At 47.2% G+C, this 140,161-nt stretch overlaps 1 protein-coding gene across 6 annotated transcripts; it reads right to left on the minus strand.

Annotated features, from left to right (window-relative positions):
- Window positions 1-22,826: 22,826 nt before the first annotated feature.
- On the minus strand, window positions 22,827-105,522 carry ARHGEF2 (Rho/Rac guanine nucleotide exchange factor 2). 6 transcript variants are annotated; one of them, XM_060201577.1, is made up of 26 exons: window positions 105,369-105,522; window positions 102,355-102,472; window positions 74,470-74,587; window positions 73,912-73,951; window positions 72,718-72,811; window positions 50,896-51,040; window positions 48,833-48,900; window positions 48,515-48,578; window positions 46,907-47,036; window positions 46,713-46,822; window positions 46,473-46,619; window positions 43,276-43,526; window positions 42,865-42,990; window positions 40,668-40,785; window positions 40,324-40,572; window positions 36,666-36,742; window positions 34,855-35,024; window positions 32,171-32,238; window positions 27,882-28,082; window positions 27,586-27,705; window positions 27,412-27,479; window positions 27,266-27,301; window positions 26,965-27,015; window positions 26,422-26,850; window positions 25,613-25,790; window positions 22,827-23,996 (listed from the first exon to the last, which is right to left on the minus strand). In XM_060201577.1, exons 3-26 carry the CDS (start codon window positions 74,510-74,512, stop codon window positions 23,923-23,925), a joined length of 3,057 nt encoding a protein of 1,018 aa, XP_060057560.1. In that variant the 5' UTR covers window positions 74,513-74,587; window positions 102,355-102,472; window positions 105,369-105,522; the 3' UTR covers window positions 22,827-23,922. The 6 variants fall into 6 exon arrangements, with proteins under 6 accessions (XP_060057560.1, XP_060057562.1, XP_060057561.1 ...); XM_060201579.1 differs by lacking the exons at window positions 72,718-72,811; window positions 73,912-73,951; window positions 74,470-74,587; window positions 102,355-102,472; window positions 105,369-105,522 and adding an exon at window positions 62,109-62,377; XM_060201578.1 differs by lacking the exons at window positions 72,718-72,811; window positions 73,912-73,951; window positions 74,470-74,587; window positions 102,355-102,472; window positions 105,369-105,522 and adding an exon at window positions 61,527-61,603.
- Between the last annotated feature and the right edge of the window lie 34,639 nt (window positions 105,523-140,161).

A 140,161-nucleotide genomic window follows, 5' to 3' on the forward strand; every position in this document is an offset into this window, starting at 1 on the left:
AAATCTAAAAAAAATTTAAAAGAAGAAAAGAAAACCATATATATGTTTGATGTTAGTTTTTTTTTAACTTTTTTTTAATTATCTTTATTTATTGGATAGAGACAGTCAGAAATCGAGAGGGTAGGGCAGATAGAGAGGGAGAGAGACAGAGAGACACCTGCAGCCCTGCTTCACCACTTGCGAAGCTTTCCATCTGCTGGTGGGGACCGGGGGCTTGAACCCGGGTCCTTGTGTACTGCAACATGTGCTCTCAACGAGGTGCGCCACCACCCGGCCCCGTTTGATGTTAGTTTTATGTGGCAGAGGAGTTGGATGGAAAAGGGCAGTGGTTTAGACTAGCAGACAGGAGACCTTCAGGCCTGCTTTCTTCAGACTCTCCCACTGACTCTCTTTGAGAAATCAGGACATGTCTGTCTTCCTGGCTGGGGCTGGGCAGCTCTGACTTGGAAGTCTGGGGACCTGCTGTAGGGGAAGGTTGAAAAATTTGCTGCACGCCTGGGTTCATCTCTTCTTTCAGATCCAAATGTTCATCCTGGTACAGTGTCATCCGGCATGTCCCAAATCCGACCTTTGATATTTTATTAGTGGGTTTTTACATCTGGGGAAAGAGGTGGTGGGTACTATCTGAAAAAAAAAAATCAGATTATAGCAGTTGGAACCAAGCAGAGGTGCACGTGGTTAAGCGTACACATTACAGTGTACAGGGACCTGGGTTCAAGCCCCTGGTCCCCACCAGCAGGGGAAGAGTGTCATGAGTGGTGAAGCAGGGCTACAGGTGTCTCTCTGTCTCTTTTCCTCTCTATCTCCCCCCTTCAATTTCACGCTGTCTCTATCCAATAATAAATAAATAAAACGTTTTATTATTGTTGTAGTTGTTGTTGTTAGTGATGTCATCATTGTTAGGACAGAGAGAAATGGAGAAAGGAGGGGAAGACAGAGGGGGGAGAGAAAGAGAGAGACCTGCAGACTTGCTTCACCGCTTGTGAAGTGACTCCCCTGCAGGTGGGGAGCTGGGGCTCGAACCCAGATCCTTATGATGATCCTTGCTCTTCGCGCCACGTGCACTTAACCTGCTGCATTACCGCCCGACTCCCATAGAATGTTTTTTAAAAATATTTATTTATTCATTCCCTTTTGTTGTTCTTGTTGTTTTATTGTAATTATTGCTGATGTCGTTATTGTTGGATAGAACAGGGAGAAAAGGAGAGGGGGGGAAGACAGAGAAGGGGAGAGAAAAATAGACACCTGAAGACCTGCTTCACCGCTTGTGAACAACTCCCCTGCAGTTGGGGAGCCTGGGGCCCCACCAGGATTCTTATGGTCCTTGTGCTTTGCGCCACGTGCGTTTAACCTGCTGCTCTACTGCCCAACTTCCATAAAATGTGTTTTTTTTTTTTTTTTTTTACCAGAGCACTGCTCAGCTCTGGCTTATGGTGGTGCAGGGAATTGAACCTGGGACTTTGGAGTCTCAGGCATGAGAGTCTCTTCGCATAACCGCTATGCTATCTACCCCTGCCCTAAAATGTGTTTTTTAAAAAACAAATTTAGTGTGGTCCGGAGGTGGCACAGTGGATAAAGCATTGGATTCTCAACCATGAGGTCCCAAGTTCAACCCCAGGAAGCACATGTACCAGAGTGATCTCTGGTTCTTTCTTTCTCTCCTCCTATCATTCTCATGAGTAAATAAATAAAGTGTAACTAAGTGGTTATATATTTAAAAAAAAATTAAAGCAGTCGAAGAGGTGACACAATATAGTGTTCGACTCTTAAGCAAGAGGTATCGAGTTTGACCCCAAACGTTGTATATGCTGGAGTGATGCTCTGGTTGTCCCTCTTGTAAACAAATTAATCTAAAAAAAAATCAAATTGTAAGATTGGTGTCAATTTAGAAAAACTGGTAGTTTTTCTCTTGTGCTGGGGAATACTATGAATAAATAACTTGGTAGTTAAATTTCCTTGAAGCTTGGACTGAGGTTGTTGATAAAATCAGCTGACCCTAGAAGTTTTTCTTTCTTTGTTTTTTAACCAGAGCACTGCTCAGCTCTGGCTTATGGTGGTGCGGGGGATTGAATCCGGGACTTGATGGAGCCTCAGGCATGAAAGTCTGTTTTCATAGCCACTATGCTATCTACCCCCACCCAAAGTTTTTCTTTTTTTAAAGATTTTATTTATTAATGAGAAAGATAGGAGGAGAGAGAGAACCAGACATCACTTTTGTACATGCGTTGCCAGGGATCGAACTTGGGACTTCTTGCTTACAAATGCACTTCTTGCTTACTTTACCCACTGTGCCATCTCCCAGAACACTTTTTTTTTTTCACCTGAGCATTGCTTAGCTCTGGCTTATAGTGGTGCAGTGAATCAAAACTAGAACTTTAGAGCCTCAAGCATGAGAGTCTCTTTGCACAACCACTATGCTATCTACCCTCATGCTCTAGAAAGTTTTGTGTTTTTTTTGCCTCCAGGGTTATCGCTGGGGCTCAGTGCCTGTACTACGAATCCACTGCTCCTGGAGGCTACCTCTTACCTTCTGTTGCCCTTGTTGTTTATTGTTGCTGCTGTTATCATTATTTTTGTTAGTATTATTGTTGTTGTATAGGACAGAGAGAAATCGAGAGAGGAGGACAAGACAGAGAGGGGGAGAGAAAGACAGACACCTGCAGACCTGCTTCACCACCCGTGAACTCTCTGCAGGTGGAGAGCCAGAGGCTCCAACCAGGATCCTTATGCAGGTCCTTTTTTTTTTTCTTTGCCATGTGCACTTAACCCACTGTGCCTGGTGCCCTCTAGAAAGTTTTTAAGTTTTTAGTGACAGCAAGGCAGATTTGTGAGTCAGGAATGAACTAAGTAGGAGCTGTTGTCTGTAATAGCTACAGTCAGAGTCCCACCTACACCACCTACCCCCTCTATTTTCTTGCTGTTGTTGAGCTAAATTATTATTATTATTTTGTTGTTTTTGTTTTGTTTAAGCAAAGCATTCACTGCTCAGCTCTGGTTTATGGTGTGGGGAGTTGAACCTGAACCTGACACCTCGAAGCCTCAGGAATTAGAAAGTCTGTCTGCAAAACTATATGCTATCTCTCTGACCCATTAAATTATCTCTTTAAAAGGAAAACACCAACACCTAAGAAACAGGTGTAATGTCATTGCTAGTGGAGGAGGTAGTTCCTCACAACTCAGATTTATTTATTTATTTTTTAGAGAGATGCAGAGAGAGAGAGACAGAAACACCAGAGCGCTGCTCAGCTCTGGCTTATGGTGGTGCGGGGGATCGCACCTGGGACTTAGGAGCCTCAGGCATGAGAGTCTGTTTGCATAACCATTATGCTGTCTCCCCCTCAGATTTTTTTAATTTTTAAAATTTACTTTCCCTTTTGTTGCCCTTGTTTTTTTTATCGTTGTTGTTGTTGTTATTGTTGTTGCTATTGTCTTTGCTAGATAGGACAGAGAGAAATGAAGAGAGGAGGGGAAAACAGAGAGGGGGAGAGAAAGATACACCGGCAGACCTGCTTCACCGCTTGTGAAGCGACCCTCTCCCCCCCCCTCCACCTGCAGATAGGGAGCTGGGAGCTCGAACTAAGATCCTTACGCTGGTCCTTGCGCGTCGTGCCACGTGCGCTTAACCCGCTGAGCTACCGCCCGACTCCCACAACTCAAGAGTTTTTGAAGAATTGCATAAATATTCTCTCTCTCTTGTCACTGGGGCTCAGTGTGTGCATTTAAATCCACCACTCCTGGCTGCCATTTCCCCCTTTTTTCTCTGATATATTATGAGACAGAGAGAGCCGTGTTGGCGGTATATATATTTCTGCACCTGAAGCTGGTGCAGTAAAGTGTTGGATGCTCAAATAGAGGTCTGACTTCAGTCGCTGGCAAATGCTATACCAAAGTGGGCTGGGCGGTGGCGCAGCAGGTAAAGCGCAGATGGCGCGAAGCTCAAGTACCGGTGTAAGGATCTCTGTTGGAGCCCCAGCTCCCCACCTGCAGGGGGGTCGCTTCACAGGTGGCGAAGCTGGTCTGCAGGTGTCTTTCTCTCTCTCCTCTGTTTTCCCCTCCTCTCTCGACTTCTCTCTGTCCTATCCAACAACAATAACAACAATAATAACAACGATAAACAGTAAGGGCAAAGAAAGGGAAAGATGTCCTCCAGGAGCAGTAGCGCAGGCACCTAGTCCCAGCGATAATTCTGGAAAAAAAAAAATTCTACACACACACACAAAACTATACCATAGTGATGCTCTGGTTCTCCCTCTGTCTCCAATAAACAAACACAATTTATAAAGTGCATAGGCAAGCAAACTGCACTGTACATTTATGACCCATTTAAATTGTTTACACATACCACAGTCTGTAAAAAGAAAAAAGAAAAAAAGAAAAACCCTGAAATTTCCAGATGAAAAGGGCCCTATTAGGGCTTTAAGGGCTTCTCTTGGTTACCAGTGTTACAAAAAGACGAAAATCTTCTCTGTGGTCCAGGAGGTGGTGCAGTGGAGAAAGCATTGGACTCTCAAGCATGAGTTCTTCACTCCCATCCCCAGCAGCACATGCACCAGAGTCATGTCTCATTTTCTCTCTCTCCTCCTATCTTCCTTATTAATAAGTAAATAAAATATTTTTTAAAAAGACAAAAATCTTCTCATTTGAACAGGTGGTAAAACCAGGCACAATCAAATCATTACCATATTAGACGCACCCAGAGAAATATATTAGCCACCCACATATTTTCCATTAAAAGTTTTATTTGTTTTAATATTAAGGACAGTTGTGAAAAAATGTATACACAAATATTTGTCACATTGTGATCAAATGAGTCTCAGAGAATTTCCAATGGCAGGGACTGGCATAGCTGGCCCTTAGGGAGGGAGAAGAGACTGGAGTTAGAAAGAGATCCCTAGGTAGCGCAGCGGGTTAAGCGCGCGTGATGCGAAGCGCAAGGACCGGCATAAGGATCCCGGTTCCAGCCCCATCTCCCCACCTGCAGCGGAGTCTCTTCACAGGCGGTGAAGCAGGTTTCCAGGGGTCTATCTTTCTCTCCCCCTCTCTGTCTTCCCCTCCTCTCTCCATTTCTCTCTGTCCTATCTAACAACAACGACATCAATAAAACAAAGGCAACAAAAGGTAATAAATAAATATTATAAAAAGAAAGAAAGAGATCCCTTGGGGGGCTGGGTTGAGCGCACATGTTACGGTGCGCAAGGACCTGGGTTCAAGCTCCCGGTCCCCACCTGCAGGGTGACTGCTTTGCAAACGGTGAAGCAGGGCTGCAGGTGTCTATCACTCTCCCTCTCTATCACCCTCTTCTCTCTCGATTTCTGGCAATCTCTATAAAATAATAAAGATAATAAATTTTTTTTTTTAAAAAAGAAAGATCTCTTAGAGAGTTTTTGTGATGGGGAGGAAAGAACCAAAATCTAGAAGTCACATACATATATATATATATTAGCTCAAATCCTGCCCTTGGACGTCTTTTTGATTCCCCATAAAGTATTAAACTAGATAATCTTTTTTAAAAAGATACATTTTATATTTATTTTCCCTTTTGTTGCCCTTGTTTTCACTGTTGTAGTTATTGTTGTTGTTATTGATGTTGTCGTTGTTAGATAGGACAGAAAGAAATAGAGAGAGGAGGGGGAAACAGAGAGGGGGAGAGAAAGACACTTGCAGACCTGCTTCACCGCCTGTGAAGCAACTCCCCTACAGGTGGGGAGCCGGGGCTCGAACTGGGATCCTTATACTGCTCAGTGGCTTTGTGCCATTTGCACTTAACATGGTGCACTACCGCCCCCTTATCCTATAGTTCTGTCAGCGATTCTTCTTCTTCTTCTTCTTCTTCTTCTTCTTCTTCTTCTTCTTCTTCTTCTTCTTCTTCTTCTTCTTCTTCTTCTTCTTCTTTTTGCCTCCAGGGTTATCACTGGGGCTTAGTGCCAGCACTACGAATCCACAGCTCTTGGAGGCTATTTTTCCTATTTTTGTTGCCATTGTTGTGGTTGTTATTCTTGTTATAGCTGTTGTTGTTGTTGGATAGGACAGAGAGAAATGGAGAGAGGAGGAGAAGACAGAGGGGGGAGAGAAAGATAGACACCTGCAGACCTGCTTCACCGCTTGCAGAGCGACCACCCCCCCCCCGGCCTGAAGGTGGGGAGCTGGGGGCTCGAACCAGGATCCTTAAGCCAGTCCTTGCCCTTTGCGCCATGTGCACTTAACCCACCGTGCTACCGCCCAGCCCCCTAGTGCTTCCTTTTTATAAATAAAAACAGTGCTGCAGATGTCTCTCTGTCTCTATCCCTCTCCATATCCCCTTTTCCTCTTGATTTCTGGCTGCCTCTATCAAATAAATAATGAAATTTTTAAGAAAAGTTATATATTCCTATTTAGTACAGGAGCCTGTGTAACCTCTGAGTCCCTGTCAGTCTGAGCTTGCAGTCCATGGTCACAACTGTGAACATTCTAGGCTACACTCCAGCAGACTTTTTTTCCCTTACAATCTCAGCTATGAAGAGAAAGGGTAGATACCACAGCACTTTTGGGGGAAGACAGATCTACTGTTTCATTATAATTAAGGACTCCATTCTGAGTGGCCAGGTGGTGGCACATCTGGTTGAACGCACATGTTACAATGAGCAAGGACCCAGGTTTGAGCCCTCGGTCCCCACCGGCAAAGGGAAAGCTTCACAAGTGGTGAAGCAGTGATGCAGGTGTCTCTCTGTCTCTTTCCCTCTCTATCTCCCCTTCCCTCTCAGTTTCTGGCTGTCTCTATCCAATAAACAAATAAAGATAATAAAAACTTTAAAAAATATTTATTTATTCCCTTTTGTTGCCCTTGTTGTATTGTAGTTATTATTGTTGTTGTTATTGATGTCATTGTTATTGGATAGGACAGAGAGAAATGGAGAGAGGAGGGGAAGACAGAGAAGGGGAGAGAAAGATAGACACCTGCAGACCTACTTCACTGCTTGTGAAGCGACTCCCTTGCAGGTGGGGAGCTGGGGACTCGAACCAGGATCTTTATGCCGGTCCTTGTGCTTTGCGCCACTTGCACTTAACCCACTGCACTACTGCCTCCCAGTAAAGACTATTTAAAGTTTTTTTTTTATCAAATGTTTTATTTATTTATTTACTTTTTGTTTCCAGGGTTGTTGCTGGGGCTCAACGAATCCACTGCTCCTGGAGGCTATTTTTTTAAAAAAAAATTTTTTAATTTATTTATTTTATTTATTTATTCCCTTTTGTTGCCCTTGTTTTATTGTTGTAGTTATTATTGTTGACGTCGTCGTTGTTGGATAGGACAGAGAGAAATGGAGAGAGGAGGGGAAGACGGAGAGGAGGAGAGAAAGACACCTGCAGACCTGCTTCACCGCCTCGGGTTCGAACCGGGATCCTTATGCTGGTCCTTGTGCTTTGCGCCACCTGCGCTTAACCCGCTGCGCTACAGCCCGACTCCCCCTGGAGGCTATTTTTAAAAATATTTTATTTGGGAGTCGGGCTGTAGCGCAGCGGGCTAAGCGCAGGTGGCGCAAAGCACAAGGACCGGCATAAGGATCCCGGTTCGAACCCCGGCTCCCCACCTGCAGGGGAGTCGCTTCACAGGTGGTGAAGCAGGTCTGCAGGTGTCTATCTTTCCTCCTCTCTGTCTCCCCTCCCTCTCTCCATTTCTCTCTGTCCTATCCAACAACGACAACAACAATAATAACTACAACAATAAAACAACAAGGGCAACAAAAGGGAATAAATAAATTAAATAAATAAATAAAAATTTTATTTATTCCCTTTTGTTGCCCTTGTTGTTTTATTGTTGTAGTTATTATTGTTGTTGTTATTGATGTCGTCATTGTTGGAGAGGACAGAGAGAAATGGAGAGAGGAGGGGAAGACAGAGAGGGGGAGAGAAAGGTAGACACCTGCAGACCTGCTTTGCCGCTTGTGAAGTGACTCCCCTGCAGGTGGGGAGCCAGGGGCTCCAACCGGGATCCTTAGACCAGTCCTTGAGCTTTGTGCCACGTGCGCTTAACCTGCTGCGCTACCAGCCGACTCCCCCCCAAATTTTTTAAAAGGACCTTATTCTGTCTTTCACTCTTCAGTATATTATATTGTACAATGCCTGAGACTTATCAAGGTCTTGGGAAAGGCTGTAGATGGAGAATGAGTGGATATAGACAACTTAATTTTTATTCATTAATTAAAATTTTTATTATCTTTATTTATTTATTTAAGTTTTTATTTATTAATGAAGAAGATAGGAGGAGAGAGAAAGAACCAGACATCACCCTGGCACATGTGCTACCAGGATCGAACTCAGGACCTCATGCTTGAGAGTCCAAAGCCTTATCACTGCACCACCTCCCGGGCCACTATTTATTTATTGGATAGAGATAGCAGAAAATGAGAGGGAAATCCCCCCCATAGAGAGGGAGAGAGACAGAGAGACAGAGAGAAACCTGCAGCACTGCTTCACCACTCGTGAAGCTTTCCCTCTGCAGGTGGGGACTGGGACTTGAACCTGGGTCCTTGTGCATTGAAACATGTGTGCCACCTTCCGGCCCCCCCTTTTTTTTAACCAGAGTACTTCTCAGCTCTGGATTATGGTGGTGCAGGGGATTGAACCTGAGACTTTGGAGCCTCAGGCAGGAGAGTCTCTTTGCATAACCATTATGTTATCTACTCCCACTCATATTTATTTATATTTATTATTATTTATTTTGGATAGAGAGAGAAATGTAGAGGGAAGGGGGAGGTATAAAGGGAGAGAAATGGAGACACCTGCAGCACTGCTTCATCATTTATGAAGCTTCCCCCCCTACAGGGGGGCATTGGAGGCTTGAACCCAGGTCCTTGGCACACTGTAATGTGTGCACTCAACCAGGTGTGCCACCACCCAGCCCCTTTTTTTAAACCAGTGCACTTTTCAGTTCTGGTTTATGGTGGTATGGGGTGTTGAACCTGGGACCTGGGGAGCCTCAGGCATGAGAGTCTGTCTGCATAATCATTATGCTATCTAGAGAATGAATGATTGAACCAAAGAACAAGATACTAGAAAAAAATTAAAGGGTTCAAAGTGAAGTTCTCAAAGACTGCCAATAGATGGCATCACTGTTGTGTGTAACTTCAAGGAGGTTTTATGTTACTCAGCTCAGATCAAGAGAAAGGCTTTCAATTTGAAATTAATTAAGATGAAAAAAGGAAAGGTCAGAGAGCCAGATATTTCAGATGGGTAAAAGAACCCTGGGATTTTCATTTTTGTTTGTTTTTACTTTGTTAGATAGAGACCACAATACCAAAGGTTCCTTCAATGCAGTGGAAGCCAAATTTGAACCTGGGTTACGTGCATGGCAAAGCAGTGCACTATCCACTTGAACTATTTTGCTGGCCCAATTAATTAACTTTTATTTATTACATAAGAGAGAAAGCGAACTTCACATGAGACAGAGAGAAAGAGAAACCAGAATACTACTTTGAGACTTGTGGTGCTAGGGATCTAACCTCTGGCATGCTAGTCCAGTACTCTTAACAGTTGAGCTCCCTTCTCCAGTCTCAATATCATCAGATCTTTTATTTTCCTGGAAGGGAGGTGCTGCATATTCAGGAATCCTGGGGAAAAGAATGCTTTCTTAACACACACACACACACACACACACACACACACACACACACACACACAGCAGAAGGGTGGGGTGTAGGCTCAGCAAGGAGGGTGCAATGAACCATTTTTCCCAGGGAGCCCTGAGACAGGATAAGGTGTGGTAAGGGAATGTTAAGCATCCTAGATCCCAGATAAGGGTTTAGGAGAGAGCTAGGTCTGTTGCTCTCTGCCTCCAAAGAGAAGAGTGGGAAGGGGGCACAGGCAGGGGAGGTCTGGGGGTGGCAGGATCCTTCATAGGAGGTGAGGTGAGGACCAGAATCCGGGTTAGCCTGGGTCACTGAGAGCCTGCAGGAGGGTGCCCAGTGGGCAGGGGACAGGAAGCTTCAATTTCCTCTTCCCTCTCCCTCCTTACCCTCAGTCTCAAGGTCCTTCACTGTGTTTTAGTTGGCACTGTTCACCTAGCACCCTGTTCCTTTTGCACAAATACCCTCAGTGTGTATGTATGTGTGTGTGTGTGTGTGTGTTGTGTGTGTGTCTAGCCAGAGCACTATGATGATGCTCAGAAATGAACCTAGCTAGGGCAGGGGTAGATAGCATAATGGCTAAGCAAAATGGCTATGCCTGAGGCTCCAAAGTCCCAGGTTCAATATCCCTTGCACCACCATAAGCCAGAGCTGAGCAGTGCTCTGGTTAAAAAAAAAAAATCAGAATTGAACCTAGGACTTTGGAGCCCCAGGCCTGAAAGTCGTTTTGCAGAACGATTATTCTTTAGCCCTCATTTTTTGTTTGTTTTTCTTTCTTTATTATTATTATTTATTCATTCCCTTTTGTTGCCCTTGTTGCTTTATTGTTGTAATTATTATTGTTGTCTGTCTTCGTTGTTGGATAGGACAGAAAGAAATGGAGAGAGAAGGGAAAGACAGAGAGAAGCAGAGAAAGATAGAGACCTGCAGACCTGCATCACCACTTGTGAAGCGACTCCCCTGCAGGTGGGGAGCCAGGGGCTTGAACCAGGATCCTTATGCTGGTCCTTGCGCTTTGTGCCACCTGTGCTTAAGCCACTGCACTACCACCCATCTCCCTTTTTCTTTCTTTCTTCCTTTCTTTCTTTTTCTTCCTTTCTTTTATATTTATTTATTCCTTTTTGTTTCCCTTATTGTTTTATTGTTGTAGTTATTGTTATTGATGTTGTTGAGTAGGACAGACAGAAATGGAGAGAGGAGGGGAAGACAGGGAGAGAAAGATAGACACCTGCAGACCTGTTTCACCACTTGTGAAGCGACTCCCCTGTAGGTGGGGAGCCAGGGGCTTGAACCGGGATCCTTATGCCGGTCCTTGCACTTTGTTCCACCAGAGCTTAACCCACTGTGCTACCGCTGGACTCCCTCTTTCTTTCTTCCTTTCTCTTTCTCTCTCTCTTTCTTTCTTACCAGAGTACTGCTCAGCTCTGGCCAATGGTGGTGCAGGAGACTGAACCTGGGATTTTGGAGCCTCAGGTATGAGCCTTTCTTTGCATAACCATTATGCTATCTACTCCCCACCCCCACCAGCATTATGTTATCTCTCCAGCCCCAAATCCTTCTTTGTGGAAGAAACAACATGCAAAGTGCCTGTTTATCAGGTTCTATTGTGTTCCATCCACCAGGGATTGGAACTGAACATGCCAAGTCAGGAGGGGCCAGTCAGTGAGCACACACATTACCGTGTGCAAAAGCCCAACTTCCAGTCCTTAGTCCCCACCTACGGGGGGATGGGGAGAGCTTCACAGTGAAGGAGGGCTGCAGGTGTCTCTGGTGTCTCTCCTTTATCTCTCTCTCTCTCTTTCAGAAAAGAAAGAGGATGGGAAAAAAATTGCTAACAGGGACCTCTCAAAGGAACACTCAGCGAAAGTGACCCAGCAGCTTAGTTAGGAATTGGAGGCCATCAGCCCAAGACAGCCAAGTGACTAAAGTGCTTGAGGTCCTAAGTGTGATTCCTGGCATCTCATGTACCAGTGAAGCAGTGGTTCTCTCTCTCCTCTCTCTCTCTATATATACATATATACATATACATATATATATGTGTATATGTGTATATATATATATATATATATATATATATATATATATATATATATTATTGGTACAAGAAGTGGTGCAGTGGATTTTCAAACACGAGGCCTTAAGTTTGACCTCTTCCTCTGTTCTGGTTGAACCCTGCCCCCCAAACACACACACACACACACACACACACACACACACACACACACAGACACACACACACACACAGAAATAAAGTTTTTTAAAGATTTTTTTTATTAATGAGAAAGATAGGAGGAGAGAGAAAGAACCAGACATCACTCTGGCACATGTGCTGCTGGGGATTGAACTCAAGACCTCATGATTGAGAGTCCAAAGCTTTACCACTGCGCCACTTCCCGGACCACTTTGTTTTGTTTTTTAAAGGAGAGTCTATTGTGTAAGCCACTGTGCTGTCTTTCTGACCCAGATGAGCTGGCTTCTTCTTTTTTTAAATTTTATTTATTTATTGAGAAAGATAGGAGAAGAGAGAGAAAGAACCAGACATCACTCTGGTACATGTGCTGCCGTGGATTGAACTCAGGACCTCATGCTTGAGAACCCAGTGCTTTATCCATTGTGCCACCTCCCAGACCACAGCTGGCTTCTTTAAAGCTAATGGGAGTAGACGCAAAATGAGTCCTGAGTTTGATGCCCAGCATTGCATGTGCCACACTGATGTTCTGCTGCTCTTTTTCTCTCTCCGCCATAAACAAACAAACAAAAAACAGCTGGGGAAATGGTTCAACTGGTAGATCATCGGAAATTCATATCTGAGGTTCCGGGTTTGATCTCTGGTATCACATCTATGAGTGCTCTCTCTCTCTCTCTCTCTCTCTAGCATCTCTCATCTCTTCATCATGTGAACCTTGTCTCCTATATATAATAAAAATAAAAATAAATCTTTGTAAAAAGGTGGTGCCTGGTTCCCTCTGTAACCTAAGCCCTTGGATCAGAGCAGCAACTGGGGTTCACAGCCTGGCTCTGAGGCCAGCCATCTGTAGGTACATTGCCTGATTTCTCACCCTCTCTTTAAAAAGAGATTTACTTAACGTATTAACATGAGAGGGAGAGAGCAAAGCATCAATCAGTCTGGCACATGAGATGCTAAGGATGGAAGTCAGGACCTGATGCAAGTAAGCCTAATGCTCTACCCATTGCCCAGCCTCCTGGACCACCATGCCTCTGTACCTGGTTTCTCATCTGTAAATCAGGTTGCTAGGAGATAGAGCACCTGGTTGAGCACACATATTACGATGGGCAAGAAGCCAGGTTCAAGCCCCTGGGTTCCCCCTGCAGGGAGAAAGCTTTTCAGGTAGTGAAGCAGTGCTACAGGTCTCTCTCTTTCTCTTTCCTCCCCTTCCCTCCCAATTTCTCTATCAGATAAATAAGTAAGATGCATTGCTGGGGATTCAGCAGGGCCTCAACACACGTCAGCTGTTTTTGCAGCTCATGTGAATAGTAACAGAGAGAAGGGAGAAGAGGAAGTGAGAGGCAGTTGGGTGACGGGGTTGGATAGCCAGAAACTTGCCACCCAGAATAAAAATGAAAAGTGTTTTATTTAGTACATATTTATTTATTTTAAAGGAATTAGCATTTTTTAAAATTTATTTTTAAACTTTACTTTATTTGATAGGACAGACAGAAATTTAGAAGCAAGAGGGAGATAGAGGGCAGAGGGTAGACAGCATAATGGTTATGCAAAGATACTCTCATGCCTGAGACTCCAAAGTCTCAGGTTCAATTCCCCGCACCACCATAAGCCAGAGCTGAACAGAGCTCTAGTAAAGAAAAAGAAAAAAAAAAATACAGGTCCATGAAAGATGATGAATGACATAGTGGGGGTTGTATTGTTAAATGGGAATCTGGGGAATGTTATGCATGTACAAACTATTGTATTTACTGTTGAATGTAAAGCATTAATTCCCCAATAAAGAAATAAATTATTAAAAAAAAAAAAGTGGTCCAGGTCCAGGAGGTGGCACAGTAGATAAAGCCTTGGACTCTCAAGTATCAGAACTGATGTCTGGTTCTTTCTTTCTCTTCTCCTATATTTCTCATTAATTAATAAATAAAAATCTAAAAAAAAAAGGGGGGCCGTGCAGTGGCACAGCGGGTTAAGCACACATGGCAGAAAGTGCACGGACCGGCATCAGGATCCCTATTCGAGACCCTGGCTCTTCACCTGCAGGGGAGTCGCTTCACAGGTGGTGAAGCAGGTCTGCAGGTGTCTATCTTTCTCTTCCCCCTCTGTCTTCCCCTCCTCTCTCGATTTCTCTCTGTCCTATCCAACAACAATGACAGCAATAACAATAACAATAGCAACGATGGCGATAAACAAAAGGGAAAAATATTAACAAAAAAAAAAAAAAGAAGAGAGGGGCAGAGGGCAGACAGCATAATGGTTATGCAAACAGACTCTCATGCCTGAGGCTCCAGAGTCCTAGGTTCAATCCCCTGTACCACCATAAGCCAGAGCTGAACAGTGCCCTGGTTAAAAAAAAAAAGAGAGAGAAAGAGAGAGACACCTACAGCACTGCTTCACCACTCATGAAGCTTTTCCCCTGCAGGTGGGGACAAGGGGCATGAACCCAGGTCCTTTTGCACTGTGGCCACTATGTATTTATTTATTTATTTATTTTCATTTAAAAAATATTTATTCCTTTTGTTGTCCTTTTTGTTTATTGTTGTTATTGATGTCATCATTGCTGGATAGGACAGAGAGAAATGGAGAGAGGAGGGGAAGACAGAGAGGGGGAGAGAAAGACAGACACCTGTAGACTCGCTTTACCGCTTGTGAAGCCACTCCCCTGCAGGTGGGGAGTCCGGGGTTCGCACCGGGATTCTTACACTGGTCCTTGTGCTTTACGACAGGTGTGCTTAACCTGCTGAGCTACCGCCCAACTCCCTTTTTTTTTAAATTTATTTATTCCCTTTTGTTGCCCTTGCTGTTTTATTGTTGTAGTCACCATTGATGTCATTGTTGTTGGATAGGACAGAGAGAAATGGAGAGAGGAGGGGAAGACAGAGAGGGGGAGAGAAAGATAGACACCTGCAGACCTGCTTCACCGCTTGTGAAGCAACTCCCCTGCAGGTGGGGAGCTGGGGGCTTGAACCGGGATCCTTACACCGGTCCTTGTGCTTTGCGCCACCTGCGCTTAACCTGCTGCGCTACAGCCCGACTCCCCCAACTCCCATTTTTTTAAGATTTTAAAAAAAGTATTTATGGGCAGGGGTAGATAGCATAATGGTTATGCAAACAGACTCTCATGCCTGAGGCTCCAAAGTCCCAGGTTCAATCCCCTGCACCACCATAAGCCAGAGCTGAGCAGTGCTCTGGTAAAGAAAAAAAAAATTTAGGGAGTCGGTGGTAGCACAAACAACAATAATAACTACAACAATAAAACAAGGGCAACAAAAGGGAATATTTTAAAAATATATTTATTCCTTTTTGTTGCTTTTTTTTTTTTTGCCCTTGTAGTTACTGATGTCATCGTTGTTGGATAGGACAGAAAGAAATGGAGAGGGGAGGTGAAGACAGAGAGGGAGAAAGAAAGACACCTGCAGACCTGCTTCACTGCCTGTAAAGCGACTCCCCTGCAGGTGGGGAGCTTGGGGCTCAAACCGGGATCCTTACGCTGGTCCTTGCACTTTGCACCATGTGCACTTAACCCGCTGCGCTACCACCCGACTCTCCAGTACAGTAAATCTTAATCATGGAATTTTCAAAGTAAATCAAGTTCCCAAATAAGTAGGTTATAATAATAATTATCTATTGGCTTCTTAGACCTACGACAGCAAGGAGCCTTCCTCATCCTCTGTAAACCTATATTTCTCCCAGTCCTGGAACCTCTGGGCTTTGCTCGTTTTCCTTCATGCTTCTCTTGATCCATACCATTTGATGCTGCATCTGCTGATCTCAACCTAATCAATGCAACCAGTGCCACCTCAACATGCTCCACTTTGGACAGAGACACCAGGTGTAGGACGTCAACTCTCCAGCTCCTGTACTCGGGTGAGACCTTTCCTAGCTCATAGGACTCCTTAGTTCCTTTTTTGGTGGTGCACTTCCTCACGAAGTTACAAACCCAGATATAGATAGGGCCCATGTGGACATGTATCCATAAAGTTGGGGGGAAATATACCTTAAAGTGCACAACAGTCTACAGTGACTCAATAATGCAGCAAGTAGAAAGACCTAAAAAAGGACACTGTAACGTACTTAATCAAGTATTTTCTACTTAGACCTAGACACCCTCCTCACCGATTCCCTATTTCACTTCCCTCAGTCACGCTAAGTCCAACCCTGTCATTTAAAGTAAGGACTACAAAAGCTAGATAAGGGCAAGAGACCGGCACACTCTGATGATGGCTCTTTTGGTCACTACCAGACCACCCTGGGACCCTAGTCAGGGAATCCTGGGATTCCCACATAGACATGGTGGGCCTAGACCTTCAACAGATCTCTCTCCACTGTCACTGGTCATCTCCATCAGGAACAACATCATTAACCCTCTTGTAGACCTCTACAGGACCTTTCCCTCAATGTAGAACAACGGTGGTAGAAAGTGCCCCACTAGGGGGTTGTATTGTCATATGGGAAACTGGGGAATGTTATGCATGTACAAACTATTGTACTTACTGTTGAATGTAAAACATTAATTCCCCAATTAAAAAAATGAGGAAAAAAAAAAGTGCCCCACTCTCCGAAGGGAGGCTGGGTCAACATACTCTGCCACTTGAGGAAGTCTGGTCCTGAAATGAGTGCAGCCTAGAATGTTCCTAACTATGACCATGGTTAAGTTCAGACTGACAGGGATGCAGAGGTTGCACAGGCTCCTGTGCTAAATATGAACAGACATGGGCCCTAGGTCAGATCCATGGAGTTTACAGTTAATGGTGTTCATACACTTTCCCCATATTTGGGAGCTAATCTCTGCCCTTATCCAGCTTTCTAGTCTCTCTTTTTATTGTTGTAGTTGTAGTTATTATTGTTGTAATTGTTGATGTCATTGTTAGGACAGAGAGAAATGGAGAGAGGAGGGGGAGAGAAAGACAGACACCTGCAGACCTGCGTCACAACCTGTGAAGCAACTCCCCTGCAGGGGAGCCGGGGCTCGAACCGGAATCCTTGAGCCAGTCCTTGAGCTTTGCGCCACATGCGCTTAACCCGCTGCGCTACCGCCTGACTCCCAGCTTTCTAGTCTTATCCTCAACTCTGATACCATCTTCCCAGACAACACTGCTAGCCCACCTGAATATTAGCTGTTGGGCTCAGTCAAAAGTTAGAAAAGTCATGGGCCCCTTAAAATATACCTAAAATAGATACCCTAGGTCCTTCCAACATGAAGACCCCGAATTTTCATCCTCTGTACTTTTGCTTTTAGGTTCCTGATTACTAAACAATTTGTTCTGCTTTATATCTTAATGCTTTGCAGCTACCAAGTTGCAAATGCTACGAAGACGCCAACCTGACTTCCCTGGGCAGACGACCTCATCAGTGTGGCCTAGAACAGGCTGGGGGTATGGACTGGCCTGTCAACCCCCATGTCCAGCAGAGAAGCAATTACAGAAATCAGATCTTCCAACTTCTTCACACCATAAAGATCTTTGGTCCATACTCTCAGAGGGATAAAGAATAGGGAAGCTTCCAATGGAGGGAACTCTGGTGGTAGGAATTGTATGGAATTGTACCCCTCTTATTCCACAATCTTGTCAATAATTATTAAATCACTAGTAAAAAATATTAAGAAAGATGGAAGGAGAGAGAAAATGTACTCGGGGCATCAGGCAGTGGTGCACCTGGTTAAGCACACATATTACAGTACACAAGGATCCAGGTTCAAGCCCCTGGACCCCACCTGCAGGGGGAAGGCTTCACTTGTGGTGAAGCAGGGTTGCAGGTATCTCCCTGTCTCTCTCCCTATTTCTCTAATAGTAAATAAATAAAAATATTTTTTTAAAAAGCCATGAAGGGGGAGTCGGGCAGTAGCGCAGAGGGTTAAGCACACGTGGCGCAAAGCACAAGGACCAGTGTAAGGATCCTGGTTCGAGCCCCGGCTTCCCACCTGCAGGGGAGTCGCTTCACAGGCGGTGAAGGAGGTCTGCAGGTGTTTATCTTTCTCTCCCCCTCTCTGTCTTCCCCTCCTCTCTCCATTTCTCTGTCCTAACGACGACATCAATAACAATAACTACAACAACAATGAAAAACAAGGGCAACAAAAGGGAAAATAACAAAAAAATACATCATGAAGGGATGGGCAGGGGTAGATAGCATAATGTCTATGCAAAGAAACTCTCATGCCTGAGGCTCCACAGTCCTAGGTTCAATCTCTTGCACCACCATAAGCCAGAGCTGAGTAGTGTTCTGGTATAAAATAAATAAACATTTTTATTTTTTTTTTAAAATTCTTTTTTTTTTTTTTTTTTTTTTTTTTACCGGAGCACTGCTCAGCTCTGGCTTATGGTGGTCCTGGGACTCTGGAGCCTTAAGCACGAAAATCTCTTTGCTTAACTATTATGCTATCTACCATCTGCCCTTAATTAAACATATATTTTTAAAAAGTCATGAAGCAGGTTTTTTTTTTTTTTGCCTCCAGGGTTATTGCTGGGGCTCAGTGCCTGCATCATGAATCCACTGTTCCTGGAAGCCATTTTTTTTCTCCCTTTTGTTGCCTTTGTTATTGTTATGTTGTTCATTGTTGGATAGGACAGAGAGAAACCAAGAGAGGAAGGGAAGACAGAGAGGGGGAGAGAAAGACCGACACCTGCAGACCTGCTTCACCACCTGTGAAGCGACCCCCCTGCAGGTGGGGAGCCGGGGGCTCGAACCGGGATCCTTATGCCGGTCCTTGTGCTTTGTGCCATGTGTGCTTAACCCACTGTGCCACCGCCCGACTTTCCCTGAAGCAGTTCTTAAGGTATCCCTCTTTATTTTCCCCTTCCACATTAATGTCTGTCTCTATCCAATAAGTAAGTAATAAGTTTTTCAAAACAAAAAAAGAGTGAGAGGGAGATGAAGAGGGGACGGGCAGCGCGACACTGGAGCTTCCTCCAATGCGGCGGGGGCCAGGCTGGAACCTGGGTCTTGTTCATGGTAACGTAGTGCACTAGCCAAGAACTTTCATTTAAAAAAAAATTTTTTTTTTTTGCTTCCAGGGTTATTTCTGGGGCTTGGTGCCTGCAACTCAAGTCCACTGCTCCTGGAGGCCATTTTTCCCTTTTGTTGCCTTTGCTGTTTATCATTATTATTGTTGTCACTGCTGTTGTTGTTGGATAGGACAGAGAGCAATGGAGACGAGGGGAAGACAGAGGGGGAGAGAAAGATAAAACACCTGCAGCTACCACCAGAACCCCCCACCCCCAAGAACTTTTCTAATTGTGGGCAAGGATAGCCTTTAAGATTGAGCTTCCAGGTATGAGAGATAGCAGTGATTTACACATTAGACTCTCGTGCCTGAGGCTTTGAGGCCCCAAATTCAATCCCCAGCTGTGTTCTGGTAAAAAACAAAACTGAGTTTCCAAAACTGGTACTAAGGATGGGGTTATGGTGGTCGGTCAGTGTGGAGTGCCTGCCTGCCCTGGACATTCTGACTCCACTTAACAGCAACAGGTATCTCTGTGGGTGGTGGAGCAGTGCTTTACACATTCATGAAAAAATAACAGAACACAAAAAATGCTTTATCATGTGTGTTACCCAGATTCATTGCCAGCCCCTGCAGCATTGGTAGGAAGCGTCAGCGTTGTGGTGTCTCTCCATCTCTCTCTACCTGAAAGTCAGCCTGGAGAAGTGATGCCCCAGTGACAAGGAAACCCATGTGCCTATAGAGAGGGAAGTAACAGACATAGGTGAGAAGCTCAGAAGCAACCGCATGAGGAATGGCTGGCAGTCTCAGGAGGGGTGTAGTGTGTGCTGGGGGAGGTGGTATCCCTGGAGTCAGCGCCATGAGCTGTGGGTTAACCCTTAGCACAAGTCCTCAGGTCTCTCACCCTATGAACCTGTGGCCTCCTGTAGGTCCCAGTAGAATTTTGGCACAGCCCACAAGCACCTTTCTTTCTGGCTTTCAGGTGTTTTTTGTGCCACAATATATCCCCCACTGGGGCTTCATGCCTGCATGGCTCCTCCACTCCTGGAGGGCAAGAGACACCACTGCACTGATCCACCTCTTTATTAAGCATCCCGCTTATATGGTGCTCTCACGTAGTAGCTGAATTCAACCTGGATCCGAGAACTTGGAAAAGCCCCACCTGCAAGGACGTGGGTTCAAAGCCTCGGTCCCCATCTGCATGGAGGGGGAAGCTTTTACAAGTAATCAAAGGCTGCAAGTGTCCTTCTCCACATCCCCTTTCAATTCCTCGTCTCTATCAAATAATTAAGATTAAATAGAACTTGGTATACTGTATTCTATTGGGTGAACCATCTCCCAGCCCCAGATGCAGTTTTTTTTTCAAATATATTTATTTATTGCCTTTTGTTGCCCTTGTTTATTTATTTATTTTTTGGTTTTTTTTTTTTTTGCCTCCAGGGTTATTGCTAGAGCTTGGTGCCTGTACCACAAATCTAACTATTCCTGTAGGCTATTTTTCCCTTTTGCTGTCCTTGTTGTGGTTATTATTACTGATGCCATTGTTGTTGGATAGGACAGAGAGAAATCAAGAGAGGATGGGAAGACATGTGAAGCGGACCCCCCCCCCCCCCCGCAGGTGGAGAGCCAGGGCCTCTAACTGGGATCCTTGCACCAGTACTTTCGCTTTGCACCATGTGCGCTTATCCCGCTGCGCTACGCCTGGGGCCCCCAGATGCGTTTTTTCCCAATTTTTTTTGGTGATTAATAGTGGGTTACAAGATTGTAAGATGATACCACACCCACCACCAAAATTGTCCCCCCACTCTCCCACCTCCGAAAGATAACCAGCATAGTTCTTGTTGGCTTTGTTTTTTGCAAGTTCCTGTGCATCATTTCTCTAGATTCCATGAGTGAAACCATCCAATAGTTCTTATCTCACTAAGCATAATCCCCTCTAGCTTTACTCATCTGTCCCAAAGGACACACACATATATGTAGTGTGTGTATGTATATATATATATATATATATATATATATATAACATGTATGATTTTTTTTGCAGAGTAGTAATCTATGGAGTAAATATCCCATAACTTCTTTAAATGTTAAGTGGGCATTTAAGTTGGTTTCACTCTTTGGCTAACCTAGATGCATTTTATTGTAACACACTCACACTCTTCCACACCTACTTTTCCTTTCTCTACCCCAGCTTAGGGCTTAGGTCTCAATTGCTTCTAGCTTGCTTTCCAGCTGCACAGATTCAGCAACACAGCAGTGAGTTTGGAGCCTGGAGCACTGCAGCTGAGGGTTGGACCATCTGGGCATACCAGCCCTTTCCGTGTCCTGGTTTTTTTTTTAATATTTATTTTCCTTTTTTTTGCCCTTGTTTTTTAGTTGTTGTAGTTATTATTGCTGTTGTTATTGATGATGTGGTTGTTAGATAGGACAGAAAAAATGGAGAGGAGGGGAAGATGGGGGAGAGAAAGATAGACACCTGCAGACCTGCTTCACCGCTTGTGAAGCGACTCCCCTGCAAGTAGAGAGCCAGGGGCTCGAACCGGGATCCTTACGCCGGTCCTTGCGCTTTGCGCCACGTGTGCTTAACCCGCTGCACTACCGCCCGACTGCCAGTTCTGTTCTTTTTTTTTTTTAATATTTATTTATTCCCTTTTGTTGCCCTTGTTGTTTTATTGTTGTAGTTATTCTTGTCATCGTTGTTGGATAGGACAGAGAGAAATGGAGAGGAGGGGAAGACAGAGGGGGAGAGAAAGGTAGACACCTGCAGACCTGCTTCACTGCTTGTGAAGGGACTCCCCTGCAGGTGGGGAACCAGGGGCTTGAACTGGGATCCTTAAACCGGTCCGTGTGCTTCGCACAACGTGTGCTTAACCTGCTGCACTACCGCCCGACTCCGTTTTTTTTTTTTAACTAACTTTTAAAAATTTTATTTATTAATGAGAAAGGAGAGAAAGAACCAGACATCACTCTGGTACATATGCTGCCAGGGAGTGAATTTGGGACCTCATGCTTGAGAGTGCTTTATTCACTGTGCCACTTCCTGGACCACACTTTTTTTTCCATTATATTTTTTAATTAAAAAAATTATTTTAATTTATGAGAAAGGTAGGAGACAGACCCAGACATCACTCTGGTATATGTGCTGCTGGGTATTGAACTCAGGACCTTATGCTCCAGCGTCCAATGCCTTTTCCACTGCGCCGCCTCCTGAGTCACTTGGTTCCCTGTTAAATGAACAACTGAACTTTTTTTTTTTTAAACTGAGGGAGAAATAAGACACTTGCAGACCTGTTTCACTGCTTGTGAAGTGTCCCCTCTGCAGGTGGTGGAATGGGGGGCTTGAACCCAGGTTCTTGCACTTGGTAATATGTACAGTTAACTAGATGCGCCAGTGCCCAGGCCTGTCTTTTTTTTTTTTTTTTTTCATTCAGAGAAACAGACAGAAGGAGCATCCTCTGATGCCATAGGACTTCACATGTGATGCTAGGGCTTGAACATGGGCCATGAACTTGACCATGCTGACACCCTACCTGGTGAGCCATCTCTCTGGCCCCTCAGAACTCGTCTTCTCACCATGGTGACATAACTGCATACGCCAGCAATGACACAGCTCCAGACCCCGCCCTGCTCCCCAACCCGAGCTCAGCCCCCAGTGAACCTCAGGCAGAGCACAGTGAGGTAGCACATCTGAGGGGAGCTGTATGAGCAAGGTCTCCCCAGGGGCTGATATCAATAATAGGATGGGAGCTTTGGCCCAAGATGAGTGACACTGGGGATAGGTAACAGAAGGGCTTAAGAGTGGGAAGGGGGAGTAGGTCAATGCAACTTCTTTTTTTGTTCCCATCAGTTATCCCTGATTGGGTAAGACAGAGAGAGGAGAGACGCCATAGCACTGCTCTGTCACTCACAAAGCTTCCCAATGTGCATGGTATTCCATGTGATGGCTCCCAACTCTGGAGTCAGTGGAGAGACAAAAAGGCCCTCGCCCAAGCTACCAGGTCTCCCCCACCCCACCAGTACCCGCAGAATCTAGACCCCTGAACAGACTGCAACACAGGTGTGAGGTTCAGATTCGTTTTTAAATTTTCCCTGCGTTCTCCTTCCCCCCCCCCCTTTCCTTTACAATTGGCAACAACGACAACAAAAAATCTGGGGCGGTGGTCTCTGGGAGGAGGGGTCTCTTGAAGAACTTCCCTAGTTCCCACTGTGGTATCAGGCACCGTTGCCAAGGTGTGGGGGTGAGGTTGGAGTTCTCAGATGGCCAGAGCTCATCCGGGAACTCCATTTCCACATAACTGGGGCAGAGGTCTGGAGAGGCACACACTTGGGGTGGGGGGTAAGGTGAGCAATCATGGTCCCAACACCTTCAAGATGCTCAGAGAGGTCGAAATCTAAGTGCCACAATCTCCTTAATGATGTGAAACATGAGCAGCTGGCTTTGGTACAAAAAAAGAAAAAAAAAAAAAAAAAGAAAGAAAAAAAGACACCCCCAGAATGTTATGGTTGCTATGGTATTGCTTCCCACCCCCCCACAAGCCACCCTCCCCCATTCTAGCCTGGCGTGCAGGCCAACTTCCTGGGGTCCAGGGCAACTTCCTGGGGTCCACCAGAGGATGGAAAGGGGGGGAGCAGCAACAGGAAGCCATGGGGGTATGGGAGAGAGAGACACAGTCCTGCCCACAGTCCTTCTGGAAGGCAGTGTAGGGTCCTGTGGTGGTGGCTCCCCTCCCATACCTCAAAAGATGGATGTGGGTGGGTGGACAGGGATGTGAGGCTAGAACTCTAGTAGCTGCATGGTGAAGCCTGAAATGAACCCCAGTAGTGTTGAAGGACTAGGCCCTGACCCCCTATGGCTTGGTTCCCATGTCCCTGGTCCTCTAAGTCTCTCCTCTCACTCCTTAACTAATCAACAATAAATAAATAAGTTTCCCTACAGTAGAGGGAAGAGGCATGAAAAAAATTGGCATTGGTGGTGATGTTCCTGGGTGCCACTAGGGGGCGCTGTGGACTCAAACCCCCACCCCCCACCCCCAGTTACCTATGTGGCCCCAAGCATCCAGGATCCCAAGAGCTGGCAAGGACAGTCAGCAGTTCTTTCAAATGTCCCCTTGTTGTCCTTGGCAGATGGACATCCCCAAGGTCTGCCCCCCGTTGGCAATGTTCTGGGAATGGGGGGTATCCCGGGCTGGGGTTGTGGGGTTCCCTTAGCTCTCTGGAGCTACTGGCTCTCCATCCCGACTCTCAGTCTCTTCTGGGATGTCCTGCATTCGGCTGAAATCTGAAGGAAGACAGGGAGAAGTGAGTGGGCAACCAGAGGCTCCCCGCCTTCCCCCTTCCTCCCCCAGGGATTGTACCCCTGCACTGAGTATCAGAGCCAGGGCTCCACTACCAGGTGCTCTATAAGCTTTGTGAGGCCACTAAAGTACAAAACAGTTTAAGATGCTCATGTGAGGCTACAGTAGTTTTTAGAGTGTTTTGTTTTAGGAGAGACAAAAGCTCTGCTCATTCCTGTGCTCTAACATCCTGATCTGTCTCCTGTATTTTTTAGACCAATGACAAAAACTTGGGGGTCCCCTGAGGGAATTTTTTATCAGAGCACTGCCCAGCTCTGGCTTATGGTGGTGTGGGGGATTGAAGCCGAGCCTTTGGAGCCTCAGGCATGAGAGTCTCTTTTCATAACCATTGTGCTATCTACTTCGGTGCTAAGTTTATTTATTTGAATCTTATTGCCTTCCAGGGTTATCATGAATGAATGCGCAATGAATCACAACTGTGCAGGCACAATTGTTACCCGGGACAATTTTTTTTTTTTTTTTATAATTTTTTTTCTTTTTTTTTTTAAATCTTTTTTTTTTTTTTTAATATTTATTTTATTTATTTATTCCCTTTTGTTGCCCTTGTTGTTTTATTGTTGTAGTTATTATTGTTGTTGTCATTGTTGGATAGGACAGAGAGAAATGGAGAGAGGAGGGGAAGACAGAGAGGAGGAGAGAAAGATAGACACCTGCAGACCTGCTTCACCGCCTGTGAAGCGACTCCCCTGCAGGTGGGGAGCCGGGGTTCGAACCAGGATCCTTATGCCGGTCCTTGTGCTTTGCGCCACCTGCGCTTAACCCGCTGCGCTACAGCCCGACTCCCCCGGGACAATTTTTGCTCCCTCTTTTTTTTTTTTTAATTGATACAGAGAAATTGAGAGGGAAGGGAAAGACAGAAAAATAACTACAGGACTGCTTCCCCTAGCAGATGAGAACTGGGGGCTTGAACCTACAGCGTTGCATCTGGTAATGTGTGTGTTATCCTAGTTGTGCCACCCTCCCCCTAGTACCCTTCTTAACTTTTTTTTTTTAAACTTCAGGTGATTTCTAGCAGCCTGGGAGGTAGCACAGTGGAGCCTATATATGAGGTCTGAGTTTAAAAAAAAAAAAAAAGGAATAAATAAGATTTGGGGTTGGGTGGTGGTACATCCAGTAAAATGCACGTCACAGTGCACAAGGACAAAGGTTTAAGCACCTGGTCCCCACCTGCAGGAGTGGGTGGAAGCTTCATGAGTGAAGAAGCAGGGCTGCAGGTATCTTTTTCCCTCTCCATCTTCCTCTCTTCACTCTCATGTTGTCTTTATCAAAGATAAATCTAATGATCTATTGGGTTGGACAGCTAGCACATGGCTGAGGTTTGAGACCCTAGCAACTGGGGGAAGCTCTTAGTGCTATGTTCTCTCTACCTGAATGAAAAAGTGGCAAAATTGCATAAGCATAAGGTCCTACTCCTTCCCCCTTCTCAAAAAAAAAAAATTTTTTTTAAGAGGCTTCTATTCTCTGCTCCCACAGCCTGTCCACCCTCAGAGTGTCCCCCCCAGGCTGCACCCACTCACACCTGGTTTACCCTGGCTCTCACCTCGGGGGCTGTGTGGTGGGGACAGTCGGCTGCTCCCTTCCTCCTCACTGCCAGTGTCAGGGTCACTGCTGTCCTGTAGACGCTCCTCAGGGCTACCCAGTTCCAGACGCTCCTCAAAGGGCCGGTGGACCGAGCGCACAGTAACCGGCAGATCCAGGCGCTCGTGGCCGCGGCTAGGCTGCAGGTAGTGTGCAGGGAGTGAGCTGCATGCAGCCTCAGGGCCCAGTGACCAATGGAATAGGCACTGTGAGCCCCCCCACCCCCCACTTTTCCCTGCCTGTGGTTCACACATGTGGTTCCTAATGTCCTGTCCACTCCCACCAGATTCCTTCAGGTTAGGTTCTCTTCCAAGAGACATAATAACCCAAACAGGCCAGGGACCCTGCTAGCAAACAGACCCCGTGTGGAATCCATAGCATGAGGCCCTGAGGTCAACCCCCAGTACTGCACTGGCCAAGTCATGCTTCTTCCCCCACCCACTTTTTCATTGAAAAAAAAAAAAAGTGGGCAGCGGAGCACATAGTTGAGCACACACGTTACCGTGCACAAGGATATGGCCTTCAAGCCCCCAGTCCCCAACTGCAAGGGTGAAGCTTCATAAACCACGCAGTATGTCTCTCTTCCCAATCCCTTTTAATTTCTCTCTGCCTCTATCCAAAATAAACAAAAATAAGCAAGAAAAAAAAAGAGAGAAAGAAATACAGTTTGCAAAAAAAATGGATTTCTGGAGCCAGAGGGATAGCACAGGCCTAGGTTCTAATCCCAACACTGGGGGAAGCTCAGGTGTGCACTGGGTCACGCCTCCTTACCTGCGGGGGATTGAAGCTCAGGTACAGGGCATCACCAGCTGGGAGACTGCGGCGCCGCGGGTCCAGGGCCCTGCGAGCCCAGGGTGCCTCGGCCGTGGGGAGCGGTGCCTCAGCGTGGCCCAGGGCGGCCAGCTGCCTGCGTGCCTCCTCGGCCTCTCGCTCCAGCAGTGCCCGGGCCTGCTCACTCTCACGCAGCCGGGCCTCCAGGCTGCCGGCCTCTGTGGCGCGCTCCTCCCCGAGCCTCCGGCAGCGCCGCAGCTCCTCCTGTAGCAGAGCGTGCTGTCTCTGCAGCAGCGCCAGCTCTGTGGCCTGCTTCTCGGGGGCTGTGGGGGGCCCCTCCCTAGAGTTGGTGCGGGTCAGCTTGTCCCGCCGCTCAGGACCCTCAGGGAAGCGGGCTTCCATCAGGGTGTCCTGCTGGGCCACTGCCGCCTGGGGGGGAAGGGGTGGACAGACAGAGGGACAGGCAGGTTCAGTACCCCTCTCTCCTGCCCCTGGACCCAGGGCGGATAGTGTGTCCTTCCCCCACAAGGCCTGGCCCACTACCTGCAGTCCGTGCAGAAGTCCATAGAGATTGACTAGCCGCTGCAGCGCTTCCTGTAGACAGAGGAGCAGTTGGGGTTGCGGGTGGGGACAGGACTGCAGAGCCTGGTAACAGCTGGGTTAGGAGAGCACCAGCCTGCACACCTTAGGCCCCAGGTTTAAGTCCTGGGCCTATGTCGGAGCTGAGCACTACGTGGGCCTCTGCTCCGACTCTCCCCACCCCAAGGTTAGGTCTCCCCTACTCCACCTCTAGGACACACGCCTCTACCCCCACCCTGGCGCTGCTCCTAGCTTTCTGTCTTACCTCCTGGGGAGACCGCAGTTGGTTTCCGTTCCGATCCTACAGAAAGAAGGCAGAGTGGGGAAATCAGCTGGGTCTGTCTCTGTACATGGGTCCAGGGGCCCTTCTCCCACGTAGGCGGGGTGTCCCACCCCCACTTCAGAGCCCACCTTCTGGCTGGAGTCAGAGTCAGCCCTGCAGAGTTCAATGGTGCCATTGAAGGTCCTGGTCTCACCATCTGTTGTAGAAGGGGCAGGCGGGATTGACCTCTCGGGGTGTCTCCCCACTCCCATGGGACCCCTCCATTGCCCACCTGCCACCCAGGCTTCCTGCCCGACACTCACTGGCAGTGACCCCTGGACTTGTGTTCCCACCGTTATCAGGCTCCCCGGGCAGGGCTGAGTCCCGGGGCGTCAGGAGCAGCTCTACGCCAGGCCCCACCAGCAGGTCTTTCAGACCCTCCACTGCAAGGGGACAAGAGTCAGGGTGAGAGCAGGGCAGGTGGAATCTTGGCCACCCAAATGAAAGGAGTCAGGCAGGATGCCACCCTGGCACCACATTTGAGGTGCTATGGCACCAGGGGAAGCTCTACTGTGGTAACACCTGACAGTGGATGGGCGAGCCAGGGCTCAACCTTTACCTTCACGGATGGCATCCTGTAACAGCCGTTCGCCCCGAGGGGACTCCAGGGACTCAGAGCGAAAGAGGCCCCTGGGCAGCGTGGGCAAGGGCACCCCACCGCCACCATCCTCTTCCACCTGGAAGTGAGTGATCTCGGCAAACAGCCCGACCTTCTCCTGAAGCAGCTCCACCAGGGCACGGTCTTTCTGCTGCAGCTCCACTGTGAACAGGGAACAGGTGAGCGGGGTATACAGTTCAGGGTTCAGGGTGGGGCTGGCAGAGTGGAAGCATTGGGAGGCTGGGACAGAGACAGCCTACCTGGAAAGGCAGAACACCCCTCCACACACAAGACTCTGTTTAAGCCCTGATACCACATGGGAGCACCACAAACAGCACTGGCGAGCTCCACGCAGGGTGGACGTGCTATGGACTCTGCGCTTACGCTCGTGCTCTCCCTGGTGTTCTCCCTTTCTCTCTTGGGGCCGAGCAGCTGCTCTAGTGTCGTACATGTGAGAGGCCCAGAATTCACTCCCTGGCACTGCATTTAAAACAGAAAACCTAGGGACCGGGTGGTAGCGCAGTGGGTTAAGTACAGGTGGTACAAAGAGCAAGGACGGGCATAAGGATCCCAGTTTGAGCCCCCGGCTCCCCACCTGCAGGGGAGTCGCTTCACAGGCGGTGAAGCAGGTCTGCAGGTGTCTGTCTTTCTCTCCCCCTCTCTGTCTTTCCCATCTTTCTCCATTTCTAAAAAAAGAATTAAAAAATAAAACCTGAAGTCAAAACACAAAACAAAACAAACAAACAAAAGAAATCCCAGAAAATCTGCAGCCTGGGAGATGAATAAACCATTGGATTCTCAAGCATAAGGTCCTTGAGTTTTAGCCCTAGTATCACATGTACCAGTGATTCTTTGGTTTTCTTTCTCTCACTAATAAATAAATCTAAAGAGGGGGCCAGGAGGTGGAGCAACTGGTTAAGCACACACATTATAGTGCTCAAGGACCCAGGTTCAAACCTTTGGTCCCCACCTGCTGGGGGAAAGCTTCACTAGTGGTAAAGCAGGGCTGTAGATGTCTCTGTCTGTCTCTTTTTGTCTCTATCTCCTCCTCCCTTCTAAATTTTTCTTGGATTCTATAATAAATAAATAAATTAAATAAATCTAAAGAAAAAAAAAAAGGAAAGCAGTTTACAGTAGGCACTGCTTACTGTCCATCATCCCACAATCTCCCCATTTTCACTGAGAAGACACACAAGTCTCAGGGCTGGCCAATTAGCTGGCATTCCCCAGCCTGACTTGCAGACATGCTTCTATATTCTGGCCAGTGGGTGTGAGCATCTTCCAGATGTGCCCATGAAAGGAGCAGATCCTTGTTCATTCATTTGACCCTGCTAGCTGGAATACAGATGCAACAGCAAGGGCAGCAACAGCCATTTTGGATGCACAGATGAGACATCATCACATTCCAGATGGCAGAGCTGAGGCTAGGAGGTGGTTCACCTGTGGCTTGCTGGGTGCTGGGCTCTGTGCTCAAGTTCTAGCACCACATGGGAACACCAAGGCACCCCAGGAAACTCCACAGATGGTGGAGCAATCCCTGATGCTGCTGGTACGATTAAGAAAAGAAGAAAAAAAAGGGGGGGGGGGAGTCGGGCTGTAGTGCAGCAGGCTAAGCGCAGGTGGCGCAAAGCACAAGGACCTGGCGTAAGGATCCTGGTTCGAGCCCCTGGCTCCCCACCTGCAGGGGAGTCGCTTCACAGGTGGTGAAGCAGATCTGCAGGTGTCTCTCTCTCTCTCCCTCTCTGTTTTTCCTCTCCTTTCTCCATTTCTCTCTGTCCTATCCAACAACAACGACAACAATAAAAACTATAATAATAAAACAACAAGGGCAACAAAAGAGAATAAAATAAATATTAAAAAAAAAAAGAAAAAAAGGGTGTTAGGGAAATAGCATAATAATGATACAAGAAGTGTTTTTTTCCCCTAGTATTTTTTTTTCTAGTATAGAAGTGTTCTTTTTAATATATTTTCTTTCTTTCTTTTTTTTTGTCTCCAGGGTTATTGCTGGGGCTTGGTGCCTGCACTATGAATCCACTGCTCCTGGGGACACCTTTCCTATTCTGTTGCCCTTGTTATTGTTGTTATAGCTGTTGTTGGATAGGAAAGAGAGAAATCAAGAGAGGAGGGGAAGACAGAGAGGAAGAGAGAAAGACACCTGCTTTACCACTTGCAAAGTGATCCCCCAGCAGGTAGGGAGCTGGGGGCTCGAACTGAGATCCTTACACCAGTGTTTGGGCTTTGTACCACGTGTGCTTAACCCACTGCGCTACCGCCCAACACCCCCTCCACTAATCTTAACAAGATTTATTTATTCATTTATTAATAAGAGAGACCCTGAGCATTACTCTGGCACACGTGATGTTGAGGGTTGAACTCAGGACCTCTTGCCTGAGAGCACAACATATTATCTATTGTATTTCTGGGCTGTTGGGTATTTTTTCTTTTTTTATTTTAGAAAATTTTTAAAAAATTTAGTATTTATTTTATTATTGGACAGAGACAGAGAGAAACTGAAATGGAAGGAGGGAAATAGAGAGAAAGAGAGAGAGAAAGAGACACCTACAGTCCTACTTCACCACTTGGGAAGCAAGGACTTGAACCTACGTCCTTGCGCACTGAAATGTGTGTGCTTAACCCATTGCACCACCACCTGGCCCCTGGCTGTTGATTTTCTTACATTACAATTAGATCACATCCGAACTAGTGCGACCTCTCATAGTGAAAAGTCAAGTTACTATCTCAGTCCTGATGTTCCTAGCTCTTCTTTTCAGAAAAAGCCAAAGTATTACTACTCTTTTTTTTTTAAAGATTTTTTTAAAAATATTTTATTTTATTTATTTATTCCCTTTTGTTGCCCTTGTTGGTTTATTGTTGTAGTTATTATTGATGTCGTCATTGTTGGATAGGACAGAGAGAAATGGAGAGAGGAGGGGAAGACAGAGAGGAGGAGAGAAAGATAGACACCTGCAGACCTGCTTCACCGCCTGTGAAGCGACTCCCCTGCAGGTGGGGAGCCGGGGTTCGAACCGGGATCCTTATGCCGGTCCTTGTGCTTTGCGCCACCTGTGCTTAACCCGCTGCGCTACAGCCCGACTCCCCTATTTATTCCTTTTTGTTGCCCTTGTTGTTTTATTGTTGTAGTTATTATTGTTGTCATCGTTGTTGGATAGGACAGAGAGAAATGGAGAGGAGGGGGGAAGACAGACAGGGGGAGACAAAGATAGACACCTGCAGACCTGCTTCACCGCCTGTGAAGCGACTCCCCTGCAGGTGGGGAGCCGGGGTTCGAACCGGGATCCTTACGCGGGTCCTTGTGCTTTGCGCCACCTGTGCTTAACCCGCTGCGCTACAGCCCGACTCCCAGTATTACTACTCTTAGCTTTCTTTCTTTCTTCCTTCCTTTCTTCCTTCCTTTCTTTCTTTCTTTCTTTCTTTCTTTCTTTCTTCCTTTCTCTCTCTCTCTCTCTCTTTTTCCTTTTCTTTTTCGCTCAGCTGGGACTTCGGAGCCTCAGGCATGATAGTCTCTTTGCATAACCATTATGCTATCTAACCCCCCCCCCTTGCACCTGGTTGAGCACACATATAACAAACAGTATGCAAGGATCTGGGTTCAAGCCCAGAGTCCTACTTAAAGAAGAAAAGCTTCACAACAGGTAGAGCAGTGTTGCAGGTCTCTCTCTCCCTTCTCAATCTCTATGAACAAATAATAATCAAAGTATGGCAGAAGATAATAAACACAGTTATCACCAAACATGAGGTCAGATCTATCTCCACTATTTTTACCCCAAACACATTACAGTGCTTGAAACTCGGCTGCTTTTTTTTTTTTTTTTTTTTTTTTTTACCTCCAGGGTTATCGCTGGGCTAAGCTACCTATACCACAAATCCACTGCTCTGGTGGCCATCTTTTCCATTTGTTGTTGTTGGACAGGACAAAGACAAATTGAGAGAGGAGGGGAAGACAGAGAGGGAGAGAGAAAGATAGACACCTGCAGATCTGCTTCACCCCTTATGAAGCAACACCCCTGCAGGTGGGGAGCCAGGGGCTCGAACCAGGATCCTTCTGCAGGTCCTTGAGCTTTGTACTATGTGCACTTAACCCAGTGTGCTACCACCCGGCCCCCTGAAACTCTGCCCTTTTTGATATATTTTGGCTATGCTGTAGGGAAGCTCCTATTACATAGAATACTTGGTAGTACTCTGCAGTGTGGGAGCATAAATGGAGTTAAGAGCTCTGCGCCTGGACTTACTCTTTATTCGTCGCAAGTAAGCCTCATCTTCCGTCTCAATGAGAGGAAAGTCCTCCCTGGATGGGCACCTACAGGAAGAACAGGGGAGGTGATTTTATTATAAAAGAGTAAAAATCTTTATACAATGAAAGGCTTCAGAACTGCAGTGCAATGGGCAGCTTCACATGATGCCATCAAAAACAGTGACTCTGGTCTTCCTATGTCCCCAAGAACATCACCCTCTCAAAGAAACAGCCTTTGTCATCTAGAGTCAGGCACTTGTGATCCCAGGGCCACAATTTTTCATTTTTATTTGAGAGAGAGGGGTGTATGTGAGGGGAAACACAGAGACACCTTAGTATTCACCCTACATGAAGTTCCCTCTGGTGCTTTCATGTGGTGAAGTAGAATTACAGGTATGTGTCTCTCTCTCTCCTCCACCCCCTCAATTTCTGTCTCTACCAATAATAAATACATAAAATTACACACACACACACACACACACACACACACACACACACACACACACGAAGAAAGAAAAAGGAAAGGGGGCCAGGTGGTGGCACACCTGGTTGAGCGCACATGTCACAGTGCACAAGGACCCAGGTTCAAGCCCCTGGTCTCCACCTGCAGGAGGAAAGCTTCATGAGCGGTGAAGCAGGTCTGTAGGTTTTGCTCTCTCCCTATCTCCCACTTCCCTCTCAGTTTCTGGCTATCTTTATCCAATAAATAAATAAATAAATAAAGATAATATAAAAAAGAAAGAAAGGAAAACAAAATGGTTATCAGGCACAGTGGAGCAGTGTAGACATCAAGTCCCAGCAATAACCCTGGTAGCAGAAATAAAATAAAATAAAATAAAATAAAATAAAATAAAAGTAAAACACATGCATGAGGATCCAGATCTGAGCACCAGGGGAATCTTATGAACAGTGACCCAGTACTGTCTCTCTGTGCCTCTCTGTCTCTATTTGAAATTTTAAAACAAGAAAAAAGGGGCCAGGAGGTGGTGCACCTGGTTAAACACACATATTACAGTGCACAAGGACACAGGTTCAAGCCTCCAGTCCCCACCTACAGGGGGAAAGCTTCATGAGTGATGAAGCAGTGCTGCAGGTCTCTCTCCCTCTCAATTTCTCTCTGTCCCTGTCCAATAATAAATTTTTAAGGGAGCCGGGTGGTAGCACAGTGGGTTAACTGCATGTGGCGAGAAGTACAAGGACCAGCATAAGGATCCCGGTTCGAGCCCTGGCTCCCCACCTGCAGAGGAGTCACTTCACAGGTGGTGAAGCAGGTCTGCAGGTGTCTATCTTTCTCTCCCCCTCTGTCTTCCCCTCCTCTCTCCATTTCTCTCTGTCCTATTCAACAAGGACAACAACAATAATAACTACAACAATAAAACAACAAGGGCAACAAAAGGGAATAATTTTTTAAATGTATTTGGGGGGGAGGAGCAAGGAGATAGCTCAGCTGATACAGCACACTCTTCAAGCCATGGGGCTTGAAGTCTGAACCCCTAGCCACCACAAAGGAGCACTGTGCCATGTAGAAGTGTTTTTTTTTTTTTTTTGCCTCCAGAGTTATTGCTGGGCTCGGTGCCTGCACCATGAACCCACTGCTCCTGGAGGCTAGTTTTTTTCCCTTTTGTTGCCTTGCTGTTGGATAGGACAGAGAGAAATGGAGAAGGGAGAGAGGAAGATAAGACACTTGCAGACCTGCTTCACCACCTGTGAAGCGACTCCCCTGCAGGTGGGAAGCTGGGGGCTCGAACCGGGATCCTTACGCCGGTCCTTGAGCTTCGTGCCACATAAGCTTAACCCACTGCACTACCGCCCGACTTCCCTCTTGCTGTTTTATCATTGTTGTGGTTATTATTATTATTCTTGTATAGGACAGAGAGAAATGTACAGGGGAGGGGAAGACAAGAGAGGGGGAGGGAAAGAGATACCTGCAGACCTGCTTCACTGCTCATGAAGCGACCCGCCTGCAGGTGGGGAACTGGGGGCTGGAACTGAGATCCTTAAGCCGGTCCTTGCACTTAGTGCCATGTGCGCTTAACTATGAGTTACCGCTAGACCGCCCCCCCCCCTTTTTTAACCAGAGCACTGCTCAGCTCTGGCTTATGGTGGTGTGAGAGATTGATTTTGGGACTTTGGAGCCTCAGGCATGAAAGTCTCTGCATAACCATCGTGCTGTCTACCCTCACCCTCTTGTTGAAAAAAGAAAAACAAGAGTCCACCAGGAGCAGTGGAACCACACAGGTATGAAACCTCAGCAAAGCCTAGGGAGCAGAAATTAATTAAAAAAAAAAATGTTTAGGCAGCTAAGAGGGTGGTGGATACTCGAGTCTTAAGTCCTGAGTTAGACATCAGCACTGCACATGTCAGAGTGATGCTTTGGTTCTCTTTCCTCTATATAAAGGCAAGGTACTCAAAATAAAGGGGAAAAAAGGGTAAGCAGGGAAAGAATCTAGGCACACCCTAGTCTCCAGGCTGAGGTGACAAGATGGCTGGAATGCCCTGTCAGCAGCAGACCAGTGTACAGTCAACCTTCGCATTGCTCATTAGCTCTCGTGCACCTGAAAGGTGCCTGCCTGGCAGTGCCACTGTGTCTAATGGGACTCTTCAGGGATGGAAGGACCTACCCAGCTTCCTGCCTCAGTCACCCAGTGTCTCCCAACCCTGGCCGGCACCAAGAACACTCACACACGCACGCTCTGCTGAATGACTCGCATCCACGTGCTCCGGTCATCCCGGGACGCTGTGTGGACCTCGTACATCTCAGGAGGGGCTGCGCTGATCAGAAACATCCCCTTCTCCTGGTTTGCGATGTCTCGGACAATGAGATTCTGCAGTGATATCACAGAGGGCTTATCCTGCCAGGCAAGGAACAAGAGGGATTGAGGAATGAATGCTGCGGTGTTCAACCCTTTGGGAAGACCCCAAGAACTGAAAAGGCAACCTACAGCATCACTGCTGAGCCCAGGTTTGGGTCTGGCCAGGGTGAATACAGAAATGTATGTGACCCTTGGCCAGTGAACTTTTTTTTTTTTTTTAAATGAAAAAGAGAGCGAAAGAACCAGACATCACTCTGGTACATGTGGTGCCAGGGATTGAACTCAGGACCTCATGTTTGAGAGTCCAATGCTTTTTTATTTTAAATTCTTTTTATTATCTTCATTTATTTATTGGATAGGAACAGTCAGAAATCAAGAGGAAGGGGGAGACAGAGAAGGAGAGAGACAGAGAGACACCTGCAGCCCTGCTTCACCACTCGCAAAGCTTTTCCCCTGCAGGTGGGGACCGGGGGCTCGAACCTGGGTCCTTGAGCACTGCAACATGTGCACTCAACCAGATGTGCCACCACCTGGCCCCCTAGAGCGTCCAATTCTTTATCCACTGTGGCATCTCCCGGACCACGGCCACTGAACTTTCATTTATTGAATAGAGACAGAGAGAAATTGAGAGGGGAGTGGGAGAGAGACACTGCTTCACTGTTTGTGAAACATGCCCCTGCAGGCAGAGACAAAGAACTTGCACCCAGGTCCTTAGGCATGGTGATGTGCACACTCAACCTGGTGCTCTATGGTCCAGGCTCAGCCACTGAATAAAGATAGATAAATTAATTAATTAATGATCTTGGATCTCCCTCGCAGGTGTAAAAACATGCCTGCACTACAGTCCTGACATCTGTCGGCTGATTTCTTCTACTATCATAGTAGACTAGCTGTATGACTCCAGAAACTCCCAGAGTTGTTTTGTTTTATTTCTATCAGAGCACTGCACAGCTCCGGCTTATGGTGGTGTGGGGGATTGAGCCTGGAACTTTGGAGTCCCAGGCCTAAGAGTCTCTCTGCATAACCATTATGCTGTCTTCCCTGCCCACTTCCAGGGTTTTTTTTTTTTTTTTTTTTTTTTTTGGCTAGAATAGAAAACCAAGGGTTCTAAAGAGCAAAGCATCAGAGTAAGCCTGATGATGAATGGCGAGAAAACAAGATGTCTATGTTAGGTACTGATGTCAACTGAGTAACTGATATCTTTACTTTATAGCCGCTCCCTTTGAGAACTCAGGATTGGGCTTACATTTGGGTTTGGTTGGGTGGTTTTACACAGTAATAAATTTAGCCAGTCTGTAATGCCTCCCCCCCACACCAATAAATAAATAAATAAAAGAACAAAACAAAAAAAGAAATAAAGGGTCTGGGTGATGGTATAGTCGCTTAGGCACATGTTACCATGTTCAAGGATACAGGTTCAAGCCCCCGGTCCCCACCTGTAGGTGGAAGCTTCATGAGTGACAAAGTGGGTCTGCAGGCATCTCTCTCTTTCACTTTATTTCCCTTTCCTGTCTCTATCCAATAAGTAAATAAATAAAATACTTGATAAAGAATAAGAAAGCAAGAAGGAAGGGAGGGAGGGAAAGGGAAGAAAGAAGAAGAAACAGAAGGCTCAGGATGTGTCTATGCCTGTGCTAGGGGAGGAGAGCAAGACAAGAAAGGAGGGGAGGGTGAGCTCACCAGGGCAGGGAAGATGTACTTCTGGTCCTTCTCCTGCAGGAACACCAACACATCTGTCATCAGCAGCATCAGCACATCTGGCACAGGACAAAGTATGAGACAGGTAACATTAGAGGGCAGGGCTAACCCGCAGGCTCAGAACAAGAGCTATACTGTGGGTTAAGGTTTCCCACTGCCCCAGGCCACAGGAGACCCAAGGAGTCAACTGATGCTTTTGGAGAAACCCCCCTGGACTCAGCCCTGCCCCCACCCCCACCCCCCAGTAATGGGGCCTTGTACATGTGTGATTTCACTACTCTGGGGTCAACTTTCACTTTTGACACACAAAGGGAGAAGATACTGCCACATTGAAACTCACTCCAGTGCCATGGCATGCTCAAGGGCCACTTGAGATTGACCCAGGGCTTAACACATGGCAAGGTACTTGCCCTATTTGGTGAGCTATTAAAGCTGGTTTGGTTTCTGTTTCTTTCCCTTTTCTTTCTTCCTTTCTTAACCAGAGCCCTGGTCAGCTCTAGCTTCTGGTGTGCTGGGAATTGAACTTGGAAACTGGTGCCTCAAGGATGAAGGGCTTTTTTGCATAAGCATCATGCTATCTTCCAAGCCTAAGGCAGGTTTCTTGACACATTCTGAGGACAGGCACTGCTGGACTACAGGAATCTACAGACTCTGCCTCCAATGGATGTGCATCCAATTCTACAAACCGATGTATGGGTTTGGTGCTGACAAAGCATACCTGTTACCATGCCCACAAGCCTGGGTTTGAGTTCTCAGCCACCAATATGCGAGTGCCTCCAGGGGGGAAGCTTCACGAGTGGTGGAGCAATCTGCGGTATCTCTCCTGTCTCTCAACTGCTATCTGGAGCAGAGGTTGGGAACCTCCAGCCTGAGGGCCATATAAGGCCAGCAAGTCCTTTGGTCTGGCCCTGCCAAGGCAATGGCAGTTTTTGACCATAGCACATGAAGTACTACTTTTTAAGTTGATAGTTTTGTCTGGCCTGTGAATGGATGTTATTAATATCTAAATGGTCTTTGTTAGAAAAAAGTTTCCCCACTCCTGGAAAGGGGGGAAAATCCTGCTGGCAGCAGTGGAGTCATGTAGGTCCCAAGCCCCAGAAATAACTCTGGTGTTAAAGAAGAAAAGAGAGAGAAGAAAAAAAAAAAAAGAAGAACACTCATGCACATATTTCTGGGTAAAAAAGTCCAGGATTTCTGTGTGTTCCTGGAGTAGGCGGGGCCACTGTTTTTTTTTTTTTTTTTCATTTTTTCTGTTCCTGTATATCTGGCCCACAGTCACCTGCCCAAAGCTCATTTCCTGCTGAGATAGGCAGGATAGGGAGTGGGTTCTGTACATAGCTCTCCCACAGACTAACAACCTTCTCCCACAACCCCAGCAGACCCACCCCCTCAGTCTCACCCACAGGATCTCAGATTCCCTTTAAGACTGAGGGGGAACCAAGGTCAAGTCCACCAGATGTGCCCGTGACAGCCTGGTGCCGCACACTCACCTTCCAGCCTGGAGTTCTCACCAAGCCGTGGGATCCTGGGCGGGGAGGGCTCTTACAAACTGCCTGAGAAACACAGTGCTCTAGTCTTACTATTTTTAACGCCCCTTGGCTTATATTCTTAGCTACTGCGTGGGAGGGCTGGGAAGCAGAGATGGGATGAAGGAAGGTGGCTGGTGGAGGTTGCAGTCCTCAAGGCTGGGGGACAGGGATGTAGGGAGAGAGGCCCAGGCCACGGTAAGGCCTACACCTTGGGAAGCACAGCTCACTTCTGTCCTTCACCCTTTACCCCTTCGTTTCTTGCCTTGATTGAGGGAGTAATGATTTGGCTAGTATATGCAGCCCAGGAGGAAAGCTAGGAAAATGATCCCTGGGCCCTCACCACACCTCGTCTGTTCATCCTTAGTACTGCAAAGTTTGTGCCCACTACTAGGACTCCAGCCAGTGGGACTAACTGCCCGAAACCTGTCTTCTGAGATAAGAGCTTGTTTTCCTCATCAGAATGGGAAGATCAACTTAAGGATGCTCCGTGGATAGTGAAACAGTGCTGTAGGTATCTCTCTCTCAGCACTGTGGACAGTAGCGAGGATGCTGTCCATTTCTCCCTCTCTAAGTATATAGAATCAAAATAATGGGGCAGTGGCCCAGAACAATGATTCCAATCAACACTCTGGCTCTCTCATAAATAAATAACTTAAAAAATTGAGCAGGAAGGTATGCACAAGGTCCTCCGTTCATTCCACTAACACTGCATATAAAAACAAAAACAAAAACTTAACAAAAAAACCTTGACGCTCTCTAGAGGCCAGGTGGTAGAGCACTTTCTAGAACAAACATGTTACAGTACACAAGGACCTGGGTTCAAGACCCCAGTTCCCAACTGTAGGGAGAAACTTTATAAGCTGTAGTGCTGCAGATGTCTTTCTCCCTCTCTCTCTCTCTTTTCTTATCTCTATTAATTGTACAGAGTCAGCCAGAAATCCAGAAGGAAGCGGGTGGTAGGGAGAGAGAAAGAGAGACACCTGCAGCACTGTGTCACCACTTGCAAAGCTTTCCCCCTGCAGGTGGAGATCGAGGGCTTGAACCCAGGTCCTTGGGCACTGTAATGTGTGTGTTGAATCAGCTGTGCCACCACCTGGCCCCTTCTTTTTCTCCTTCTCTATCTCCATGTGCCTTCTGTTTTGTTTGTTTGTTTGTTTGTTTGTTCCCAGAGCACCAAGTAGCTTTGGTTCATAGTGGTGCAGGGGATTGAACCTCTGACTTCGGAGCCTCAGGCATGAGTCTCTTTACATAACCGTTATGTTATCTAACCCCCTACCCTGTGTTCCCTGTTTCTGTCAAATACATGATTGTTTTCAGCTCTCCAGGTGTGCAAGGAGCAAAGAAACATATACATCATGATAAAGAAGTCCCTATAAAATCAGAGAGTAAAATCCAAGAGTTCAAATTATGGCTGCAAAACAAAGGTTCCCCCCCCTTCTTTCTTTTTTAAATTTTTATTCATTATTGGACAGAGACAGAGAAATTGAGAGGGGCAGGGGAGATAGAGAAGGAGACAGAGACACCTGCAGCTCTGCTTCACCATTTATGAAGCTTGAGCCCAGGTCTCTGTGCACTATCATGTGGGTGTTTAACCAGGCGTGCCACCACCTGGCCCACCTTTCTTTTTCTTCCTTCCCTCCCTCTCTCCCTTCCTTTCTTTCAGAACCAGAGAGCATTGCTCAGCTCTGGCTTGTGGTGGTGGTGTGGAACCTGGAAGCTCAGAGCCACAGACAGAAGAATCTTTTTGTATGACTGCTATGCTGCCTCCCCACCCCCAGAGATATTCTCTCCATCTCCCTCTCTTGGACAGAGTTTGGTATTTGCAATACTCCTAGTGAGCCATTTTTTCCCTTTCCTTTAGATAGAAAGTGACAAAAAGGGAGAGAGAGACACACAGAGAAACAAGAGAGGTTGTAGCACCAGTCCACGGCTCGCAAAGCTTCCTCCCTACAAGTACTCCCATGTGGCAGCCTGGAGTTCAAACCTAGGTCCTCAGACATGGTGGCGTGTGTGTTCTAGCAGGAGAGCCACCCCCTGGCCCCACAGTGCATGCTTGCCCTCCTCCTCACCCCACCCTGGCTGCAGAGGGGAGGTGCTGCGGGCTGGCTGACCTTTAAAGCGCCCCGCCGCCGTCTTCCAGAGCAGGCAGCCATCGTGGACGAGCTTGCGCCGCAGGAGCTCCTCACGGCCAAAGGGACCCTTGCTGGGCACAGGGGTGTAGGCTCGGGGGTCCATGCGGTTGTAGATCTCCTGTAGGCGGGCCCCCTTCTCCAGCTCGTGCACGTCCTGGTCTACATTGGACAGCAGCTCCTTCACCAGCCCCAGTGCCGTCGTCAGGTCCTGCCGCTCCGCCTCCAGGCCTATCACCAGGAGCCACGTGAGGGGGGGGGCCTGGGTGCCACAACCCACCCACCTGTCCCCCAGGTTCCTGTGTGCCCGCTCACCATCAACTCACCGTGTGAGTGCTGCAGGATGCGGTTCAGAAGCACCGGGTACTTGGTGATACGCTGGGTCACCAGCAGGATGCACTCCTGCACCCCGTGCCGCTTCAGCACAGCTGAGCGGGTCACCTTCTGCAGAGGGAACCGCGGGGCAGGGCTCAGGGGCGGGGCAGTAGTGGGACACTGTCTAGATCCCACACTCTAAGCTACCCCAGCTCCTGGCCACTCACTGGCCAGCAAGCAAAGGAGTGTGGGGAGCTAGCTCTGCTATGGGAGGACTTGGATCTTTTTTTTTTGCCAGTTATTGTTATATATGTATTTATTTATTCATTTTTCTAAAAATATTTTTTAATATTTATTCCCTTTTGTTGCCCTTGTTGTTTTATTGTAGTTACTATTGTTGTTGTTATTGATGTCGCTGCTGTTGGCTAGGACAGAGAGAAATGGAGACACCTGCAGACCTGCTTCACCGCTTATGAAGCGACTCCCCTGCAGATGGGGAACCGGGGGCTCGAACCGGGATCCTTACGCCAGTCCTTGTGCTTTGCGCTATGTGCACTTAACCTGCTGCAGTAGCCCAACTCCAAATTTATGTATTTATTTTGATAGGACAGAGAGGAATTAAGAAGGCAGGGGAGATTGAAAAGGAGACAGAGACACCTGTAGATTCCTTCATTGCTTGTGAAGGTGCCCCCTACAGGTGGGGACTAGAGACTTGAACCAGGGTCTGTGCGCATGGTAGTATATGTACTCTACAAGGTGTGCCACTAATGCCCATGCCTTCTTCTTTTCATCACCAAGGATACCATATCTACACAATTTCACTGTTTGCCTCCTGGGTTATCACTGGGGCTCAGTGCCAGCACTACGAATCCACTGCTCCTGGCAGCCATTTTTCATTTTTATTGGATAGGACAGAAATTGAAAGGGGAGGAGATAGAGAGGGAGAGAGACAGAGAGACACCTGCAGACCTGCTTCACCGCTTGTGATGTGACCCTCCCTGCAGGTGGGGAGCCGGGGCTCAAACCCAGATCTTTGCGCTGGTACTATGTGCGCTTAGCCCAGTGTGCCACCGCACAGTCCCCCATTCTATTTTTAATCTAATTTTTCCCCTTTAATTTTTACTTTTATTCTTATATTTTTGTATTATTATTATTTTTAAAATATCTATTCTCTTTTGGTTTTTCAATTGTTGTAATTATTGTTGTTATTGATGTCGTTGTTGTTGGATAGGACAGAGAGAAATGGAGAGAGGAGGGGAAGACAGAGAGGGGGAGAGAAAGACAGATGCCTGCAGACCTGCTTCACCACACGTGAAGCGACTCCCCTGCAGGTGGGGAGCCAGGGGCTCAAACCGGGATCCTTACACTAGTCCTTATGCTTTGCACCACATGCACTTAACCTGCTGTGCTACCGCCTGACTCCCATATTTTTGTATTATTATTTTTATTTATTTATTTATTGGATAGAGACAGCCATCAAGAGGGATGAGGAGATAGGGAGAGAGACAGACACCTACAACACTGATTCACGACTTGTAAAGTGACTGGGCACTTGAACTTGGGTCCTTGCGCATTGTAACGTGCACTCAACCAGGTGTGGCACCACCCAGCCCCTATTCTTATAATTTTTTTTTTTTTACCTGAGCACTGCTCAGCTCTGGCTTATGGTGGTACGGGGGACTGAACCTGGGACTCTGGAGCTTCAGGCATGAGAGTCTCTTTGCATAACCATTATGCTATCTACCCCTACCCCTTATAATTTTTTATTTTGACCAGAACACTGCTCAGCTCTGGCTTATAGTGGTGCTGTTGGGAATTGAACCTGGGACCTCAGAGCATCAGGCACAAGTCTTTTACATAATCACTATGCTATCTAAAACCAGCCTAATTCTTTTCTTTTTTAGATAGGAGATGACAAATGAGAGGGAGAGATACCACAGCACTTATAAAGTATCCACTGTGCATGGTGTCCCTATGTGGTGCCAGGGGCTCAAACCCAGGTCTTTGAACATGGTGAAGTGTTTGCTTTACAGGGTGAGCCAAACTCCTGCTCCTGTGAGGGTTGTCTGTGACAAGACCATGGGACAGACGGACCCCTGGGTAGCCAGATGAATACTAGTCCCCACACGCTCCCCTGTGAAGAGGGCAGGTTGGGCCCCCTCCCAAGTCCCTCACCCTGCGAGCCTGGGGCCTCAGTGGTTTGCTCACCCGGATAAACTGCTGGAAGCGTTTGTCCCGAGCATACAGCTCCTTGTAGAGCTTTAAGGCCTTGGTGTGGCGGCTACAGAACTCTGAGTAGGTCTTTCGCATCTGCTCGGCGCTGGCACCTGAGAACTGGAAGTCAGGGGAGCATGGTTGAGACAGTCCACCTCCCCAAAACCAAACTTTATATTTAATGAGATCATTGAGGGAGAGAACCACAGCATCACTGCAATGGCAGGGATCGAATTCGGGACCTCCTGCTTGAGAGTCTAACACTTTAGCCATTGAATCACCTCCAGGGCCACCCAAAGCCACATTCTGTCCCCATGTCATCTACTGGTCTCCCTCAAGGCCAGCCAGCTGCCTTCCTGGCCAGCTGTCCCCGGCTTTCCACCCAAGAGGAACCCCTTTTCTCACCTGGTTAATGAGCAGGTCCCCTAAGCGCTGGATGACAAAGTTGCGGGTGCTGCCGGGGCACAGAGCCTGGCGCCGGCGCTCAAGCAACTGACTGAGGAAACGAGTGTGGATGTCACTGAGCTCATCTACACAGGGGAACAGGCCGTGCACAACCCCGGGCTCCAGCTGCAGCTCCTCCAGCATCCCCGGGCGGAACAGACGCGTCATGATCTTCAGCGTCCGCACATGGTGCAGCTCCGTCTGGATGAGCTCTGTGGGTACAGGGTGTCAGGCACCTGGGCCCCGGCAAGGGGTGGTGATGGGACACAGCTGCTGGGGCCTGGGGTGGGAGCTGCAGGACTCTCTTGAGAACTTCAAGGATACTTTGAAGGTTACATTTTTTCTGCTGGGCAGTTTCATCACTCTTGGGCCTCTTTCATTCAGAGAGCGGGATAGGGACACCCTGAACTTCCTGAACTTCCTCCAGTCCTATGGCACTGCTAATGTGATACCAGGGCTCAGACCTGGGCCAAACACACATGACAGTGCAGGTACACTATGCAGTGAGCCATCTCTCCACTGCATCATGAAGATTTTTGATCAATTTCTAGTTGCATTAAAAATTTTTTATTTATTGGATAGAGACGGACAAGTTAAGCAGTAAGGGGGAGATAGAGAGGAAGAGAGACATCTACAGGACTGTTTACCCTCTGGAAAAGTTTCTCCCCTGCAGGTGAGGATGGGTGGCTTGCATAACAGGTGCTCACCCAGGTGCACCACTACCTGGCCCCTCTAGTTACTTTTAAAAGATTCATTTATTTATTTAGTAAGTGGGAACAAAAGAAAACAAACCAGAGCTCACTCTGACACGTGCAGATGTATGGGACTGAACTTGGGACCTAATGACGGCAAGTGTAGTGTGTTGTCTACCACACCACCTCTAATTTTTTTCTTTTTTTTTAAATTATCTTTTATTTATTTATTGTATAGAGACAGGTAGAAATAGAGAGGGAATGGGGTGATAGGGAAAGAGACAGAGAGATACCTGCAGTCTGCTTCACCACTTCTGAACCTTTCCCCCTGCAGGTGGGGACCGGGGGATCAAAACTGGGTCCTTGCACACTGTAACATGTACGCTCAACCAGGTGCGCCACCACCCAGCCCCTACCAACTCTGGTTTCTAATTTAATTTTTTTCTTTTTCTTTTTTGCCACTAGGGTTATTGCTGGGGCTCAATGTTGGCACTATGAATCCACTGATCCCAGCAGCCATTTTTTCCTTTATATTTTTATTTGGCAGAGCAGAGAGAGATTGAGAGGGGAGGGGGAGATAGGGTGAGAGAAAGACACTGCTGATCTTGCTTCACTACTCGTGAAGCATTCCCCTTGCAGGTAGGGAGTTCGGGGTGTCGAACCCAGATCCTTGCACATGGTGATATGTGTGCTTAACTGGGTGTGCCATCACCAGCCACTAGAAAACTGGTTTTTGATTTCTAATTATTTTTGAAAGACTTATTTACTTATTATGGGCCAGGCAGTGAAGTACCAGTAGGGCATACATGTTATCATGTGATGCTGGGAATAGAACATGGGACCTCATACCTGAGAATTTATCTCCTGAGTTATAACCTCCCAGGCCACAAAATAATGTTTAATTCTCATTTTTTATGATACACAGAGAAATCGAGAGAGATGAGGAGACAAAGAGAGAGATACTTGTAGCACTTCATTACTTCTGAAGCTTCCCCTCTGCAGATGGGGACTCAGGACTTGGACCTGGGTCTTCAGAGTATTGTAGTATGTGCTCTCAACCAGGTACGCCACCCCCCTTTTTTAAAATTGCCACCATGGTTGTTGATGGGGCTCAGTGCCAGCACATGAATTCACTGCTGATAGCTATTTTTCCTTTTTTTTTTTTTTTTTTTTTTTGATAGTCCAGAGAGAAACTGAGGTGGAGATAGAGAGGTAGAGAGAAAGGCAGATACTTACAGACCTGCTTCCACTCGTGAAGTGTACTCCCTGCAGGTGAGGGGAGTAAGGGCTCAAACCTGAGTCCTTGTGCATGGTAACATGTACTCTTTTTTTACTATTTATTTTTTTATTCCCTTTTTTGTTGCCCTTGTTGTTTTATTGTTGTGGTTACTATTGTTGTTGTTGTAGATGTCATTCGTTGTTGGGATAGTACAGAAAGAAATGGAGTGAGGAGGGGAAAACAGAGAAGGGGAGAGAAAGACAGATACCTGCTTTACCGCTTGTGAAATGACTCCCCTGCAGGTGGGAGGCTGGGGACTCGAACCGGGATCCTTACGCCAGTCCTTGCATTCTGCACCACGTATGCTTGTAACATGTACTCTTAATCAGGTGCATCACCACCCGGGCCCCCCAACAAAATTTTTTTTTTTTTCTCCTCCAAGGTTATCACTGGGGCTTGGTGCCTGCACTACAAACCCACTGCTCCTGGAGGCCATTTTTTCCATTTTTGTTGCCCTTGTTATTTTTATTGTTGTTGCCAGATAGGACAAGAGAGAAATCGAGAGAAGAGGGGGAGACGGGGAGAGAAAGACAGACACCTGCACACCTGCTTCACCGCCTGTGAAGCGACGCCCCCTGCCGGTGGGGAGCTGGGAGATCCCTACTCCAGTTCTTGCGCTTCGTGCCATATGCACTTAACCCACTGTGCTACTGCCTGGCCCCCACCAAATATTTTTTAAGGTTATGTGTAGCCACCTCAAGCTAGAAACTGTTTCAAGAGAAGAACTATGTGTCCTCTATATGTCAAAGCTTAACAAAGTTCTCAGCAAGGTTCTGGGCATGAAATAAGTACAGAGAAAAAAAAAAAAACAACAAGATTTGAGAGGCCTAGGAAGTACACTGGATAAAACATTGGACTTGCCCTCACTTCCATACTCAGTATCACTTGTAAGAGTGATGCTCTAGCTTGTTCTTTCTCATGAAGAAATAAAGAACTGAGTAGTCCAGAAGACAGCATAATGGATAAAGCATTAGACTCTAAAGCATGAGGTCCTGAGTTCAATCCCCGGCATCACGTGTCAGCATGATGTGTGGTTTTCTTTCCTTTCTCTCTTCTCTCTCATTAATAAATGAATGGAATTTTTTTTTTAAAAAGGTAGGGGACCTCAGAGACCACCAACCCCAAACTTGTGGAGTGCCAGGCAGGGTGCAGGGTGTGCACAGACAGCTGACTGGGACAAGGCTCACCATAGATGACATCCTGCTGTTTCATCACCTCCTTCTTATGCTGCTGCAGGAAGCTGCTGTCCACAGCCAGGCTCCACGAGTCGGCGGCAAAGTCCTTCTCACTCATCTCAAAGTCGCTCATGAGCTCATTGTAGATCACCTCTGCGCCTGTGGCCCACAGAAGCAGCAGTTAGTGCCACTTCTCTGCCTTGAGGGGGGGGGGGGGCACACCAGACTTGGTCCGTGGGTCTGGCTAGTCACCTTCATCAATGAGGGATTCCACCGAGAGGGTTCGGTTGCGCATGTTGAGGGAGTCAGTGGACTGAGACAGGATGCGGCGCAGCCCCAGAGGGGACTCATCATTGAAGTGTCTGAGGGGAGGGGAGAAGAGGTTGCGTCATCACCATGCTCCTCAGCCCAGGCCCTGCCAAACCCCAGCTCCCGACTCAGCTCACCCTGCGATGTTGGTGGTGGACACACTCTTGGCCAGTGACAGAGAGGAGCGTCCGCGGCGAGACCCCAGCAGGGACTGGCGGAAGCTGTCCGAGGGATAGATGGCAGAGCTCGGCCGCTCCCGGGTGGTGGCTGGAAAAGCAAGGGGGGTGCAGGTGGGGGGGGAGACAAAGCAGCCTAGCATCAGACCCGGTGTCTCTAGGACTTCTGGATGGGGCACAAAGCATCCTCCCCTTGAACACCGGACAGATAGCTCTCAGTGCTTACACACAGCCATTCTTACCTCCCCCCTCCCAGGGGACTCAGCTGAATAGCCCAAGGCTGCTAACTGAGCTTTATTTTTTTATTTTATTTTTTATTTTAGATCGGGGCAGAAATTGAGAGATGGGGAAGATAGAGGGGGGCAGGGAGGGAGAGAGGAAGAGAGAGAGATATAGTACTGCTTCCTTAGTCATGACGCCCCCCGCTTAAGATAGAGGTTGGGTGGGCTTAAACTTGGGCCCCTGTGCATGGTAACATGTGTGCTCCACCAGGTGTACCCTAAGGTTTTTTCTTTTGCCTCCAGGGTTATCACTGGGGTTCTGTGACTTTACCATGAATCCACTGCTCTCAGTGGTCTTTTCTTTTCTTTCTCCGCTACTTGTGTAATCTCTAGGGCTCAGTACCTGTCTGATGACACGGCCATTCCCGGTGGCCTGCCCTCCCACCTGCCCTCTCTCTCTTTCTTTTTTGCCTCCAGGGTTATTGCTGAGACTCGGTGCCTGCACTATGAATCCACCGCTCCTGGAGGCTGTTTTTTCCCATTTTATTCCCCTTGTAATTGTTGCCATTGCTGTTGTTGGATAGGACCAAGAGAAATGGAGAGAGATGGGGAAGACAGAGAGGAGGAGAGAAAGATAGACACCTGCAGACCTGCTTCACCGCCTGTGAAGCGACTCCCCTGCAGGTGGGGAGCCGGCTGCTTGAACCGGGATCCTTACCCCAGTCTGTGCACTTCATGCCATGTGCGCTTAACCCACTGTGGCCATTTTTTTATTGGATTGGACAGAGAGAAATTAAGAAGGGAGGGGAAGATAGAGAGGGAGAGATAAATAAACACCTGCAGACCTGCTTCACTGGTTGTGAAACAACCCCCCAGATGGGGAGCAGGGGCACAAACCTGGATCCTTGCGGGTGTCTTTGTGATTCTGTGTGTGCTTAACGAGGAGTGCGGGTTTTGTATTCATTTATGTGTGTGTGTGTCTGTCTGTCTATTTTTTCTTTATTGGAGGAATTAATGGCTTACTGTCAACAGTATAATGCAGTAGGGGTTTTGTTTTTATTCCTATTTTTTTTCCTAGAGCACTGCCCAGCTCCAGCTTACGGTGGTACTAGGGACTGAACCTGGGACCTCAGAGCCTTAGGCATGACAGTCTTTTTGCAAAACCATTATGCTGACTTCTGATTGTGGAGTAAGCACCTGATCTTTCTCTCTGAACTCAGTTGACCCTCAAGTCCATCCCTGGGCCACTCAATGCTGAGGGCAGGCAGGTACAGTTCCCAGGGCAGACTCAGGGGGCAGCAGAGAGCAGGGGCTGGGAGGCTGGGGGCTGCAGGACTTCAGTACTCACTCTTGCTGCGAAGGGAGACAGACTGCAAGGCAGTGTTGTTCTTCAGCAGGGCGGCTTTCTGTTGCTGTCAGACAGAGAGGGAGACCCCAAGAATAGCAATCACCTGGAGGGCGCCCCCATGTGCACAGGGGGAGGGGATGCTGAGGCCAAGGTCAAGGTATTTCCAGCCACAAACTAGTCAGAGGGGGGCTGAGGTCTGGGGCTGAGGGTCTGGGCTGCCCCTGGAGAGGAGAGGTGAAGGAACACAGGGAAGGAGCAGACACACAGGGTTGGGGTGCAGCGCTCACTGCCCTGCCCCCTGCCCTCCCACCCTCTCACCTTCTGCTTGACCTTGGTGCAGTTGGCGAGGGTGTCTTTACAGCGGTTGTGGATGGTCACATTGCAGGCTGGGAGGGTGGGGTAGACAGGGTGAAGGGAGGGCTAGGTGGTGCAGGGAGGGGGAGGCACCCACATGCAGATCCCCACCACCCCCACCAGAGTCCGTGTCTTTTGCCCCTGCCCATACTACTCTGGGCACCACAGATATCCTCTCCTCCCACCTCGCCTGCCTGCAAATCCAGGGGTGCAGGCATCGACCCCCATTAAACAAGGGGGGGTCAGTTCTATCTCAAAGGTGACCTGAAGAATAGACTAGAGGGGCACGTGACTACAGAGAAGGTGCTAAGGAGTGACAAATGGGTAGGGGATGCCCACGAAATAGAAAATGCATAGGAGCAGCAGGGAGGGGAGCTAGAGATGGGGATGCGGGAGGGAATGCCCACACCACCATCACCCAGCATCTATGGAACTTTCCAGGTAGACCTAACAGCCCTCTGAGACAGATTCCCAGAGCCTTGTTCTAGAGGGGCTGTCCTGCAGCCAGAGGTCATAAGACAGTGGCAGCTCTGGGGTTTGAACTTGGGGCATCTGTGATCTTGCCAATGCACCTCAGGTCCTGGCAGGGCCTAAGCAGCAGGGAGGCCAAGGGGTCCCAGACCTGAACCTGCCTGCCTTCCGCACTGCAGCACAGCTTTGCACAGCCCACCTTCCCCCCTCCATGCCCGCAGAGTCTCGTTCTCCAACTCTGGCAAACCCACAGCTCCCACACTCCATCTGCTTCTCCCCCACCACCCAGCCCCCCATTGCCTGCAGGGTAGGAGAGGAGGGGAGGAGCAAAAACAGCCAGGTTGAAGTCCTGGGACCCCTTGGCCCACTCCTGCCTCCCCTCACCACCCCACCCTACACCGCCACCACCAGCGGAAACTGCTTGCTTCTGCAGACAATACCCAGCACCCATTCACTTCCACTAATACAAGGCAGCCAGCCGAGCAGAGCAGGGTGGAGGGGCAGACGGGAGTGGGGGCTGGGGTTGCCCCCCTTCCACCTCCGTCCCCTGCTACCCCCAGCGTCTCTGGGTAGAACCTCCGCTCAGCACCTGCTCTCAAAATAGAGACGGATGCCCGCCTCCCTGGTTCCCCTGGCAACCGCTTCCGGATTGAGAATTTTGTCAGGTCTCCAGAGGGACCCAGATAGGGGTTTCCCTCTTCTTCCTCATAACTCAGAGTGGAGCAGTGAGGAAGTAGGGCAGCCTGCTGGGACTGAGGCTTCCTTCCCTGAGCACCACAAGGATTTGGGGAGGCAGGGTTTTTACCTTGCTATCTGGTGAAAGGTCGCACCTGTATTCTTGCGCTAATCACAAGTATCTCTTTGACACAAATTAAGTTGGTGCTGGTGGCCTGGGATGTGGCACAGTACTCTTTAGCATAAGATCCCAAGTTCGATCTATGAGATATACCAGAGTGATCCTCTGGTCTTCTGTCACACTGTAACTAAATACATTTTTTTAAAGAATCAGGGGGGCTGGGAGAAGGAAGTGAGAGCCCTCAGGTAAGGCTCCTGGGAAGAAAGCATGCCCCTCCCTTCAGATCTTGGTGAAGACCAGGAGTTCTAACCCTGGGACCCCAGCACACATACTTCTGCTATAACTCCTCTTTCTGTGTCTCAGACCAACCAGAAAGGGGGAACCCAGGCTGCAGCTCCCATCTTCTGTTTCAAAGCACAGAGATGTGAGGGTCCCAGTGTCAGCTGGGTCTGCCGGGAGCGACAAGAGACGTGCAGGTGCCCAGGCAGACGGGCAGAACTATTTGCTGCACTGGGGCTCCCCTCCAACACGCCTGTTCCTTCTCTAGTGAGCTACCCCAGCCCTCAGCAGCTGTTGGGGGGCGGGGGGTGCCCAGTGGAGGACAGCTGCACAGGGAACCTCCCCACCCTCCTCACACACTCAGACAGCTACAACAGCTCAGACCTCGGGGCACCAGGACAGCCAACAGGACTCTGGCCTCAGGGCAGCAAAGACAAAAGTCCTGGGTCCGAGCCACACTTGCCCCCCCCCCCCCACTTACTTGGGCAAATGAGGGCTTCCTTGGCTGTGATGCTCTTGTTGCAGGCATAGCACATGGTCATGCCAGAGACAGAGATGGTGGTGAAGAGGTGCCCATTGGTGTAGCGGGCGTCCTTGGCCTCCTTCATCTTCTCCTTTTCCCGGGCCTGTGGAAGGATGAAGGGAGGGGGGAGGTGGAACGTCAGGCCCAGAGAAGCCAGGAGGCGCAGGGCAAAGGCGAGAAAGCTACGTCTGCCTGAGTCAGAGGGCAGATGCCACCTCCTGCAGCTGAGCAGTTGGGGGCTAGACCGGTCCAGAGGTCCCAGGTCATTGACCCACCTGGCCCCGGCGGCTGGGCTGCCTACGATTCCCACTCATATTCCTGGCTTAGACCTCAGCGTCCTCAGGCCACCTCCTAGCCCCACTCTGCTCAGCTCTGCTTCGCTCTGCTCGCCCCCAGGCACGCTGCGCTCTCTGCCAGCCGAGTAGAGCCGGAGAGGATGCGCGGGGTGTGGGGGGGAGGAGAATGGCGAGGCGGAGGGTGCCAGCTCACCAGTGCCTTTGAATCTGGGGAGTGAGCTCCCTCATAACCATGACAACCGCAGCCACTGTCTCCCAGGCAGTCCCCCCCCCAGAAAGACAGCCTCTCATTATACTGGTGGGAGGGGGCAACCTTCCTTCCATAAGCCCCCTCATCTCCAGGGAAGGAGCCCCAACCTCAAACTCTCTGCTGGGGCCCAGTCTGCCAGCTCCCAGTCTTTAGGCTAGAAGAGCCTGGCTAGGGTCTCAGGTCACCCTCTTGGGGTCTTTAAGAAAGGACATCCTTGGGAGTGGGGTGGTAGCGCAGCAGGTTAAGCGCACATGGGCACAAGGACCGGCATAAGGATCCCAGTTCAAGCCCCTGGCTCCCCACTTGCAGGGGGTGTAGCTTCACAGGTGGTGAAGCAGGTCTGCAGGTGTCTTTCTCTCCCCCTCTCTGTCTTCCCCTCCTTTCTACGTTTTTCTCTGTCCTATCCAACAACGACGACAACATCAATAACAACAATAACTACAACAACAATGAAAAACAAGGGCAACAAAAGGGAAAATAAATAAGAAAGAAAGAGAGAAAGAGAAAGGACATCCTTGTCTGGGAGGTGGTGCAGTGAATAAAGTATTGGACAGCATGAGGTCCTGAGTTTTATCCAAGCAGCACATGTACCAGAGTGATGTCTGGTCTTTCTCTCTCTCCTCCTATCTTTCTCATTAATAAATAAAAAATACACACACATGTTCAACAATTTGTTTGGCTTTGTATGTTAACCCTCTTTTCAGCCACCAGGTTCCAGATGCTAGCAGGATGCGACCAGACTTCCCCGGACAGACAACCCTACCAATGTGCCTTGGAGCTCCGCTTCCCCAGAGCCCTTCCCTACTAGGGAAAGAGAGAGACAGGTTGGGAGTATGGATCCACCTGTCAATGCCCATGTTCAGCGGGGAAGCAATTACAGAAGCCAGACCATCAACCTTCTGCATCCCACAATGATCTTGGGTCCATACTCCCAGAGGGGTAAAGAGTAGGAAAGCTACCGCAACGAGGCTGCAACAACTAGGGCAACAAAAAGGGGGAAAAATGGCCTCCAGGAGCAGTGGATTCATGGTGCAGGCACCGAGCCCAGCAATAACCCTGGAGGAAAAAAAAAAAAAGAAAAAGAATAGGAAAGCTATCAGGGGAGGGGATGGGATATGGAGGTCTGGTGGTGGGAACTGTGTGATGTTGTACCCCTCTTATCCTATGGTTTTGTCAATATTTCCTTTTTATAAATAAAAAAATATAACACACACATATGAGGAAGGACATCCACTGACTATTTTGGGGTTCTGTTCTGGCAGGAAGTCACTCCTGCAGAATAACTTAATTTTTTTTATTATCTTTATTTTATTTACTGGATAGAGACAGCCAGAAATCTAGAGGGGAGGGAGTGATAGAGAGGGAGAGACAGAGAGACATCGGCAACCTGGCTTCACCACTTGCAAAGCTTTCCCCCTGCAGGTGGTGACTGGGGGCTCAAACCAGGTTGTTGTGCACTGTAACATGTGCACTCAACCAGGTGTGCCACCACCCGGCCCAAAAATTGTTTTTTTAAATTTATTTATTAATATAAGATATGGGAAGGGGAGGGAGAGAATCTGAGCATCACTCTGGTACATGAAGCACTGGGTACTGACCTCATGCTTCTAACTCACTTCATCACCTCCTGTGTCTAACATTTAAAAAAAATATCTATTTACTTTATTAATACTTCATTATGTGTTAAAAATATGTTTTATTGTTTCAATGAAAGAGATGTACAGAGAGAAAGTCATAGAGGCTAGAGCACTGATGAGCTCTGGTTTATGAATCTGGGGCCCCAGAGCTTCAGGCATGAGTCTTTTTGCATGACCATTATGCCGTCTCCCCAACTCTATTTATTGTGTTTTAATAAGAGTGACACAGAAAGACCAGAGGGGTGCCAGGTGGTGTTATACCCTTGCATAGTACCATACACAAGGACCCAGGTTCGAACGTCCACTCCCCACCTGCAGCAGGAATGCTTCACAAGCAATGAAGCAGATCTCTTTCCTTTCGATCTCCCCTTCCCCTCACAATTTCTCTGTCCTATCAAATAAAATGGGGGGGCCACCAGGAGCAGTGGATTCATAGTGCTGGCACTGAGCCCCAGCAACTAGAGACAAGGGAGAGATACCAGAACACTGGTCAGTTCAGACATATGGTGGTGCTGAGGGTTGAACTTGGGACCTTGGAGCCTCTGGAATGAAGTGAAAATCTTTTGTAGAATCATTATGCTGTCTCTCCGGTCCATTTTTTAAATTATACAGGAGAGAGCCTCACAGGAGGCAAAAAGAAGAAAGAGAGAGAGAGAAGAAAGGAAGGGGGGGAGAGGAGAGAAGACAAGAGGAAAGGAAGGGGGGAGAGATACCAAAGAGCACCGCTCCAGGGCTGGTGAAATAGCTCCAGCGGCCTGCTTTGCCACATTGCGACTCAGGTTCCAGCCCAGCCCCCATCCCAGCTTTGGTGTTGTTTTTTTTTCACTCTCTTTCCATCTCTATCTTTAAAAAATGGGGGGGGGGAGGGTTGGGGGTCGGGCAGTAGTGCAGAGGGTTAAGCAAATGGGGCGGAAGCGCAAGCACCAGCATAAGGATCCTGGTTTGAGCCCCCGGCTCCCCACCTGCAGGGGAGTCGCTTCACAGGCGGTGAAGTAGGTCTGCAGGTGTCTGTCTTTCTCTCCCCCTTCTCTCTCAATTTCTCTCTGTCCTGTCTAACAACGACGACCACAATAACAACAGCAATCATAACTGCAACAACAACAATAATAATCACAACAGAGATAAAAACAACAAGGGCAACAAAAGGGGAAAAAATAGCCTCCAGGAGCAGTGGATTCACCAAGCCCCTGCAATAAATCTGGAGGCAAAAAAAAAAAAAAGCAGCACTCCAGTACATGCAGTACCTGGGATCAAACCGGGAACTTCAAGTGTGAAAGTCCAGTGCTCTCATACTTGGGCTACTTCCCCAATTACCCAAAGGCTAACTTTTCTCACTCTCTATACTTTAGAAGCCTGGGAACTAGCCCCACAGTTACTCCAGGCCCCCATTAACCCCCCCCCCCCATGCTCTGGCCACCAACTGCTCAATCTTTCCTGGGACTGGGAGCTGGGTACTAACCTTGCAGGACAGACCACCCCTCCAACCTCATTTCTGTCCCTCCTGGAGGAGTCTCTCAAGAAGCCTGAGAAGGTGGGAGGAGAGAACTGACAGGCAGCAGGGCCAAAAACTTAGGAACCTACCCACCCCCCCCCCCCAAAGGGACTCGAGAGTCCCTGTGGCTGAGTGGGGAGGGACAAAGGGCCTGGCATTCAGAGGGTGGGCAGCACTGGGCTCAGAGTGCATGGCAGTAAATGCAACCTGGAGGCCAGGGTTCTCCTGTCCTGTCCCCTCAGGTGCTCTAGGCAGGTCTAAGGTCTAAGGTCCAAGCTACCATCAGTGTCTTCTCCCTGCTCCTCTCTGCCTCCCTCCTTCCTGGCCTCCTCAGGACTCTTCTATCTCCACCTTCGCCTCCCCCCTCAGACTGCCTCTCCCCTCCCCACTGCAGCATTTCCCACCCCTTCCCATTCCCTCCCCACAAAGACCTAGTACTGGGAGCTGGCCATCTCCAGCTTTGCCAGGCCCCTTCTGCCAATATGGGTTCCTACCCACCCAGATCCCTAAAAAGTTCTCCCTTTGAGGCTGGTAAAATAATCCCATTTGCATAGTGTACTGTTTCACAATGTGAATGACCCAGGTTCAAACCTGCCCCCACAGCTCTGAAGGACACTGTAATCCTATGGTCTCTGTCTCTGAAAAAAAAAAAAAAAAAAATATATATATATATATATATATATATATATAATAAGCTTCTAGGCTGGGGAGACAGCATAATAGTGATGCAGAAAGATTTTCATGCCTGAGGCTTAAAGGTCCCAGATTTACTCCAGTACCACCATAAACCAGAGCTGAGCAGTAATCTGGTCTCTCTCATTCACTGTCTTTCTCCCTACAACTCTTTCATTAAGATAAATAAATAAAATATTTCAAAAAAAAGTTATTTTAAAAATGCATTTATTTTTATTTTAATGAAATTCAGAAAGTTCAGAGCACTGCTCAGCTCTTACAGAAGTGCTGGGGATTGAACCTGGGACCTCAAGAGTCTCAGGCATGAATATCTATTTGCATAACCATTATGCTATCTGCCCAGTCCAAGTAAAATATACTTTATTTTTTCAATTTTTTAAAAATATATTTTAAAAATATTTATTTTCCCTTTTGTTGCCCTTGTTGTTTAACATTGTTGTGGTTATTGGTGTCATTATTGTTGGATAAGACAGAGAGAAACAGAGAGAGAAGGGGAAGCCAGAGGGGGGAGAGAAAGACAGACACCTGCAGACCTGCTTCACCACTTGTGAAGCAACTCAACTGCAGGTGGGGAGCCGGGGGGTTCAAACCGGGATCCTTACGCAGGTCCTCGTGCTTTGCGCCACGTGTGCTTAACTCGCTGTGCTACCGCCTGACTCCCTAAAATATACTTTTTTAAAAAAGTTCTACTGTGGCCAGTGGCATACCTGGTTAAGCGCTCACATCACAGTGCACAAGGACCCAGGTTCAAGCCCCTGGTCCCCACCTGCAGGGGCTTCACAAGTGGTGAAGTAGAGCTGCAGGTGTCTCTCTGTCTCTCTCCCTATCTCCCCCTCCTCTCACAATTTCTGTCTCTAGCCAACAATAAAAACATTTTAAAAATAAATGAAATAAACTTTAAAAAGTTCTCCCTTTGGCCTATACCTCCATCTATCTTATTCCATATTCTAGTGTTTTCTCACTTTAAAAATTGTACTTCCAGGAGAGGGAGACAGAGACAGAGAGGCAAAGACATGTGGGAGCAACCCTCAGCTCTGGTATATGCAGGGCCAAGGCTTGAACCTCGGACGTCGCACTCAAAAGTGCTGTGTACGACTGACTGACAAGCCTAACATTCTAGCTCTTTGGAAGAGGAGCTCCTCCCAAAGGACAACCACCTTTTCAGGACCTCAGAGCTCCCTCTCTCTCCTCACTGCCTTCTGCCTCACCTTCCCTCCTGCCCTCCCAGCCTGCTTGGACTTAAAGCGGGAGCACTTAGGATTTTTCCCTCGGTTCTGAATGGGAAGAAAGCAGACCTGAAGAGCCTGCTAAATGTAGTGACAGTCCTGGATTAGGGGCAGTTCCCTTCCCTCACACCTCATCCTCCTCAATCCTCCATTCACTCTCCCCTCAGGCCTCTAAGGAGCACCAGGCCAGAGATGGGGGAGGTAGGGAGGGGACTGGGCTGGCAGGAATCCCCCCAGAACACCCAGCCTCCTCCACCTCCAGTCACTCACCCTCTCGCCAAGCGACCCCAGCAGTGGGCAACAGCCCCAGCAGCAGCACATCGTGAGGGCACTGCCAGCAGCCAGCCCAGCACTGCCAAGCGCTATTGTTCTTCACAGCCTGGGCCCGCCCTGGCTCACCCAGTGCCTGGGCTTCTCTGTCTCTGTCTTCTCTGGGTGCTAAGGTACCCACATTGGCCTCCACTAACCCATGTACCCCTGTACTCCCATTTCCCTGTGTGCCCAAGGATAGTTTTGGGTCTGTGCCATCAGCAACACCCAGCCCCCAAGTAGCCTCCAAACTAAGAGGCCCTTTCTGCTTGGTTCAGTAAGGGCCAGGTGGCGGCACACCTGGTTGAGCACAGACATCAACATTTGCAAGGACTAGGGTTCGAGACCCTGGCCCCTAAATGCAGGGAGGAAGCTTCATAAGGTACAAGGGTGCTGCAGGTCTCTTTTTCTTTCTACTTCTGTCTCTCTAAGAAAAAGAAAGACTATGCAAGAGCCCAGGCTCCAGTCCCCACTCCCCACCTGCAGGAGGGAAGCTTCACAAGCAATGAAGCAAGTGTGCAGGTGTCTGTCTCTCTTCCTCTTTCCCTGTTTCCCCACCCCTCTCAATTTCTCTTTGCCCTATCTAATAAAAAAATAGCAATAATGGGGGCCGGGCAGTGGTAAACCCAGTTAAGCACACATAATACTATGTGCAAGGATCCAAGTTCGAGACCCTCCTCCCCACCTGCAGTGTGGAAGCCTCACAAGTGGTGAAGTAGGTCTGCAAGAGTCTATCTTTCTTGCTCCCTCTCTATCTCCCCCTCCCCTCTCAATTTTTCTGTGTCCTATCGAACATAATAAATGCTGTCAGGAGTGGTGAATTTGTAGTGCTGGCACCAAGCCCCAGTGATAAACATGGAAGCTAAATAAATAAATAAATAAATAAACAAAATAGACATTTTTAAAAAAGGTTAAAAAAAAAAAGCCACCAGGAGCAGTGAAATTGTGCAAGCACTATGCCCCAGTGATAATGCCAAGAGCAATAAATTAATTTAATTAAATTCCGTACCCCAGGTCACTCTCTCACAAGCATCACAGGAGGGCTTTCCCCACAAGGGAATACAGCAAGTATCTACAAATAAAGGGGAGTAAGGAAAGAAGGGAGGACAAATGGGCAGCTAGATGGACACCCAGACATGGGGTACCTGGTACCCTCATTCCCCATCTAAGCCTGTAGCGTCTCCTCCTCCTGTTTCTCACAATCCTGTGGAGAGCAGAAGAATCCCCCACTCCCCATAGATCCTTTCCTCTGTCCTCCTGGATCTCAGTCTCGCTGCGGAAAGACAGCCAGAGTGTGGGGCGGGGGCAGCCGCCACTTCTCTACCCTTTGCTTCCTAGGCTGAGAGAGCAAGAAAAGATTCATGGGCAAGAAGGACAAGGCAGGGCCTGAGGAACAGCTCATGGGATAGTACACTGCTTTACTAAGTGCCTGGCCCAGGCTCCCGCCCGGACCCCACTGCATTGGAGGAGCTAGGTAATATGGTCTCTGTCTCTTTCTAATAACTAGCTAAAATAGACAGGACAAGACAATGGCAAGATGGGTCAACCTATGCCCCAGTAGGCAGGAGTCCAGGGGCAGTGTTAGAATCTCTGTCTGCTCCCCCAGAGGGCACAGCTCTGCCCCTCTCCCAAGGATGCCATAGCCATTGGCATGGTGCCTGGAAGCCCCTGGAGGGTTCCACTGGGCCCCAGTCACCTGTAGCTCAGTCTCTGGCTAGCAGAGGTGAGAGTCCCAGGCTATGAAAGGTTGTGAGTTGGTGGGCAGCAGGGGCTAGCTACCAGGTTAGAGGAGAAACAGATAGGATTGGGGTGGCCAGTCTCTTCCATCAGAAGCTTCCAGAGATGAAGCAGGAGGCTGAGCTGGAGGAAGCAGCCCAAGAGGACCAACAGCAGAGCCAGAAGCAGATGCAAACGCGCGTATGCACAAAGGCACTTAATAAATGTTGGCTTAATGACGAGTAGGCAGACAATGGGGCAGGGACACACTGGTGAGTGGAAGGGGGTATGGGGCACCAGGGATCCAACCAGGCTAGAGAGACTGGGGCCTCCTGGACTCCAGCCTGCCCCCCACAAGGCCACACCTGTCAGGTCAGGAGAGAGACAGCAGAGAGGGAGGGGGCACCGCAAACAGACGGGCATTTGTGCAGGCAAACAATAGCCGTGCCAAGACTCCCTGCCCTCCTGGCACAGGGCAGACCAGCGGAGATGGGAGGGGGGACAGCTGCTGCCTGCTGCTTCCCCCCTTCCCATCCTCCCTCAAGGATACATAAACAAACCCAGCCATTTCTCTTAGTTCCAGGACACCCCCTCACACCCCTCCTCACACTCTGCCTGCTGGCTGGTCACAAAACCTAGAATAGATGCTTTTTAGGCTGAAGCTAGGAGTCTAGGAGTGCACTCATTCCTCTGGTCCAGAGAGCATGAGTCAAAAGCATGACCCAAAGCATGTGGAAACAGACAGACAGACACAGACACACACACAGGTCACATGCATGCATGGAATTCACATATTCAAATCTGTCCCCTTCCAGCCTCCAAGGTCACAGTGCCAGCTAGAGTCCCTCTAGGCCAGGGCTCAGTTCACCCCTCATGGTTCTTTAACCACTCCCCCAACCCCTGTGGTCATTTAGTGACTTCCTCAAGCTCTGCCTCCCTTCCCCCAGCCTTACCCTCTCCCCTCCCCCTCTGCTCTTCCCCGAACTTCCCAAACCCAGGATCTTGTCCTACGCCCCCCCCCCCCACCAAGGCACAACCTTCCGGAGACAACCCCCACCTTCAGTTTCTCAACTTTCCTCCCAAAAGGCCAGTCCTCTCTGCCCCCACCTGTGCTCCCCACCAGGCCCACCACACAGCAGGCTCCCCACATACAAAGCCTTGGCACTCAGAACAAAGGGCCAGGCTGATCTCTGCTTCTCTCAGCTCCACTCCTCTCCTCTCAGCTCAGTTCCACCTGCCCACCACATTCACTCCAGGGGGGTGCCTGCCCTGGCTCCCCTATTCCTTCCCCACCCAGGTTCCTAACAGGAAAGGTCCCTTTGTTCTGAGACTGGAAGTGAGGGCTTGGGGGAGGAGAGAGGCGAGAAGGGGGACTAAGAGTGCTGGGGTCTAGGGTGCAGGGAGGTAGGAAGTAGAGCGGAGAAAAGTGAGGGGGTGGTTGAGTGAAGACAGCCCGGAAAAGCAATGGAGTGAAGAGAAAAGAGGAACCAGAGGACCCGAGCTCCTTCTTTGAGTTTGGAGGGGAAAGGGACTCCAATCTCCCTTCCTTCCAGCAGGGAGTCTCCAGCAGTGAGACCCCGTATAAGCGAGGGGGGTGGCGAAGTCAGCTCAGACAGCTCAGACGCCTGACGAGATAGAAAACCATCCCCCACTATCACCTCTTTTCCAGAGGGCCCCCTCCAGGCCCCACCACCACCAAAAAAGAAAGGAGACAGCTGGAGGACTTGGGGGGAGGGGAAGGGGACCCGAGCCTGGCTGGCAAAGCACCAACTCCCTCCGCTGTAACCACAGCTTTCCGGAGCTGCCCCCCTCCTTCCGACCAGCCCAAACTGACAACCACCCTCCAGCATGGCCTTTGGGCCCTGGGTCCCACCCATTCAGCCTGGCACCTTAGCTAGACCCAAGCTTCTCTGCCCTCCCATAGAAAGTCAGACTTCTGGGGCCCCCTCCCCACAATACCCAAAACAAAACATCAGGCTCCAGCCCCTCCATCCTTCCATAGAAACTCATGTTGAGGACATCCCCCACTCTCCCCCCATACCCAAAAACAAAACATCAGGGCCCAGGGACACCCTCCCAAAATAACTCCAAGATCCATCTCTCCAGACTCATCTCTGCACCCCTCCTCCAGTCTGCCCCTGGCCAGGGCCGCCCCTCAACTTTCCTTTTTAGGGTGGGACCAAATTTCTCTGGTTTCAAAAAACCTCTCCGCCCCCCTCTGGCTCTCCTCCAGGGTCTCAGTTCAAACGGTTAAAAAATAAACAGACTTTCCGAGCTCCAGGACTGGTCTGGCTGGGACACGCAGCCGGCCACCCCACCTCACACCCTCTCTGCTCCCCAGGCCCATCACAGCCCCCTTTTCCCTCCCTCTAGCACCCCCAGCCCCCTGAGGAAAAGTTGCCGGACAGATTGAACCGTCCCCAACTCCCAGGCAAAGCATAGATAGTGGGGCCAGGAACTAGGACGGGGCTGCGGGGAGGGGTCCCCTCACCTCAAAGAGCCTCTCGAAGATACTGCTCCTTGCCCGCAGGAGAGTACTGAGGCTAGTATGGACTGGGGGGGGGGGGGGGCGGGTGCTGCTCTTGCTGCCACTGGGTACAGTGTGGGTGCACCCAGGAGGTGGGAAGGAGGGCGCGACTGTACCACCTTCCTCCCAGCTCACTCACCTCCTGAGGAGTCTCATTATTTCCTGGGGTCCCGGGAGTGAGAGTGGGCACAAAGACAGGGATAAAAGAGACTTGGGAAGGAGTGGCCCCAGGCCTGTGGGTGGGGCTGGGGGATGATTAAACACCCAGCTTCTAGCACCGGTGGGGGAAGTAGTCCCCAGATGAAGAGATTGGAGAGATGGGGGGCGGGGAGGGCGGAGATGAATGCAGAGCCCCGGGCTCAAGCTTCAGGCTGTGAGGACAAGCAGTGAAGAATGAAGGGGTGCTTGCTGCTCCGCCACACAAAGCTCTCTGCGCCTCTTACCTGAGCGGCGGGCTGGGGGGGGCCGGGGACCCCGTGTCTGCCCACCCAAGGGGAACTCTGAATCACAGCTGGGAAATCCATCTGCGGGTGGGGGGGCGGAGCTGGCTTTTCTCTCCAGGGGTGGCGGGAGGGGGGGCAGGAAAACACCTCTCCCACCCCACCGGCGGATGGCGGGACAAAGGCTACCGACGTAGCCAGGGCTACAAGGCTGTGGGCGGGGTGGGGGGTTGCCGTGGAGCTGCTGGGGGTCCCGGCGAGGGGGGTTTGCCGTAGAGCTCCCGCCAAGGCGCACACCTCCCGCTCTAGGCTGGACTCCCCCAGCAACTTTCTTCCCGCCAGTCCCGCCCAACTGGGGGCGATCGGCACCCCGGGAGGATCTGGAGGGGACAGTCGTATCTCGGGGGGCCTAGAGGTCTGGTTGGATCTCGTGACGCCCCCAGCTCAGCATCCAGCGCCGGACTCGCCACGCTCGGTCCCCACCCAGGCTGCGCCCCAGGTCGGCGACCCGGGAGCGAGGCGGGGAACCCCGGGGGTGTGGGGTGGGGAGCCCGCAGGGTGGGGGGAAAGAGGTGCGGAGCCCACCTTGCTCGCCTGCTCCTTGCTCCGGTCGACCCGCGCGCGCGTGAGGGACTCGATCCGCGACATGCTGGGCTGGGGGCCCGGCCGCAGGCGCCGGCTATTGTGGGGGAGGTGGGGGCCGCACGCGCAGCCAGCGCGGGGACAGGAAGTCTGCGCCCCGGCCCGCACCCCAGCCAGTTCCTCAAACTGTAGTCTCCACCCCCCCCCTTAGGAAGGGGGCGGGGCGAGGGGCGGGGTGCGAGGGTGCGGGGGTGGCCCACCGGGCCTCTGTCCCTCTGCCCGGGGGCGCCCTCCAGCCGCGGAGACTGGCCTAAATTTCAGGTGGGCCCATCTCATCCCGCGCTAGCACCCCCCCACACGCGCCAAGCCCCCCCCGCCCCGGTCTCTAAATTGCAGAACGCAGAACACACACACCCTCCAAACCCCCCCCACCCCCCCGCCACAGCTCTTCCTGGCCTTCGGGGGCACACGCGTATCCCTTTTCCTGAGGGTGGGCTGGGGGCGGGGAAGTAAGAGGGCGGAGACATCAAAGGGGAACTCCGGCGAGGGGGGGGAAAGATTCACCGCAGGGGTCCCGGAATCCAAGCAGAGCACAGACCTCTCCTTCACTGGCACCCCCTTAATTCAGGGCCTTGTAGACCTTCCAGCCGGCCCTGACCCCGCCTCTGCCCCCGCCCGGGGCTGGGGTGGGGTGGGACTAGGCGGGAGGGAGGAGCAGCCACCACTGCCCGGGGGCTCCCAGACCGAGGAAGTCCTTCCCTGTGGCTGGCCCCTAATTTAAGAGCGAATGAGAGTAACCCGGGAGGTGACACATTGAACTTTTCAGCACGCGATTCTAAGTTCGAGCTCTGGTGTAGCATGTGCCAGAGTGATGCTCTGGTTCTCTCTCTTGAGTAAACATTATACATTGAAAGTTTCAAAACAAAACAAAAAGCAAATTGAGCAAGACCTAAAGACCAGAGGTTTGTGTGCGTGTGTGCATGTGTGTGTGTGTTTGTGTGTGAGAGAGAGAGAAAGAGATAAAGCAAACTGAGCAAAACCTAAAGACCAGAGGTGTGTGTGTGTGTGTGTGTGTGTGTGTGTGTGTGTGTGTGTGTGTGTGTGTGTGTGTGTGTGTGTGTGTGTGATGAGGTGGGGTGTGGTGGCGGCAGGAGGACCCAGCCAGCTCGCTGCCCCCAGCTGGGCAGGTTTTGAGCCCAGCTCAGCACTCCGTAGGTGCCTATTTTAGCCTCCGCCACTATTTTGGGCTCCACAGCCACACCACTGGCTGAACTGGCTGGGCTCCTCACCCGCACACCACCAGCCCCATCCCCCAACCCCCACCCTCCAATGGCAGCTCTTCCTCCTGCCTGCCTAGCAACAACTTCCTCACCTTCTCAACTCCCTGTCCATCTGGGAGCCCCGCCTAGTCCAGGCCACAGGGAAAGGGGATGGCCCAGGCCAGGGAAGAGAGGACAGCTGAGGCCAGGGGCAGGAGAAGGGGACAAAGCCTGTGAAGGCCTGGTGCCAACCCTGCACCACTTGTGCTAGCAGAAAGCTCTACTTCTCTCTGCCTTTCTCTCTTTCTCCTTAAATAACCTGTGTGCCTGAGGTTTCCAGTTCTATCCCCAGCACCACATGTATGGGAGTGATGCTCTGGCTTCTCTTTCATATGTAATAAACTTTTTTTATAGGACAGAGAGACATAGAGAGTAAAAGGAGACACTTGCAGCGCTGTTTCATCACTTGTGAAGGTTTCCCCCTGCCAGTGGAGGCCAGGGGTTTGAACCCAGGTCCTTGTACATTGTAACATATGTGCTCAACTGAATATACCACTGCCAAGCCCACTCCAGTCATTTTTATATTGAAAAAAGATTTTAGGGGCCAGGCAGTGTTGCACTTGGTTAAGCACACACATCACAGTGCACAAGGACCCAGGTTCAAGACCCTGGTCCCCACCTACAGATGGAAAGCTTCACAAGTGGTGAAGCAGGGCTGCAGGTGTCTCTCTGTCTCTCTCCCTCTCTATTTCCTCCTCCCCTTTCAATTTCCCTGTCTCTATTCAATCATCAATAAAATATTTAAAAGAAAAAAGATTTTATTTGGATATAGACAAAGAGAAAACAAGAGGATAGAGGAAGCACAGAAACAGAGACCTGCAGCACTGTTTCTCTGTTTGTAAAGCTTTCCCCCTGCAGATAGGGGCCAGGGGTTTGAACCCAGGCCCTTGTACATTGTGTGCTCAACCAGGTACACCACCACCTAGCACCACCACCCCTTTTTTCTTTGCCTCCAGGGTTATCTGGAGCTCAGTACCAGTACTACGAATCCACTGTTTCTGGAGGCCTTCCCCCCACCCCATTCTTGTTGCCTTTGTTGTTGTTGTTGGATAGGACAGAGAGAAATTGGGGGGAGGGACAGAGGGAAAGATAAAGATAGACACCTGCAGACCTGCTTCACTACCTGTGAAGCAACCCCCCTGCAAGTGGGGAGCCTGGGCTCAAACCAGGATCCTGGTGCTGGTCCTTGGGCTTCACACCATGTGCACTTAACCCACTGAGCTACCTCCTGCCCCCTTTTCTTAAAGAGGTAGAGAGAGAGAGAGAGAGAGACTACAGCACCAAAACATCCTTCAATGTGTCCTACACACGGCAAGGAGCTAGCTCACTAGCTAAGTGAACTGTTTTGCCAGCCCAATAAAATAAATCTTAAGAAAAAGAGAAACCGAAAGTAGAAGGCCCAGGAGGCAGTGTATTGGACTTTCAAGCATGAAGTCCTGAGTTTGAACCCTGGCATCACATATGTGAGGGTGATAAATGAAAAAGTACAGGAAGGATGGAAAGAGGACATTCCTGCTTCCTGTCTAGTGTAAGACTAAATGAAAGCCTAGAACAGGCTGACTGGTCTAGTCTTGCAGGGGGAGGAGACCTCCAAAAGCCAGGAACCCCCCTCAACCAGCCATGTCCTGAGGGCTCCCTGGACCTAGAACTCCACACTTCCCAGACCCCTCCTCCCAGTGGGCAACCCAAGCTGAGGAATGAATTAAATTTAGAAACAGACAAAGTCAGAATCTTGACCTCATGGCTCCACCCACCAGATCCAGACAGGGGTGGGCTGGGTCCTCTTTTTTTTTGGGGGGGGGTGCTACAAGCCTAGGATGAATCTTAAAGGGCCAACTCCAATTTGGATTTCCAATAAAGCTATGACCTAAGGCCCAGGTTTGTTTCACTTTTGGGTTGTTTTTTTTTTAAGTGATGTAATGATGATCAATAAGATTGTGGGCTATGGTCCAGGAGGTGGCGCAGTGATAAAGCTTTGGACTCTCAAGTATGAGGTCCTGAGTTCGATCCCCAGCAGCATATGTGCCAGAGTGATGTCTAGCTCTTTCTCTCTCCTCCTATCTTTCTCATTAATAAATAAATAAAATCTTTAAAAAAAGATTGTGGGCTAAGAGGGGTACAATTCCCACCACCAGAGTTCCATATAGTCTCCCCTCCATTGGAAGTTTCTGTACTCTTTATCCCTCTGGTAGTAGTTAGTATGGACCAAAGATTTTTATGGAGTGCAGAAGGTGGTAGGCCTGACTTCTTTTTAAATTTTTTTAAAAGTGAATTCTTCTTTTTTTTTTTAAATATTTTTATTTATTTATTATTGGATAGAGACAGAGATAAGTTGAGGGGAGGGAGAGATGGGGAAGAGACAGAGAGACACCCGCAGTCCTGCCTCACCAATCCTGAAGCTTTCCCCCTGTAGGTGGGGACCAGGGACTTGAACCTGGGTTGTTGCACATTGCAATGTGTGTGCTTAACCAAGTGCGCCACCACCTGCCCCCCCTTTTCAAAATATTTATTTATTCCCTTTTGTCACCCTTGTTTTATTGTTGTAGTTATTATTGTTGTTGTTATTGATGCCATTGTTGTTGGATAGGACAGAGAGAGATGGAGAGAGGAAGGGAAGACAGGGGGAGAGAAAGACACCTGCTTCACCGATTATGAAGTGACCCCCTGCAGGTGGGGAGCCAGGGGCTTGAACCGGGATCCTTATGCCTGTCCTTGAGCTTTGCGCCTTAACCCACTGCCCTACTCCCAGGTCTGACTTCTGTAATTGCTTCTCCGCTGGACATGGGCATTGACATCCCCAAGGGGCTTTTGAGGGTCACTCAAGTATCCAAACCCAGCTACAGAGAAGAGGGCCTGGCACTCCAGCCCTTTTCTGTCCCCCACCACAATCTTTGTGCATCTCTCCCTCTCTCTGGCACTGACACTTCACTGCTCCCAATCACCTCCCAACCCACCCCGGCTCCCCACCTGCAGGGGAGTCGCTTCACAGGCAGTGAAGCAGGTCTACAGGTGTCTGTCTTTCTCTCCCGCTCTCTGTCTTCCCCTCCTCTCTCCATTTCTCTCTGTCCTATCCAACAACAATGACATCAATAACTATAATAACTACAATAATAAAACAAGGGCAACAAAAAGGAATAAATAAATAAATATTTTTTAAAAAGAGGGAGAGAGACAGAGAGACACCTGCAGCCCTGCTTCACCACTTATGAAGCTTCCCCCCTATAGGTGGGGACCAGGGGCTTGAACCTGGGTCCTTACATTCTGTAATGTGTGCACTTAACCAGGTGCACCACTGCCTGGCCCCTCTCTCTCTCTTTAAACAGAAGGAAAGAAGTAAGTAGTGGGCAGGGATAATTAGCATAGTGGTTATGCAAAAGAGACTTTTATGCTTAAGGCTCCAAAGTCCCAGGTTCAATACTCTGCATCACCATAAGCCAGAACTGAACAGTGTTCTGGTAAAAAAAAAAAAAAAAAAAGAAAAAGAAAGAAAGAAAGAAATAGCAAGGAATAAAATAATAGTAATAAAATAAATAAATAAAAACAACAAGGCTTTTAGGAAACTAAGTTTGACCTCAACTGGCATACCCCCTGCAGGTGGGGAGTGGGGGCTCAAACTTTGAGGTGGTGATTATATGCACTTAACCAGCTATGCCACTGCCTGCCCCCAACTGCCATTTTCTTTATCTCTTGGAGTGAAACACCCTTTCGATTTCCCTGGACTTCTCCTGCCCCTTCATTCAAACCACTTATATCCTGTCATCTCTCTCATCCAGGGATATGTTTCACTTTTCAAAAAACCTATTTTTTAGATCCACAAAATCAAAAGCCAAGCTTACTCTTTGCCAGAAGCTAAAAGTAACCCCTCATATTTTTTGAATAGACAGTTCTCCCAGAGAGACACACAGGCTTATGAGGAAAGGCTCCACAGCACTTTAAAAAAATTTTAATATATTTACTTATTATTGGATAGAGACAAAGAGAGATCACGGGGTGGGGGGAGACAGAGAGGGAAAGAGACAGACAGATGCAGACCTATTTCACCACTATTAAAGCTTACCCCGTGCAGGTGGGGACCAGGGGCTTGACTCTGGGTCCTTGCACACTGTAATGCGTGCACTTAACCAGGTGCACCACTACCTGTCCCCCTCCACAGCACTTACTATTAGAGAAATGCAAATTAAGCCCACAGTGAGAGGGCCTGAAAGACATCATAATGGTTCTACCAGAGACTCTCATGCCTAAAGCTCCAAGGACCCCGGCTCAAAGCCCAGCGCCACCATAAGCCAGAATTGAACAGTACTCTGGTCTCTTGTCTCTTTCTCATGTTTCCACATACACATATGCACAGAGAGACTAACTACCTCATACTTAAGAGTGGCCTACCTCGGGAGCCAGGCAATAGCACAGTAGGTTAAGCGCAGGTGGCGAGAAGCACAAGGACCAGAGTAAGGACCCCGGTTTGGGTTTGAGCCCCCGGCTCGGCTCCCCACCTGCAGGGGAGTCACTTCACAAGCAGGTGTCTATCTTTCTCTCCCCCTCTCTGTCTTCCCCATCTCTCTCCATTTCTCTTTGTCCTATCTAACATGACATCAATAACAACAACAATAAAAAACAAGGGCAACAAAAGGGAAAATAAATAACTATTAAACAAAATGGAGGGTGGTCCGGGAGGTGGCACAGTGGATAAAACATTGGACTCTCAAGCATGAGGTCCCACGTTCAGTCTCCGGCAGCACATGTACCAGAGTGATGTCTGGTTCTTTCTCTCTCTCCTCCTGTCTTTCTCATGAATAAATAAATTTTTTAAAAAATGGAGGGGCTGGGCCGTGGCGCATCCACTGAAGCACACACATTATCCAGGTTTGAGCCCACAGCCGCCACCTGCAGGAGAGAAGCATCATTAGCAGTGAAGCAGTGCGGCAGGTATCTCTCTCTCCCACCCCATGCCCCAATTTCTCCCTGTCTTATCAAATTAATTAATTAATTAAAAATAAAAAAACATAAATGGAAATAACTTCTGGGGCTGGGCGGTGGCACACCTGGTTGAGCATACAGGTTACAATATGCAAGGACCCAGGTTCAAGCCCCTGTCCCTAACTTCAGGGGAAAAGCTTTGCGAGTGGTGAATCAGGGCTGCAGGTGTCTATCTGTCTCTCTCTATCTCTATATATCTCCCTTCCTTCTCAATTTCTGGCTGTCTCTATCCAATAAATAAAGATAATTTTAAAAAATTAAAAAAAAATAAATCCGGAGGTCCGGGAGGTGGTATAGTGGATAAAGCATTGGACTCTCAAGCGTGAGGTCCTGAGTTCAATCCCCGGCAGCACATGTACCAAAGCGATGGCTGGTTCTTTCTCTCTCCTCCTATCTTTCTCATTAATAAATAAATAAAATCTTTAAAAAATAAATAACTTCTGTCCCTGCAATACTAACTTAAGCATTTATCTGAAGGGTATAAAATCATTTATTCAAAGGACATTTGCACCCCCATGTTCAAGGGAGCAATGTGCACAATACCCAAAATATGGAATCCACCTACATGTTCATCCATAGATGACTGGAGGAAACTGTGGGATATGTATATTCGGTGGAATATTACTTGGTCATTAAAAATGGGATCCTGCTTTTGGGGGGACAAAAGTGGAAGGAACATAGTGTGATCTTGCAGGTAAAATAAGGAAGTGAAAAACAACTGCTGGGTGATTTCAGGGAATATAAGGAAAATAAACTTGCCCAAAGCAAAGATAACAACAACTGCAATAAAGATGCCTACTATCTTCTTTAGCTCATTTAGCTTTTGGCAAATGGGTTTCCCCATTACTTAGGTGAGGGGCTGAAGGGAGAGATAGCCTCTCTTGCCATGCACTCATCCCAGGTTGGGCTCCCACACCACATGAGAGGCGCTGTGCTCTGTGGAAAGTTCTGGGGTTTTGGTGTTTCTTCCTCCCTCTGCTTCCCTCTCTGTGGGAATCAAAAAGCATCTCAGGGACAGGGAGATAGTATAGTGGTGACACAAAACTTTGATGCCTAAGTCTCTGAGGTCCCAGGTTCAATCCCTGATACCACCATAAGCCAGAGCTGAGCAGTATTCAGGTAAAAACATTACAAATAGGGAGTCGGGCAGTAGCGCAGTGGGGTAAGCGCAGGTGGCACAAAGCACAAGGACTGGCATAGGGATACTGGTTCAAGCCCCCGGCTCCCCACCTGCCAGGGAGTCACTTCACAAGTGGTGAAGTAGGTCTGCAGGTGTCTGTCTTTCTCTCCCCCTCTCTGTCTTCCCTTCCTCACTCCATTTCTCTCTGTCCTATCCAACAACGACGACATCAATAACAACAACAATAAAACAAGGGCAACGGGAGTCAGCGGTAGCGCAGCGGGTTAAGCGCATGTGGCGCAAAGCGCAAGGACCACAGTAAGGATCCAGGTTCAAGGCCCTGGCTCCCCACCTGCAGGGGAGTCGCTTCACAAGCGGTGAAGCAGGTCTGCAGGTGTCTCTCTTTCTCTCCTCCTCTCTGTCTTCCCCTCCTCTCTCCATTTCTCTCTGTCCTATTGACAACATCATTAACAACAACAATAATAATCAACACAACAATGATCAAACAACAAGGGCAACAAAAGGGAATAAATAAATAAATAAATATTAAAAAAAACAAGGGCAACAAAAGGAAATAAATATTTTTTAAAACATTACAAATAATAATAATAAACAAATCGATTTTTTAAAAAAGAAAGAAGGGGGGCCAGGCTGTGGTGCACCTGGCTAAACGCATCCATTACAGTGTGCAAGGGTTCAAGCCCCTGGTCCCCACCTGCAGGGGAAAGATTCACGAGTAGTGTGAAGCAGGGCTGCAGGTTTCTTTCTTTCTCCCTATCTCCCCCTCCTCTCTCAATTTATCTCTGTCTCTATCAAATAATAAAATAAAATAAAAGATTTAAAAATAAGAGGGTGAGTGGTAATGCACCCTATTGAGTGTTCATATTGCCATTCTAAAGGACCCAGGTTTGAGCCCCCGGTCCCCAGAGCAATGAAACAGCCCCAAATCCACATTTAAAAAGAAAGGCAGGAAGGGGGTTCCTGAGGCAGAATCTGGTAAGCAGAGGAACCTGGGCTGGAAGCAGAGAGCTACAGTGGTTAGTTTGTCCACCACTCTGCTCCTCTGACCCCAGTGTGTCCCAGCCATCGACAACTCCAATGGCAACCTCTCAGAGGGAGGGAAAAAAATAGGAGGGGGGGGGAGACAGAGAGGGGATGTGACACAGATGTCACACAGTGGAAAGTCTGGCTTTGGGACCTAGCTCCCATTCTCACTATCCGCAGGGTTTGGGGCCACTGAAGACACACACACTTGTTGTCAGAGCCCAGTACACTGGCCCCTGGGAACGTGTTCTGGAAGGAGGCTGCTGCTAATCAAGAAGGAAGGAATCAGTACTTCCTCCTCTTTCAGCTAGCTGGAGCCCTCCATGACCCCTGAGGGTGTTCAGCTGCTAAGTCCTGAGAGTGGGGGAGGGCTTAGAGAGGCAGGTAAATTTTTAAGAGTGAAGGGAACATGTAGAAGGAGGCAGGAAGACCGCCTAGAGAGACTTCCAGCCAAGTGCCTGTGCCTGAGCCTGTTTTGAATCCTCCCAGCTGTTTATCCCAGCCCCAGTCTCCACTCACAACTAGTTACTTATTAAAGTTTATTTATTTATTTATTTATTCCCTTTTGTTGCCCTTGTTTTATTGTTGTTGTTATTGATGTCATTGTTGTTGGACAGGACAGAGAGAAATGGAGAGAAGAAGAAAAGACAGGGGTAGGAGAAAAAGATAAGACACCTGCTTACCTGCTTCACTGCCTGTGAAATGACTCCCCAGCAGGTGGGAAGCCGGGGGCTCAAGGATCCTTATGCTGGTCCTTGCGCTTTGCGCCACGTGCACTTAACCCACTGTGCTACCGCCCTGACTCCCAACTGGTTACTATATTATTATTATTATTATTATTATTATTATTATTATTATTATTCCCCCTCCCCCCAGAGAACTGCTCAGTTCTGGCTTATGGTGGTGCTGGAGATTGAACCTGACCCTCAAGAACCTCAGACTGGAGAGTCTTTTCCTATAACCAGTATGCTGTCTCCCATTCCCACTTCAGGAAATGAGGGTCATTTGCCAATGGGCTTATGACCTGAACTCTGGGAGCCTGAGGGGAGGTGTACTCAGATCCAGGTCTGGGTGTTTACTTTGCTCTCTTAGAGAGTTAAGTACCCTTCTCCTCTGTGGGAAGGAGGGAACCACCTAATGTCCCATCTTTAGCACTCCCCACTCCTAGTCTCCCTTCCCTTAGTCTCCCCCCACCCCGTTCTCCTCCCCCAACCCCTCTTCCCTCAAGGGTCCCTACTCCCCTAACCCAGCCTCTCCCCCTCAGTTTCTCTACCCCCCATGTCTTCCTCTACCCCCCAGTGTCACTACTATTAGCCTTCCCACCCCTCCAAGCCGCACTGGCTCCTCCCTAATTACTGCTCCCTGGCCTCCTGTCTGAGGTGTGACAGGCATGCCACAAACTGGCTTCAGTCTGCTTTCCTGCCCACTGTGAGGAAGGAAGGCCCCTAACACAGGAGACAATGTGGCGTTGTTGCCAGGAGCAGCCAAGCAACCAGGTATGAATCCCTAGCTCCCCAGGGTGCCTGCAGTGATGTCGTCTCTGGGGTGTCTGGTGCTCTCCAGGAGGCCAAGAGAGGATGAAGGGTGGCCCACCAGCACCTGGAGAGGGTAGACAGACCTGGAGTGACAGCAGGGATTGAGTTCCACAGAGCCTGGGGGGGGGGGGGTGAGGGGTGGCTGGGGACAGGAAGGGAGCATTGTGCCTTGGCCTTCCTGTGGCCAGGCTTGGGGGAGGCCCCACACATACCCCACCACTTCTAACCACAGTCACTCCCCCCTCCCTGAAGCCTGCGGTCTAACTCCCATTCCTCCTGCTGCTCCACCCACTCAGAAAATTCTGAGCTTCAGAGCGCTTGGCCAGCCCTGAGACTCTGGGTCTCTGTGCCGTCCGTCCTCACTGCATGGTCCAGTGGTAAAACCCACTGCCCACCTCTGGGTTCACCAGAGCTCTGGAGTGACCCTTCCCTGTAGTTGTCCACAGCTGTAAGCGGGTTGTGGGGCAGCAGAGTAGAGATGGGTGCTGAAGACTCAGTGGGGTCAGTAGGGAGAGATAGCATGGGCTACTCCCTTTAAACCCCAACCCTTGCCCTCACGTCCAGTGTCCAGGGCTCACTGGGGAAGTGGGAAAGGGTGCAGGGTGGTCAGAGGGTCCTACCTTGGCCTTCCCAGTCATGCCCCAGATGAAGCTCAGGGTCCGTCGCAGGGAGGAGCCTGCCCAGGTGCCTGAGCCCCCTTCCAGCTGGCTGCAGCTGCAGAGAGAAGAACTGCTAAAGGGCAGGACAGAAATGGGCGGGTGATGGGGGTGGGGGGGTGCCAGGAACAGAAGAAGGGAGAGGCTGGCACTACTGCGTGGGTGTGGGGGGGAACCACTGACTGCACTTGCTAAGACTTTCTGCAAGTGGATACCACCATTTCCACACCCTCCAAGAACAGTCTAGGCTCCCCCTCCCCACACCTCCCAGAAAAAAAAGCAAACTCCCCTCCCACCTCCTCCTTCCCCCACCCAGGCCCAGTCTCCTCTCCCAAACTGGACAGGAAGTGAGCTAGTGGGGGGGGGGAACATTTTCTCTCCTGAAAAACAACCCAGTGTACGACCCCCACTCTGCCTGGGCTGTGGGCAGGGCCTCTGGGCCTGCAGCCAGTGAAAGCTGAATTTCCTGGGATTTCATCAGCCTGGGCCCATGAGCTAATCTCAAGGCCAGAGCCAGGAGGAGGTGTCAGCTTGAGGTTTCTAGGACCACCAATCAGGGCCTGATGCCTTAAAGGACCCTGGGCTAGCTCACCCGCCCGCATGGCCTCTGGGGTCTGACCACACCAACCAGCAGACAGCCTGGCAGCCAAATCAACAGGTGTCAATTCTGCACGCTTCTGTCCATGGTTACAGGAATCTCCCAAAGGCCACCCGGTTCCCAAGGCTCCACAGGGCTCTGTGGCCCTTGCCCAGCTATCTTTAGAATTGCTGCCCAATGGTCACTTCTCTGAGCCATCGAAGCTGATAGAGGCTCCTTGGTCCCCCTCTCTGGTCTCACCAGCAACCCTACTGACATCTCCCTTCTCTGCCAGCAGCCGACATCTCCTGCTCTCTCTTATTCCACTGGCTCCCGCTTGTCTGGATGGCTGTTCCCTTTCTTTCCTTGACTTCTTCCCTGTCCCATGGCCCTCCCAGAACCTTCTGCATCTTCTCCAACCAAGGAACAAGGGGGGGATTCTCCACAGTATAAGGCCATGGGGTGATTTTCTGTGGGAAACATGGAGACTGCTGCAGCAAGATGCAGAGACCCTTGGGTGACAGAATTCCACTGTTCCCCAACCACAGACCCTTGAAGGGTACTGAGTCCCCCAAACTCACCTTTCGCTGAGGCCGGCAGCAGAGGCCCGAGCTAAGTTGCCTGCCAACACAGGAGAGGAGAGGTGGCCAGCTAGAGCCAGACAAAGGCGCCCAGGGCTGTCTCCCCACCCCCTACCACCTGGATCGGGTTCCCCTGCTGCAGGTGCAGGTGACGCCATTCCTGAGGGCGGGCACAGGGGAGCAGGACGGGCGGGGTCTGAGCACTGGGGAGCTGGAGAACTTGCAGCCAGGATCACAGAGCCCCAGGGCCATGCCTGCTGGACATGGGGGCTTGAGTCTCATTCTGGGGAGCACAGGGGACAGAGCTCCCAGCACCTCTCTTGGGAAACTGTCCCCACCTTGTTGGCAAGGAGCTTGTTGGCACTCTGTGCTAGGCCATTCCTTGGGAAAGGAGCTGGGGCACTCCAATCTTGAATTCCAAGCTGCCATTTGAATAAAGGCATCTGGGGCAGAGTCTGAGGGTGGTTAGACTCACTCTGGGACATCTGGACCTAAAACATCTGACTCTGAGATGGGGTTGGGGGAGGATGGGTCACCCTGCTCCACACCTGGTCTCACCTGCTGTATCTGAGCAGTCCAAGAAGCAGTTGATGCCGCTCATGGAGACAGACTTGGAGAGCAAGGTGGCAGCCTGCTGGTGGTAGGGGTCAGGGGGTGGATGACAGGAGCCAGCCCCCTAGAATCAGGGCAAGACTCCTCACACAGTGCCAAGACACAGTACTGTGCACATGTGCTATGGCTCTCATACCTGAGACTCCCAGGTCCTGGGTTCAATCCCAAGTACCACCATCAGCCAGAGCTGAGCAGTACCTTGGTTAAAAAAAAATAAAAATCTTGGTTCGGGCAGTAGCACAGCGGGTTAAACGCACATGGCACAAAGCTCAAAGACTAGCATAAGGATCTGGGTTCGAACCCCCAACTCCCCACATGCAGGGGTGGTCACTTCACAGGCAGTGAAACAGGTCTGCAGGTGTCTATCTTTGTTTCCCCCTTTCTGTCTTCCCCTCCTCTTTCCATTTCTCTCTGTCCTATCCAACAACAACGACATCAATAACAACAATAATAACCACAACAATGATAAAACAAGAAGAGCAACAAAAGGGAAAGAAATAGCCTCCAGGAGCAGTGGATTCGTAGTGCAGGCAATGAGCCCCAGCGATAACCCTGTAGGCAAAAATAAAAAATAAAAATCTAGGGATCAGGCGGTAGTGCAGAAGGTTAAGCGCACATGGCGTGAGGCACAAGGACCAGCATAAGGAAACTGGTTCAAGCCCTGGGCTCCCCACATGCAGGGGGCTCACCTCACAAGCGGTGAAGCAGGTCTGCAGGTGTCTATCTTTCCCCCGCTCTGTCTTCCCCTTCTCTCTTGATTTCTCTCCGTCTTATCCAACAACAACATGAATGTCAACAATAATAACCACAACAATGATGAAACAAGGACAACAAAAGGGAAAATAAATAAATTTTAAAATTTATTTATTTATTTTCCCTTTTGTTGCCCTTGCTTTTTATTGTTGTTGTAGTTATTAGTGTTGTTATTAATATTGTTGTACATAGGACAGAGAGAAATGGAAAAATGCTTGACCCAGGCTCAAGAATCTCCTCCCCACCTGCAGGGAGACCCTTCACAAGCAGTGAAGCAGGTTTACAGAGTTTTTCTCCCACTCTATCTCCCACTCCTCTCTAAATTTCTTAGTCCTGTCAAATAAATTAAATAGAAAAAAGGGAATGAAGAGAAAAGAAAAGAAAAGAAGAGAAAAGAAAAGAGGAAAAAGAAAAGGGAGAGAAAGGAAGGGAAGGGAAGGGAAGGGAAGGGAAGGGAAGGGAAGGGAAGGGAAGGGAAGGGAAGGGAAGGGAAGGGAAGGGAAAGGAAAGGGGCTGGGTGTTGGTGCACCTGATTGAGCGCACATGTTACAATGCACAAGGATCCAAGTTTGAGCCCCTGGTCCCCAACTACAAGGGGGGAAAGTTTTTCGAATGGTGAAGCAGTACTGCAGGTATCTCTTTGTCTCTCTCCTTCTCTATCACCCCCTTCCCTCTCAATTTCTGGCTGTCACTATTTGATAAATAAAGATAATAAAAATATTAAGAAAAGGAGAGAGTCGGGAAGTAGCTCAGCAGGTTAAGCGCAGGTGGCACAAAGCACAAGGACTGGCATAAGGATCCCAGTTTGAGCCCCCGGCTCCCCACCTGCCGGGGGGTCACTTCACAGGTGGTGAAGCAGGTCTGCAGGTGTCTGTCTTTCACTCCCCCTCTCTGTCTTCCCTTCCTCTCTCCATTTCTCTCTGTCCTATTCAACAAAGATGTCATCAATAATAACTACAATAATAAAACAACAAGGGCAACAAAAGGGAATCAATAAATGAATATTTAAAAAATAAAAAAAGAAAGAAATGGAAAATGGCAGCCCGGAGCAGTGGGTTTGTACTGCAGGTACCAAGCCCCAGTGACAACCCTGGTGACAATTAAAAAATAAAATAGGGCCAAGGCTCTGATTGTCAGAGAAATGCAAATCAAGACAACAATGAGATATCACTTCACTCCTGTGAGAATGTCATACATCAGAAAAGGTAACAGCAGCAAATACTGGAGAGGCTGTGGGGTCAAAGGAACCCTCCTGCACTGCTGGTGGGAATGTCAATTGGTCCAACCTCTGTGGAGAACAGTCTGGAGAGCTCTCAGAAGGCTAGAAATGCACCTACCCTATGATCCTGCAATTCCTCTCCTGGGGATAGATCCTAAGGAACCCAACACACCCATCCAAAAAGATCTGTGTACACATATGTTCTTGGCAGCACAATTTGTAATAGCCAAAACCCGGAAGCAACCCAGGTGTCCAACAACCGATGAGTGGCTGAGCAAGTTGTGGTCTATATCCACAATGGAATACTACTCAGCTGTAAAAAAAAAAAATGGTGACTTCACCGTTTTCAGCCGATCTTGGATGGACCTTGAAAAAATCATGTTGAGTGAAATAAGTCAGAAACAGAAGTATGAATATGGGATGATCTCACTCTCAGGCAGAAGTTGAAAAACAAGATCAGAAGAGAAAACACAAGTAGAACCTGAAATGGAATTGGCGTATCTCACCAAAGTAAAAGACACTGGGGTGGGTGGGTGGGGAGAATACAGGTCCATGAAGGATGATAAATGACATAGTGGGGGTTGTATTGTTAAATGGGAAACTGGGGAATGTTATGCATGTACAAACTATTGTATTTACTATTGAATGTAAAACATTAATTCCCCAATAAAGAAATACATTTAAAAAAAAAGATAGGGATGGACACTACTTAATGCTCAGAGGATCAGTCAATCAAAAAAATAAATAAATAAAATAGGGGGTGGGTAGTGGTGCACCTGGTTGAGCTCACATGTTACCATGTACAAGGATCCTGGTTCAGGGCCCAACTCCTCCCACGAAGGGGGGAAGCTTCATGAGCAGTGAAACAAAGAGTACAGGTGTCTCTCTGTCTCTCACTTTATTATCCTCTCCCCCTCTCAATTTCTCTCTGTCCTATCAAATAAAGAAAAAAAAACCTTCCAGGAGCAGAGGATTCAATGTGCAGGCACCAATCCACAGTGATAACACTGGTGGTATCATCATCATAAATAAAAATTCTCATACAGCATTGACCCAAGAGTTGGTGCATTGGGGTAGAGCTTTGGACTCTCTGGCATGAAGCCCTGAGTTTTATCCTTGCCATCACATGTTTCAGAATGATGCTCTGGTTCATTCTCTCTCTCCTGGTAAAGCAAACATGTTACAATGTGTCGGGCAGCCCCCCCTGCTCCATCCTCCATTGCTGACACTATGGCCTATTTACATAATCATTGTTTTGCCTGATCTATCCTCTTTCTACCTGGAGACCCACCCTGCCTTCAGGGTATTAATTAATCCCACTGGTTAAAACCTTCCCAATAGTTGCTAAGGGAGTTTCTACCATTAGCCTGCTCGTGAAGATAAAAAACCAACTGCAGCACAACTCTACCACTTGTGAAGCTTCACCTCTGCATGTGGGTTTTTTTTTATCTTCACCCTCCCTCTCAATTTCTGTCTCTATCCAATAAATAAATTAAATATATTAAAAAAAAAACATGCAAAGGTACAGCTTTCATCCTGCCTGTCCCCTATACATATGTACTTCACCTCTCCCCTGCAGGGCCTTCTGTCCAAGCTTCTTCCACTCCTCTTTCCTGCTCTAAGATATCCTGTTTTAAATGACAGGGAAGTTGTCCCTCTACTTTGCATTCACCACTCTTAGCACTCCAGGCTCAGCTCCCTTCATAAAGTGTCCTGAGGCAGGGGTAGATAGCATAATGGTTATGCAGAGAAATTCTTATGGCTGACACTCCTAAGTCCCAGGTTCAGTCCCCTACACTGCCACAAACCAGAGCTGAATAGTGCTCTGGTGAAAAGGAAAAAAAAAAGTTTGACAGAAAGTGTTCTGTGGGAGAGAATGGGCTGAAAGGTTGCAGGGGGTCCTAATAGACTGGTAGAGGGATGTTGGTATTTTGATGGTGAGCAGGCACTTCCTCAGTGAGGTATCTCTCTAGTCCTGGGGACACACATTTTGAAGAGGTATGAAATTATGTATCTCACATATATATATAGTCGTGTGTCACAGGTGATGGTTCAGTGGATAAAACTTTGAACTCTTAAGCATGAGGTTCCTAATTTGACCCCTGGTACCACGTTGCCAGAGTGATGTTTTGGTTCTCTTTCCACCTCCTCTCTTTCATATATATATATATATATATATATATATATATATATATATATATATATATATGTTTAATGGTTTTTTAAAATTTTTATTTATTGATTCATGAGAAATGATAGAGTGAGAGAAAGAACCAGACATCACTCTGGTACATGTGTTGCTTCATGCTTGAGAGTCCAATGCCTTATCCACTGTGCCACCTCCTGGACCACTATTTTTTTTTTTTTTAAGAAAGAGAACTACAGGGGCCAAGTGGCCAAGTGGTGGGGCACTTGGTTGGGTCACAGTGTGCAAGGACCCAGGTTCAAGCTTCCAGAGAGAAAGCTTCACAAGTGGCAGAGCAGTGTTGCAAGTATCTCTCTCATTTTCTATCTCCCATCTCCCTCTCCATTTTTGTCTCTATCCAAAATAAATAAATAAATAAATATATGTAAAAAGAAAGAAAGAGAAGGGCCAGGTGGTGGCTCACCTGGCTGAGTGTAAATGTCACAATGCACAAGGACCCGGGTTCAAGCCCACTGACCCCCACCCTCAGGGGGAAAGCTTTGCAAGTGGTGAAGTAGGGCTGCAGGTGTCTCTCTCTGTCTCTCTCCTCTATCTCCCCCATTCTTTCAATTTCTGGCTGTCTCTATCCAATAAATAAAAATAATTTTAAAAAAGAAAGAAAGAGAACTTCAGTCCAGGAAGTGGTATAGTGCTTAGAGAAGAGTCTTCGGTCTCTATTTGTTTAAAAAAACTTTTTATATTTATTTATTTATTCCCTTTTGTTGATCTTATTGTTTTATTGTTGTAGTCATTATTGTTGTTGTCGTCATTGGATAGGAAAGAGAGAAATGGAGAAAGGAGGGGAAGACAGAGAAGGGGAGCGAAAGATAGACACCTGCAGACCTGCTTCACCGCCTATGAAGCGACTCCCCTGCAGGTGGGGAGCCAGGGCTCGAACCGGGATCCCTACTCTGGTCCTTGCGCTTTGCGCCACCTGCGCTTAACCCACTGCGCTACAGCCTGACTCCCTGCAGTCTCTAATTTGACCCCCCAACATCAAATGTGTTAGAGTGATGCTCCAGTTCTTTCTCTTTGCTCTACCCCCACTCCGTTTCTCATTAATAAATAAAAAGAAAAAAAGAAAGCTGAGGCCGGGATCAGGTGGTAATGCACCTTGCTAAGCACACACACATTACAATGCATAAGGACACTCAATTATTTAAAAATTAACTTTCTGGGGCCAGCTGGTGGCACTCCTGGTTGAGCACAGGTTACAATGCTCAAGGACGGGTGGTCGGGCGGTGTCTGTCTTTCTCTCCCCCTCTAAGTCTTCCCCTCCTCTCTCCATTTCTCTCTGTCCTATCCTACACAATGGCATCAATAACAACAACAATAATAACTACAACAATAAAACAACAAGGGCAACAAAAGGGAATAAATAAATAAATAAATAAATAAAAAGTTTTTTTAATTAAAAAAAAATTACGGGGAGTCCTGAGATTCCCAAACAGACATGACAGGCCTAGATTTTGAATAGATCCTTCTCTACATTGTTACTGGTCATCTCTATCAGGAACAACACAACAGATCCCTTTATAAATAAAAAATTTTAAAAATTAATGTGGGCTGGGGAGACAGTATAATGGTTAAGCAAAAGACTTTCATGCCTGAGGCTCTGAGGTCCCAGGTTCATCCCCCAGTACTACCTAAGCTTGAACTGAGCAGTGCTCTGTGTTTTCTCTGTGTATCATCTCTCTTTTACTAAAAATAAATAATGTTTAAAAGACATTTAAAAAAACTAATGTATTTACATAGTGAAATACTATTCAAAGCTTAAATGGAGTTGGCAAAATAGTTCAAGCCTGGCCCTCACTCTACTGAAGGAAGTTCTGGTGCCTGCAGTCCCTTTCACTCTCTCTCTACCTCTTTCTCCTAAAAAAAATTGTTTTTATTAATGAACAAACCACAGCTCACTCAACAAATGAAACCCACAAACATGTTGAGTGAAAGGATCACGATACAACATTTATATACTGCACGAGTGCATTCATGTAAAGTATAAAAGAGGATACCAGATAGTGCAGCATCTCGTTGAGTGCACACATTACAGTGTGCAAGGACTTAGGTTCAAGCCCCAACCCCCATCTGCATGGGGGAAAACATCATGAGCAGGGAAAAAGTACTGCAGGTTTCTCTCTCTCCTCCTCCTCTATCGCCCCTTCCATGTCAATTTCTTTCTATCCCTTCCAAAAATTTATAATAAATAAAAAAGTAAAAATAAAAAAATATTGTGTAATCAACTTAGAGACGTACTTAAAGATGTGTATAAAGAGAAGTCAGACTCAGTCAGCATGCATCTATTTTCTGCTTCAACTGCTACTTGATTTGTGAAGAGTAATGAGAAGTTTGGTGAGAGCCTGACACCAAGTTGCAGATGCTACCATGATGCCAACCTGACTTCCCTGGGCAGACAACCTCACCAGTGTATCCTGGAACCCCACCTCTCTGGAGCCCTATACCAATAGGGAGAGAGATAGAAACAGGCTAGGAGTATGAATCAACCTGCCAACACCCATGTTCAGGGAAGAAGCAATTACAGAAGCAGATCTTACACCTTCTGCACCCCATAATGATCTTGGATCCATGTTCCCAGAGGGATAAAGAATAGGAAAGCTTGGGCAGGGGTAGATAGCATAATGGTTATGCAAACACACTTTCATGCCTGGGGCTCCAAAGTCCCAAGTTCAATTCCCTGCACCACCGAACCACCATAAACCAGAGCTGAGCAGTGCTCTGGCTAAAAAAAAGAATAGGAAAGCTTTCAAGGGAGGGAGAGGGAGTTCTGGTGGTGGAAATTGTGTGGAATTGTGTGTACCCCTCTTATTTTACAGTCTTGTTGATATATTTTATTTTATAAATAAATTTAAATAAAGAAATAATCACTTCAAAAAAAAGATGAAAAAAAAGAAAAATAAGACTTAAGGGCCAGGCAATGGTACACAGGTTAAGTGCACATGTTACAGTGTGCAAGGACTCAGGTTCAAGTCCCTGGTCCCCACCTGCAGGGAGAAAGCTTCACAAATGGTGAAGCAGAGCTGCAGGTGTCTCTATGTCTCTTTCCCTATTTCCCCCCTCCCCTCTCAATTTCTGGCTGTCTCTATCTAATAATTAAAAAAAAAATAGGGAGGGAGTCTGGTGGTAGCGCAGCGGATTAAGCGCACGTGGCACAAAGCAAAAGGACCAGCTTAAGGATCCCCCGGCTCACCACCTGCAGGGGGGTCACTTTACAGGCGGTGAAGCAGGTCTGCAGGTGTCTTTCTCTCCCCCTCTCTGTCTTCCCCTCCTCTCTCCATTTCTCTCTGTCCTATCCAAGAACACCGACATCAATAACAACAATAATAACTACAACAATAAAAACAACAAGGGCAACAAAAGGGAATAAATAAATACTAAAAAAAAGGGAAGATTTCAAAATGCTACACTGAACAGTTTCTTTATACATCCTTTGAAATATGACATAAATTTGTACCTACAAAACAAGAGTAAAAAAAAAGGGAGGTGGGCAGTAGTGCAGCGGGTTAAGCGCACATGGCGCAAAGCGCAAGGACTGGCAGAATGATCCCGGTTTGAGCCCCCAGCTCCCCACCTGCGGGGGAGTCACTTCACAAGTGGTGAAGCAGGTCTGCAGGTGTCTTTCTCTCCCCCTCTCTATCTCCCCCTCTTCTCTCCATTACTCTCTGTCTTATCCAATAACATCAGTAACAACAACAGTAATAACCACCACAATAAAAAAACAAGGGCAACTAAAGGAAACAAATAAATAAATATAAAAAAATAAAAAGAATCCACTGCTCCTGGAGGCCATTTAAAAAATTAAGTTTATTCTTAAATTATATTTATAATATTTTTATTTTGATATGTCCTTGAGCATGGTAGCATGTGCACTCAACCAGGTGAGCCACTACCTGGCCCATTTAATTTATTGAAATTATTTTTGTTTATATATTATAAAAGGTTTTAGCTGTCAGGACATTTTTTAAGAGAGAATCTTTTTTAAAATTTTTATTTATTTGTTATTGGATAGAGACAGAGAGAAATTGAGAGAGAAGACAGAGAGACACCTGCAGACCTGCTTCACCACCTGTGAAGGGACTCCCCTACAGGTGGGGAGCCGGGGCTTGAACTGGGATCCTAACCGGTTTTTGCGCTTTGCTCCACGTGCGCTTAACCGCTGCTCTACAGCTTGACTCCCTGTGTCAGGACATTTTTTTAAATTATTCTTATTTTCACTAGAGTATTGCTTAGCTCTGGATAATGGTGATACTGGAGGTTGAACCTGGGGCCTTAAAGCCTCTGGTATAGAGGTCTTTTTGCTTAACCATTATGCTATCTCCTCAACTCTAACTTTATTAATATTTTTATAATTAAAAAATATTTATTTCCTTTTGTTGCCCTTGTTGTTTTATCGTTGTAGTTATTATTGTTGTTGTTATTGATGTCGTCGTTGTTGGCTAGGACAGAGAGAAATGGAGAGAGGAGGGGAAGACAGAGAGGGGAGAGAAAGTCTCTTGTGAAGAGACTCCCCTACAGGTGAGGTACCGGGGGGGCTCAAACCCGGATCCTTACACCGGTCCTTGTGCTTTGCGCCACTTGCGCTTAACCCACTGCGCTACCGCCGGACTCCCCTAACTTTATTAATTTTAAAAAGACTTATTTATTAATTAGAAGAGGGAAAGAGAACCAGAGCATCACTTTGACACATGTGGAGTCAAGAACTAAACTCAGGACCTTGTGCTTGAAAGTCTGGCTGTAGCACAGAAGGTTATGCTCACTTGGACCTGAAGGGCAAGGACCGTAAGGATCCCAGTTTGAGCCTACAGCAACCCCACCTGTAGGGAGTCGCTTCACAGGCGGTGAAGCTGGTCTACAGGTGTCTCTCTCTCCCCCTGTCTGTCTTCCCCTCCTCTCTCCATATCTCTCTATCCTATCCGACAACAACGACATCAATAACAATAATAATAACCACAACAATGATAAAACAACAAGGGCAACAAAAGGAGGGAAATAGATTTTTTTAAAAAAATTTTTTAAAAAAAGGTCAACATGTAATCCACTACACCACCTCCTGAGGCACTTACTTTTTTTTTTTTTCCTCCAGGGTTACTGCTGGGCTCGGTGCCAGCACCATGAATCCACCGCTTCTGGAGGCCATTTTTTCCCCCTTTTGTTGCCCTTGTTGTTGTAGCCTCGTTGTGGTTATTATTATTGCCATTGTTGACACTATTCGTTGTTGGACAGGACAGAGAGAAATGGCGACAGGAGGGGAAGACAGAGAGGGGGAGAGAAAGATAGACACCTGCAGACCTGCTTCACCACCCGTGAAGTGACTTCCCTGCAGGTGGGTAGCCGGAGGCTCGAACCAGGATCCTTATGCCGGTCCTTGCACTTTGTGCCACATGCGCTTAACCCACTGCGCCACCGCCCGACCCCCTTAAAATATTTTTAATGCTAAACTCTGTAGGCTTAGGAGTGGGGAGACAGTATAATGGTTATGGAAACAAGTTTAAAAATTTATTTATTTATTTATTATTGGATAGAGACAGAGAGAAATTGAAAGAGGAAGGGGTGTTAGAGAGGGAGACACCTCAGACTTGCTTCACCACTCATGAAGCTTCCCCCTGGAGGTGGAGAGGGGAGCCAGGGGTTTGAACACAGGTCCTTGTGCACTGTACTGTGAGCTTAACCAGGTGTGCCACTGCCTGGCCCACAAACAAGTTTTAAGCCATAGGCTCTGAGCTCCCAGGTTCAATCCCCAGCATCACCATAAACCAGAACTGATTTAAAAAAAACACACAAGGACCCGGTTCAAGCCCCTACAGGGGGAAAGCTTCATGAGTGGTGAAGCAGGGCTGCAGGCGTCTGTCTCTCTGCTTCTCTATAGCCCCCTCCCTTCTCAATTTCTCTCTATCTCTATGCAACAATAAAAACATTTTTAAGGGGGTCGGGTGGTATCACAGTGGGTTAAGTGCACGTGGCGCGAAGCGCAAGGACCAGGTGTAAGGATCATGGTTCCAGCCCCCTGCTCCCCACCTGCAGGGGAGTCGCTTCACAGGCAGTGAAGCAGGTCTGCAGGTGTCTATCTCTCCCCCTCCCTGTCTTCCCCTCCTCTCTCTATTTCTCTCTGTCCTATCCAACAACAACATCATCAATGACAACAATAATAACCACCACAACAACAAGGGCAGCAAAAAGGAAGAAAAAAATAGCCTCCAGGAGCAGTGGATTCGTGGTGCAGGGACTGAACCCCCGGGATAACCTTGGAGGCTAAAAAAAAAAAAGAATCTTTTTAAAGTAATAATAGGGCCAGGCAGTGGCACACTTAGTTAAGAACACACATTACAGTGTGCAAGGACCCAGGTTCAAGCCCCTGGTCCCCACCTGCAGGGGGAAAGCTTAACAAATGGTGAAGCAGGGCTGCAGGTGTTTTTCTGTCTCTCTCCCCCTCTATTTCCTGTCTCCTCTCAGTCTCTGTCTAATAATATAAATACATAAGTAAATTAATTAGTTAATAAATAATGAATACTATAGGTTTAGAAATTATATATATATATATATATATATATATATATATATTTTTTTTTTTTTTTTTACAAGAACACAACTCAGCTCTGGCTTAAGGTGGTGATGATGACTGAACTTGTTTCTTTAGAGCCTCAGGTGTGAAAGTCTTTTTGCATAACTATTATGCTGTCTACTCAGCCCTACAATACCATTCTAAGTAATCTTTTTTTAAAAAAAAAATATTTATTTATTCATTCATGAGAAAGATAGGAGGAGAGAAAGAACCAGCCATCACTCTGGTACATGTGCTGCCGGGGATCGAGCTCAGGACCTCATGCTTGAGAGTCCAGTGCCTTAGCCACTGCACCACCTCCTGGACCACAACCCTTCTAAGTAATCTTACTGATTAAAGAATAAGTCATGGAGTCTGAGAGACAGCTCACCAGCTAGCTAAGCTGCCTGTCTTTCCATCACACAGGTTTGAGCCTTGGCAACATCTGAGAAGTGCGATGGCATCAGAGGGTGTTCTGGGGCTATGGCCTCTGTCTCTGTCTCTCTCAGTCTGTCTAACAGATAAATTACTCGACCCAGGAACACACACAAAAATAACAAAAAGTAAAGATACAATCATTATGGATATGAAAAGATGTTATACAGCGACAAAAATGGAAACATAGACAAAACCTGGAGGTGGTGGAGAGATAGCCAAAGTAGTATTTTGTGGGTATTTACTTATAGCCTTAACATTGCAAAAACAATTTAAAGCTGAATATTAATGAGTTGTTATGACAAAGTTAGAGGAGGAAGAGAACAGACAAGGAAAAAACAGATTGAAGAACATAGTAAAGGTAAACAGAATTCATCAAAGTAATAAGTACAGATTAGATGGGAACAATAAAGCCAAGCGGTTTCTTAGGAATGGCTATGTAAAATACACACAGCTTTGAAAAGAGTGAGGGGAGGAAAAGAAGGCATAGGTAGACAGAGTGAAAAAAGGCAACCTCATTATAGAAAAAGCAGTAATCAGAAACAGCAGAAACCCACCTTCAAGTTCATGAAAATGATTTTGAAAATACAAACAAAAAAGATATTCTTTTTTTAAAAGATGATATGTTTTTTAAAACATTTTTTTTATTATATTTTGTTCATTGATTGTATGAGAGAAGTAACCAAAGCATTGCTCTCACATATGTGGTGCTGGGATTAGAACTTGGGGCCTCTTAGATGCAAAGCAGTTGCTATACACACTGAGCTATCTTCTTCCCAACTGTGTTTTTTTAATTTTATTTTTTAACTTACCAAAGTGAAATCTAATAAAGAGAGAAAATCTGAATAGTCTTACCAAAGAAATGGAATCAGAGCACAAGGACCGGTCTGAGGATCCGGGTTCGAGCCCCTGGCTCCCCACCTGCAGGGGAGTCGCTTCACAGAGGGTGAAGCAGGTCTGCAGGTGTCTGTCTTTCTCTCCCCCTCTCTGTCTTCCCCTCCTCTCTCCATTTCTCTCTGTCCTATCCAACAATGATGGCATCAACAATAATAATAACTACAACAATAAAACAACAAGGGCAACAAAAGGAAATAAGTAAATAAATAAATAGAATTAAAAAAAATTTTTTTAATGGAATCAGGGGGGTCAGGCGGTGGCACAGTGGGTTAAGCGCATGTGGTGCAAAGCGCAAGGACCGGGTAAGGATCCGGGTTCGAGCCCCCGGATCCCCACCTGCAGGGGAGTCACTTCACGGGCGGTGAAGCAGGTCTGCAGGTGTCTATCTTTCTCTCCCCCTCTCTGTCTTCCCCTCCTCTCTCCATTTCTCTCTGTCCTATCCAACAACAAACAAAATCAACAATGGCAATAATAATAACCACTATGAGGCTACAACAACAAGGGCAACAAAAGGAGGGAAAATGGCCTCCAGAAGCGGTGGATTCATGGTGCTGGCACCGAGCCCAGCAATAACCCTGGAGGAAAAAAAATGGAATCAGGAGGCCAGGTGGTGGTACACCTGATTAAGTGCACATATTACCATGCACAAGGACCCGGGTTCAAGCCCCCAGTCCCTACCTGCAAGGGGAAAGCTTCATAAGTGATGAAGCAGTCTATCTTTCTCTCCCTCTCTACCTCACCCTCCCTCTCAATTTCTATCAGATAAAATAAATGAAATTTTAAAAACTTAAAAATTGGAATCATGATAAATCTTTCTAGAAACAGAACACAACACACTGTGACAAAAGGGTCTTACAGGTGAGGGAGCAAGGAACAGAGCTTCAAGAAGGAGCTCCCTGAAATGTTATACAAACTCTTCCAGAGAACAGGAACCCACTGGTCAGGAGGTGGCACTGTGTATAAGCACTGGACTCTCAAGCATGAGGTCCAGTGTTAGATCCCTGGTAGCCTATGTACCAGAGTGATGTCTGGTTCTTTATCTTTCTCCTCCTATCTCTATCATTAATAAATAAATAAATAAATAAATAAATAGAGGGGAGTCGGGCAGTAGCACAGTGGGTTAAGCGCATGTGGCGCAAAGCTCAAGGACCAGTGTAAGGATCTCGGTTTGAGCCCGTCTCCCCACCTGCAGGCAGTGAGCAGGCAGTGAAGCAGGTCTGCAGGTGTCTGTCTTTCTCTCCCCCTCTCTGTCTTCCCCTCCTCTTTCCATATCTCTCTGTCCTATCCAACAACGACTACAACAATAAAACAAGGGCAACAAAAGGGAATAAATAAATAAATATTTTTAAGAGAGAGCGAGCGAGAGAATAGGTACACAAACACAGAGGCTTTCTAACTCTTCCTATCTGGCTAGAAAGAGCCTGATCTTTACATGACACACGACATTTCAAAAAAGGAAAAAATATGGGTCATCCTCTCTTCTGAAAATAAGTACAAGAATTCCAAATAAAATATTTGTGTACATATAGATTGCAAGGGGCTACAGTACTTGTTTTGGTTTGCTTTGTTTTTGGAATAGAATCAGAGGAAAACTAAGTGGGAAGGAGGATATATAGAGGGAGACAGAGAGACACACATAACACTGCTTCCCCACTCACGAAGCTTGCAGAGAAGGGGCTTGAACCCAGGTCCTTGCACACCATAACCTGTGAGCTCTATCAGGTGCACCACCACCCATCCCTGTGATGTGATTTCTAAGCAACAGCCTCTGAAATCTTCAGGGCCCCAGTACTGCTCACTGAGATGGCTGTTGCATGCAAACAGCCCTCACCCAGTCTCTGGAGGGGCCTCAGAGATAGGGAGCCACACAGCGTGTTGGCAGCCTGCCATATAGAGCACATATAAGGGAGACCCTTCTTGGACCATCCCTCCCAGGTGAACAGGCAGACAGCTCCAGTCCCCTGAAACTGGCAGAACTGCTCACAGAGTTCCACTTACACCAGCCACCCACAGAACTGTGAGGGAGGGCATGACTGTTCTTCTAAGTCACTAAGTTTGGGGTTGACAGCTATACAGAATTAGGGGAAGAGCTGATGCAAGGAATGAAAAGTAGGAGCATGTGAAAAAGAGACCCCATCAAGACAAAGTTGGAGTTATCTTAAGAACATGAGGGTAGTTTAACAAAAGAAACAAAAGGCCTTTAAATAGCATTTGGGGGGTGGGGTAGATAGCATAATGGTATGCAAACAGACTCTCATGCATGAGGCTCCAAAGTCCCAGGTTCAATTCCCTGCACTACCATAAACCAGAGCTGAGCAGTGCACTGGTAAATAATAATAATCATTATAAATAGTGGTCCGGGAGGTGGCGCAGTGGTAAAGCTTTGGATTCTCCAAGCATGAGGTCCTGAGTTCAATCTCCGGCAGCACATGTGCCAGGGTGATGTCTGGTTCTTTCTCGCTCCTCCTATCTTTCTCATAAATAAATAAATAAATAAATCTTTTTAAAAATAATAATTATTACAAATTTAAAAAATAGCATTTGTTCCCAATGTCTTAAAGGAAAGGGTAAATCTTCAGATCAAATTTAATGCTGACATGTTACAAAATCCAAATTTGAACAGTTAAGAGTGAAAGAATCTCTCTTAACACAATAAAGAACATCTTATCTTTCAAAAAATGTCCAGTCACAGACTAATTCCAATCAGAAAATAAAGCTCTTTCAAAAATCAGGAGAGTCGGGCGGTAGTGCGGCGGGTTAAGCACATGTGGCGAGGTTAGGGGCACTGAGGTTCAAAGTTCAATCAATTATTTAAAAAAATAATAATTTTAAAAGATTTATTTATTTATTTATTTATTTATGAGAAAGATAGGAGAGAGAAAGAACCAGAAATCACTTTGGTACATGTGCTGCCAGGGGTTGAACTCAGGACCTCATGCTCGAGAGTCTACTGCCTTAGCCACTGTGCCACCTTCTGGACCACTCAATCAATTATTTTTTAAAAATCAGAAACAAGGAGAGTTGGGCAGTAGTGCAGCGGGTTAAGTGCAGGTAGCGCAAAGCGCAAGGACCGGTGTAAGGATCCCAGTTCAAGCCCCCGGCTCCACTTGTAGGGGAGTCGCTTCACAGGCAGTGAAGCAGGTCTGCAGGTGTCTGTCTTTCTCTCCCTCTGTCTTCCCCTCCTCTCTCCATTTCTCTCTGTCCTATCCAACAACGACATCATCAATAACAACAATAATAACTACAACAACAATATAAAAAATAAAACAAGGGCAACAAAAAGGAAAACAAACAATCAGAAACAAGGAGCAGGGAGATAGCATAATAGTCCCACAAAAAGACTCTGAGGTCCCAGGTTCAATTCCTGGCACCACCAGAAGCTAGAGAAAGAATGAAAAGATTACTCTGGCTCTTTTTCATGATAAGGATCAAACTCTTAATAAATAAAATAAATATAAAATGAAATCACAAACAAGACAAAGATTTGCATATGTATGTCTCTCCAGCAAGGCAAAGGGTCTTTAAAAAAAAAAAGACTTAAAAAAAAATATTTATTTATTCCCTTTTGTTGCCCTTGTTTTTTTGTTGTTGTTGTCATTATTATTCATGTCATTGTTGTTGGATAGAACAGAGAGAAATGGAGAGAGGAGGGGAAGACAGAGAGGGGGAGAGAAAGACAGACACCTGCAGACCTGCTTCACCGGGTGAAATATTGCGAAAGAAGAAACAAAGTTTACTGACATATGACATAACTGTCCACTTAGGAGAGCCCCTCCAAAAATGACAGGTAAATTAATAGGACTAGAATAAAAAGAGCTTAGCAAAATGAATGACTGTAGGATCCTGATATAAGGATTAAATCAACTTCTGGGAGAAATGTAGAGCTGTGTCCTTGTGACAACAGAACTCTGTAACTGAACATTTTTTCAATTAAGTGGAGTTCTGAAAAAAAGGGGGGTGGTTTAAGTCAATTTCTAAACACCAAAATGAATTATGAAATGTAACTTAAGGGGAAAGGGAGATAGCATTAGCGGTAGTACAACAAACTTTCATGCCTGGGGCTCCAAGGTTTCAAGTTTAATGCCTGGCACCACCATAAGCCAGAGTTGAGCAGTGCTCTGGTTAAAGTAAGTAAATAAATAATTGAAAAATAAGAAACACATATAATAGCTAAAAATATATATAAGTACCTAGAAATAAATCTAATAAAAATTGACAAGAAGTATATATGAAGAAAACTAATATTTTACTTTAGTTATTACTATTATTATTTCTCTTCATTTGTTTTTTTGGATAGAGACAGTCAGAAATTGAGAAGGAAGGGGGTGATAGCGAAGGAGAGAGAAGGGCAGAGGTAGATAGCATAATGGTTATACAAGCAGACTGTCATGCCTGAAGCTTCGAAGTCCCAGGTTCAATCCCCTGCACCACCATAAGCCAGAGCTGATCAGTTCTCTGGTTAAAAAGAGAGAGAGAGAGAAACACAAAGATGGAGAGAGACAAAGAGATACCTGCTTCACCACTCACAAAGCTTTCCCCCTGAAGGCAGGGTCCAGGGGCTCAAACCCAGGTACTTGAGCTTTGTAACATGGGCATTCAACCAGGTATGCCACCACCCAGCCCCTGAAAACTAATACTTTATTTAAATTTTTTAAATCTTTTTTTAATTGAGGGAATTAATGGGTTACAGTAAATACAGACCTTCAATACAGACTTTCGATACAGACTTTTGATACAGACTTTTAAAACTATATATATATATATCCCCCAAAGCACTTACTGCTTAGCTCTGGCTGATGATGGTACTGGGGATTGAAGCTGGAATTTTCAGAGCCTCAGACATTAGAACCTGTTTGCATAACCATTATGCTATCTCCCTAGTCCTAAAAAAAATTTTTTTAAGTCTTAGATGTACTATTACATGCCTGTATGCGTGTTAAAGTAACAATTAGGGATGGGGATAGATAGCATAATGCAAAGAGACTCTCATGCCTGAGGCCCTGAAGTCACAGGTTCAGTCCCCAGCACCACCATAAGCCAGAGCTGATCAGTACTCTGATTAAAAAAAAACAAAGAGGGAGTCGGGCGGTAGCGCAGCGGGTTAAGCACAGGTGGCGCAAAGCATAAGGACCTGCGTAAGGATCTCGGCTCAAGCCCCCATGGCTCCCCACCTGTAGGGGAGTCACTTCACAAGCGGTGAAGCAGGTCTGCAGGTGTCTATCTCTCCTCTCTGTCTCCCCCTCCTCTCTCCATTCCTCTGTCATATCCAACAACGAAGACATCAGCAACAACAACAATAATAACTACAACAATAAAGCAACAAGGGCAAAAACAAAGGGAAAAATGAATAAATAAATATTTTTAAAAATTAAAAAGAAAGAAAGAATTGGGAGGTGGCGCAGTGATATAGCTTTGGACTCTCAAGCATGAGGTCCCAATTTTGATCACCGGCAGCACATGTGCCAGAGTGATGTCTGGTTCTCTCTCTCCTCCTAAATAAATAAAATCTTAAAAGTAAATAAATAAATAAAATAAAAATAAATAAATAAAATATTTTTAAAAAGAGTCGGGGGGCTGGGTGGTGGCGCACCTGGTTGAGCATATGTATTACAGTGCTCAAGGACTCAGGTTCAAGCCCCCGGTCTCCACCTGCACAGGGAAAGCTTTGCTAGTGGTGAAGCAGTGCTGCAGGTGTCTGTCTCTCTCCCTCTCTATCACCCCCTTCTCCCTTGATTTCTGTCTGTCTCTATCCAATAAATAAAGATTAAAAAAAATTTTTTTTAAAGAGTCAGTTGGTAGCGCAGTGGGGAGTAGGGGAGTCACTTCACAAGCGGTAAAGCAGGTCTGAGGTGTCTTTCTCTCCCCCTCTCTGTCTTCCCCTCCTGTCTCCATTTCTCTCTGTCCTATCCAACAACGATGACATCAACAATAGCAATAATAACTATAACAACAATTAAGAGACAGTAAGAGCAACAAAAGGGAAAATAAAAATAAATAAATAAATATAAAAATATAAAAAGAAAGAAAGAAAAAAGAAAAGTAACAATTAGTAGGGGGAAAAAGTAAGGATAAGCTTGTCTTGGGAGGTAGCTCATCGGACAAAGCCTTAGACTCTAAAAAAATAAGAGATCTCAAGTTTGATCCTTATCATCAAAAAAGCCAGTGTGATCTTCTCTTTCTTTCTCTCCCTCTCTCATTAATAAATAAAATTTTTAAATTAAGTGGAATGGTGATACAAAAAAAAAAATTTAATGCCAAGGCTATAAGGTTCCAGGTTCAATCCCCAGCACCACCACAATAAGGCAGAGCTGAGCAGTGTTCTGAAAAATAATAATAATAACATTAAAAATGTAGGTTTGAGGCCCCGGCTCCCCACCTGCAGGGGAGTCGCTTCACAGGCGGTGAAGCAGGTCTGCAGGTGTCTATCTTTCTCTCCCCCTCTCTGTCTTTCCCTCCTCTCTCCATTTCTGTCTGTCCTATCCAACAACACTACATCAATAACAACAATAATAATAACTACAACAATAAAACAACAAGGGCAACAAAAGGGAATAAATATTAAAAGAAGGAGAAGAAGAAGAAGGAGGAGGAGGAGGAGAAGAAGAAGGAGGAGAACAAGAACAAGAAGAAGAAGAATAGGAAGAAAGAAAGCGTGTGCATGGTCCGGGAGGTGGCAGTGCAGTGGATAAAGCATTGGACGTGCAGGATGGAGAGAAATGGAGAGAGGAGGGGAAGACAGAGAGGGGAGAGAAAGACACCTGCTGACCTGCTGCACTGCTTGTAAAGCAACGCCTCCCCCTCCCCCCCGCAGGTGGGGGGCTGGGTGCTCGAACTGGGATCTCTAAGCTGATCTGTGCACTTTGTGCCATGTGCACGTAACCTGCTGCACTACTGCCTGTCCCCCTATCTTTCTTTTTTTTTAATTTATTTTTTTACGTGTAAAATCCCTATTTATTTAAAGTTTGTACATGCATAACATTCCCCAGCTTCCCATATAACAATACAACCCCAACTAGGTCCTCTATAATCCTTCTTGGACCTGTATTCTCCCCACCCACCCATCCCCACCCCAGAGTCTTTTACTTTGGTGAGATGCGCCAATTCCATTTCAGGTTCTACTTGTGTTTTCTTTTCTGATCTTGTTTTTCAACTTCGGCCTGAGAGTGAGATCATCCCATATTCATCCTTCTGTTTCTGACTTATTTCACTCAACATGATTTTTTCAAGGTCCATCCAAGATCGGCTGAAAACGGTGAAGTCACCATTTTTTTTTTTTACAGCTGAGTAGTATTCCATTGTGTATATAGACCACAACTTGCTCAGCCACTCATCTGTTGTTGGACACCTGGGTTGCTTCCGGGTTTTGGCTATTACAAATTGTGCTGCCAAGAACATATGTGTACACAGATCTTTTTGGATGGATGTGTTGGGTTCCTTAGGATCTATCCCCAGGAGAGGAATTGCAGGGTCATAGGGTAGGTCCATTTCTAGCCTTCTGAAAGTTCTCCAGACTATTCTCCACAGAGGTTGGACCCATTGACATTCCCACCAGCAGTGTAGGAGGGTTCCTTTGACCCCACACCCTCTCCAGCATTTGCTGCTGTTACCTTTTCTGATGTATGACATTCTCACAGGAGTGAAGTGATATCTCATTGTTGTCTTGATTTGCATTTCTCTGACAATCAGAGACTTGGAGCATTTTTTCATGTGTTTCTCGGCCTTTTGGATCTCTTCTGTGGTGAATATTCTGTCCATGTCCTCCCCCCATTTTTGGATGGGGTTATTTGTTGTCTTGTTGTTGAGTCCGGCAAGCTCTTTATATATGTTGGTTATTAAACTCTTGTCTGATATATGGCATGTAAAGATCTTCTTCCATTCTGTGAGGGGTCTCTTGGTTTGGGTAGTGGTTTCTTTTGCTGTGAAGAAGCTTTTTTTTTTTTTAATTTATTTCTTTATTAGGGAATTAATGTTTTACATTCAACAGTAAATACAAGTTTGTACATGCATAACATTCCCCAGTTTCCCATTTAACAATACAACCCCCACTATGTCATTTATCATCCTTCATGGACCTGTATTCTCCCCACCCACCCATCCCCACCCCAGAGTCTTTTACTTTGGTGCGATACGCAAATTCTATTTCAGGTTCTACTTGTGTTTTCTCTTCTGATCTTGTTTTTCAACTTCTGCCTGAGAGTGAGATCATCCCATATTCATCCTTCTGTTTCTGACTTATTCACTCAACATGATTTTTTCAAGGTCCATCCAAGATCGGCTGAAAACGGTGAAGTCACCATTTTTTACAGCTGAGTAGTATTCCATTGTGTACATAGACCACAACTTGCTCAGCCACTCATCTGTTGTTGGACACCTGGGTTGCTTCCGGGTTTTGGCTATTACAAATTGTGCTGCCAAGAACATATGTGTACACAGATCTTTTTGGATGGATGTGTTGGGTTCCTTAGGATCTATCCCCAGGAGAGGAATTGCAGGGTCATAGGGTAGGTCCATTTCTAGCCTTCTGAGAGTTCTCCAGACTATTCTCCACAGAAGTTGGACCAATTGACATTCCCACCAGCAGTGTAGGAGGGTTCCTTTGACCCCACACCCTCTCCAGCATTTGCTGCTGTTACCTTTTCTGATGTGTGACATTCTCACAGGAGTGAAGTGATATCTCATTGTTGTCTTGATTTGCATTTCTCTGACAATCAGAGACTTGGAGCATTTTTTCATGTGTTTCTCGGCCTTTTGGATCTCTTCTGTGGTGAATATTCTGTCCATGTCCTCCCCCCATTTTTGGATGGGGTTATTTGTTGTCTTGTTGTTGAGTCTGGCAAGCTCTTTATATATGTTGGTTATTAAACTCTTGTCTGATGTATGGTATGTAAAGATCTTCTCCCATTCTGTGAGGGGTCTCTTGGTTTGGGTAGTGGTTTCTTTTGCTGTGAAGAAGCTTTTTGATTTGGTGTAGTCCCATAGGTTTATACTTGCCTTAGTCTTCTTTGTAATTGGATTCATTTCATTGAAGATGTCTTTAAAATTTATGCAGAAAAGAGTTCTGCCAATATTTTCCTCTAAGTATCTGATAGTTTGTGGTCTAACATCCAAGTCCTTGATCCACTTGGAATTTACTTTTGTATTTGGTGAAATACAGTGGTTCAGTTTCATTCTTCTGCATGTTTCAACCCATTGTTTCCAACACCATTTGTTGAAGAGACTCTGCTTTCCCCATTTAATAGTCTGAGCCCCTTTGTCAAAGATTAGATGTCCATACGTGTAGGGGCTCCCCCCCATCTTTCTTATTAAAAAATAAATCTTTAAGAAATTTTAAAAAGCCTGAGCATCACTTTGGTACATGGAATGCCAGGGACAGAACTTATAACCTCATGCTTACAAGTCTAATTCCATACACAAATACACTAGAATCCAGGCCACCAGCAGGACGTTAAAATTTTTTAATTAACTTTTCCTTTTAATTTTTTAAATTTTATTTATTTCCTCCAGGGTTATTGCTGGGACTCGGTGCCTGCACTACGAATCCGCTGCTCCTGGAGGCCATTTTTTCCATTTTGTTGCCCTTGTTGCTGTCGTTACTGTTATTGATGCCATTGCTGTTGTTTTTGGATAGGACAGAGAGAAATCGAGAGAGGAGGGGAAAACAGAGAGGGGGAAAGAAAGACAGACACTGGGAGTTGGGTGGTAGTTCAGCGGGTTCAGCACAGGTGGTGCAAAGCACAAGGACTAGCGTAAGGATACCAGTTCGAGCCCCTGGGTTCCCCACCTGCAGGGGAGTGGGAGTCGCTTCACAGGCAGTGAAGCTGGTCTGCAGGTGCCTTTCTCTCCCCCTCTGTCTCCCCCTCCTCTCTCCATTTCTCTCTATCCTGTCCAACAACGACGACATCAGTAACAACAACAATAATAACTACAACAATAAAACAATAAGGGCAACAAAAGGAAATAAATGTTTTTTAAAATTAGAAAATTAAAAAAAAATTTAAAAAAAAAAATTTTTTTTTAATTTAAAATTAAAAAAAAAAATCACCTGCAGACCTGCTTCACTGCCTGTGAAGCGACTCACTGCAGGTCGGGAGCCAGGGGCTCAAACCAGGATCCTTATACCAGTTCTTGCACTTTATGCCATGTGCATTTAACCCGGTGTGCTACTGCCTGACCCCCTTAATTTTTATTTTTACTGGAACACTGCTTAGCTCTGGCTTACAGTGGTGCTGGGGACTGAACTGGGAGTATTAGGTATGAAAGTCTCTTTGTATAACAATTACACTATTTCCCCAGTCCATGGCATTTATCCTTTTTTTTTTTTTGCCTCCATGGTTATTGCTGGGGATTGGTGCCTAAATTATGAATCTGCTACTACTGGAGGCCCTTTTTTTCCCATTTTATTGCCTTTGTAGTTGTTGTTATTGTTAGTGTTGCCACTGATGTTGTTGTTGTTGGATAGAACAGAGAGAAATCGAGAGAGGAGGGAGTCGGGCGGTAGTAGTGCAGCAGGTTAAGCAAAGCGCAAGGACAGGCATAAGGATCCGGGTTTTGAGCCCCGCCCCCTGCTCTCCACCTGCAGGGGAGTCGCTTCACAAGTGGTGAGGCAAGTCTGAAGGTGTCTTTCTCTCCCCCTCTGTCTTCCCTTTCTCTCTGTCCTATCTAACGACGACATCAATAACAACAACAATAGTAACTACAACAACAATGAAAAAAAAATTGAGAGAGGAGAGAAGACAGAGGGGGGAGAGAAAGACGGACACCTGCAGACCTGTTTTACCACTTGTGAAGTGACCCACCTGCAGGTGGGGATCCAGGGGCTCGAACGTGGGTCACTGTGCTTCCAGCCAAGTGTGTTTAACCCACTGTGCTACTGCCCAACCCCCTCATCTTTTAATTTTACATATAGATGATAGCTTACCTGGCAGAGAGCGCACCGTGTCATGCACAAGGACCTGGGTTCAAACTCCTGGCAGCACATGGGAGCACTATGCATGTCTGGAAACCCTGTGAGCAGTGCAGGAGTCCCGTGATGTCTTTCTGTCTCTCCCTGTCCCTCCCGTCTTTCCTTTCTTCCTGTCTTTTCTTTTATGCACCACGATTATCACTGGGACTCAATGACTATGACTCCACTATCCTTTTTTAAATTAATTAAAGAGCGTGAGTAAAAGAGAGACTCAGAGCATCACTCTGGTATATGTGAACCATTAAGGCATGAGGCCTAAGTGGAAAAATAAAAAAAAAACCTAAGTAAATAAATATTATGTAATAAAAGACACAACTGTAGCCTAATCAGGTAGAATGCAGGACTTGTGAGCCTGAAGCCCTGGGTTCAGTCCCTGACACCGCATGTGCCTGAGCAGAGCTATTATTTTATTTTTTTAATCATTGTTGTGGTTAGTATTATTATTGTTGTTGCTGCTGCTGTCATTGGATAGGACAGAGAGAAATGGAGAGAGGAAGGGAAGACAGAGAGGGGGAGAGAAAGATAGACACCTGCAGACCTGCTTCACCACCTGTGAAGCGACTCCCCTGCAGGTGGGGAGCCGGGGGCTCGAACTGGGATCCTTACGCCGGTCCTTGCGCTTTGTGCCACGTGCACTTAACCCGCTGTGCTACTGCCTGACTCCCTAGCAGAGCTATTTATATATATATATACAAAACAAAGTGAAGCTGGCAGGGGAGGTAATCCTCAGTGTTAGAGTACAGAACTCTTTAGCATGAGGACCCAAGATCAATCCCCAGCACTGCATGTCCCAGAGTGATGCCCCTGGTGCTTTCTTCCTCTGTCTCTCATGAAAACAAGTCCTTTTCTTAAAAAGTTTTTAAAGTCAAAGAGAAAAACCCAGAGAGTGTTGGTAGGTCTGACTAAGCAGAGAAGCACCATGCTGACCCAAGAGCTACTCTAGGAAGGGGCCGGGCTATAGCCCAGCATGTTTAGCACCCATGGCACGAAGTGCAGGACTGGCACAATGATCCAGTATGAGCCCCCGGCTCCCCACCTGCAGGGGAGTCGCTTCACAGGCAGTGAAGCAGGTCTGCAGGTATCTATCTTTCTCTCCCCCTCTCTGTCTTCCCCTCCTCTCTCCATTTCTCTCTGTCCTATCCAACAACAATGACAGCAATAACAACAACAACAATAATAATAGCAATGATGAACAACGAGGTCAAGGCAAAAAAAAAAAAAAAGAGCTACTCTAGGAGCCAGGTGGTGGCACAACCTGTAAAGTATGAAAGTTATCATAAGGAAGGATCTGAGTTCAAGCCTCTGTCCTCACCTGCATGGGGGAAACTTCATGAGTGATGGAGCAGTGCTGAGGGGTCTCTCTCTCTCCATCTTTCATCCTATTCTCTGTGTCTCTATAAAAATAAATAAATAAATCAGAAGAGCTACCCTTAGCTCAGGGTGGTTAAGCTGCCAGCCCCTACCCGGTCTCAGGAGCCTCAGGCTCTTAGTCTGTGGACTTGGCAGAGAAATTATCTTCACTTGCTACTGTAGCAACTAAAGAACCAAAAGTCCTAAATGTAAAAACAAGAAGAAACTGAAAAGGAGTATTTATAGATGAGGTGTAGGGAGAAATGGAAGCTGAGCAGGAAGGTACAAAATGATAATTCAAAAAAATAATAGTGAAACTAGGAATAAGTAAAACTAAAGAAAGAAAGGGAGGAAAGATGGACCAGGGAGGGATATAGAGAAACAGAGTAGGAGAGACACGACCCTGCTCTCCCCACCATCACAGAGCTCCCCTGTGCAAAGTGCTCCCACGTGGTGGCTGGGGGCTTGAACACAGGGCCTCACACATGGTAAACTGTGTGCTCCACTGGGTGGGCTATCTCCTGGCCTTTAAGTCTTGATTTTTCAAAGGAGAGAATATGTAATGTTATGAAGGAGGGACATGGGGAAGAGAGAAATGAGGCAGGAGAGTGGGGGGAAAGTATGAAGTAATGGAGACAAAAAGAGGAACAGTAACAGTCATTTCTTGAACTCAGTTTAGAAGTCAGCCTCTGTACTGAAAACCTAAGCATCTTTTATTTTCGGTAAGTTTTATATATTTATTCATGAGAGAGAAAGGTAGAGAGAGAGAGAGACAGAGAGAGATAGAGAGGGAGAGAGAGAAGGAGAGAGAAACCAGAGCACCACTCTTGTACATGGAACTCGTACAAGGGATCAAACTGGGGATCTCATACTCCCAAGTTCAGGGCCCTACTAACTGAGCTACATCCTGAGCCCCCATTTTATCTTTTTCTTTTTTTGCCTCCAGGATTATTGCTGGGGCTTGGTGTCTGCACTATGAATCCACTGCTCTTGGAGGCCATTTTTCCCTTTTATTGCTCTTGTTGTTTATCATTTTTGTTGTTATTGTTGTTGTTGTTGTTGTTACTGTTGTCATTGTTGTTGGATAGGACTGAGAGAAATCCAGAGAGGAGGGGGAAACAGAGCAGGGGAGAGAAAGATAGACACCTGCAGACATGCTTTACCACTTGTGAAGCAACCCCCCTGCAGGTGGGGGCCAGGGGCTTGTTGAACCGGGATCCTTGCACCTTTCCTTGTGCTTTGCACTATGTGCACTTAACCCACTGTGATACCGCTCGACCCCTCACCTTTTATTTTTAAATAATTTGTTTTAATGATAGATTATATATAGAGAGAGAGATCAGAGGGACCAGGCAGTGGCACACCTGGTTAAGGGCACATATCACCATGCACAAGGGCCTCGGCTTGGACTCCTGCCCCCCACTTACAGGGGGGATGCTTCTTGAAGCTGGTCTGCAGGTGTCTCTCTTTCTCTCTTCCTCTCTCTTTCCTCCTCCTCTCAATTCCTCTCTGTTCTGTCAAATAAAATAGAAGAACAAAAATGGCTGCTGGGAGTGGTGGATTTGTAGTGCTGGCACTGAGCCCCAGCAATAACCCTGGTGACAATTTGAGAGAGAGAGAGAGAGAGGGAAAGGGAGAGGGAGAGAGAGATATGGGGGAGATACCACTCAGCTCCGGTTTATGTTGATGTTAGAAACATAACCTAGGACCTTGGAGTCTCAGGCATCAGAATCTTGTGCTCTGACACGTTGAGATACCTCCCTGGTCCTCTTTTATTTTCATTTAATAGCCACAACTATATTTTTTTTACCAAAGCATAGCTCAGGTCTGGCTTATGGTGGTGCCGGGCTTTGAGCCTGGGACCTCCTAGTCTCAGGCAGGAAAGTCAGTTGTGTAAACCATTATACTGTCTCCCCAGCCCTAGAACCACAGCTTTAAGGCAGCCCCAGAGTGAAAGCATGGGGTCTTGGAGTTTGAGTCCTAGCATCGCATGTACCAGAGCAGTGCTCTATCTCTTTCTCTTCCTCACTAACAAATTAATATAGGGCTGTGTGGTGGTGCATCCAATACATCACACATGCTACAGTGCAAAGGAACCCTAGCTCAAGTCCTTGGTCCCTACCCTCAAGAGGGAAGCTTCACAAGTGGTGAAGCAGTACTGCAGGTATCTCTCTGTCTCTCTATCTCCCCCTTGTTTCTCAGGTTCTCTCTGTCTGTATCCAAAACTAATGAAAAATATGGGACTGGGCAGGGCACACCCAGTTAAGTGCACATAGTATTATATGCAAGGACAGGGGTTCAAGACCCACCCCTCACCTGCATCAGGGATGCTTCACAAACAGTAAAACAAGTCTGTGGGTGTCTCTCTTTCTTTCTCACTTTCTTTTCTTTTAAAAATTTTTTTATTATATTTATTTATTGGATAGAGACTGTCAGAAATCAAGAGGGGAAGGGTGAGAGAGGGAGAGAGACAGAGAGACACCTGCAACACTGCTTCACCACTTGCAAAGCTTTCCCCCTGCAGGTGGGGACTGGGGGCTCAAACCCGGGTCCTTGTGCACTGTAACATGTGCACTCAACTAGGTACGCCACCACCCAGCCCCTCTTTCTCTCAATTTCTCTTTGTCCTATCTAATGAAATAGTAAAAAAAAAAAAAAAAAGAAAAAGAAAAAGAAAAAAAAGGCTGCTAGGAACAGTGAATTTATAATGCAGGAATTATAAAACAGTGAATTTATAATGCAGGCACCAAACCCCAGCAACAACCCTGGAGAAAAAATTAAATAATAAAAGTAGAGCAATAAATAAATAGATAAGTAAATAAAAACAAAACAAAGTGAAGAAGAAGAAAAAAGACCTGGGCAGACAGAGACAGAGTAAGCTGGGAGGAAGTGACAGTTCAGTGACTGGGTTTGAGGCATCTTTGTAGCCCCTGGGACCCCTCACTAACCACACACACCCTTCCCCCTATCTTCATACCTCTGGTGACGCTGAGGTCATGGTTTTAGGGTCTCCTGGTCTCCAAAGCCACAAGGCTGGGCTGCCTCTGTCCTTTTCTAATTCAACAACCCCCCCCCCCTTTCTCTCTCTCTCTCTCAACCATTGTCTTGTGGGGATAACAGCTGCTTAGCTTCATCCCACAAATAATCACTTTCAACTCCAAATCTGAGAATAATGGGGTCCTCAGAAAGGAGTGGTTATAACAAGCAGGAGCCTTTTCATGAGAGGAAGAGAGATGCCCACATGCCCAGACTCAGACAAGAAGAGACTGAGTCTCAGAGAAGGGGGTGGGGCACGCAAACCCAGGGCAGTGGACAGAGGGATACAGACTAGACACTCAGACCCTATCAGAGGGATTCTGGGTGGTGCCTGGGCACCACCCACCAGCTGGCAGGACAAGCTGCACAGAGGGGCAGGGTGGGGTGGGGGTGGGGGTGGGGGTCACTAGCTCCCTGTGGGGATGGGGGTCCGTCCATACCAGGCTGGGGAGCTGGTCACTCTGGTGCTGCCCTTCCAGAAAGGGGTCCAGGTCCTCTGGGCTGTGCAAGAAGGAGGCCTCCTGGGGCCCCTGGCATCCCGGGTCCCGTGGCTCGCTCCTGCAACACACATTGCCATCACCGGCTCTGTGCCCAGTGACCAAGGACAGGCTTCAGGGAGGGACATTGTTTCAGCCCAGCCCCACTGCTTGCCCCCAGCCCAGCCCAGCCCTTCCTGTTGGCACAGGTGCCAGCTCTACTCTGGTAGTACTTCCTTGTAGGCTGCAGGTGATGGCGCCCCCTGCTGGCCCCGGCCAGTACTGCCCCCAGAGGAAGGCCTGCTTTGGAGGCAGAAAGGCAATGGGAGTCTTTGTCACTCCTTGCAGGGTTTCTGATAGCAGCCTCTCCTCCCACTCAGCCAAAGGACATGCTTGGGATCCCTTCCCTCTCTGTCCTGGGGCAGAGCTCATTCCCAGCGAAGTCTTCAAGCATAGCTGGCACCAGCTAAGGGGCACCAAGGCCTCTTAGCCTCCCACCAGCTGCTCCTAGGAGGTTGCCATAAGCCCCACAGGCAGCTCCTCCACCAGGATCCCCCCAGTCAGCTCAAGGATGGGGCACTGGACCCTTCTCTACCCTCACCACCCAGCCCGGCTGCCCAGAGTAGATAGAGGGGGGCCACTAACCTGTGTTACAGGAACGTGCCCCCAGGGAACCTCTGAGGAGCAGAGTCAGGATGCCCCCCCATGGCTGTGCACCCTGGCAGGGACTAGGGCGGCTGCATGCTGCCCCCGCCTTCCCTTCTCTTTCTGACTTCCTCAGCCTTGGGGGAAGTGGCTGGGGGTTTTCCAAGAAGAGAAGAGAAGGAGCCCCCTCACTTCTGGCCTGCCTGCGCGAGGCTCCGAAGGAGAGTATCTACCCCTCACTGTGGGAAGAGTACATTGGTTGGCACCTTATCCCAGGCCAGGCAGATGTTGGGAAATAGGAGAGAGCTAGTGCTCAGAGTTGGGCCCGCTGCCCTAAGGAGCCAGTGCCCCTACCCCAGGCCCCCAGACCCTCAGTTTCCTTTTCTTTAAAATGAGGAGACTGGACCTCCTGACTCATGAGGTTCTTCCAGTTCCTACAGCTCTGATTCTTTTTTGGCCACCAGGGTTATCACTTGGGCTTGGTGCCTACACTACTTCTCCACTCCTGGTGGTCATTTTTTTTTTCAATAGAGAAAGAGAGAGAGAGAGAGAGAGAGAGAGAGGGAGAAAGCTGCAGCACTGCTTTGTTGCTTATGAGGCTTCCTCCTCATATATGGGGACTGGGAGACTGGAAGACTTGAATGTGGGTCCTTGTACATAGCAATGTATGTGCTCTACCAGATGCACCACCACCTAGCCCCAACACCACTGATTCTATGAGTCCAGAGGGGAAGTGGAGGCAGCAAGACTCAAGTGTCCAAGTACTCACCCCACTTCCGTATGCCCTCTCCTAGTCCACTCCCACCTGCCAGTGAAGCCAGGTAGAAAGAAGGATCTAGGATCATTAGGGAGAATTATAATTCTTCTCCTTCCTTTTTACAGAGCTGAGGTCTCATGCATGCATGATGTTATCGTTCCTGGGCCAATTTTTTCATTCAGATAAAGAAAAGGAAATGGAGGTTAAGTGCAGCAGGTTAAGCACACGTGGTGCAAAATGAAAGGACTGGTTTGGATCCTGGTTCAAGCCCCTGGCTCCCCACCTACAGGGGAGTCGCTTCACAGGCGGTGAAGCAGGTCTGCAGGTGTTTCTCTCTCTTCCTCTCTATCTCCCCCTTCTCTCTGTCTATCCAATAACAAATCTTAAAAAAGGGAAACAGAGAGACATAACAGCACCAAAGCTCCCCCGGTGCTGTGGCACTCCTATGTGTTTCTAGAACATGAACGTGGGCCACGTGCACAGCAAGCACACCCTACCCAGAGAGCTAACTTTCCAGCCCAGGGAAAACAACAGTTTGAAGGTAGGGTTCACCTTCCCTAAAGGCTCACTTTAGGCCTGGGTCCTGATTCACCAGGGCAGGCGCCAATGGGCCAGGTCTCTTCACCTCTTGTCAATTCTTTCTTTCCTTTTTTCTTCCTTCCTTTCTTCCATTATTTTTCTCTTTCTCTCTTTCCATTTATCTTTCTTTTTTTAATATATATACTTTTTTTTTTTTTTTTTTTTTTTTACCAGAGCATTGCTCAGCTCTGGCTTATGGTAGTACAAGGGATTGAACCTGCGACTTTGGAGCCTCAGGCATAAGAGTCTCTTTGCATAACCATTATGCTATCTAATCCTGCCCTATATACTAGGGTGAGAGAACCAGAGCATCACTCTGGCATATGGTTGGGATTGAACTCAGGACCTCGCACTTGAGAGTCCAGTGCTTTATCCACTGAGCCATTTTTTTTTCTTTTTTCCTTTCTTTCTTTTTATTTCACCCCAGAGCACTGTTCAGCTATGGCTTATGGTGGTACAGGAGATTGAGCCTGGGACTTTAGAGCCTCAGGCATGAGAATCTCTTTGCATAACCATTATACTATCTCCCCCTGCCCTATTTTCCTTTTTTTGTCATTGCTGTGGCTCCACTGCTCTCATCCAACTATGCTTTTCTAAATTAGTCAATTAATTAACTAATTAATTCTAGACAGAGACAGAGAAATTGTGAGGGGGGAAGCAGACAGAAAGGGGAAGTGGGGAGGGAGAGGGAGGAGGAGAGGGAGAGAGAGAGGTCTTCAGCATTGCTTCACTGTAGGGACCAGGGGTTTGAGCTCAAGTCCTTGTACATAGTAATGAGTGCACTCAACAGGTGTGTGACAGCCCAGCTCCGATCTAACTTACTCTTCTTGAGACAGAAAGAAGAAAGAGGGAACGACTACAGCATCAAAATTCCTTCTCTGGTGATGGGAGCTGGGCTCTAAACTAGGTTGTGCACCCAAATTCCTGTCATTTCTTTCTACCCATGTTCTCCCAGGTCCGGGGCTCATGGGAGGCAGGGCCAGGAGGTGGGGGGTACCTGCTCAGTGGGTCCTGTAGCTCCCGGCCAGAGCCCCAGCTGTGTCTCTGGAAGGGGTCATAGCTGTGGTTACGGGCCCGGAATGCCCCCGCCCTGCGTAGGGACACAGCGTGGACACCATTGTCCTTCTCCGAAGCCTCCTCCTTCTCTTCCTCCTCCCCATCCTCCTCTAGCTGCTCCCTGGACTCCACAGTAGACAGGCAGCGGCGAGTTCGGCCCGTGGGCACTGGGTCTCCAGCTGCAAGGAACACCTTGGGGGCCTCTGCACTCATGGGTGGAGCTCGCAGGCCAGCCTGAGTGGAGAGACAGAGGGGTGAGCAGAGTTCTAGAACTCCAGAGCCTCAGAACAAGAAGAGTGTTGTAGTGGGTAGCGTAAGAGCATCCACTCATCTCTCTCTTCCTTTCTCTCATTTTAAAAAATATTTTAATTTATTTTTTATATTTGGGTAGAGACTGAGAGGAATTGAGAGAGGAGGGGAACATAGAGAGAGGGCGAGAGGCAGCGAGCAAGAGTGTGAGAGACCTGCATCACTGCTTCACTGCTCATGCAGCTTCCCTCCTATAGATGAGGCCCAGGAGCTTGAACCCAGGTCCTTGAGAATGGCGACATGTGCTCTCAACCAGCTGTGCCACTACCAGGCCCTCTCACATGTCTCTTTATTGAGGCATGAAATGGGGACTGAAGGGTTCCATCTGGGTTGATGCCATGACTGGCAGAGCTCAGTCCAGAACTTGAGTTTGCTGACTCTCAGTCCAGTGATCTGTCCAGCACACAGCGACATCCTCCCTCACTTGCTCACAGTCCTTTGCTCAGCTACCCAGATGGCCAATGGTACACCCGGTCCCCACCTGCAGAGGGGAAGCTTTATGAGTAATGAGGCAGTGCAGCAGATGTCTCTTTCTCCCTTTCTCTCCTTCTTCATTCCCTCTGTCTCTCTCATTAAATAAAAATAATAATAAAGATAAAAAGGCTGCCAGAAGCAGTGAAATCATTATGCAATTAAGCAATTAGCCTCAGCAACTAGCTTAGTGGTAAATAATAATAATAATTTATTCATTTATTTATTTATGCCTCTAGGGTTATTGCTGGGGCTCAGTGCTTGCACTATGAATCCACTGCTCCTGGAGGCTATTTTTTTTTCCACTTTTGTTGCCATTATTGTTTATTGTTGTTATTATTGTTGTTGTTATGATTGCTATCATTGTTGTTGGATAGGACAGAGAGAAACGGAGAGAGGAGGGGAAGACAGAGAGGGGGAGAGAAAGACAGACACCTGCAGACCTGCTTCACCGCCTGTGAACAGACTCCCCTGCAGGTGGGGAGCCAGGGGTTCAAACTGGGATCCTTACACAGGTCCTTGGCATGTGTGCTTAACCAGCTGCATCACAGCCCGCCTATTATTACTGTTGTTGTTGTTGTTATTCCCATACCCGTGGCTTGGAGGTGGCTCCCCTGGCAGAGCACACACATAACTTTATGCACAAGAACTTCTGCTTGAGTCACAGCCACCACATGGGAGCTCCTGGAGGGGAGGGAAAGGGGAGTTTCACAGGCAGCAGAGTGGTGTTGAGAGCTCTCTCCTCTCTTTCTTTCTTTCTTCCTTCCTTCCTTTCTTTTTTTTTTTTTTGCCTCCAGGGTTATTGTTGGGACTCGCTGCCTGCACTCGGAATCCACTGCTCCTGGAGGCCATTTTATTGCCCTTGTTGTCGTTATTGTTATTGTTGTTGTCATTAGACAGGACAGAGAGAAATCGAGAGAGGAGGGGAGACAGAAAGACAGACACGTGCAGACTTGCTTCACCTTGTGAAGTGAACCCCTGAAGGTGGGGAGCCGGGGGCTCGAACTGGAATCCTTATGTTGGTCCTTGTGCTTCACACCATGCACACTGAACCTGCTGCACTACCGCCCGACCCACTCTCCTCTCTTTCTTTCCTTCTTTCTTTCTTTCTTTCTTTCTTTTCCCTTTTGTTGCCTTTTTTTTTATTCCCTTTTGTTGCCCTTGTTTTACTGTTGTAGTTATTATTGTTGTTCTTGATGTCATTTTTGGATAGGACAGAGATAAATGGAGAGAGATGGGGAAGTCAGAGAGGGGGAGAGAGAGAGAGACACCTGCAGACTTGCTTCACCGCTTGTGAATCGACTCCCCTCCAGGTGTGGAGCCAGGGGCTCGAACCGGGATCCCCTTACGCCAGTCCTTGCACTTTGTGCCACGTGCACTTAACCCGCTGTACTACCGACCGACTCCCTTTTTTGTTTTTTTTCTTTTTTTGTAGTTATTCTTGTTGTTGATGTCGTTGTTGGATAGGACAGAGAGAAATGGAGAGAGGAGGGGAATACAGAGAGGGGGAGAGGGGGAAAGATAAACAACTTCAGACCTGCTTCACCATCTGTGAAGCGACTCTCCTGTAGCTGGGGAGCCGGGGGCTGGAACCGGGATCCTTACACTGGTCCTTGCGCTTCAAGCCTCGTGGGCTTAACCCGCTGTGCTACAGCCCGACTTCCTCCTCTCTTTTTCTTTCTCTCACTAACCCTCTATCAGAAGGAACAAAAAGGTCTGGTGGTGGCACACTTGGTTGAGTGCACATGTTACAATGTATAAGGACCCAGGTTCAAGCCACTGGTCCCCATCTGCAGAGGGAAGCTTCAAGAGTAGTGATGCAGTGCTGCAGCTGTCTCTCTGTGTCTCTCTCCCTCTATCTATCTCCTCTTCCCCCTCATTTTCTGGCTGTGTCTATCCAATAAACAATAATAATAATAGTAATAAAGGTTGGTTAAAAAGGGGAGGACAGGGGGTTGGGCAGTAGCACAGTGGGTTAAGTGCACATGGTGTGAAGCACAAGGATTGTCATAAGGATCCCGGTTCAAGCCCCCGGCTCCCCAACTGCAGGGGGTCGATTCACAAGCAGTGAAGTAGGTCTGCATGTGTCTCTCTTTCTCTCCCCCTCTCTGTCTTCCCCTTATTTCCCCATTTCTCTCTGTCCTATCCTAATGACATCATCATCAACAACAATAATAATAACCACAACAACGATAAAAAACAACAAGGTCAACAAAAGAAGAAAAGTAGCTTCCAGGAGCAGTGGATTTGTGGTGCAGGCATCGAGTGGTGCAGCAATAACCCTGGAGGCAAAAAAATAAAAACAGAAGAAGGGGAACAAAAATGGCCACGTAGAAAGGTGGAGGCATGCAGACACGGAGCCATAGAACTAACCCTGGTGACAAAAAAAGAAATAAAGTAAAATGAGATACAGGGAGATCACTTTCTCTCCTCTCCTCTCCTCTCCCGGATCAACTAGGAATACCAAAGGAGACCACCCGGACCGAAACAAGACAGGACTAGAATGACCACAGAAACCCAGTAAATCACTGGTGAGTACAAACACGTGTGGCTGGTGACAGAGAGGAGCCTAGGGAGAGATTAAGTGACTGCTAACAGTTCAGCAGTTTATCAGTTGAGACACCACCTCCAGTCTGCTCCACAACAAGGGGACAGCTTAAGGGAGGAAAGGACTCCCCAGAGACTCACCAAGCGCAACTCTGAGTCTCCATTGCTACTACCCTCAGAATCTGGAGCAGCGACAGGGAGGGACACCAGGGGACAGAGATCTAACCAGGAAACTCAGGAGAAGACCTATACCTCGGTGGCATAACTGAGGGGCTGTGAAAGTCTCTTTGCATAACCAATGGATTATCTCTGCCACACCCTGCTTTATCTCTTGGTCAGGAGTCAGTGATTAAGCTGAAGCCTATTGGTAGTTTAAAAGCCCTCAGGCTCCCATAGCCTACAGGGAAGAAAAAAAAAAAAAGAGGCTTTTAAACCACTGAGCTCCAACTCAGAGATTTAAATACTATTGAAACAACTGTTAACTTCCACCACTGTGAACCCTTTAATTAACTTACTTAGACACAAGTCAATCCAGGCAATAGTGATCAATAATTTGAAAAGTACTGATAAAGGGAACTCATAACATAATATATAAAATGGTTAAAACAACAAGAAGAAATATTGGAGAATCGAACCAGGACAAGAGCCCAGCTAAAAGTCCTCCAGAGGGTGAAGCACAAAGTAACGAGTTCAACATCCAAACATTAGCTAAGGAAATAATCACAGGAGTGAGTAAAGAATTTGAAAAAATTGTAATCAGAAATGCAGGAACAACAAATGAGAATATGGAAGAAAATTCTAATTATCTCATGGTTGTTAGAGAGCTGAAAGCTGAAATCGCTGAGCTAAGAATGCAACTAGCTGAACAAGCTAAAACAGTATCAGAGCAGGGCAACAAAATAGATGAACTCCAGAAAACAGTAGAGGGCAGAGAGAATAGAATCTATGAGGCTGAAGACAGAATTAGCAAGATTGAGGATGAATTAGAGACAACCAGAAAAGAAGTAAGAGATCTCAAAAAGAGATTAAGAGATGCTGAAAACAACAACAGAGTCCTATGGGATGACTTCAAAAGAAACAATATACGCATTATTGGCATACCAGAGGAAGAAAGAGAAGGAGAGGAAGAAAGCATTTTCCAGGCCATAATAGCTGAAAATTTCTCTAGTCTAGACAACATCAAAGACATAAAGATTCAAGAATCCCAGAGGGTCCCAAACAGAATTAACCCAGACCTAAAGACACGAAGACATATCATACTTAGAATGGAAAGGAATAAGGATAAAGAAAGGATCCTCAAGGCTGCAAGAGAAAAACAAAGAGTCACCTACAAAGCAAAACCCATAAGATTAGCAGCAGACTTCTCCATACAAACACTACAGGCCAGGAGAGAATGGCAAGATATCTATCGAGTGCTCAATGAGAAAGGCTTTCAGCCAAGAATACTATATCCTGCTAGACTGTCATTCAGACTAGATGGAGGCATCAAAACCTTCTCAGACAAACAACAGTTGAAGGAAGCAACCATCACCAAGCCTGCCCTGAAAGAAGTTCTGAAAGGTCTCCTATAAACAATCAGACCACCACAAATAGGACATATATCAAAACACTCTAAAACTCTACAAGAATGGCGTTAAAATATCTTCAATCTTTGATATCAATACATGTCAATGGCCTGAATTCACCTATTAAAAGACACAGAGTAGGAAGATAGATCAGAAAACACAACCCAACAATATGCTGTCTACAGGAAACCCACCTAACTCAACAAGACAAACACAGACTTAAAGTGAAAGGATGGAAAACTATCATTCAAGCCAATGGCCCACAAAAAAGGGCAGGAACAGCTATTCTCATATCTGACATGATAGACTTTAAAATAGATAAGATTAAAAAAAATAGGAATGGACACTACTTAATGCTCAGAGGATCAGTCAATCAAGAGGACTTAACAATTATTAACATCTATGCACCCAATGAGAAGCCATCTAAATATATCAAACTTCTACTGAAAGAGCTACAGCAATATATTCACAGTATCACAATCATAGTAGGGGACTTCAACACCCCACTCTCTCAACTGGACAGATCATCCAGGCAGAAAATCAATAAAGACATAAGGGAGCTAAATGAAGAGATAGATAAACTAGAACTATTGGACATTTTCAGAGTCATTCATCCCAAGAAACTGGAATACACATTTTACTCAAATCCACATGGGTCATTCTCAAGGATAGACCATATGTTAGGCCACAAAGACAGCATCAGCAAATTCAAGAGCATTGATAAAATCAAAATGTTTTGAGAGTTCAATGAAAATGAAGACACAAGCTATCAAAATATTTGGGACACAGCTAAAGCAGTCCTAAGAGGGAAGTTCATAGCTATACAAGCACACATTAGGAAACAAGAAAAAGCACAAATAAACAGCCTGATTGCACATCTTAAAGACCTAGAAGAAGAACAACAAAGGAACCCTAAAGCAACCAGAAGGTCAGAAATCACTAAAGTTAGGGCAGAAATAAATAACACTGAGAATAGGAAAACCATACAAAAGATCAACGAAAGTAAACGTTGGTTCTTCGAAAGAGTAAACAAAATCGACAAACCTTTAGCCAGATTCACAAAACAAAAAAGGGAGAAGACACAAATAAATCAGATAGTAAATGAAAGAGGAGATATCACAACAGACACTGCAGAAATTCAACATATCATGCGAAGCTTCTATGAACAACTATATGCCACCAAGCTAGAGAACCTGGAAGAAATGGACGATTTCCTAGATACCTACCAACTTCCAAAACTAAGTAAAGAGGAAGTGGATAACATGAACAGGCCCATCACAGCTAATGAAATTGAAACAGTTATCAAAAATGTCCCCAAAAATAAAAGTCCTGGACCAGATGGTTTCACAAATGAATTCTACAAAACCTTCAAAGAAGAACTAATACCTCTACTTTTAAAAGTCTTCCAGAAGATTGAAGACACTGGAATACTCCCTGCCAGCTTCTATGAAGCCAACATCACCCTGATACCAAAAGCAGACAGGGACACAACCAAAAAAGAAAACTACAGACCAATATCTCTGATGAACATAGATGCGAAAATATTAAACAAAATTCTAGTCAACCGGATACAACAGTATATCAAAAAGATTGTTCATCATGACCAAGTGGGGTTTATCCCAGGCATGCAAGGTTGGTTTAATATATGTAAATCAATCAATGTGATCCACCACATCAACAAAAGCAAGACCAAAAACCACATGGTCATATCAATAGATGCAGAGAAAGCCTTTGACAAAATACAACATCCCTTTATGATCAAAACACTACAAAAAATGGGAAGAGATGGAAAATTCCTGAAGATAGTGGAGTCCATATATAGCAAACCTACAGCCAACATCATACTCAATGGTGAAAAACTGGAAGCATTTCCACTCAGATCAGGTACTAGACAGGGCTGCCCACTATCACCATTACTATTCAACATAGTGTTGGAAGTTCTTGCCATAGCAATCAGGCCGGAACAAGGAATTAAAGGCATACAGATTGGAAGAGAAGAAGTCAAACTCTCCTTTATTTGCAGATGACATGATAGTATACATGGAAAAACCTAAGGAATCCAGCAAGAAGCTTTTGGAAATCATCAGGCAATACAGTAAGGTGTCAGGCTATAAAATTAACATTCAAAAGTCAGTGGCATTCCTCTATGCAAACACAAGTTAGAAGAAATTGAAATCCAGAAATCAATTCCTTTTACTATAGCAACAAAAACAATAAAATATCTAGGAGTAAATCTAACCAAGGAAGTGAAAGACTTGTATACTGAAAATTATGAGTCACTACTCAAAGAAATTGAAAAAGACACAAAGAAGTGGAAAGATATTCCATGTTCATGGGTTGGCAGAATTAACATCATCAAAATGAATATATTACCCAGAGCCATCTACAAATTTAATGCTATCCCCATCAGGATCCCAAGCACATTTTTTAGGAGAATAGAAAAAATGCTACAAATGTTTATCTGGAACCAGAAAAGACCCAGAATTGCCAAAACAATCTTGAGAAAAAAGAACAGAACCGGAGGCATCACACTCCCAGATCTCAAACTATATTATAGGGCCGCTGTCATCAAAACTGCTTGGTACTGGAACATGAATAGACACACTGACCAGTGGAATAGAATTGAGAGCCCAGAAATGAGGCCCCACACCTATGGACATCTAATCTTTGACAAAGGGGCCCAGACTATTACATGGGGAAAGCAGAGTCTCTTCAACAAATGGTGTTGGAAACAATGGGTTGAAACATGCAGAAGAATGAAACTGAACCACTGTATTTCACCAAATACAAAAGTAAATTCCAAGTGGATCAAGGACTTGGATGTTAGACCACAAACTATTAAATACTTAGAGGAAAATATTGGCAGAACTCTTTTCCGCATAAATTTTAAAGACATTTTCAATGAAACGAATCCAATTACAAAGAAGACTGAGGCAAGTATAAACCTATGGGACTACACCAAATCAAAAAGCTTCTTCACAGCAAAAGAAACCACTACCCAAACCAAGAGACCCCTCACAGAATGGGAGAAGATCTTTACATGCCATACATCAGATAAGAGTTTAATAACCAACATATATAAAGAGCTTGCCAAACTCAACAACAAGACAACAAATAACCCCATCCAAAAATGGGGGGAGGACATGGACAGAATATTCACCACAGAAGAGATCCAAAAGGCCGAGAAACACATGAAAAAATGCTCCAAGTCTCTGTTTGTCAGAGAAATGCAAATCAAGACAACAATGAGATATCACTTCACTCCTGTGAGAATGTCATACATCAGAAAAGGTAACAGCAGCAAATGCTGGAGAGGGTGTGGGGTCAAAGGAACCCTCCTACACTGCTGGTGGGAATGTCAATTGGTCCAACCTCTGTGGAGAACAGTCTGGAGAACTCTCAGAAGGCTAGAAATGGACCTACCCTATGACCCTGCAATTCCTCTCCTGGGGATAGATCCTAAGGAACCCAACACATCCATCCAAAAAGATCTGTGTACACATGTTCTTGGCAGCACAATTTGTAATAGCCAAAACCTGGAAACAACCCAGGTGTCCAACAACAGATGAGTGGCTGAGCAAGTTGTGGTCTATATCCACAATGGAATACTACTCAGCTGTAAAAAAAAAAATGGTGACTTCACCGTTTTCAGCCGATCTTGGATGGACCTTGAAAAATTCATGCTGAGTGAAATAAGTCAGAAACAGAAGGATGAATATGGGATGATCTCACTCTCAGGCAGAAGTTGAAAAACAAGATCAGAAAAGAAAACACAAGTAGAACCTGAAATGGAATTGGCGCATCTCACCAAAGTAAAAGACTCTGGGGTGGGGGTGGGTGGGTGGGGAGAATACAGGTCCATGAAGGATGATAAATGACATAGTGGGGGTTGTATTGTTAAATGGGAAACTGGGGAATGTTATGCATGTACAAACTATTGTATTTACTGTTGAATGTAAAACATTAATTCCCCAATAAAGAAATAAATTTAAAAAAATGAGATACAGGGCATGACACAGGGTAGGGAACCTTCATTTGCATGTGGGTGAGCCAGGTTTGAACCTTGGCAGTAAATGGCGGTGCCTACTTGCTGACACCCAGGAGGTGTTGATCTCTGGGCCATGGTCTGCTGGGATATCTCCATGTATCAGAGTCCAGAGCATTGGGAGTTGTGGCTCAGGAAATGTGCAGTGGATAAAATAGTGGATTCTCAAGCATGAAGTCCTGAGTTCAATCCCTGGCATCACATGTACCAGAGTGATGTTCTTGTTCCCTTTCTCTCTCTCTCTCTCTCTCTCTCAAAAATAAATAGAATATTCAAAAAATAATAGCACTGAAGCTGGGTGTTGGCATACCTAGTTGAGCAGACATGTTACCTTGCACAAGGACCCAGGTTCAAGACCCTGGTCTCCACCTGCAGGGGGGAAGTTTCATAAGCAGTGCAGCAGGGCTACAGGTGTCTCTCTTTCTTCCTCCCTCTCTCCTTCAAGTTGCCAGTATCCAGTCTTACCCTAGAAAGTAGCTTAGGACCTTCTTCTGGACCAAGTCTCCTAGGACCCCCTTCCCCCAGGGTCCCAGTCTGTTATTAAGCTGTGAACCAGTCTGGAGGCCCTAGGAGGAGCAGGAAGCAGAACCTGGGTCTCTCCTCCTGCAGAAAGCCTTCCCTGATTTCTCTCCATGCATGTCACACACACAACTGGGAAAATTCAGGTTGCTGGAAAGTTGTTCCTTCAAGCTCCCTTCCCTTGTCTCCTTGAGGAGTCACTGGAGTCTGTCTGTCTGCCTGTCTGCCCACTACAGGGAAGAAGGGAGAAGTGTGCTCCTGCTCTAGACAGAAACACAGGGGCCTCAGGAACCAGTCCATCAGCACTTCTAGAAGCAATGGAGAGGGGCTAGGTGAGCATACACTTTATCATGTGAGAAGACCCAGGTTCAAGCCGCAGCGGCACATGGGAGAACCATGCAAGGGGGAAACTTCATGGGTGGTGGAGCAGTGCTGTGGTGTCTCTCCTTCTTCTCTTCATATTTCACCCTGTGTCTGAAAAAAAAAATAATATCCTGCTAGGGGCAATGGAATTGCACTGGGAAAACCCCAGAAAAACCCAGGTGGCAAAAAAAAAGGTGGGGGGGGGGCACTGCAGAAAGGGCCCCAGCTAGTCCCAGGAGAGAATTTCTTTCCTGGCTGTACACTGAGCGTTGTGCCCCTGTGTGAAGGCTGCAGATAGGCAGGCAGGCGACTCAGGAGAGCCCCAGCCAAGTACAGCTGCCAGCCACTGTGTCCCAGATCTGAGCTCCAGCCAGGGGGAGCCATTAGCCACAAAGCTTTTTTTTGCTTTTTACTAGAACACTGTGCCCTGGCTTATGATGGTGTGGGGGGATTGAACCTGGGATCTCAGAGCCTCAGGAATGAGGGTCATTTGCAGAACCACTATGCTATCTCTCCCACCCAACCATAAAGTCTTGTGAGAAGCTGGGGTGGAGGAAGGAGTCAGAACTAGGGGTGCTGATGCAGAAATTGGGTCTTTGTGAGAAGAAGTGTGCAATGTGAGATCACTAGTGCTCTGGCACTCAGTGACCCACCTGTCTCCAGACTTCTCCTGGGATCCAGCCCCACCAGTCTCATAACCAACAGTATTGTGATGGCCCTGGGAACAGGCAGATTATTTATTTATTTATTTGTGAGGATGGAGCTGGGACCTCATGCATGTGCAATCTGACCCTTCCTGGGATGCTTTCCCCCTCATCTAAACAGAGACATAGAGAAAGAGAAGAAACACCATAACATCTGAGCTCCCCTGGTTCTATGAGCCTCCAGTGTGGTGCTGGTAGCTTACACCTGACCCTTGCATGTGACAAGGCAGGCAGCGTGTCTCCAGGTCAGTAAGACCAGATATGAAAAGATGAATAAAATTCCCTGAAATGAATCCTCCCACCCTCCACAAACACTTTTTTTTTTTTTTCCTTTTGCTGCTAGGGCTTCACTAGGGTTTGTTTGTTTTTTTTTTTCCACTACTCCCAGAAGACTCTTATGTATTTACTTGTTTATATATTTATATTTAGGCAGAGAGTAGAAGACAGAAAGAGGGAGAGACACCACAGAACTGCTCTACTGCTGTGAGTACACGCGTGGTAAAGTGCGTACTGTTGAGTGAGCTATCTATCACCCAGCTCCCTGAGGCGCTTTCTTTTTCCATCTCTGAGATACCACATGCTGGCCCCAGTGCCCTGCTCCCCCTGGCCTGGAGGCTCTTACCCCACTTCCTCTAGCCCCCACCAATGGGCGTCTGACCTTGTCTCAAAGATCTGGCTTCTGTCCCCACATGTCTGAATTGTTTGTTTGTTTTGTCACCACTGATGCTTCACAACTACAAGCTGACACTTTCTTTTTTCTTCCTTCCTTCCTTCCTTTCTTTAAGTTTTTTTTTAAATTTATTTTCCCTTTTGTTGCCCTTGTTTTTCATTGTTGTTGTAGTTATTGATGTTGTTGTTGCTAGATAGGACAGAGAGAAGGGGAAGACAGAGAGGGGGAGAGAAAGATAGACACCTGCAGACCTGCTTCACCGCTTGTGAAACGACTCCCCTGCAGGTGGGGAGCCTGGGACTCGAACTGGGATCCTTTCGCCAGTCCTTGCACTTCACACCACACGCGCTTAACCTGCTGCGCTACCACCCGGCCCCTGTCTTTCTTTCCAGATAGAAACAGAGAGAGTGGCTAGGAGGTGGCACAGTAGATAAAGCACTGGACCCTCAAGCATGAGGTCCTGAGTTCAGTCTCTGGTATCACATGTGCCAGAACAATATTCGATTCCCTCTCTCTTTCTCATAAATAAATAAATCTTGAAAACAAAAAAGAAAAGACAGAGAGGAAAGGAAATCACAGGGGAGCCTGGTTAAGTGCACATAGTACTAAAATCACAGTACTGAAGCTTCAGTCAGTGGGGGCAGGGCTCGAATCTGGGTTGAGCACATGGCAAAGCAGTGCACTATCCAGGTGAGCTATTTCACTGGCCCTTGTGGCTGCCCCTTCACTCTTGCTGACCAGCCTCTGTGCAAATGGAACCCACAGGGCTCCTCCCCTTCATTTTTGTATCCCATTGTTCTGAAAGCTTTTCCCATTCCATTGACTTCCCCATTCAGGGATAAAATACCAGCTCTTATTCCGACTTCCACTTCCACAGAGCCGGGCTTCCTCAATCCCCACCCCCAGACGGTGTTTCCTGGCCTCCAGGCTGGGCCCCCCTCCATGCTGAGACTCCTTCGTTAGCTCTCTCCCAGGCCTAATCTCACAGCTCAGGAAACTAGGAGGGAGCGGCCAGCCTGGTTGGGACAATGGCTTTATTTAGCTGGGTAATGAACTCATCGCTTTGTCACACCACTGCTTCCTCTGAGTGCCCAGCTCAAGACGGGGTGGGGCAGCTCAGTGCCCAAAGGCCTTCCCTCTAGGTCAGATGAGTGTCCCATGTACGTGGACACCAGGTTCTCTATCTTTTCTGAAAGACATTGGGTCCCCGCCTCCTCTCTGAGGGACACTTGCCCCCACTTCTCTGAGGGCCTTCTCTGAGAGACACTGGGTCCCCTCCTTCTCTGAGGACCTTCTCTGAGAGACACTGGGTCCCCTGCCCCTTCTATGAGGGACACCGGTTCCCACTCCCTTCTCTGAGAACCTTCTCTCAGGGACCTTCTCTGAAGGACTGCACAGGTCACCCAGGAGTCAGTGACGCTGGTGGGTGTGAACAGAGACATCTGTGATTACCAACTAAGCTCAGAGCCATGATTCCTTTAGTCACAGTGGCTTCCAAGTAGGTCAGAACTGTTGCCTGTGAGGCCTCCACAGGCCATGTGACCTTAGATTGACCAAGCCGGAGACTCATCTGTAAAGTGGGAATGACAGTGCCCTCAGCACTGTCTATACTTAGAACTAAGTAAACACTTAGAACTTAGTAAACACTATTGCTGCTGTTGGTGATGGTATTGTTATTTTTTTAATATTTATTTACTTATTCCCCTTTGTTGCCTTTGGTATTGTCATTTTTAAAGGTGTATTTTAGGGAGTCGGGCGGTAGCACAGTGGGTTAAGTGCACGGGGCGCAAAGTGCAAGGACTGGCTTAAGGATCCCAGTTCCAGCCCCCAGCTCCCCACCTGCAGGGGGGTCACTCACAAGCGGTGAAGCAGGTCTGCAGGTGTCTATCTTTCTCTCCCCCTCTCTGTCTTCCCCTCCTCTCTCCATTTCTCTCTGTCCTGTCCAACAACAACGATATCAATAACAACAACAATAATAACCACAACAATAAAACAAGGGCAACAAAAGAGAATAAATAAATAAATACTAAAAAAATAAATAAATAATATTTTTAAAAAGGTGTCTTTTTGGGGGGCCGGGCGGTGGTGCACCTGGTTAAGCGCACACAGTAAGTACTAAGTGAAGAATCTGTGTGTGGGGGGTAGATTTCTGAGCAGTGAAGTAGATCTGCAGATGTCTATCTATCTATCTCCCTAACCCCCCTCTTCTCTCAATTCCTCTCTGTACTATCCAGTAAAAAGGGAAAAATGGCCGCCAGGAGCAGAGTATTTGTAGTGCTGGCACCAAGCCCCAGTGATAACACTGAAGGCAAAAGAAAAGGGTGGTGGTGATGATATTTTGTTCATTTAGTTATTTTTGTTTTTTACAGATTTTTTTAAATTTTATTTTGATATAACAGAAACTGAAAGAGGAGAAGGAGATAAAGAATGAGAGTGGTCCGGGAAGTGGCGCAATGGATAAAACATTGGACTCTCAAGCATGAGATTTTGAGTTCGATCCCCAGCAGCACATGTACCAGAGTGATATCTGGTCCTTTCTTTCCTTCTCTCCTCCTATCTTTCTCATAAATAAATAAAATCTTTAAAAAAAAAAAAAAAGAATGAAAGAGAGACACCAGGTGGGGCAGATAGCATGAAGGTTTGCAGCAGGTTAAGTGCATGTGGCGCCAAGCACGGCGGGAAGCGCAAGGACTGGCACAAGGATCCTGGTTGGAGCCCCCCCCCCCCCCCCCCCGGTTTCCCACCTGCAGGTGGATTTTCAGGCATGAGAGTCTCTGCATAACCACTATCCTATCTACTTCTGCTCTCTGTATCTCTCTCATTAAAATAAAATAAAACAAAAAATTTTAAAAACCTATAAAGGGTGCTGGGCAGTGGCACACCTGACTGAGTACACGTTACTGTGCTCAAGGACCTAGGTTTGAGCCCCTACTCTCGCTCCCCACCTGCATGGGGCATGCTTCACAAACGGTGAAGCAGGTCTGCAGGTGTCTTTCTCTCCCCACTCTGTCTTCCTCTCCTTTCTCAATTTCTCTCTGTCCTGTCCAACAATAACAACAGGGCAACAAAATAGGAAAAATGGCCTCCAGGAGCAGTAGATTCATAGTGCTGGCAATGAGCCCCAGCTATAACCATGGAAGAAAAAAAAAAGAAGAGAAAAGAAAGAAAAAAGAAAAGAAAAAAAGAAAAGAAAGAGAGACATTTACAGACCTGTCTCATCATTTGTGAAGCATGCAGAGGCTCTCATGCCTGAAAATCCACCGCCCCAACATAAGCCAGTGCAGCGGGTTAAGTGCACATGGCGCGAAGCGCAAGGACTGGCAAGGATCCTGGTTCAAGCCCCTGGCTCCACACCTGCAGGGGGGGTCGTTTCACAGGTGGTGAAGCAGGTCTGCAGGTGTCTCTCTTTCTCTCTCCCTCTCTGTCTCCCCCTCCTCTCTTCATTTCTCTCTGTCCTGTCCAACAACAACAGCAATGACAACAACAATAATACCAAGGCTAACAACAAGGAAAACAAAATGGGAAAGAATGGCCTCCAGGAGCAGTGGATTCGTAGTACAGGCACCGAGCCCCAGCAATAACCCTGGAGGTAAAATAAAATAAAATAAAATAAATAAAATAAAATATCAGGTCCGGGAGGTGGTGCAGTGGATAAAGCACTGGATTCTCAACAATGAGGTCCTGAGTTCAATCCCCGGCACCACATGTACCAGAGTGATGTGTAGTTCTTTCTCTCTCTCTCTCCTATCTTTCTCATAAATAAATAAATATAAAATAATCATATATAGGGGCCAGGCGGTGGCACACCTGATTAAGCGCACACATTACAGAGCGTAAGGACCCAGGTTCAAGCCCCCGGTCCCCATCTGCAGGGGGAAAGCTTCATGAGTAGTGAAGCAGGGCTATAGGTGTCTTTCTGTCTCTCTCCCTTTCTGTCTCCCCCTGCTCTCAATTTATCTCTGTCACTATCCAGTAAATACATAAAAAAAGAATCAAAAATCATATACATACAGAGAGAAAGACAGAGAGAAAAACCAGACAAGTGGTCCAGGAGATGGTGCAGTGGATAAAGCATTGCACTCTCAAGCATGAGGTCCTGAGTTCTACCCTCAGAAACACATATACCAGAGTGATGACTGGTTCTTTCTCTCTCTTTCCCCTCCTATCTCTTTCATGAATAAATAAATTAATTAATTAAATCTTTTAAAAAAGAAAAGAAAAGGGGGTTGGGCAGTAACGCAGCAGCTTAAGTGCGAAGCGCAGGGACCGGCATCAGGATCCCGGTTCGAGCCCCCGGATCCCCACCTGCAGGGGCGTCGCTTCACAAGCGGTGAAGCAGGTCTTTGGGTGTCTCTCTTTCTCTCCCCCTCTCTGTCTCCCCCTCTCTCTGTCCTATCCAACAACAACAACAACTACTACAACAATAAAAAACAAGGGCAATAAAAGGCAAAATAAATAATAAAAAATTTTTAAAAAGAAAGAAACGAAAAACCAGAAAATTGCTCAGCTCTGGTTTATGGTGGTGCTGGGGATTAAAACTGGGACCTCACAGCCTCAGTCATGAAAGTCTTATTTATTTATTTTTACCAGAGCACTGGTCATCTCTGGCTTATGGTGGTGCGGGGGATTAAACCTGGGACTTTGGAGCCTCAGGCATGAGAGTCTGTTTGCATAATCATTATGCTATCGACCCTCTGCCCAGTCTTTTTTATTTTATAAGATTTTATTTATTCATGAGCAAGATAGGAGGAGAGAGCATAGAGGGTAGATAGCATAATGGTTATGGTTATACAAAGAGACTGTCAGACCACAGTCATGAAAGTCTTTTGCATAACCCCAGTCCTGTTTATTTATATTTAAATATTAATGTATTTATTAGATAGAGACAGAGAGAAATGGAGAGGGGAGGAGATATAGAGGGAGAAAGAGACCTGTTTCACCATTCCTGAAGCTTCCCCCCGCAGATAGGGGGCAGGGACCCGAACCTGGGTCCTTATGGCTATATACATGCTCAGTCAGGTGCACCATCACCCAGCATCTATTTTATTTATTTATTTATTTTCTCTTTTGTTGCCCTTGTTGCTTTATTGTTGTAGTTATTATTGTTGTTATTCTTTATGTCGTTGTTGTTAGATAGGACAGAGATAAATGGAGAGAGGGGGATGACAGAGAGGAGGAGAGATAGACACCTATGGACCTGCTTCACAGCCTGTGAAGCCAGTCTCTACAGGTGGGAAGCCAGGGGCTCAAACCGGGATCCTTAAGCCGGTCCTTGCGCTTTGCACCACCTGCGCTTAACCCACTGCGCTACCGCCCGACTCCCCTATTTTATTTATTGAAGAGAGAGGCAGGAGAGAGACAATATGCAGATGAGAGAGTTGAGTTGAGTGGACAGCATGACTCTGGCACATGTAATGCCCAGAATTTAGTTTGGGACCTTGTGCTTTTTTAAGTTCAATGCTGTAGCCGTGCGCCACCTCCAGGACTGCAGTGGTATTGTTATTACTGGGAATTGAGAATGCAAGGCTTAGAGAAATATGAGAGCTGGGGAATGGGGAGGGTGGGGTGGGGTGGGGTTAGGGGGTGGGGGGTTGGGGACCTGGGTGTCAGGGTGTCAGGGTGTCAGGCCGGGCCCTAGCACACACAGTGTGAAGTGCAAGAACTGGCACGAGGATCCCAGTTCCAGCCCCCAGCTCCCCACCTGCAGTGGGAGAGTTGCTTCACAAGTGGCAAAGCAGGTATTGTTCCCCTCCTCTCTCAATCTCTTCCTGTCCTATCCAACAACAACGAAAAAAAAAACAAAAGGCCACCAGGAACAGTGAGTTTGTAGTTCAGGCACTGAGCTCCAGCAATAAACATAGAGGCAGAGAGAGAGGCAGAGAGAGAGAGAGAGAGAGAGAGAGAGAGAATGAAAGAGGGAGAGAGAGTTGGAGACGAAGGCCCAAGACAGAAGAAGAAATTAGGCTTTACAGGTGATGAGTACACCATTCTCTATAATAAGAGAGAGAGAAATGGAGAGAGAGAAAGTAGCCTTGGGCTGATGCTAACAGACAGAATGGGAACTAGTCATCATCAGCAATGCCCCATGGAAAAGAAGCACGCAGCTGAGTTGAGCAGGAGGACACAGACACCACCTGCATGACCCCTGGCAAGTCAGAGGCACTTGGTGAACTGTAGCCTTGGCCTAAGTATTCTAGCTTAAAATATATATATGAGGGCTGGGGGGTGGCACACCTGGTCGAGCGCACACTCACCATACACAAGGACCTGGGTTCAAGCCCCTTTCCCACCTTCAGGAGCAGTGAAGCAGGTTTATAGGTATCTCTCTCTCCCTTTAAATTTTATTTATTTATTTATTTGATAGAGACAACCAGAAATCAAGGGGGAAGGGGAGAATAGAGAGGGAAAAAGACTGAAAGATACCTGCAGCACTGCTTCACCACTTGCAAAAGTGGTGGGCCGGGGGCTTGAACCCTGGGTCCTTGACCATTGTAACATGTGCATTCAACCAGGTGTGCCACCACCCGACTCCAGTATCTCTCTTTCTCCATCAATTTTTCCTCCTCCCTCTCTATTTCACTTTGTCCTATCAAATAAAATAGAAAAAAGGAAAGAAAGGAAGAAGGGGAAAAAGAAAAAAAGGGAAAGACAGAAAGAAAGAAAGGAAGGGAGAGAGGGAGGGAGGGAGGGAGGGAGGGAGGAAGGAAGGAAGGAAGGAAGGAAGGAAGGAAGGAAGGAAGGAAGGAAAAGGGACTATCAAGAGTAATAGATTCAGGGCATGGGTGGTAGTGCAGGGGTTAAGCGCACATGGCGCAAAGCGCAAGGACCCGAGTAAGGATCCCAGTTAGAGCCCCTGGCTCCTCACCTGCAGGGGGTCGCTTCATAAGTGGTGAAGAAGGTCTGTAGGTGTCTATATGTCTCCCCCTCCTCTCTCAGTTTCTTTCTGTCCTATACAATAACAACGGCAACAAAATGGCCTCCAGGAGCAGTGGATTTATAGCGTGGGCACCTAGCATCAGCAATAACCCTGGAGGCAAAAAAAAAAAAAAAAGTAGGGGTAGTAGATTCACAGTGCTGGCACCAAGACCTAGCAATAACCCAAGTGGCAATAAAAACAAACAAACAAAAAAGATTTATTTATGAGAGAGAGAATGACCCAGAGCATCTGGTACATACGCTGTGGCTCACCCTAGATCTCATGCTTCAAAGTCCAACGCCTTATCTACTGCATGATGTCCTGGGCTGCCATATTTATTTATTTTAAGATTTGTGGGCTGGGGAGAGAGCATAATGGTTATGCAAAAAACTTTCATACTTGAGGTTCTGAAGTTCCAGGTTCAATCCTAGGCACCAACATAAGCCAGAACTGAGCAGTGCTCTGGTAAAAAATAATAGTTGTGGCTGTTAAATGAAAATGAAGGAGGATCAGGGAGGTGGTCATGGTTTTTCTTTGTACCCCATCTACAGGGGAGTTGCTTCACAAGTAGTGAAGCAGGTCTGCAGGTGTCTAGCTTTCTCTCCCCCTCTCTGTCTTCCCCTCCTCTCTCCATTTCTCTCTGTCCTATCCAACAACAATGGCATCAATAACAACAGGAAAAAATAAAAACAACAAGGGCAACAAAAGGGAAAATAAATAGATATAATAACACAAAAACCTTTAAAAATTTAAAAAATGAACTATGCAGAAGTGAAGAAGTGCTGCAGGTGTTCTCTCTCTTTACTATTATCATCTTTTTTATTGAATTGAGACAGCCAGAAATCAAGAGTCAGAGAGACACCTGCAGCCCTGCTTCACCACTCACAAAGCTTTCCCCCTGCAGGTGGGGGCTGGGGGCTCAAACCCTGGTCCTTGTGCATTGTAACATGTGTGTACTATGTGTGCCACTACCTGGGCCCTGTAAGTACCCCCTTTATCAAAAAACAGAAAGAAAAAGAAAAATGGCCACAGGGAACAGTGGAGTTGCGCAGGCACCTGGCTCCAATAATAACCCTGGGGTTAAGCATAATAGCATGAAGCTCAAGGACCCGCTCAAGGATCCTGGTTCCAGCCCCCACCTTCCCATCTACAGGGGGGGGTAGCTTCACAGATGGTGAAGCAGGTCTGCAGGTGTCTGTCTTTTTCTCCCCCTCTATCTTCCCCTCCTCTTTCCATTTCTCTCTGTCCTATCTAATAATGATGACATCAATAACCACAATAATAACTGCAACAATAAAACAAGGGCAACAAAAGGGAATAAATAAATACGGGGGGCAGGCGGTGGCGCACCTGGGTAAGCAAACACATTACGGTGTGCAAGGACCCTGGTTCAAGGCCCTGGTCCCCACCTGCAAGGGAAAAGCTTCACAAGTGGCTGGAGCTCCAGTGGCACAATCGGTTAGCACGCATGTGCGGTTCTTATACAGCTTCACAAGTGGTGAATCAGGTCTGCAGGTCTCTGTCTCTCTCCCGAATTTTCCCCTTCCCCTCAAAATTTCTGTCTCTATTCAAAATAAATAAAGATTTTTAAAAATCAACTAAAAAAATAAATATTTTTTAAAAATAGAAAAAATGGCCACGGGAGCAATGGATTGGTAATGCAGGCACTGGATCCCAATGATAACGCTAGAGGTCAAAAAAAAGGGGGGTTCTGAGTGGTAGCTGGGCAGTAGCGCAGTGGGTTAAGCACCCATGGTGCAAAGCACAAAGACCAGCAAAAGGATCCCGGTTCAAGCCCTCAGCTCCCCACCTGCATGGGGGTCACTTTGCAAGTGGTGAAGCAGGTCTGCAGGTGTCTCTTTCTCTCCCTCTCTTTCTCACTTCTCTCCATTTCTCTCTGTCCTATCCAACAACAACATCAATGGCAATAATAATCAAAATAGCAACAAAATGGAGAAAATGGCCTCCAGGAGCAGTGGATTCCTAGTGCAGGCACCAAACCCCAGTGATAACCCTGGAGGCAGAAAAAGAAAAGGAAAAAAAAAAAGTCATGATGATGAAAGATTTATTTGTGACATGGGGGGGAGTGGTTAGAGCATCTCTCTGGCATTTGTAATACCAGGGGTCAAACTCAGGACCACATACTTGAGAGTCTGATGCTTTATCCACTGAGCCACCTCCCTGCTATCTTTTTTTTAATTAAAAAAAATTAAATATTTATTTTCCCTTTTGTTACCCTTGTTGTTTTATTGTTGTAGTTATTATTGATGTCATCATTGTTAGATAGGACAGAGAGAAATGGAGAGAGATGGGGAAGACAGAGAGGGGGAGAGAAAGAGAGACACCTGCAGACCTGCTTCACCTACCAGGATCCTTACGCCGGTCTTGGCGCTTTGCGCCACATGAGCTTAACCTGCTGCACCACCGTCCGACCCCCCTTTTTTTTTTAAAGATTTATTTATTTATTTATTTATGAGAAAGATAAGAGGAGAGAGAAAGAACCAGACATCACTCTAGCACATGTGCTGCTGGGGATTGAACTCGGGACCCTCATACTTGAGAGTCCAAAGCCCTATCACTGCGCCACATCCCAGACCACCCGACCCCTTTTTAAAATTTTTTTTTTTAATTTATTCATTGGGTAGAGACAGTCAGAAATTGAGAGGGGAGGGAGAGATAGAGAGGGAGAGAGGAGAGACGCCTGTAGCCCTGCTTTACCACTGGCAAAGCTTTCCCCCTGCAGGTGGGACCACAGCTACCAACCTGGGTCCTTGCACACTGTAACATGTGCACTCAACCAAGTGCACTACCACCTGGCCCCCTCCTGCTATCTTTTTAGTGGCTGAAAATTGCCACACATATGACTCAAGTTCAAGCCCACTTTCAGTACTATGGTCTTTTTCTCTGTTTCAGTCTCTATCAGAAAAAGTCAGCCCAGAGCACTGAAATCTCAGTGACAACAACAAAATTACAGTTTAATGGCTGGGGGAAAATTCAATAGAAGAATATTACTTTGTGACACATGAAAATATTCTACAATTCAAATTTTGGTGTTCATAAATACCATTTTATTTTTGGACTCACAGCCACGCTCATTCTGGGACACATGGTCGCTGTGTCTGCATTGACAGCACGGTTGGTAGGTGTGACAGGGACCATATGGCCCATCAAGCTCAAAATATTTATCAGCTGGATCTTTACAGAACTTTGCAAACTCCTGATATAGAGCAACTGGGTCAGAAATTCTCAGGGCGGGGGCAACCCAAAAGATGGTGCAGTGGATAAAACACTGAGCTCAAAAGCGTGAGGGCCCAAGTTTGATCCCCAGCATCACATGTGCCAGAGTGATGCTCCAGTTCTTTCTGCCCCTTCATTCTCATAAAGATTAATTAATTTCTTTAATCTCAAGAGGGAACAAAAAAAAAAGACTAAAAATAGACATTATGGGACACTAGACACAGTAAGGCCTTCCACCAGAGCTTGAGAGAAGACCCCAACATCTTTATGCCCCAAATATCATCAGAAGCCTATGTAGGGGGTGTGAATGCCCAGCGTCCCTACATGATCCTGAGGGCCCCTCATGCCTGTTTCTAATCTTCTCTACTGTACACATAAAGAAGTAGACAGCTGGTGGGGGAAACAGCACAGTGGTTCTGCAACAGACTGTCATGCCTAAGGCTCCAAGATTCCAGGTTCAATCCTCAACACCACAAGCCAGAGTTAAGCAGTGCTCTGGTAAATAATAATAAAATAAGTAAAAGATAGGGCAGCAGTAGGCAATACAGAGAGGTGGAATGATGTCACTAGCCCACAGGGCTGTAGGTGTTGGAGTCAAGTCCCCAAAGCAGAGCCATCATGCCAGGCCCCTCTGTGCGGAACACATTCTGAGACTCCCCCAGTGGATACCACAACGGACAATAATATCAAGCCCTATCGGTAGCATTTTTTTCCCTATACACCAGTACTTATGATGAAGTGAAGTTTCTAAATTAGACACAGTCAGAGTTCAGCAACAATAATAGCAAAACACAACAATGTAGTGTAGTAAAACAGTATGTGGGTGGCTGGGAAGAGAACTGGTAGAGGCACTGGGCTTCAGTTCAATTCCTGGCACTGTTAAGTGGTGAAGTGATACCCTGACTTGCCTCTCTCCTTCTGTCTTATGTGAAACTCTCAGATGTAATAAATAAAATGATTTTTTTTTTTTTAACCAGAGCACTGTTCAGCTCTGGCTTATGGTGGTGTGGGGGGGATTGAACCCGGGACTTTGGAGCCTAAGGCATGAGAGTCTTTTCGCATAACCATTATGCTATCTACCCTTCACCCAAAATGAATTTTCAAAGAGCTTATGTGAATGTGATCATTTTCTCTCACAGACATTTACCTAATATATACTTCTGTGTCTTGTGTGTATGTGGGGGGGGGAGGAATGGGTCCAGATCTCACACATAAGCAATTTCACTGCTCCTGGGTCAACTTTTTCATTCATTCATTCATTCATTCATTCATTCATTCATTCAGAGAGAGAGCAGAAGAGCTACTACAGACCAGAGCTCTCCCTGGTGCCATGGAACTCTCATGAGGTGCCAGGGTTAGAACCTGAGCTATTGGGTGGCAAGGCATGCACCCTTCCTCATGAGCTATCTCTCCAGCCCTCATACCGAGTATTTTGAACTGCACTCACCGAACTGAAGTCACATAAAGCAAAACCAGAGATAAGGGGAGACAACTATAGAGACCCCCAAGTTCTTTTTAACATTTACTGCAGCCTAGGAGGTAGCACTGAGGGTAAAATGCTGAACTCAAGGAAAGTCTGGCACTTGATCCCCATGATTGTATGTGCCAGAGTAATAAAAGAGAGCACCTGTGTGATGTTGGGGACGAAACTCAGGACCTCATGCTTGAGAGTCCAATGGCCGAGCCACTGTGCCCCTTCCTAGACTGCTAGATCCTGAATTCTTTTGCCTGAAACTAGAAGATAAGCTCCCAAAGAAAGCAGGTGGTTAGCTTTGCAAGAAGCCTGGCAATGTATTATTCGCTCCACCCTGTTTCTTGCATCCCTTTCACCAGCCCAAGAGCTATTTCCTGGCTCAGAAGTGAACTCTTCTCTCCACTGTTATGGCAGGAATCTGAATGAGGCCACGGGCAGGCGGGGCTCAGCTCTCTTGAGCCCTTACACAGCCTGGGGCCTTCCGGAGTCTACCTTTGGGAGCCCCAGTCTCAACAAAGTGAGCTGGTAGGGAAAGAGAAGGAAAGGAGAGGCCAATGCCACCATCTGCTGGTTTCTCCTCAGTGTTTCTGAACCTCAAGTAGGGGGCAGGAGGCAGGGTATTGGGTCAGCCTTTGATGGTTCGAAACTTAACCCACCGGTAGTGCAGCAGGTTAAGCGTGGGTGGCACTTCACAGGCGGTGAAGCAGGTCTGCAGGTGTCTATCTTTCCCCATCTATGTCTCCCCCTCCTCTCTCCATTTCTCTCTGTCCTATCCAACAATGACAACATCAGTAATAACAACAATAAAACAACAAGGGCAACAAAAGGGAATAAATAAATGAAATTTATATAAAAAAATTTAACCCACCTGCTTTCTCTCCCATAGCAAGTAAGCCATTAACCTGACACACCAATGTCCTGCAAGGAAGGCTAAAGCAGGACTTCTCTGGCCCATGAGAGAGCTCATCTGGGTAGTGTGCTGCTCTGCTATGTGTACGATCCAGCTTTGAGTTTGGCCCCCACACCACTGTAGGTCTCTCTTTCCATCTGCATCTCTCTCTCTCTCTCTCAAAGATATTAGTTATTTATTTTACCAAAACACTACTCAGCTCTGGTTTATGGTGGTGTGAGGGATTGAACCTGGGACTTTGGAGCCTCAGGCATGACAGTCTCTTTGCATAACCATTATGCCATCTACCCCCGCGCAAAGATTTTATTTATCTATTTATTTTAATATATTTCTTATTCTTTCCCCTTTTGTTGCCATTGTTGTTTATCATTGTTCTTGTTACTACTGTTGTTATTGCTATTGGATAGGACAGAGAGAAATGGAGAGAGGAGGGGAAGACAGAGAGGGGGAGAGAAAGACAGACACTTGCAGACCTGCTTCACCGCCTGTGAAGCAAACCCCCCTGCAGGTGGGGAGCTGGGGGCTTGAACCTGGATCCTTACGCAGGTTCTTGCGCTTTGCGCCATTTGAGCTTAACCTGCGTGCTACCGCTGGGCTCCCAAGATTTTATTTATTAATGAGAAAGATGGAGAGAAAAAACCAGACATCACTCTGAAACATGTGTTGCCAGAAATTGAATTCAGGACCTCACGCTTGAAAGTCCAGTACTGCATCCACAGTGCCACCTCCCGGACCACTCTCTCTGCTTATCTCTATGGGGGGAAAAAAGGTAGAAAGGCAGACTTCTCTTAGCCTCAGGTAAAGAAGATCCCAATAGGAGCCTGGAGACAGCTGATGCAGTAGAGTGCACACACAGACATGAGGGCCTGGGTTTAAGCCCCCAGCACCACACGGGAACACCATGCACGGCATAAGGAAAGTTCCATCAATGGTGGAGTGGTGCTATGGTACTTTTTCTCTCTCCCTTTTCACCTCTCTCTCTCTCTCTCTCTCTTCCTGCCCGTCTCTGTATGAAATTAAAAGGAGAAGGGAGGAAGAGAGCCAGGAATAGTGGTGGAACTGCACAGATGTGAAGCCTTATTGACTGCAGCTCCTTATTACCCAAGTTCCCCAGATAACACAAGCTGAGCCCCCAAGCCTCACCCTGCCCCTCTCCCCTGGAGAGGGGAGTGGCCCCATCCTTGTTATCTTTTTGCTGTGCTTAACTCAAGACTCTCACTTCCTCCACCTTTCCCAACATCTGTGGGGAGTGACTTCACAATTCCAGAAATCAGAGGCAAAGTGTGTGTGTGGGGGTGGGTGTGTGTGTGTGTGTGTGTGTGTGTGTGTGTTGGGGAGGGGGGAAGATCCCTTTACTTGGCTCAACAGCTCAACACTCATTACCTCAGCACCCGCAGGGCAGGCTCTCCCGCAGAGTGGGCCAGCCTTAGTGGGTAGGGACGCTGGCCAGGCATGCGGCTTTGGGATTTCTGGTGTCACCCTTTCTCCAAATCAGAGTGTGGACTTGAAGCCAGGACCTGCCCTGGCCTCCTCTGTCCTGAGCCTCTGGGGCTCCTTGGGGGTCAGCAAGGAAGGCAAGGTGAATCTGGCCTCTGCCTCCTGCCAGTCTCTTGGCAGGTGTCCTGGTGCGGTGCCAAAAGGGTGGGGTGAGAGAGGGGTTGAGGTTCAGAGGGACACACCTGAAACTTTGCCCGATGCGACCAGAGGTGGGGGTGGAGCAGGGAGCCCCTAGTTGGAAGCCCAGGAGGAGTGGGGAGTCACAGATCTGAGGAAGGAGCTGGTGCTCTTAAGTCCCACAGAGAACCCCCCAGGGGTGAAGGACACATGTGGAGGGACGGGACCCTGAGAACATGAAGATCTCAATGCTGTAAACTTCCAGAACCATCCTTCCTTCTGGATGTCCCCTTGTCCCTACAAAAGAGACCAAAAGGTCACATAATGGACTTTGGCTTCAGCTGAAATCCAGTCCTACAATCTGTCAGTCTTAAGTCTTAATTGACAATGGCTGGTCACTGAGTGCTCACAACCTCAGCTCTAGACAGAAATGACACCCGCCTGCTTCCATGGGACAGTGAGGGCTGAGAATGGGGGGACAGTGCTCAATACGAGCCACTGCATCCTGGTGCTGAGTAACTATTGTTAAACACACACACACACACACACTCCTATTTATTTTGGATAGAGACAGAAACTGAAAGGGAAGGGTTAGAAAGAAAGACATCTACCACTGCTTTACCACTTATGAAACTCCCCCCCTCCAGGTGGGGATGTAGGGGCTTGTATCTAGGTCCTTGTACACTTGAATCTAGGTCCTTGTAATATATGCATTTTACTTCATATACCTAATTAAAAACAAGAGCAGAAATAGCTCAAAATAGTTTGCTATTTTGTCATGTGCTCAACCCAGGTTCAAGTCTGGCCCCCAAAGAAATGAAGGAAGCTTCAGTGCCGTACTCCCTCCGTCTCTGTCTATCTGAAAATGTTAGTTAACCATGAGGCCCCAGTGATAACCAACCAACCAATGGAGTGGAAAAACAAAAAATGATTTGAATGATTAACTGCAAGAAGGTGGATTCATCCTGACTCTTCCTGGGGTACTGGGGTGCTGAGGGGCCAGGACCCCAGGAGAGGGATGGAAGAGGGAAACTCACCCGACCCAGGAGAGATCCGGACCACAGGACACCTCCCCCTGGCCTGACAGGGTGACCTGAGTGCTGGGAGCAGCCCCAAGTCCTGGAGCCCCTGCGAGGAGCCAGCCCAGTGCCCTGGTGGGGGTGCCTGTGTCCTGGCCCTCTTAAGGGAGGTGCTCATGGTCCGCAGGCTTGCAGTGGTTCTTGGGGGGGACTCATTCCAGTCCAGACCAGCTGCCTCTTCAACTGCCCCAGCCCTTCCCTTCCCCGCCCTACTTCAAACACCCTGGAGCCCTGTGCCCAGGCCTTTAACCCCTGACTTGCTGGCTGGTCTAGTGCTGGGTGCTCCTGACCTCAGGAGCCTGGCCCCAGGGCAGTGGCTCAGGAGCCATGCTGGGTGGGAGAGGGTGGGGACTGGGCAACCTGGGGAACTTTCACTCCCACTCCAGTGAGGAAAGAGTGGAGCTAAGGGTGAGGGAAGGGGGGAAGGCCATGGCTGGGGAAGGGAGGCAGCCGTGGGGGTGAGGAAGGTCCACAATTGCAAAGGGATGCACTTATTATTTTCACTATTTTTTTTTCCTCCAGGGGCTCAGTGCCTACACTACGAATCCACTGCTCCTGGAGGCCATTTTTCCCCATTTTTGTTGCCCTTGTTGTTACTGCTGCTGTTGTTGGATAGCATAGAGAGAAATCAAGAAAGATGGGGAAGACAAGAAGGGGAGAGAAAGACACCTGCAGACCTGCTTCACTGCTTGTGCTTCACTGCTTCCCTGCAGGTGGGGAGCCGGGGACTCAAACCAGGATCCTTATGCCAGTCCTTGCGCTTCTCGCCATGTGAGTTTAACACTATTTTAAAAAAAATTTTATTTATTTATTCCCTTTTGTTGCCCTTGTTGTTTTATTGTTGTAGTTATTGTTGTTACTGATGTTGTCGTTGTTGGATAGGACAGAGAGAAATGGAGAGAGGAGGAGAAGACAGAGAGGGAACGAGAAAGATAGACACCTGCAGACCTGCTTCACCGCCTGTGAAGACTCCCCTGCAGGTGGGGAGCTGGGGGATTGAACCGGATCCTTACGCAGGTCCTTGCGCTTTGTGCCACCTGTGTTTTTTTTTTATTATTATTATTTATTGGATAGACAGAAATTGAGGGAAGATAGGGAGGGGGAGAGACAACTACAGCACTGTTCTATCACTTGTGAAGCTCCCCCCTATAAGTGGGACTAGGGGCTTGAACCTGAATTATTGTGCATTGTAACAAGTGCACTCAACCAGGTAAGCTACCAGCTCCCCTTCACTATCATTTTAAAGATTTCTTTATTTTACATAGAGTAAAAGAGAGGGAGAGAATGGGGACAAGAAAATCCTCAGGTACATTTGATGCTAGGAATTGAATTAGGGACCTCATGCTTGAGAGTCCAACGCTGTATCCACTATGCCACTTCCTGGCCCATTCACTTGTTATTTTACTTTTTTTTTTCTTTTCTTTTGTTTACCAGAGTACTGCTCAGCTCTGGCTTATGGTGGTGTGAGGGATTAAACCTGGGACTTTGGAGCCTCAAGCGTGAGGGTCTCTTTGCATAACCATTATGCTATCTCCCCCTGCCCCTTTTTCTTTCTTTTTAAAAATGTTATTCATCACGTGGTGTGAAGTGCAAGGACCGGCATAAGGATCCCAGTTCGAGCCCCCAGCTCCCCACCTGCAGGGAGTCGCTTCACAGGTGGTGAAGCAGGTCTTCAGATGTCTATCTTTCTCTCCCTGAATTCCCTCGCCTCTCGATTTCTCTCTGTCTTATCCAATGACAGCGACAACAACAATAATAATAATAACCACAACAATGATGGAACAACAAGGGCAACAAAAGGGGAAAAAATGGTCTCCAGGAGCAGTGGATTCATGGTGCAGGCACCGAGCCCCGGCAATAACCCTGGGGGCAAAAATAATATATATGTTCTTCATTTTAATGAGCAAGAGATATAGAGAGACGAGAGCATTGCTCAGCAGTCTTATGGTAGTGGAGACTGAACCTAGGGCCTTAGAGCTTCAGGCATGAACTTTTGCAGAAATACTATGCTGCCTCCCCCAAGTCCTCATTTGTTATTTTAAATGACTTGTTACTAGGGACCAGGTGGTGGCACACTTGGTTGAGTGCACATGTTACGGTGGACAAGGACCCAGGTTCAAGCCCCTGGTTCCCCACCTGCAGGGGGAAAGTTTCACAAGTGGTGAAACAGTGCTGCAGGTGTCTGTCTCTCACCCTCTCTATCTCCCCTTTCCTCTCAATTTCTGGCTATCTCTATTCAATAAATAAAGATACTAAATGACTTGTTACTATTATTTGTTATTTGTTTTGACCAGAGCACCACTTAACTATGGATGGTGCTGGGGATCCAGCCTGCTGCTTCTGGCAGCGTGTAAGTCTGGTATCCTGATGGCTGGAAATCTTATTTATAACAAGGTCCTTTAGGGTCATGGAGGGTCTTTGTCCTCTTTCAAGTCTGGCTTCAGAACAACCTGGTGGTCCCTTTAAGGGGCAGGTTGGAGCAGGAGAGGAGGAAAGATTGCATTTCTGTGAGGAAAGGGCAGGGAGGAGCCAGCAGGAGCATAGCACCAGAAGCTCCGCACATACAGGCTGCCAGCACAGCCTCTCTGGCCAGTCTCCACCCTACCCTGATAAAGGCTGGGCTCCGGAGGGTTGACTCACTGCTTCCTGTGGACAGACAAGATCACTGAGGTAACAGGGCACTTCCTCTCTGATGGGCCCTGGGGTGAGATGAAGTTGGCGATTTGGCTAGTGTGAACTCACATTCTGGTGCCTTGGAGAATGAGAAATGTGTCTCATCTAAAGTGGGAAATTATGTGCTCCTGGAGGTGGTGCAGCGGATAAAGTGATAGACTCTCAAGCATGAGGTCTTGAGTTCGATCCCCAGCACTGAGTGTGCCAGAGTGATGCTCTGATTCTTCCTCTCTTCATATATATGGTTTTAAATAGGAGGGGACTGAGCAGTAGTGTACTTAGTTGATAGTACAGATTACAATGCGCATGGACCCAGTCCCCACCTAAGAGGGAGGGAGCTTCATGAGAGGCGAAGCCTCTTTCTTATCTATCTCCCCCTTCCCTCTCAATTTTTCTCTGTCCTATTAAGTAAATAAATGAATAAACAAATAAATGTTACCTTCTAGCAGGATTTTAAAAATAGGATATTACATGAGATGTGCAGTCGTGGGACATGGCCATTGCACCCAGACTGCCACTTGTTGTGTGGCCCGGGATGAGCAAATTTTTTTTTTTTTTTTTTTGCCTCCAGGATTATCACTGGAGCTCAGTGCCTACACTACAAATCCACTGCTCCCATGGCCATTTTTTGATTTCTTGGGTAGGACAGAGAAAAACTGAAAGGGGACGGGAAGACCGAAGAATAGACACCCAGGTGGGGGTAGACAGCATAATAGCTATGCAAACAGACTCTCAGGCTTAATCTCCCCCACTCCATTATAAGCCAGAGCTAAACAGTGCCCTGGTTAAAAAAAAAAAAAAAAATAGACATTTGCAGACCTGCTTCACTGCTTCTAAAGCAACCCCATTGCAGGTGGGGAGCTGGGGGCTTGAACCGGGATCCTTGCATGTGTCCTTATGCTTGGTACTATGTGCGCATAACCTGGTGTGCCACTGCCCAACACTCCCCACCCCAGCTATTAAATCAATAGGAGGGATACTGCCTCAGGGTCCTGGTTCCATGCCCAGCACCACATGCACTGGAGTGGTGTTTTGGCTTCTCTCTCCCTCACGTAAAGTTTTGTCTCATATGAGACGACTAGAAAAAAGTCGTGCAGCCTGGGAGGTGACACAGAGGGTACAGCCCTGAACTTGTAGGCCGGAGGAGCCAAGTCCCGTCCTCAAGTATTGCATGTGTCACAGAGATACTCTGGTCCTTCTCTATTAATAAACAAATTATTAAAAAATAAATAATTCAGCAAAAAAAAAATTTTTTTTTTGATCTCCAGGGTTTTTGCTGGGGCTCAGTGCCTGCACTATGAATCCACTGTTCCTAGTGGCCATCTTTTTTCCATTTGTGTTGTTGCTGTTGTTGTTGTTGAATAGGACAGACAGAAATTGAGAGAAGAGAGGAAGACAGACACCTGCAAACCTACTTCATTGCCTGTGAAGCAACCTCCCTGCAGGTGGGGAGCAGAGGACTTGAACCGGGATACTTGTGCTGGTCTTTGCACTTCACACTATGCTGTTCTACCTCCCATCATCCATCACCACCACCCCCACCCCGCTTTTTTCTTCCCTTTTTGACAGAGAAATTGAGAGGAAAGGAGATGGGAGATAAAGAGACACCTGTAGCACTACTTCACCACTTGAAAAGTTTCTACCCTGCAGGTGGGACCAGGAGCTTAAAACAAGGTCCCGGAGCATGCTGATGTGTGTGCTCTGCCGATACACCACTACTCAGCCCTGAAGTGCTCTTTTTTAAAAAAAAAAAAATTTATGTGTTTATTTTCCCTTTTGTTGCCCTTGTTTTTTATTGTTGTTGGTATTGGTGTTGTCGTTGGATAGGACAGAGAGAAATGGAGAGAGGAAGGGAAGACAGAGAGGGGAAAGATAAGACACCTGCAGAGCTGATTCAACGTTTGTGAAGCGACTCCCCTGCAGGTGGGGAGCTGGGGACTTGAACCGGGATCTTTACACTGGTCCTTGCATTTTGCTCCACGGGCACTTAACCCGCTGCGCTACCACCCGACTCCCTGCAGTGCTCATTTTTAAGTTGAGAATTTTGTATGATGTTAGAAATATCCAAATGGGGAGTTGGGTGGTAGCACGTGGTTAAGCACATGTGGCACAAAGTGCAAGGACAAGCATAAGGACCCCGGTTTGAGCCCCTGGCTCCCCACCTGCAGGGGAGTCACTTCACAAGTGGTGAAGCAGGTCTGCAGGTATCTCTCTTTTCCCGTCTTCCCTTCCTCTCTCCATTTCTCTCTGTCCTATCCAACAACAATAACTATAACAATAAAACAAGAGCAACAAAAAGGGAATAAACAAACATTAAAAAAAAGAAATATCAAAAAACATATATATATATATCCAAATGGAGGCCAGATCACCTTTTTGAGTGCACATGCTACAATGCACAAGGACCTAGGTTCAAGCCCCCAGCCCCTATCTGCAGGGAGAAAGCTTCACAAATGGTGAAGCAGGTCTGCACGTATCTCTCTCCTCTCTCGCCCCTTCCTTTCAATTTCTCTGTCTCAATCAAATAAATAAATAAAGTATTTAAATAAATATCCAAATGGACATTGGCAGAAAAAAGGCTCCTCATCCCTGCCTTAGCCTGAAGGGCTGTCTACTCCATCTGCTACCCAGGCTCCATTAAACTGCTTCCAGCAGTTGAGAAGGCTCCACCCTAAAACCAAGGATTGTGGCTGAGCCTACAGATTTTTCTAAAACCAGTATTTGGGTGGGGGGGTAGGGGGACCCAAATTCCTTCTCAATTCCAAAGAAGTTTATGTCTCAAGATTGAAGGATCAGGTTCTGGTCTAGTCTGGTCTTTTTTTTTTTTTTTTAAGACTTTATTTATTTATTAATGATAAAGATAGGAGGAGAGAGAAAGAACCAGACATCACTCTGGCACATGTGCTGCTGGGGATTGAACTCAGGACCTCATGCTTGAGAGTCCAAAGCTTTATCACTGTGCCATCTCCCGAACCACTTCTCTGGTTCTGTCTTTTAAGATGCTTCTCTTCTTGTCATAGACCAGGCCTGGCCTCCAACCCCCCCCCCCCGACTCCCAAGGTGGGGAAAACAAAATGAAAAATAGGGCCAGGAGGGAGAGGACAGAAAGTAACAGGAGCTTGGACCAAAGGAGCCTCAGAAGTCTGTTCTGTCTGCAAAACCCCAGTCCCTCCTCCTATGGGTGAAATTTTCTTTCTGTGTCTGGTGGAGGCTACACTGAGGGGGACAGTATGTCCTCTCCTGCAAATACTCACTTTCCATAGACCCCTTCTCCTACCCTACTCTGGGTCTCAGCTCTGTACTCCTGAGCCATCATTGTCCTCCCCTGCACTGAGCCAGTCCCAGCTCTCCGCCTCTGGGAATGTAACCAACGAAAGCACACAGAGCAGAGCATGCTTGCCTCTGACCTGGCCAGCACCGGCGTGTCCGAGCTGCAGCCCCTGAAGGAGAGCTGAGAGCTGGTGGAGAGCCACCCCATTGGGAGCCTCCCGCTGCCTCCACGTCCTTTTCATCCTTCCTGCTGCTGCTGGAGAAGGAAAGGGCAGTTGTCCGTCTACCCCCCAACCCCACCCCAACAGAATCTAAACTGGGAAACTTGGTGGAGGGAACAAAGATGCTGTTTGTTGGGTTTCTCTCCTGCCTGGGAGGCTGTTTTCGGACCACGCCATTCCAGGGCTGGACAGTCAGCTCCGAGGCTTCTCCCGCTGCTGCTGCTGCAGCAAAAACTGCCAGCTTTCAGGCCACACTGGGGCAGCTGGAGGGGAGCAGAGTGTTACTGCCTGGCTTGGGCTCAAGGTATCAGAATAAGTTCATGCTGGGTGGTGGCTCACCCAGTACAGCACACATATTCTTGTGCAAGAGGACCCAGGTTTCAGCCCCAGATACATGGGAGCACCTGCACAGCGGAGGGTTCATGTGTGATGGAATGCTACTCTGGTGTCTCTCACCCTCTATGAGAAGCAAGAAGGAAGGGAGGGAGGGAGGGAGGGAGGGAGGGAGGGAGGAAGGAAGGAAGGAAAGAAATAATGAACGACCCCTCTGCAGGTGGGGAGCTGGGGGCTCAAGCTGGGATCCTTACACGGATCCTTGTGCTTCACACCATGTGCACTTAACCCGCTGCGCTACCACCCGACCCCCTATATTTATTTATTGAATAGAGACAGCTAAAAATTGAGAAGGAAGGGGTGACAGAGGACAGAGACAGAAAGACACCTGCAATACTACTTCACTACTAGTGAAGCTTTCCCCTTGCACGTGGGGACCGGGGGCTTGAACCCGGGTCCTTGCACATAGTAACATGTGCACCCAACCAGGTGTACCACCACCCAGCACCCCCTCTCAATGGAAAAATGGAAAAAAATGGAAAAAAAAATGGCCATTAGGAACAGTGGATTTATAGTGCTAGCACAGAGGCCAGTGACAACCCTGGAGACAAAAGGAAAAAAAAAAATTAACTGGAGCAGAGGACTCATGCAAGTGCATAGCCCCAGAAATTACCCTGGTGGCAGAGAAGAGAGAGAAATGGAAAGCTGAGAAAAGGTAGTTCTTAATCAGAAGGGTCAAAATCAAGCAGGAGAAAGCTGTTCAATAGGCAGTCCAGAGTATTCACAATAGCCAGGGTGGAAGCCGCCTAAATGCCCACTGACAGATTACTGGCTAAAGGAATTATGGGACATATACTCCACATATACTACTCTGCAATCAAAAAGACAAATTTGAGTCCTGTGGGACAAAAATGGATGGAGCTGGAAGTGATTATGCCTAGTGAAATAGAAAGAGGATGGGGTTAGATAGCATAATAGTTATACAAAGAGACTCTCATGCCTGAGGCTCCAAAGTCTGTGGACAAATAAATCAGAGTTGAGCAGTGCTCAGGTAAAAAAAAAAAAAAAAAAAAAAAAAAGAAGGGAGTCTGGCGGTAGCGCAGCGGGTTAAGCGCAGGTGGTGCAAAGCTCAAGAACCAGCACATGGATCCCGGTTCGAGCCCCCGGCTCCCCACCTGCAGGGGGTCGCTTCACAGGCGGTGAAGCAGGTCTGCAGGTGTCTATCTTTCTCTCCTCCTCTCTGTCTATCACTCCTCTCTCCATTTCTCTCTGTTCTTTCCTACAATGACGACATCAATAACAACAAAGAAAACAAAATGGAATAAATAAAAAGAATAATAAAAAGAATTAATACATATGAACTTGCAGAAACAAGCAAGCAAACTGTTTCTATGACTGTGAGAACTGTGTGGTTATTATTGGGAGGTAGGAGGATGGGCACACAGAATTTAGCTGGTGAGTGCAGGGTGGAACTATAGTTTGTAATCTTATAATCTTGTAACCTATTCTTTTTTTAAAAGAAAAAAGTTTTTTTATATTTATTCATTTTCCCTTTATTGTTTTATTGTTGTAGTTATTATTGTTGTTGTTATTGATGTCTTCGTTGTAGGATAGGACAGAGAGAAATGGAGAGAGGAGGGGGAGACAGAGAGGGAAGAGAAAGACACCTGCAGACCTGCTTCACCGCTTGTGAAACGACTCCCCTGCAGGTGGGGAGCCGGGGGCTTGAACCGGGATCCTCTCGCCGGTCATTGTGCTTTGTGCCACCTGCGCTTAACCGCTGTGCTACCGCTTGACTCCTGTAACCTATTCTT

This window comes from Erinaceus europaeus, chromosome 11, assembly GCF_950295315.1.
Source record: "Erinaceus europaeus chromosome 11, mEriEur2.1, whole genome shotgun sequence".
In the NCBI taxonomy this organism is placed as follows: domain Eukaryota; kingdom Metazoa; phylum Chordata; class Mammalia; order Eulipotyphla; family Erinaceidae; genus Erinaceus; species Erinaceus europaeus.

Coding starts and splice junctions, on each gene's coding strand:
- ARHGEF2 (XM_060201577.1), bottom strand. CDS start 74,512: ATGAGCGGCATCAACTGCTTCTTGGACTGCTCAGATACAGCAG. Junction 42,991..43,275: donor GGGACCTGCTCATTAACCAG/GTGAGAAAAGGG, acceptor CCTGACTTCCAG/TTCTCAGGTGCCAGCGCCGA. Junction 40,786..42,864: donor GCTTCCAGCAGTTTATCCGG/GTGAGCAAACCA, acceptor TTCCCTCTGCAG/AAGGTGACCCGCTCAGCTGT.